Source organism: Lissotriton vulgaris, unplaced genomic scaffold (assembly GCF_964263255.1).
Source record: "Lissotriton vulgaris unplaced genomic scaffold, aLisVul1.2 SCAFFOLD_313, whole genome shotgun sequence".
NCBI lineage: Eukaryota > Metazoa > Chordata > Amphibia > Caudata > Salamandridae > Lissotriton > Lissotriton vulgaris.
The window spans coordinates 702386-846564 of NW_028242526.1; the positions used below are offsets into that span (position 1 = coordinate 702386).

General features: G+C 48.5%; 1 long non-coding RNA gene across 1 annotated transcript; it reads right to left on the minus strand.

Moving 5' to 3' along the window:
* Positions 1–36031: 36031 nt before the first annotated feature.
* Positions 36032–98258, minus strand: LOC147668930 (uncharacterized). Its single transcript, XR_015303776.1, has 3 exons — positions 97602–98258; positions 74643–74687; positions 36032–36862 (listed from the first exon to the last, which is right to left on the minus strand). It is a non-coding gene; the product is annotated as an uncharacterized LOC147668930 (long non-coding RNA).
* Between the last annotated feature and the right edge of the window lie 45921 nt (positions 98259–144179).

A 144179-nucleotide genomic window follows, 5' to 3' on the forward strand; every position in this document is an offset into this window, starting at 1 on the left:
ATAGCCAAACGATCTTTGATATCAAAGCTTTTGTCTTTAACCACTGAAGTCTGACTATCAAGATCTTGGATCATCATTCTAGTCCCAAACAATAGTTCGTACGGACTGAATCCCCTCAGAGAATCTCTTGGCAGGTTATTTAGACTACGTTGGACACTTATTAGATGTTTGACCCACCCAGCTCCTGAACCTAATACCTTTGCTGTTATAGATTGCTTTATGTCACGGTTTTTTCTTTCTATGATTCTGTTTCCCTCAGGATGAAATGGACAAGAGTACCGCAATGCAATGCCCATGCTGGTCATGGCCTCCTTATAAGCCCGAGAGCTAAAAGCAGGACCCTGGTCAGAATGTAGCATACCAATTGCGTATGTGCCGATAAAGACTCGCAAATCTTTTATAACAGTTCTGGCGTCAGCCGGTCGCTGGGGCCACATCCATGTGAATCTTGTACATGAATCCACTGCGACCAAGATATATTTATAGTTACCATCCCTTTGTAAGGGACCACAGTGGTCCAGATAAACACAGGCTAATGGTTTGTCTGAGATTAGAAGGGGCGTCTGCGCTGGTCGTCTCACTGTTGATACCTTCATTCTTTGACATATTTCACATTCTAGAACATAGTTCCTTGTCTGTCTTCTCATTTGAGGCCACCAGTATCTCTGCTTTAATAATGATACTGTGGCTGAAACGCCAGCATGTACAGAAGCAAGCCTTTCGTGTGCCGCTATGATGAGTCCTAACCTATGTTCCATGTTTGGAATTGCCCTATCCCCCCCCTCCAGGGATTCGAGCAAACGGAACATTATTTGCATCAGTTATGTATGAGTACTTTACTGGAAAGCCTTTCGGGAGTGTTTCTATCGCTTTTTTTACTGTTGCGCTGACAGCCTGTAATATTTCGCTGTCTATTTTTGTTTTTGACCGGGTGATGGCAGCTACGGAAGCCGTTTGTACAGCTGCCTTCGCGGCCTCATCAGCCAATTAATTCCCTGCAACGTGAACGCCATCACGTTGATGACTCAGTGTATGGATCACGTGAGTCTTTTGTAGTTCTTTTTGCAAAAGAGCTACTTGTTCCCAAAGAATTTTATGCTTGATTGTGCCTCCTTTTGCATCTTTAAAGCCGTTTTGAGCCCAGATCTGCAAGTATTCATTATAAGACTGGACGCAGTAATACGAATCACACACTATGAGTGTGGGGAATTCTCGATCGGTATTTTCAAGCGCCATTTTGAATGCTCGTAGTTCTGCTCTTTGAGCTGTGCAATCTCCTAGAGATTGCGTTTTAGTGACCAGTGGTTTAAATTTTCCTTCGTGCCAGCGACCTTTATTGATCGCGCACGCAGCACTGTAAGCTTGTTTACCCCCTACTGCGGGTTGTGCTGATCCGTCTGTAAATATTATACAGCCGTAATGTTCTAGAGGTAAAATTTCGGTTGGCAGAGGACATTCGAATTCATATTGGAGAAATTCTTGTGTTTTCAGGTTGGGATCAAATTCGTATACCACGTCTGTTGCTGCAAGAGAATTAGCCCATTGTATCCATCTTGGATGGAGTGCTTTAGCATTCGGAATGCTAGCCTTCGTTACCGCCTCCAGGGCTGGTATCGGTGTTACGATGATTATTCATTTACCTTGTGCTAAGGCTCTTTCTTTTGCTTCAGCAGTCTGTACCGCGGTTAGAATTTTTTCCGTTGGGCTGAATTTCATTTCAGCTTTTGTGTACAAGTGTGATTTGTATGCAATTGGTACCTTTTCTCCCTCATTAGAGGTCAGGTATGTGAATCCGCATCTTCCTGGGATGACTCGAATCACAAGGTTGCGTGTGTTGTCACGTGTTTGTAATTTTGTTTTAATTAACATGTCTGTTTGTAAAGATCTCAAAATTTCTGTGTGTTTTTGAGTCCAATTGTTTCTTTTAAAATCTGGTTTTATTAGATCATAAAGGGGTTTGACCCTTTCTGCGTAATTTATAATGTAAGTTCTTCCGAAATTCAGGAAGCCTAGAATTGATTGTAGGTTTTTTAGTGTTCTAGGCGCTTGGATTACAGCACATTTCTCTAGGAAATTGTCAGCCAGGCTTTTGCCTTCACTTGATAGTTCATATCCTAAAAACAGGACTGTTAGATGGGCAATTCTTGACTTTTTAAAGTTGAATTTGTAACCCTCTGCTGCGAACCCAAGTTTATGGTGTTCACTCTCTTCAAGTGAGTATCCAAGTCGTCATCTGTTAGATAGATGTCGTCGACATAAGATAATGCCTCATCATCATAGGTTTGTAGTAACTCTGTTACTCTCGCTGAGAATAATCCTGGGCTGTTCTTGAACCCCTGGGGCAAACGACAGAATTTTTTTTGCGCGCCATTTATTGACAACGCGGTCAAATATCTGCTCTCTGGTGCTATATTCTGACAAAAGAATCCATTAGAGATGTCTAACGTTGTTTTGTACTTTTTGCGCACTATGTTATTCATTAGTGCAGCACTATGCAAGTTTTGTACTGCAAATGTTTTGCAACATGAGTTAAGGTGTCTGTAGTACAAAACTAGACAATATGAATTGTCCGGTTTGGAGACAGGAAACAAAGGGTTGTTCATTTGTGAGGTGCAAGTTTCAATCACCCCCTGGTATTCAATTTGATCTAGGATCTCTTTTACCTGTTTTTTAGCTTCGTGCTTAATTGGGTACTGCCTCTGTGCAGTAGGTTGTGATTTTAACTGGATTTTGTGAGGAGGAGAGTCCTCATCCCATCCCGCATGATTTTTATATAAAGCAGGAGCTTGAGCTACTGCCCACTTTCTTGCAAGTGTATATTTTTTATGTATTGGAATATGATTTGAGAAGGCAGGCATAATTATTCCTTCGCCATGAGGGCACTCGCTGACAAACTCTGGTGGCCAGTCTTTTTCAGCTAGAAGGATGTCATAGCCCTTGGAGAGATTATCCCAAAATAGACCCCTTATTTTCCTAGTCTTATCCCCCTCTATACGTAATGTTATTTCATATATTTTATGGGGTTTGCTAACTCTGGTATCTGCAGTTTCCACTTGAATGTATTCATTCGTGTCCACTGTCTCCAGATGATTCATAAGGACTTTGCGAGCTATGCTCACTTCTGCTGTGCTGTCTAGCATTGTCTGAGCCCATTCTCCGTTTTTCAGCTGTGTCCTCAGTATTCTCGGCATTGTTGATTACTTTAATACTGGCTACCTTCTTTTTTGGAAATTGTAATTTTTTATTCAGATGAGCAGGCTCCTTGTCTTTGGACTTGACGTGCTCTTCCCTGTGTTCTGATCGTCCTCTTCTTTCCGATTTCTGAGAGGAAGTCTGAAAAGATTGAGAGGGACGTGTATCAATTTCTTGATATCTATCAGGTTTTTTTATATTATCCCTATTTCTAAGGTTGTATTTTTTCCCAGAGGGCTCCCTCTTGGGAGACCTGCGTCCTTGGTTCGGAGATCTTTCTCTCCGCCGAGGAGACCTTCTCTGGATTGGAATCTTTTTTCTTTAGGATTGGATTGTTTATTTCCATCCCAGCTCTTTTTTTGAGTGTTTAAATTATTTTTAATAAATACCTTTTCAGGACTTTCAATTAGTTGCGGTTTTACCGGTATTCCACCCGAACTATCTCTTCCTAGTTCTTCATAGGATTTTTCTATGATTATGGCAATTTCAGGTGGTTGGTCTGCTATATCTGTTTCTTTTAACCTTTGGCGGATTGCCACATTTGCTGCTTCTCCCTTTATGTTGGCTAGTAATATTGCAGAGACCTGCTTGAAGTCTTTCAGTAATTTCATACCGAGAGTTAAAGCGGGTTCTGTACCGTATTCATCTTGAATTTGTTTTAGCACATCTGGTATTACTGACATGGATGGTACACCATGTGTTTTTGTGTAAATGGAAGCAAAGACTGTTCCCCAAGTGTCACAGTCCTCCACGTGTGGTGCGATTCCCATAGGAAGACAGATAGTCAGAATCCTGTGTTTTTCCACCGGGGTGGTGTCTGGAAACACGCCTCTATTTGAGTGATTTTTTGTGCTAGCCAGAAAGGTATTTGTTCCCGTTTTGCGGGTACTTTACCTAGACAGGACTGTATGTTCTGTGGTGTAATTTTATTTGTGTTCCCCTGATGAGGGGTCAGCTGTGGAATTTTAATTGCTGGTTGGACCGTTGAAGTCCGCATTACATATTGGACTAATTGTCTATGTATTTTTATTAATTGTTTTAGCTGTGCTAAAAGATCTGCTGCAGACATTCCTTCAATGTCTGGATGTGGTGTGTATCCAGCTGGGACCGGCCACGTCGCTCCTGGTCTACCTAGTGGACTGAGCCTGGTGATGTGATTATTATGTTTTAGGGCGCCATTAAACAAGAGCAGGTGCTCTTGGAATTTGAGTGGTATTTCCACCTCCTCAAAAGGAATGTACTCATCAGGAGGTTCCTCTGTTTTGTAATAGTGGAAGACCTTTGTTACAGCGTTTGCTGCTGGAAAGTTTATCCATGAATAGAATACCTCTGTCTGCCGATATTCGTGTGCCTCAATTACGAATCTGACTGTACCACCTCTTGGTGTCAGTCCATTTTCTATACGTTTTAAAGTTATAGATTTCCTTATGTTGACCGGGATGAGTATTATATCCGGGTCATTTTCCTGCAGAGTATTATCAGCTGCTAGGAGTTCAGCTGCTATTCTAGCTGTCTCCCTTTCTTCTTCACTGTCTGTCATTTTACCGACAGGAAGGTTATTCTGTTTTGTTTACAGATCAGGTTTCCATGGAAACAAAGATTAGATGCACAATATTTTGGAACAGTGTATCCTTCAACGTTGAATAAACCAAGAACCATACATAGGAGTCTCCTCCTGCGAGGTTTGGCGGATATAACCTTTCACCCACTCCAGACGTCTTTGGAGAATTATGGGAAAAAAGGGGGTCTGAGTGAAAAAGCACGACTGAGTTACTCTAATGTCTTGCGTTAGTTTTATCGCCTTTCCAAACGTTTGGGAGCCATGTAGTGTAGTTCCTATTATCCCAATAGGCTCTGCGCATTGGAATAATACCTTCAATAGTATAGACCTAGGGCAGAGGTTAACTAGGTCTTCTACTGACGATATTAGACTTAAAGTTTTGTGTTTGCCAGCTAGCTCAGAGTTCACTAGAAACTTTCTCGAATAGGCAAGGAGGGTTTTAACCTCCCTGGATAGACAAGAAGGGATTTAGTTTCTGACAACCATAGAACATGACAACTTTGCTCTCCCCTAATCAAGAGTGTATCTCTAGAGTCGTGTGAAAACAAAAGACAACTTATTTTACTCAGTCAGTACGTGCATTCTTAGTTTCACCAGATTGTAGAGAAAAGGAAGAGACGGGCGTGTTCAATAAAAGATGGTATTTATTGATCAGTCTCTTTTCTCGTACAAGAGAAATGGATCGCTACTATTGTAATACTTAGAGTTGAGTAAAGTGCATATAGTAAAAGCAGAATTATAAAGTAATACTGTAAAAGCATTGATATGGTTTCTAAGCCATATGATGTTTTAAAATGGATAAAATAGATACATACATATATACATTGGCTAATCGTACTCAACTGGTGCTTCTAACCACGCCTACCCCAGTGTAGCTGACCTAAGCCTAATACGTGGGCGGGAGTAGATAAGTAACAGTTTAAGTTTAGTTTGCTTTGCCAAGGGACTGACTCAAGAATTCTCTGTAAGGGGTTATTCAGTTCTGTACCTGAGTTCTAGAATGGTGGAGGGCTGGTATCTCGTATCCCAGGTCTCGATATTCCAGCTGCCTGAGAGGGCTGCTTGGAAACGCCGGAGCTGGATTTCTCGGCAGGAGAAAGGCAGCGTCTCTCTCTCAGCGCGTCAGGAAGGCGGGGCAGCGCCTGTGGGCTTCGCTCTCTGCTGGGCTCCTCGGCAAGTCTCGCTGCTCCAATCTCGCCCCCACCGCGTGTGTTTGCTTAAGGCAATGTCGGTAATATTTATACCTGAAAGGTGCCGAGATTGACGTAAGGATGGACATATATACGTCAATAAGGATGTCATACGAACGGGTTCGTTCGCACATTCTTTACTGAAGTTCTCGGTGAAATCAAAACAATGGCTACGGGAAAATCCCAGGTCGCGGTAGGTTTGATTTGTTTTGAGAACTCCGTATGCCTTATCAGGGGCTGGAGGAATAGTGCTTGCCTAATTAGATGGCATGCGTTATGACCTAATCAGATAACGCGCTTCTGTGCCGTGGTGTGGCTCAATCAGATAACGTTTTTTGCACCGTTGGATGGCTGCTAGTTAATTATTAACCAAACCAGGGTCAGGAGTAGGGGGATCGATACAGTACCTATAGAAATACATCACAAGATAGAGGGACGGAAGGGATAGGTGGGAAGGTAACACTCTGTTCCAGACCTGGTGGGAGGGAGGGATGGAAGGGAGGGACGAGGGAAGCGATTATTACAGCCCAGACGGCACAAAGTACTACTTTTTCTTTTAGATTAAGCGCATTATGACTCTCTCAAGTCTACGAGCACTTTCGGAGTTTATCCACGTACATAATCTTTTTTTTGCCACAACTTAACATTAATGCAGAGGCTTCTTCGTGCCTACCTGTTGCTTGCTCTGCACCTCTTTCCCCGGTTGATCAGCGGCTCGGCTCTCACCTGGTCTGGTCTTGGGCTGCGTCCTGGCTCACAGCTGATCACAGATGCTGCACAAGTTGGTGAGTTACAGATGGCTCCAAAAAACCCACCCAGATCGACCAGGACAAACAAAACTAACAATGAGGTGGTACCAACGAGTGAAGGAACAACTATATCACAAGTCCCCACATTCCATGGAAAATTGAGAGAGGGGGCTCTTCCTACAGGGATTACAGCCACTACTGATAAGGCAGGAGATAAGGCAGTAGAAACCGTGCTATCTCCAGGAGGGGGAGTTGGTGCTGCTATCCCCTCTTCAGCTTCCATAGTACACGGTAAGAAAGTTCTGCGACCTCCGATCCCTCTTGTACCTCTGCCCTTACCCTTATCAGCTCCTGCAAAAGACAGTAGCATTAAAATTGGCACAAATGACACAAATAAAGTTACTAATGCTACCAATGACATTAACGCTAAACCACTGAAAGGGGGAAAGAGCGTAGTGGAGCTTGAGGGAAACTTAATCAATATGGTTGTCTATACTGAAGCTACAGAGGGGTCTCTGGAGGGGGGTTCTACAGAAGAAATAGAAGGAGAAACAGTTGCTACTACTGTGATGTATTCCTATAGGTTCTGAATCGATCCCCCTATTCCTGACCCTATTCTGGTTAAACTAACCAACAAGTTAACTAGCAGTCAGCCCATGAGGCAGAAAACCCCCATGATGCAGATACCGTTATCTGACGCAGTCACACTACGGCACAGGAACGTGTTATCTGATTAGGTCATAACGCTTGCGATCTAATTAGACAAGCGATATTCCTCCAGCCCCTGATAAGGCATACGGAGTTCTCATAACAAATCAAACCTATGACAACCTGGAAAAACTGTGCGGCCATTGTTTTGATTTCACAGAGAACTTCAGCAAAAGAATGTGCTAACGAGCAAGTCGTATGACATCCTTATTGACGTATCTATGTCCATCCTTACGTCAATCTCGGCACCTTAAAGGTATAAATATTACCGATCTTGCCCTATGCAAACACACGCGTGGTGACGAGACGGAGCAGCCATACTTGCCGAAGCCCAGAGCAGAGCAGACCCCGCTGGCAGCAGCCCCGCCTTCCTGACCCGCTGAGAACGAGAAGCTGCTTTCTCCAGCTGAGAAACCCAGCACCGGCGCTTCCGGGTAGCCCTCGCAGGCAGCCTGGAATATCGAGACCAGAGAAAGAGATACCATTCCTCATTCATCCTAACTTCCAGGTACAGAACTGAATAACCCCTCACAGAGAATTCTTTAGTTATTCACTTGGCAAAAACAAACTTAACTTAAACTGTAACTTTCTATTCCCGCCCACGCATTAGACTTAGGTCAGGTACACGGGGTAGGCGTATTTAGAAACACCAGTTGAGTATGTTTAGTCAAATGTATATGTGTATGTAATATATTTTATTCATTTTAAACATCTTATGGCTCAGAAACCATATCAATGTTTTTACAGTATTATTTTATACTTCTGCTTTTAATGTATGCACTCTACTTAACTATAAGTATTGTAATAATATCGATCCATTTCTCATGTATGAGAAAAGAGACTGATCAATAAATAACACCTTTTTATTGAACACGCCCGTCTCTTCCTTTTCTCTACAATCTGATGAGACTAAGAATGCACGTACTGACTGAGTAAAATAAATTGCCTTTTGTTCACACGACTCTCGAGATTTACTCTTGATTAGGGGAGAGCAAAGTTGTCATGTTCTATGGTTGCCAGAAACTAAATCCCTTCTTGTCTAATCAGGGAAGTTAAGTCCTTCCTGAACATTCGAGAAAGTTTCTAGTGAACTCTGAGCTAGCTGGCAAACCCAAAACTTTAAGTCTAATATCGACAGTAGTAGACCTAGTTAACGTCTGGTCTAGGCCTTTACTATTGAAGGCATTATTCCAATGCGCAGAGCCTATTGGGATAATAGGAACTACACTACACTACGGGAGCCCACTCAGTTGACTTTTCCATGGAAGATCTCCCCTTAGAGAGGGGGTCCGGCGTTGATTCACTAGCCGCTAGCGCGGAGGCAAATAACTCTCTGAATGGGGAACTATGCACAATGGAGGAGTTGGCAGCTTTAGAGGGTATTGCGGAGGGTACAGTAGAAGGTGAAATATCTAATGATGAATTAGAGGACTTAACAATGACCGGCTCTCCCTCAGACACAGCGAAATACCTTTCGAACAGGAGGGACAAGGCTAAGTCTAAGTCTAAAATAAGGGGCAAGAAGGCGAAAACCATGGGCTTGGTAGTAAGTTTAAACCCACTCACAAGGAAAAACCTCCTGGCTGAGGAAAGCCCTCTTAGGAAATGGATTCAAGCTAAGGGGCTGGTGAAAAATATGATACTCACGCTCTCTGGTACAAGCCCTTCCGATCCTGATGGTACTGACCTTCTTGCATTATCTCCGGAGGATTTAGTTAATACAGCAAGTATTTCTAGACTGCTCTCAGTTGGAGAAACTGGATTAACGAGCGTAACTGACCTGACTGGGCCCATGACCCGGTCCCCGGAGAGAAAGACCTCACACTGGCTTCTACAACGATTGAGACCTTGCCTAATAGCACCTCTATGGCTAATATGACTACTGCATATAGCTCTCCTGTCTGGATAAAATCACCTACGATTCTGCCGACAACTATCTCCACAATCCCTCAGTGCATAACCACTCTTAATGAATTCTCAGAGTCAGAGATAGAATCACACGACTCCCCACTGGACATCATCTTACAGACTTTGACTGGACACAGGAAAGAAGCGCAAGAACATTTCTTACAGCTGCAAGATGATAACATCAAACTCCAGAGTGCTATGCTCGAGATTACATCTAAGATGGGGGGGATAGTCCAGGAAATAGAGGGTTTGCAACAGCGAGTGGTTCAGGTGGAAGAGGGCTCAGCTAGAATTGATGCTAAGGTTAGCGAACATGAATCCCAGCTTTTGGCCCTTCAATTGAAAGTTGAGGACTTGGAGAATCGCCAACGGCGATCTAATCTAAGGCTCTTCGGTATCCCAGAGGGGGTTGAAGGGGAGGATCCGAGGGCATTCATGGTGGACTTACTCCAGAAAGCCTTCACGGATCTCGTTAATTGGGATTGGGACTCCCAACTTCAGAGAGTCCACCGGCTACCATTGGTTCAGAGGAACAAGGATAACCAATTTCCTCGCCCTTTCCTTATCCACTTTGGTAACTATCTGTTAAGGCAGGCAGTATCATTCAAAGCTAGACCGAATCTACCAGTCTCAGTAGGGAATTTATCTTTTTTAGTCAAATTGGACCTTAGCAAGGCTACCATGGACAGGAGATGGCAATTACGTAAACTTATAGATCCGTTTCAGTCACATGGCGGACAAGCTTTCCTACAGGAGCCCGCCCGCCTCAAGATAATCAAAAATGGCCATACTCACTTCTTTACAGATGTAAAGGAAGCAGAGAGCTTCCTCGCGTCACTTTCCTAAACTTAGAGAACTATAAGTGATCTCGTAATATAATATTCTAGACTCAAGTATCCATTTATGAATAGTTTTTTTTTTCTCTATCATTGAATCACGCACTAGTTTTCTTTTTTTTTTAGACACATGTAGAGTCTTTTTGTTCGGGTGGGGCTAGGGGAGGAACCACTGGCTGCTCCTCAGGTTGGCTGCCATTCTAGCGGCAGCTAGTGTTTGGGGGGGGGGCTCCTTCCCGTGAGGGGGGAGGGGTTGGGGATTTGGGGGGGTTGGGAGGGGTTGGTGGGGGGGAGCAGTATACTATGGGAAAAGCAACTCAGATAGCGAAATTATGGTTTCACTTCAAAAACATTTTATTATACACTTCAGCCTTGCGGAATGACAAGATTTATTTGATCTCTTTTTTTAAAATGGCGCGCATAAAATGTCTTGCATGGAATGTTGCAGGTTTAAACAGCAGAAATAAGAGAAGACTTGTCCGAGAAGAATTAGCCCTCCATGACCCGAATTTTGTTTTTTTGTCTGAGACACACATAGCCTACAAAGACAGGAAGTTACTTGGCCAATTGGGCTATGATTGTGGAAAATTAGTACGGTTTGGTGAACATTATCTGCGCCATCTTGCCTCTTCCCCTGATGCCACACTTTTGTCATGCGCACCCGCCATTTTAAGATGCCCTGAGCCGAACAAACCCTTTTGCATGCCGCTGGCCCCTGACATAGCCCTTCGCCCTCACCAAGCCTGCATGCTGATCAACCCCCCTGCTTGCACCTGTCTTGAATCATAAACCCCTCTTCAGCGCTGCTCTGCCTCAGGCCCTCATCCTGTTCCCAGCGCAACACCTCCCTTCTTCCCTTTTATGATCCCCGGCCCTTTGATGCAAACCCCTTTTTCCCCGTGTGCCCGTTTGTCTTCCTCGTTCCCAGGCCGACACCCAGCTCTGCCGATACTATTCCTTGCCCCTCCCCGTACAATAGAAAGCTTCCCCCATCAAAGGATCCCCGGGTTGATCAAAGCCCCCACCCCATGAGATCCGATCGAACCCCGCATTCCATGAATTGACGGAATATCCAGCTGCGCGATACTCATCACCTGTTGTGACCAGGGTGGGGACCTCTACTGTAAATGTGTGTGGGAACGGGCCCGGAGGGGGGGGGGTTCCGGGAATGTCTTTCCGTACATCAAAGCTTTGTCATGAGTATGTAAACTGTAATAAAAACCGCAAACCCTGTATATAAGGGGCCAGGCCTCAAACATAAGTTAGAGCACCTCAGAACGATACCTGCTGTCTGTTTTGCTGTGTTCTCCTCCGGAGAGAATAAAACCTTGTTTCCTGCTTTCCAGTCTCCAGCGCCTGCCTCTTCATTTACTAAATAATTCGAGGGTCACAGAGGCAATACCGCCGGGCAAATATCGATTGTCCCCGACCCGACTCAGGTTTTACATGATGTGATTATTTGTTCCACTTTTAATGCTTCAATAAGAGGGGTCACTTTCCTAAAAGACAAACGCTTTAAGATTGAGATATGTAGAACTGCTTGTGATAAGAATGGCAGATGGGCTTTAGCGCAAATATTAGTCGGAAAATGCAAACTGGTTCTCTGTGTGATTTATGGTTCAAACTCTGAGTCATTTATTTTCGATCAATTAAATATGGAATTACTACAGTGGAAAGGGGAATTAGTTATCATGGGTGATTTTAACTGTATAATGAACTATCAGATTGACACTATTAAGCATAACTCATTCCAACGAATGCGGAGAACCCGCGCCGCCATATTAGATCTTGGCCGTATTCATAATATCAAGGATGCTTGGCGCAGTGCATGCCCCAATGTGCTCGGTTACACATATTATTACGCTCCCCATAGGCTCTGTTGTGAGAAGTTGGCCTGATATATAATGTTCACTATTCTAGTGAGCACTTTGTATCAGTCCAAACAACCCTTATTGATGATTGGTTGTAAGTCAACCTTATAGACCAGCTATCCTAGTAGCATGGACAAGAGCAGTCTAAGGCTAAACTCTAGAGGGCGTGTTAAGCCAGCTGTTTTACCATCACATATACCCCTTGAACACCAAGTGAAAGGACACAAGCTGTTATGAAAATAAAAGGATATTTATTTAGAACACAACAACCCTGGACTCTTTATGAGTCAGGGTGCTAAGTACAATACAAAGCTCCTAAAGAAATACTGAAAGTCGCACAATTTACACAAATGCCCGAGGGGCACGGAAAACCATATACTACATAAGTGGAATGCGAAATTACTAGCAGGTAAGTACTACTCTCAGAGGCTTTAGAACTGCTGGGCCTACACTGCTGAACCCTTAGATTAGAAGCAGGGGCCCTGGGGACGTCGTGTGCAGAGTGGGAACTCTCACGCGTAATGCGGGACAAAGTCTATGGATGCTAGTAAATGCAAAGTTAGTGTTCTCGGGCGAACCCGACTAGGTAGGTCAAAAACGAAAGTGGATCTAGACACTTAGAGAGTGGATCTACGCTGGAGCACCGTGGTACTCGGTTTACCTAGCCCAGGGGCTGCGGCTGCATAGGGTTCAAGTGTCGTCGGGAATCCTCGTTGACGGACCAGGAGCCTGAAGTGGAAGTTGCTGGCAGGCGACCAGTGAAGATGTTCCGGGCTGATCCAAGGACTGGATCAGTGAAGAAGGATACCTGTAAGCAGAGGGGACCAAGTTCTGAATCACTAGCCAGTGCTTAGGTGGGCACCAGGTTGGCACCGGACGAGGTCACTCAGCCAGGTGAAGAGGTGACACTGGATTCTGCTGCTGCACGGACCAGGGCGAGGATGTCGACCAGGCTGGAGGTCTGTGAGCTGTCCCACGTCGGATGTCTGCTGCTGGCGATGCTGGACCCGGTGAGGGAGGCAACAAGCCTTGGCTAAGGCAAGCCCACGTGGTGACACAAAATGGCATCTGGATTGGACCAGGAGGGTCCGAGGAAGTTCCCCTTCAAGAGGAGACCAGGGCCAGTCTAGAGGAGCTAGACCAGCGGTGAAATCAACGTAGGACGTCGTCTGGAGGGTCACTAGCCAACGGGCAAGTGACCGGACAACGTGGCAAGCAGCGCAGAAGCAAAAGGGCCCCACACAGATCTGGAGGATGCTGGGGGGCTGAACTTCGGTGCTCGTGCTGCTTGGGATTGGGGCTTCTCTTACCCCAGTGCACCCACTCGAGGGTCCCTCGGCGGTCGTGCTGGGTCAGTGTCGTGCTGGTTCTGATGGTCGCCGGGTCCTCTGGTCTCGTCGCACCCACGGTTCTCAGCTGTGCTGTAGAGGTAGGTAGAGGTCAGAGAGGGCAGGGAGTCTGGGTCTCGTCGTGCTGGTCGGTCTGATTCCGGAGGAAGGACGTGCAGCAAACCGCAAGGTACTTAGTTGGTGCCTGCTGATGCAGGGTGACTACTCCTTAGTCACAAGGGAGAAATCTTGAGAAGAAGTCGAGAGTTCCTTTCGTGGAAAGTAGTTTCAGGATTCAAAGATGATCTAATCTGGAAGGGTCCCCGCTCCCACCTTTATTCTAAAGAAAGGGGCTGGTACGCGACTAGGTCCTGCCCATGGGTGGGACCAGGAGGGGGGTGGTTACACCCCTCTCCTTTGTCCGGTCTCTCCCCAGCTCAGGGGCTGGTGTGCCCCCAGAACTGGTTTGAGCCGGCCTATGCACAGTGAGCACCGGGGTGCCACTTGCAGTCACCTTCCTCTAAAGCCATGCCTACCTGGGATACACAAAACCCTGTCTGGGATGGTGCTAGCACCGCCCCTGACAGTAAACCCTCTGTCCAAGCTCTCCTCGCTGGAAGGACTCCCAGCAGCAGGAGGGCAGACTTGTGTCTCGGTGGCAGCATCCATTTTGTGGAGCTGAGGCTATGTTCAACTTTAACCGGGGTTCAGTTACATACATGTCGTGCCGCTCTAGAAGGGTGGAATGCTAACCCCGTCGCCAGAATTGGCGAGGGGTTAGTATTCCAATTCGTATGACACCTTACTCGACATGTTTTGATAATGCTATACCAAAGTTAGCATATGACCGCGAGGTACATAATGCACTTAAGAGTATATGGTATAGCGTTATCATGGAACAGCTATTAGGACTTGGTTCCGCAAGCTGCAAACGGGCTCAGCTCATGCCAGAGCACCATTTCACATTATTCCAAGCACTCTGCCTTCAGGATTGATAAGGCCTGCCATAGGAGTGACTGATAGGAATATATGTGTCCTTTTTAGGGTTAGATATAGGAATACTATATCTACAGCAAAGGGTGTGTACACCACCTTGCCCCAGCTGTCAAGCAGCCAGTTGTGTCAGATTTGGATGGCCTGCCAGGGGTGGCATAATACATGCTTCAGCCCCTGGTAGGCCCTGGGTACACCTATGCCCTGGATACCTAAGGTATACTGTACAGGGACTGATAAGGTGACTCAGTATCCAATTAGATATGTACCTAAGGTACATGGAATCCATTTTACAGAGAGAGCAGTGGGCCTGGGGTCCTGAATAGCAGGGCCCCAGGTCAACTAAGTCAGAAAACCAGCAAAACACCAGGCAAAAAGTTGGGGGCAACCATAGTCAGGGACCTACCTTCCTACACTGTACACGGATTGATATGGTTTGGACAACAGATAACCTGCTGAAAGACAGTACTATAGAACTTTTTCCACGAATAAACTCTGACCACAACCCTATTTTATTCTCTTGCGATACTAAAGAGAACCGCGCAGCGCCCCAAGCATTTTCCTTCCCCAGGCATTTGTGCTCAAATACTCTATTTATCTCCCAACTTAAACTGCACATTCTAGACTTTATTGAGCTTAATATTAATTCTACCACTTGCCTCATTGTATGGGATGCCTGTAAGGGAGTATTCGCGGGTTCACGCAGCAGTTTCTATATCAACAAAACACTGAGCGTCGAAGGAGAGACAAAATAATGGCTAACGATATTATGAATGTAGAACTTCAACTAGCTGATGCTATCCGCTCGTGTCCCGAAAATGTGACTACATTAGGGCTACAATTAGGGTGTTTGAAGGCAAGACTTAAAACGATTTTCTGGGAAAAGAGCTGTTTAAAACTACATAAAACACGTTTCTCGCAGTATGGAAGCGGAGACAAGGTAGGGAAGCTGTTGGCCTATAAAATAGCAGATGAAAAGGCTAGTACTCGGATAAAATACATTAGCGGCCCTAATAATTTAATATGTGACCAACCATCTCAAATCCTAGAGCAATTCTCGCTGTTTTATGAAAAGCTGTATACACCAGAAGTATGCCCCACCTCGGCAGCTATTCAAAAATATCTGGATTATTATGTAGGAACATTTGAACCCCTTGATTTGGAACACCTGTCTAATAATATTAGCCAACAGGAGATCAGACAAGCGATATCCTCTTTACCATCCGGAAAAGCCTCTGGTGAAGACAATACCAATTGAGATTTATAAATTATGCTCTGACGAATTGATTCCCTACTCCAACAAGTTAGTAATTACATTGGGGACCACAGGAAGGCACCCTGCTCCTGGAATAGGGTTAATCTTGTGGTCTTTTTGAAAAATGGGAAACCACCTGATAATTGCGGCTCTTACCGCCCTATTTCATTAGTTAATGCTGATGCTAAAATATTTGCTAAGGTACTGGCCACTCGGCTGGCCCCGTATATACCAAAAATTATCAGCCCGCATCAGCACGGTTTTGTAATGGGCAGAGATACTACGGCACACATTAACATGGCAATAACTGCCTTTGATATTGCAGACAAGGAATCCACCCCACTCGGCATGATTTTGCTGGACGCAGAAAAAGCTTTTGACCGAGTGGGGTGGGGATATCTTTGGCAGGTAATGTCTAATTTGGGTTTTAATGGCAAATTTATGAAATGGACTCAATCTTTATATGATAATCCTACAGCTAAAATTAGCTATGCCAGTATTACATCAACTCCATTTTCAATAGCTAGGGGCACCCGACAAGGATGCCCCCTCTCACCATTATTATTTGCCTTGTCAATGGAACCATTTCTATTTGCTTTAAAATCTCAACCCCATATCCCTCCTTTCGAGGGACCTAGCCCTAGGACACCCCCGCGCCGCACGGCCACCAGCTGCTGTGTGCGTGTTCCCTGACTGCTGCCTCGCTAGCAGAGCTCCGGACGCGTGACCACGCCCCCTGCCTCTAGCGGCGCGGTCCGCGACCTGCCCCCGTCGTCATTGCTGCTGTTTAGTGTTTTTTGCCTGCCCCCGTCGTCATTGCTGCTGTTTAGTGTTTTTTGTAGCCTGTCCCCCTTTAACCTGCTTTTTTGCCTTCTGTTTGTGCTTGTGCCTTAGCCCCTTCGTCCCCGCTCCCCGGTTCCCGCCAACGCCGATAACCCCGCCCACTTTGCCTTCTGTACCCTCCCCGCTCCCGCCTCCCAGCTGCTCCGCCCACCCGCGCACTTGGCCATATATGGCGACCGTGCGGCGCAGGTGAGTGTGACCTAGCCCTAGGACACCCCCGCGCCGCACGGCCACCAGCTGCTGTGTGCGTGTTCCCTGACTGCTGCCTGCTGCCTCGCTAGCCGAGCTCCGGACACGTGACCACGCCCCCTGCCTCTAGCGGCGCGGTCCGCGACCTGCCCCCGTCGTCATTGCTGCTGTTTAGTGTTTTTTGCCTGCCCCCGTCGTCATTGCTGCTGTTTAGTGTTTTTTGTAGCCTGTCCCCCTTTAACCTGCTTTTTTGCCTTCTGTTTGTGCTTGTGCCTTAGCCCCTTCGTCCCCCCTCCCCGCTCCCCGGTTCCCGCCAACGCCGATAACCCCGCCCACTTTGCCTTCTGTACCCTCCCCGCTCCCGCCTCCCAGCTGCTCCGCCCACCCGCGCACTTCGCCATATATGGCGACCGTGCGAACGCGCAGCGTTGACGCGCAGCGGGCGCGCCGATTGTGCGCCGAAGGCGCGCCAAAGGTAAGCCCGTCTGCGCCCGTCCGCACCTGGACCGCGCCCAGCGCCAGGACCCCTGGCCCCCACCGACGGAAGCCGACCCGACGAACCTACAACGCCGCCGAACTCCTCGCATTCAACACCAGCGGCATCCCGGGATGTCACCGAGCCGCCCCGAAGCACACCCACGGACCCTTCAGCTGCCATGCCTGCAAGTTCACCTGCATCCGGACCTGCACTACACCAGCACCGACCAAGCCGAACACCAGCAGCAACCACCTCAAGTGCATCCTGCTCAACACCCGCTCCGTCCACAGACACGCCATCGAACTCTGGAACCTCCTCGACACCACAGCCCCCGACGTCGCCTTCCTCACAGAGACCTGGATGAACGCCTCCTCAGCGCCCGACATCGCCATCCCAGAGGGCTACAAGATCACCCGAAGGGACCGCACCGCCAACCAGATGGGAGGAGGCATCGCCATCATCCACAGAGACACCATCCGCATCACGACCAACACCGACGACACCCTAACCACCGCCGAACACCTGCACTTCCAGATCCACACCGACCCGAAGACCACCCTCAGAGGCACCCTGATCTACCGACCCCCGGGACCACGCACACGATTCAGCGAGGACATCGCCGACTTCATCAGCCCGCATGCCCTCCCCTCCGCCGACTACATCCTCCTGGGGGACCTCAACTTCCACCTGGAGAACAACAGCGACCGCAACACCATCACCCTGCTCGACAACCTCGCCAACCTCGGATTCAAACAGCTGGTGCCCACCCCCACCCACCTCGCCGGACACACACTCGACGCCGTCTTCTCATCCAGCAAAGACATCGCCTTCAGCCACGCAACAGGACTCCACTGGACGGACCACAGCTGCGTCCACTTCACCTTCAAAAGAACGACGATCCACCACCACCAGCAACAGGTTGCCCGAAGAAGCTGGAGCAAGATCACAGCCGATCAGCTCACCGCCTCCCTGAGCCAGCACCCCTCTGCCGGCTCAGCGAACCCCAGCCAGGCCGCCGACAACCTCACGAAGTGGATCAGCAACTGCGCGGACATACTCGCCCCTCTGAGGACCCCGCCCAACAGACCCAGCAGCAGAAAAACCCCATGGTTCACCGACGAACTCAAGAGCTCCAAGAAGAACTGCCGAGCCCTCGAGAAAGTATGGAGAAGGGAACCAACAATGGACAACATGAACACCCTCAAGCTTGCCACCCGGAAACACCACCAACTGATCCGCGCCACAAAGAAAAATACATACAAGGACCGGCTGGACAACAACGCACACAACTGCAAGGAACTCTTCAACATCGTGAAAGAGCTCTCCAACCCCAACGCCGGAAACAACGACATCACCCCGTCGCAAGACCTCTGCAACTCCCTCGCCTCCTACTTCCACAACAAGATCGCGGACATACACAACAGCTTCAGCATCCAACCAACGCACGCCACAACCGCAGCAACGCCACCCACCACCACCCTCCGCGCCTGGAACCCGATCAGCACCGAAGACATCATCCGCACAATGAACTCCGTCCACTCCGGATCTCCGACCGACCCCTGCCCTCACCACGTCTTCAACAAGGCCGACGCTGTCATCGCACTCTACCTGCGGGACATTATCAACACCTCCTTCGACACCGCCACCTTCCCGGAGAGCTGGAAGCACGCAGAACTCAGCGCTCTACTCAAGAAACCTACAGCGGACCCCACCGAACTCAAGAATTACCGCCCCATCTCGCTCCTCCCGTTCCCGGCCAAAGTCATCGAAAAGACCGTCAACAAACAGCTGGCCGCCTTCCTCGAGACAAATGGATCCCTCGACCCCTCACAGTCTGGCTTCCGAGCCAACCACAGCACCGAGACCGCCCTCATCGCTGCCACCGATGACATCCGAACCATGATGGACAACGGAGAAACAGCGGCCCTCATCCTCCTGGACCTCTCCGCGGCATTCGACACTGTCTGCCACCGCACCCTAGTGCAGCGCCTCGGCAACGTCGGAATCCAGGAGAAGGCACTGGAATGGATCACCTCCTTCCTCGTCGGAAGAACACAGAGAGTCCGCCTACCACCGTACAAGTCAGAGGCCACCGAAGTCATCTGCGGCGTCCCTCAAGGATCCTCGTTGAGTCCCACCCTCTTCAACGTCTACATGAGCCCCCTCGCGGCCATCGCACGCCAACACAACCTCAACATAATCTCCTACGCCGACGACACCCAGCTGATCCTCTCCCTGACCAACGACCCCGCCGCCGCCAGAGCCAACCTGCACGAAGGGATGAGAGATGTAGCCGAGTGGATGACGACCAGCCGCCTGAAACTGAACTCGGACAAGACGGAGGTCCTCATCCTGGGCAGCTCGCCCTCCGCCTGGGACGACTCCTGGTGGCCCCCCGCCCTGGGCAACGCACCCAAACCGACGGACCACGCACGCAACCTGGGCTTCATCCTGGACTCCTTCCTCTCCATGACCAGACAAGTCAACGCCGTCTCCTCGTCATGCTTCAACATCCTACGCATGCTACGGAAGATCTTCTGGTGGATCCCCACCGAGACCAGGAAGACTGTCACCCAGGCCCTCGTCACCAGCCGACTGGACTACGGCAACGCCCTCTACGCCGGAACCACCGCCAAGCTCCAGAAGAGACTCCAGCGGATCCAGAACGCCTCAGCCAGACTCATCCTCGACATCCCACGAAACAGCCACATCTCCGGACATCTGAAAGACCTGCACTGGCTCCCCGTCAACAAAAGAAGCACCTTCCGTCTCCTCACCCACGCACACAAAGCCCTACACGATCAAGGCCCGAGCTACCTCAACAACCGAATCAACTTCTACGCTCCCAAGCGCCACCTCAGATCAACCAGCCACGCCCTCGCCGCCGTCCCCCGCATCCGAAGAGCGACAACAGGAGGAAGGTCCTTCTCCTACCTGGCCGCCAAGACCTGGAACTCCCTCCCTCCCGACCTGCGCCTGACCCAAGACCACCCTTCCTTCAGGAAGAAGCTCAAGACCTGGCTGTTCGAGCAGTAGCGGCACCCCCCCCCCCCCTAGCGCCTTGAGACCCTACGGGTGAGTAGTGCGCTCTATAAATATCTTGATTGATTGATTGATTCGAGTTTGGCCCTCACACATTAAAAATTATGGCCTATGCCGACGATATTGCTATTTATTCCACTGATATTACAGAAGCAATGAAGGGTATCATAGAGGAGGCCAATCGATTCGGAGAGATCTCCGGGTATAAATTGAATTTAAATAAAACTCAAATTGTATCGAACTATAAACCAGTGGTGCCAACTGTAGGTCTATGCCAGACTGCAACTTATCTAGGGGTTCAAATTTCTAATATAAAGAGTATAATCAAAATAAATTATGAAGCCCTACTCAAAACTAAGGGTATACTACTAAAAAAATGGCACAAGATCCCTCTAAACATGATAGGCAGAATCAATCTGATACGAATGGTCATACTGCCAAAATTCTTATATTTATTTTGTTCTATCCCTTTAGCTCTCAATAATTGTTTTTTCAAAAAATTGGACGGCTTATTTAGCAGCTTTATATGGAGCTATCCTAAAGATAGGCGTTCAATGGCTCTGTTAAAAGGGTCTTTGGATGTAGGGGGATTAAACTTTCCGGACTTTAAGCTATATTTTTGGTCAACATTCATTGAACGTCTTCAATGTCTAATTAACCTGATAGATGAAGACAATCAATTTTATTTTTATACTTTTATGTTAGACATGGACTCAAATATGTTTCTCTGGAGGGTGAATGATCCCAATTACTTCAAAAGGGTCAGGTTTAAGACCGCTAGGGATTTAGTTAAAATATGGCGGAACATCTTGGACTTTTGTCATACTTCTTTTTTCCATCCTAAATTATCACTGTGGGGCAATCCGGGACTTCCGGAAATCTTTAGTACTGGTGCAATAAACACCTGGTCATCAATTGGCATAAGGACCTTAGGAGACTTATATGGAGCACAGGGATTCCCGAGCTTTGATACATTAAAACTTCTTTATAAAGCCATCGACTGCATGAGATATAAATACATACAGATACATGACTTCCTTATACGAAAGATGAAACTTTTTAATAGCTCGGATACGGATTTTTGGGACTGTATTTATTTATATAAAAAAGGGGTTAATTAGCGCTGGCTATAAATGCCTTAATACCTATAAAAATACTGAATGCAATAAAATTGCAGAAAAATGGAGCAAGATTCTGGATAGTAACATCACAACGGCGATAATTAACAACTCATTGTGCAATATTAACAATGCCGTTTCTTCATCTAGTTTAAGACTGCAAAAATTTAGAACAACTTGCATGCTCTATCACACTCCAGAAAGAATCTCTAAATGGGCTGGAAACCCATCAAATAAAAATGAACGAACTAAATGCCGTAAGTGCGCTCTGGCAGCAGCGGACTTGGTACACATGTTGTACTTATATCCAATGCTATTGGAGTTCTGGAGTATTCTGGGTAAGGTAATTAATTAAAAAATGAATTGCCTCTTATCACTTACAGCTTCCTCAGTCCTATTGGATATTAATATAATTAACTCTCCACATTAGGATATTATCACTATCTTGCTGTCCTGCGCCAAACTTACAATCGCACGTGATTGGATTTCCCCTAACCCTCCGTTAATTGCTGAGTGGTGGGCTTTGTTAAATGAAATATTTAGTATGGAATCTTCCCTAGCTAGACTAAGGGGTCCGAAGTCAACATTGAGGCTGGAAAGGATCTGGGGACCTCTCGGTCTCTGATGGCCATTTTCCTGATGAAACCTGTTCCCTCGCCCTAAATGTCTTTTCTTTCTTCTTATTCTTACTCCTCTATTTATCTTCAACTAGAATTATCCTTTTATTACCTGCAATACTTCAGGATATATAAACCTCTCATGTATTCTGTTTTGCATTATAATGATTGTTTTCTTTTTTTTCATGCAATGATAAATCCTGTATCGCTGACTGATTCATGTGTATGCTATTGCATTGCTGAAAATATTTTTTTTTTCTGAGTTGCAATAATAAAAAAAAAAAAGAAATTCAGTTCTATTGAAAAAATTCTAATAGCAGTTCAAACTGCTGTAGCAAAAAGTAAGAGCCCAAGCACAAGGCCGAAGATTAACTGTTTTAACATCAGAATCAGCCCTTGAGGCTTCAATAAGTCCATGCAATTTGACTGCTGTGGCATTAGATCCGAAATGGATACAATGGGAAAATTCTCTTGCTGAGGAAGACGTGAAATACTATTTAGACCCGAAAATGAAAAATCTAGAATATGAAGAATATCCTCTGCCAATCGAAATTCTGCCTCTCGAACAGTACACATGTGTAATCTACATGGACAGATTTGCACAACACTACGATGTAGAGAAAAAATCCTACAACGCAGCGTGCGCGATTGTTAAGGGTCGCTGGCGCTTTGGTAAATTCAGACCAATAGTCATCAAAACTGAATCACTCAGAAACTGCTTAACTCAGCGAGCTGAAATTAGATCTTTAAAGATGGCACTTGAAAATGCCGATCGCGAATTCCCCACACTAATAGTGTGCGATTCGCATTTCTGCGTCAGGTCTTACAATAATGACTTGCAGAACTGGGTCAAAACGATTACAAAGATGACACAGGTGCCACAATAAAGCATAAGAAGCTTTGGGAACAAGTAGTTCTTTTGCAGAAAGAACTACAAAAGACTCACGTGATACATACACTGAGTCATCAACGTGATGGCGTTCACGTTGCAGAGAATTCATTGGCCCTCAGAGCCACGGCAGAAGCGGTGCAACCGGCTTCCGTAGCCACAAAAAAGCATTCAGAAAAATACATAGACGGGGAAACGATGCTGGCGGTAAAAGCGTCTTTGAAAGGCGACTATGCAGCATTACCTGTGAACTATCCACTCAATAATACATACATCATAGATGCAAACTCCGTTCCTTTTGCTCAAATCCCTGGAGTGGGGGATAGAGTAATTCCAAACACGAACAGGAGAGTCTTCTTGATTGAAGCAGCACACAGGGATTGGCTCTAAGGCACCAAGAGATCAAGGAATCTCTAAAAGAATTACAATCAGAATACTGGTGGCTGGGGATGAGCCTGCAACATTACAGATTTGCAATGAGCTGTCCAAACTGCAACAGAGATCGCAGTTGTGAACCGACCGGAGTATTGCCAGGACCCTTTTATTAGAAAGCATCAGGCTATCGATACGCAAAAATCCAGCAGGAGAAATGCGTCCCCATAATATTTAAGACTAGATTCACTTAAAATGTAGACACCAGCGCTCGGCTGACGCCAGAACTGTTATAAAAGATTTGCGAGTCTTTATTGGCACATACGCAATTGGCATGCTACATCCTGACCAGGGTCCTGCGTATAACTCTAGGGCTTACAAGGAGGTCATGGCCAGCATGGGCATTGCATTGAGGTACTCTTGTCCATTCCATCCTGAGGGAAATGCGGTTGTGGAAAGAACAAAACGGGACATAAAGCAATCTATAACGGCGAGGGTATTCGGTTCGGGTGATGGGTGGGTCCAACATTTAACAAGTATCCAACGTAGTCTTAATAATCTGCCAAGAAATTCTCTGAAAGGTCTCAGTCCATACGAACTATTGTTCGGTACTAGAATGCACATTCAGGATCTTGATAGTCACACTTCAGTGGTAGAAGAAAAATGCTTTGATATCAAAGACTGTTTGGCTGTTTTACAGGACTTAAATGAAACAAGACGAAACCTGAGCAACATAAAGTTAAAGCAACAGCCAACAGCCACTGAAGAAAAACCACCTGTCCCAGCAAGACCGGTCTGGATTCCAAAGATTGGGGATCTGGTCAGAGAGAAGATTGCGGTGAAGAAGGAATATGGGCCTTCTTACAGAAAAGCAGTATACCTGTCTTAGCTGTCATCGGAACGAGATCAGTTGTACTACCGCCCCTTGCTGGTAAAAAGGAGAACCGAGTTGTAGCCATCGACCTGGTAAAACCACAATCATGTAGCCAATAATAAGTAGTAGGCCCAGTGGACTCCCAAGAAATAGAGTACCACAATTTGCTAATCCAAGAGGTTCAAACTGAGAGACTAATCACATTTGATAAACCTGCAGTGAATAAATAAAGGACTATGCAATAAAGCCATGGAACTTGTGCCTCTTAAATCCCAAATTGCAACAGTTTGTCAAGAAACACCAGTCTACAACGATGTAGCCTCGAACTATGCTAATGAAACAAAGAAAAATCCAAAAGCAAATGAATATTCGGAAGCAATTCCAACAATTGACAGAACTGCATCTGGCTACTTCATCAATTTCGATGACTTTTCTGAAGATCCAAGAGAGCCTGAAGAAACGCAAGCAACAAAAAATTTCAAAGACAAAGTAACTGAACTCTTTCATCAACTAAAATAAACCTATCTGATTTCACCACGGATTGAATTTTGGATTGTGTTAGGTGTACTTTTCCTCCTGCTTTGGCTCATCATGGTTCTATGTTTGGGAAAATTCATTGAAGGAAAATACAGTACAATGGACACAGCAAGTCAGAACATCAACTTGGTCCTAAAGTCTCAAGTCATCTCACATCGAGAAAAGAGAACTGTCATCAGTGAACATAACAGCCAATCAAATACCCGGTGGGGTAGCATGGGACAAAACAGATTACGAAATGTATGGCCCGATTGAGCTCTTGAAATATCCACACCAATTCAATGTTTCATTAAGTGACTTTGTAAAACCAAGTACTTTCTCTGATGATTGGGACTTTGAAAACATTAATATGATGTCAGATTTAGTAATGTCAGCAAAATTTACAGAACATGATTATTTACAGGGTTCATCAAATTATGAAGAAATGTATTGCTATAATCCTTTTGGTCATCACTATATGCATAAAACTGCTCAACCTAGAAATGTTTTTAATTATAACCAATGGGAACATTGTGCAACACCGCCTAAAAGCAGCTCAAAAACATTTTATGAGAAATTCCCATACTTCTCAGGGTTTAACACAAGTGATGCAGAAACGTTTTATTTTAAAATGTTAAATAAGACAGGAATGAAAATAATGTTGACAAATACTAAATTGATTTATTCTGAAACATTTTATGAAAAAATGACTACATTTGGTTCTGAATTCTGGAAAAACAACATTGAAACAAAAACCATCTGGGGTACAAAAGAATGGCAGGTCCAAGGTTTAGAAGCATTATTTAGAGCCTGCATGATCCCAGAACAACTGATATTCTTGAATGACACCATTCAATAGACTACTTGTCTTGGCCTAGCTAAGATAAAAGACTTAAACAAACCGTCTATTCCGAAGCCCACACCTGACCGTATTAGCACTACAGATGTGAAGATAGACGTATCCCATATTTTATACCAAAACAGAACACATCCTGATTGGAAAAAATGGTTGTTCTGGCCCACAGACATAAATAACTGTCAAGATAGATTCCTGAAAAAAACACAGGGGTTCAAAATGACCAGGCCAGACCCTAGATACTCCCAGAGACAACATCCAGGGATAGTTACAACATACAGTATAGGGAAACTATGCCTCGAATGGCTACAAAAATCCACACTGGCAGAAATTAAGCAACATTTGACTTTACTTAAAGACGGTGCTGACTTGCGTGATTTCATACTGGGACCACGCAAACAGCGTCAAAAACGTTTCATAGTGGCTTGGAAAGTAACGCAAATTGAAACAGAAGAGAAAATACGAGAAATTGATGGTATTAATTTGGAAAAATCACTTTCTGTTGTGGACAATGGGTTAAAGACTGTCCTCCAGAATATATTCACTGGACAGTATTGTATCATCTGCTATTGATATAATAGAGCAGGACTTGCTAATGTTACAACATGGTCAGTCCCAATTACGTTCTATTGTACAGCTTGGCTGGACGTTGCAAAATCTGCGTTCAGGCTACGTGCCATGGCATTTAATCAACACAATGTCATTATTCTCTATCTTTAACCTTGCTGATAAACAAATCAGTTTGGCACAAAAAGGAGCAGACTATACGATTCTGAGCATTGAAAAACTTGGGAGATTACCATTGACAATGTCAGAAAGACCGGTCATTGAATGGATAATACACGGAATAATTACAATTCCGATAACAACTTTCCAGTTTAAATATTGCCAAGAGTATATACCAGCGGGCCAGTATGAAAGGTTGGGTAAAGGGTACATCAAGTCAACATGGAAATTACCTTATACACACAAATGTTATAGTAAAAAGAAAAAGGAGGTATTTCTTAGTGGTAACAATTGTAAAAAATCATTAAGCGGTACACTTCTGTGTCAAGGTATTAACTTGCATGGGGCCTGCGAAGGGTCTTCGAATAACCTTTCATGTCACCTGCACGGCACTCCAACGGCAGCTATGTTCTAATAAATGACCACAGCTGTTGTGGCATGGTGCCAGGAAAAGCCTACCTCGTGAGCGTTAGTTCCATGGTCACTTGCTGTTTGCAAGTATTGTATCCAAACAGCACTCCAGACATGGAGGCAGCAATATGGCCTTATTTGAATATCTCTTCTATTCGAATTGATACTTTAAGCAGAATGAAGTCTATTCTTTTACAGACAACTGTGCCTTCGACCTCGTCCAAAGAAACGTATGATCTGCAAGCTGCAAGGACAACGGCAGAGATACATTCCCTATTAACAAATTGCCCTGTGCCTTTCATAGAAATGTTAAGCCAAATCTTAAACATGTCAGATACCAGTGGCATCACACACATATTTAAGACAATTTTTTCGGGACTGTTAACACCCTTTGAAACAGTTCTGGGCATCTTTTCTAAATTTGTCCATTCTGTCTTTGGCGGCCTACCTCTACTTTTGGGACTCGTAGCAGGAATTTTATTTTTGATCCTTCTGCTTCGATATGGCAAGCCAAGCCGCAGACAAGACTCCAGCAACGATCCTAGCTATACGCTATCGGGACCGCATCACTAAAGTCCTTGGATTAGCCCGGCTAAGCGATCTGAATATGACCTGTTTTTTTTCATTCAGACCAATCTGACAAAATTGCATCTTACCTGTGCTTCGATGTATGCTATGCGGAGAAGAATGCGTGTTGGACGTCTGTCTTACACTACCATCAACGGTACCAATGGATACAGATACCTTGCTAGGTCCTGTAACGGCTCATGCATCGTGTTGTCCCCAGCGGCTACCCATTCTGATGACGGCATTCGTTGAGAGTTCACCACTACGAGTATGTGGCAGTGGAGTACGAGATGAGAGCAGCATCACACAGGTACAACCTTCTGTGAGCATTGCTGATCCTGACATCGATGATAGCAATCATTCTCACACATGCACTGTTTCGGCATTTTCAAACTCGGTCGAACTTTCACCTAATGTTGTAGACCAATTTTTTGCGAGTCTGTCTGATATGATGTTCTCCCCTGAACAACGAGAATAACTTTTAAAGCAACGAGCACACAGCGTTCCCTGAACTCTGAATTCGGCCTTCAGTTTTTGATAAACACAGCTACTGAAAACAATTGGAACTATTTTTCCCCCGAAAGCAAAATTATTATTTTTTTCACTTCCAAAATATTTACCTTTTTCTGGCACATATACTCTGCTTAAAGTAGAACAATTCTTAGAGAACAGAGCTTCTATTTTAGGAACTCTAGAGACAAAATTTTACCTCAGCCTCTAGTATATGTACAGAATCTGTATAAATATGTGATGGAATTGTCTCGACCTTCTTTTCTTTATTCAGAGCCATATCATGTGTAAATTTCGCAATTCATTCAGCTGATATATGAATTTTTAACTGAATGATACCACTGCTTGCAAAGCGTACAGTACCAACACTCATTTTCGTGTATTTATCATATACCATTTCAAATGCGATTTATGTATTTTGGGGTGGGTTGGAAAACACACATGCATCGTTATATGTTTACTATTGCTTAGTTTTAGTAATGATTGACATTAGATCGTGGAGTGGGTGTTGTATTTCTATCTAGGACCCTATTTCGATATTCCCAATGTATGCCCTTGTATGGCTATAATAAATAATACCACAACATACTAGTAGAGAGAGGGTCTGAGTGTATTTAAAGACCTGGCCTAGGTTTACACCCCCTAATCAATATGTAAAAACACCGAAAACCAAGGGGTCTAGATGAGGCACTATCTCAGTCTGTCATAGTGGTCCAAACTTTAACTGAATTGACCGAATATGACACCATGCCGAGGAGGGTAACGCTAGGGCACATCTTGAAATACCCGTTTGGAATAAGTGACTTTGAGCATGCCTTTTACTTTCTATACAAGCGCGGTTGACTATTCTGCGCATGCGCATAGCTAAAGAACTACACGAGTCAATCGAATGACATCACTTTGGAGTCCTGCGGGACTACGCGGCTTACCCGACCTTCCGTCTCAGCACTAACAGACTCTTTTTGGAACAGGGTGAGTTTTTGCAAAACGTGCCATTTTTCCCTGCTACAATTACTACATCTTGCTAAATTAAGGTCGAGACAATAATGAGAACGTTCTAATATTAAGAGGAGGTGAAGCGTTCTGGTTTTTTCTCGGTTGTCAGTAGCGCGATGCTCATTGGCCATGGCACTACGTGTGCACTCTATTTGATATCACGTACCTGTCTGGTTCGTTGCCTCCCCCTGGACTCGGGTCCTGCCAGAGGCAACGATGGACAGGTAAGTTTTAGTGCTACCCTGACGATTTTGTAGTTGTTGAACAGCCTTGGGAGGCACTTAATCGAGTGGTTTGTCTTGGTGGACACTTCACTTTCATATACAACAGGTTGTGTAGTTTACACATTTTTGTGGATTGCAAGGCTTGTATAGTCATGAAGTGTAAATGGGAGACCACTAGAGGTTTGAGCCCTTAGATGCTGAGATTTATTGATTTGATATTTTTTGAACATTAACTTGAGGATAATGCTAGGAATGCTCATACTGATGCAGATTAGAGTGTAACTAAGTCATTTTACCTACCTGCACTACGCACCCGTATCCTAACTTTCTAGAGCGTGGTCTCATCATCCCTGAGTATGTGTCCAGGTGAGGTGAGGCTAAATCGCCGGTCATGCTGGGTGAGTGTTATATTCAATTTTCATTTTTTCTCACTTGAGTTGTAAAAGTGGTACATTGCAAATATTTTGTTTGTTTTGTGTTTTGGGATTATAGATGCATTAAATCATCCACAGACACGGAGGACATGCTACTGATTTAGAGTATCCTTTTGATTTTTCACTTTATTATTCCTTTGGTCAACTGAGATCTCTCCTTTGACATTTTTACTTTGCAGTACCAACGTTGTGAACAGAAGCCCTGAAGAAAGCCTTGGGTCTTCCCCATTGAGACGGAAACATGTTGGATTTAATGCAGTTATTTGTTTAACACTGCTATCTTGCACTGTTCTTGTTTTTAATCAGAAAGATGGCAGATTCTCATTAAAGTTTTCTCTCCTGTCTATCCTGTTTTATCATTGACCACCTTTAATTTTTTGCACTGCACTATAACCCATCATTTTGATACTATTTAGCTAAAAAAGTGTTTATGGGAAGTACCCAGCCATGGTACTAGGTAAGAAGATGGTCTCAATGATCAAGAGACCTCTTTGCCTATGAAGGATGACCAAATGATAATATTGATCATTGCAATTTGTTGATCGGAATACTCTGAATACCTTTTGGGTTCTTCTCATTAATCACTACAGACACTTTATTTGCTTTTTTGTCCCACTTTCTTTAATTAATTTGTAGTCATTCAGGTAAAGTTTTGACCACTATGACAGACTGAGATAGTGCCTCATCTAGAGCCCTAGGATTTCGGTGTTCTTATATAATAAATAATATCCTTATAAAGGCATAAGAATCATATCCATATTTAGTCAGCCCATGCAGTCCAAATTAAGCAAGGCTACTTCCCCAGACTCCTAGAGAGTACAACGCGTTCTTTAAACAAAGCAAACCTCCAGCAACCTGGGAAATCCCTAAGCTTCTGTTTTAATTTGTCCTAGAACTCCTGTGAGCACTGAAAGAACGGCCAGTTCTTAGTGACGTCTTATGTCCAACCTTACGTCAAACCCGGCACCTTTCAGGTATAAATATTCTAACGTTGCCTTAAGCAAACACACAGTGGTTTGGAGCAGAGCGGCTTTCTACTTGCCCGAGAGCCCAGCTGATGCAAGAGCCCACGGACGACGCCCCTCCCTTTTGACGCACTGAGAGAGACGCTGACTTTTTCTCCAGCCGAGAAAATCCAGCTCCGGTGTTTTCAGCCGCCCTTGCGGGTTACTGGGCTGTTGAGTCCTGAGAGAGAGATACCAGACCTCCTGCTTTCTATTACCCAGGTACGGAGCTGACTAAACCCTTAAAGAGAATTCTTGATTCAGAACTCTTGGCAAAAACCAACTTAACTTAAACTGCAACTTATATATTCCTTCCCATGTATTAGGCTTATGTCAGGTACACCGGGGTAGGTGTATTTAGAAGCACCAGTTGAGTACGTTAGTCAATGTTTTTATGTATGTATATATTTTATCTATTTTAAAGTATCATATGGCTAAGAAACCATATCAATGCTTTTACAGTATTATTCCATAATACTACTTTTACTGTACGCACTTTACTATAAGTATTGCAATTGTGGCAATTCATTTCTCTTGCATGAGAAAGAAGACTGCTCAATAAATAACACCTTTTATTGAAAACGCCCGTCTCTATTCTCTGCACTCTGGTGAAACTAAGTATGCACAATTGACTGAGTGAAATAGCTGTCTATTGTTTTCACACGACTCTAGATACACTCTTATTCTGAGGGAGCAAAGTTGTCATGTTTTATGGTTGTCAGAAGCTAATCCCTTCTTGTCTATCCAGGGAGGTTAAACTCCTTGTTTATTCGAGAAAGTTTCTAGTGACCTCTGAGCTAGCTGGCAAAACAAATTAAGTCTAATATAGTCAGTAGAGACCTAGTCGACCTCAGTCCTACGTCTACACTGCTGTTTATATTATTCCAATGCGCAGAGCCTATTGGGAATATAGGAACTACACGGCAAAGTGAGAAGGGAGCGTGAATCTTGTGAGGGACTCCTGGGTGCGGGAAGATGAGTTGCAGTGTTTTGATTGCGATTAAGCTTGAATTAGCTCCCTTTCCCACATGTGCATTAATTGACAGCTTGGCGTCCATGGTAATTCCAAGGATTCGGACCTCCTAAATATTGTTTTTACAGTGACCCTAGGTCCTCAGGCCAGGTTTTGAGAGAGTCAGAGGTTTCCAGTCACCACAAGAGTATTTTTCTTTTGATCAATTTGAGGCAGCTCCATGGCATTCATTGGTCAACAGATGGGAGGCGACTGTAGAGTTTGATGATCAAGTGTCACATTCCTGCCTAGTAGGGCCCAGTGTAGTATATCCCAGATATGACCAGTGGGACACCATCCCATATGATAAGATTCAGCACACTTATCACACAAGGTTGCCAGTAAGACATAGTATGACCAGTTGGACACCATGTTGTATAAAATTATACATCGTTCGCTTATCACATGTCCGTTCACATATACACGGAGATAGACATTTTGAAAAAAGCCTGGGCTTTGCTTGGCCTTCTATCCTGCTGATGTCCCAAAAGCATACAATCACCCCCAAGCAAGTCTTCCAAGGTAGAGTCTTTTCACCAACTATGCGAGACATTTACCAGGAAGTGGACACTGCTGCTGCCGGCACTCCTTCAAGCCTTTCTCTCCTGCCCTCTCCCTCATACTCTTGCCTTTTCCATCTATACCCTGCCCTATCTTCCTCTGTGGGTGATGAATTCACAAAGGTAAACTTACATTTTTCTATAATTTTACTACTTTAGGTTATCACAAAGGGAAATTTTGACACAGAGTCTAACTTTACTAGTAGAAACTTACCTTTGTGAATACCGAAAAGTAGTAAAGTTAGACTTTTGGTCTAAGCTTACCTTTGTGAATATCGAAAAAAAGTAAACTTACACAAAAATATAGGTGTACCTTTGTGAAACTGGCCCTCTATCTTTCTGGACCAGAGCAAAGAACTCAAGACTGGTGCTAAGAACTAGTGAAGCCATGTTTTGGGAACTTCCTTGGAAGGAAAGGAGTGTTTACTGGCCAGTGTCAGAAGAGGAGCAGACATCTGACCAGTAGGATAGAGAGCAAGGTCCAGCTGCCTGAGGCCAGCTTCAGGGAGCTAGTAACCCAGAAGTCCTAAAGACCCCGCAGCCACAACGAGGCCAAGAAGATTTGAGTGGATAGACGATTGAGGGCCTGCTAAGAGGTATTCCATGCCTGCATGTCTGGTGTGCCTGCATGTCTGGTGTAACTGCATCATCCCAACCCTCTCAGTCGTGGACTGTCTGGCCAGCCGGGCAATCCCCCGGAGGCTGGAGCCCCAGGAGGCTGGTTTTTACACTTCGAGGCCGGTTTTTACACTTCGAGGCCGGTTTCGGCCTCCAGGAGTGATGGTGATTGTAACGAGATCCCGGCAGCAGCTTGAAAGAGTTAATCTGGTTCTAGCGCACATTAGCACGTCTGCACATGGGAGGTGAATTTATCAGTTTTGCCAGGGCTGTTTTAGGTTCTGTCTGGCCCTGATCTCGGTACTTTCCAGGACTATAGGAGTTTGTTTCTGCCCTCCCTGCTCTAGGGTCCGCAGAGGTTCCCCTCTCAACTTTGGGCCATACAGCAGTTTCCTGTATGAAGGCGGTCACTGTAGTCCTAGATCTTGAGATTTTCCATCTAAAGTTTCTGCTTTCCGAGTTACTACCTATGAAGGTGAAGTGTGCTCCCTAAATCCCAGCTCCAACTGGTTTTCCTGTGTCCAGTGAAGTCGCTGCTCCCGGACTAGTGGATGCGCCCACCAAGTAAAAGGCTTGACCGTTATGGAGGGGTTTTGGGATACGCGTCCATGAGGTTTGGTGCTCTCATGGACATACCTTGATTGTTTACCCCATTACACCATCCGTAGCAGCCCCAGATTGCGGGGAGACCAAGTCCCACGTCTGAGCTCAGTCACGTGCCCCAGGCACAGATGTCCTAGTTCACAGTAGCCCCTTTCACCCATCAAGGGTTTGAGCTAATGGACATTCAACACATGAAATCTGCGCCTCTGCTTGGGTGGCACCCTTGTTCGTTTTGGGTGGTACGTTTTACATTGTGACTGTTTTGCTGGATTCACAACTTCCTATCAAATTCACTGAGTTGTCCAGCCTTGAACCCAGGGCTGCTGAGAAACCATGTCAGTTTATGTTGGGTGGTTGGCCCAACTAACCGTGCACTGTTCACTCGGTGCTATGCACCTAAACTCATTTCATTTTTTCAACAAATAATAAACCTTATGTAGTCCCTCTTTTTTCTTTTTATTTACACCTTTTTATGTATCTTTGTCATGTGTATCAATAACCACATAATTTTTGTTTCTGCAGTTATTCACATTCACACGCTACTTATGAGCATAATTCTAAGAATCTCACAACGGGCAGTACAACTAGATACTTAGCTACAAAGACCAAAACAAATATATTACAGTGAGATCAATAATTCACCAAAAAGACACATCCACACGGAGAAGATATAACCATCTAGTCCCAATAGGTACTACTGCACATTGATATGATTAAATAGTAAAGACAAGTTAGCAGCTGCTTGAGTAATTAGTAGAGACAAGTTAGCAGCTTCTTGAGTAAACAGCAATACAATTCACACATCAAGAACATTGGATATAAGAGCGAAGTTAACAACAAATTATAGGGTGAGTCATAGTATAAAAAATGGTTCTCTATCAGCAGTGCAATATTGTGATTATTTAGCAATCATCAACTGAGAAAATAGATATGATGTTGAATTACATTTAAAATAATGTTCAGATCAGGCTGTAATAAGGTTTTGTGACAAATCGAAACAATCTATTTTTTGCTATCTACGATATGTTTGAACATCACACAATAACGGGGCATTCACTTATTGTTCTTACATCACACTAAACATCGAAGAACAGCGCCGAACACGCGTTTAGTGTTTGTTTTTACTGATGTGGATGGAGATTGAGAAGGCGGATACCGTTCCCAGATGGTGCTTGTAAAATTGCGGTACAGGGTAGAGCAGTCCGTCTTCAGTGGTAGTGATCTCTAGCTGAAACGCGGGAGCATTGTTTGTTATAGGGGCATCGGCGGTAATGGTTGCAACCTTAACGGGAGTACATGCAGGCTGCAATACGGAGAGGAAGAGTAGCAATCTAGGTAAGCTTGGATTCCAGCATCATAGAGTACAACATATCTTTGTGAGGACAGGTGGCAGTTACGTGAGATACTGAAGGTGTCTTTGTTTTTGTGAACTTTGCAGAGAGAGTAGCGCGACAGTTGGAGTAAACAGGTATGCGGGAACGCATTACTAAAGATGGCAAGTCTTGTTCTGCAGTTCATAAGGTCAGAGTGTTTAATATTGGATTTGCGGTTTGTTTATTTTACAGAAAGAAATAGTGCTGGATAATCAGGTATGCATATTTCTTAAAAGCGGTTGTAATGCTAGCAACTAAAGGAGTAAAAGTAAGCAGGACATTCACTACGTTTCTCGTTTATCACTTAGGGAGTTTTGTTTGAAGCCACAATATCAGCGGTAAGCCGATTGATTATACTCTTATTGGATGAGTTTTTTTGATAGTAGGTACCAATAGTTGGCAACAAGTATGATAGGGAGTGCTTAATATATATATCACATTTTGTTTATACAGGTTAGAGCATTGAGCACAACGCATCAAGGTATGAGAATAATCATAGTACACACTTCTACATATACATGGGCACCCAACAATCGCAATTACATGGTTATTTTGTTTATTTTTTACAGGTTCGCCCCTGATGAAGGCACATTGGTAGTGCCGAAATGCATTGGGCCTTTTTTTACAAATTGTACATCTAATGGCACTGTAAATTATTACATGAATATCAATGTTAATGTTATTTTGACTGTCATTTTGAAAATATATGAAATGTGAATAACTGCAGAAACAAAAATTATGTGGTTATTGATACACATGACAAAGATGCATAAAAAGGTGTAAATAAAAAGAAAAAAGAGAGACTACATAAGGTTTATTATTTGTTGAAAAAATGAAATAAGTTTAGGTGGATAGCACCGAGTGAACAGTGCACGGTTAGTTGGGCCAACCACCCAACATAAACAGGCTATATTCACAAGGGACTGACAAACCCAGTAACCGCAGCACCATTGTGTACAACAGAGGAAAAACAGGAAAACGGAGTGCTCCGTAACCCAACGAAAATCAGAGAAACCATGTCAGACATCCGAATAAAAGTGACATATTATGCTGTCGCCAGGCAACAGTTGCCCCACACTTCTGTTTTTGTGAGTCCCAAATGTAACCTCCCTATTTTGTTACTTGTAAATAAAATACCTATTGTGTTTTCACAGGTCCAGCTGTGAGTACTGCCTTGTGTCGTGGGTACCTCCTACTGGAGTAAGTCTGCGCTGCTCAACCACGTTACTCTTATGTAGTCAGGAGCCCAAGGGCAGCACCTAGCCATCCAACCGGAGCGTCTTGGTACCCGAGATTGATCCAGCGCGGCTCTCTAACAAACTTTACTACTCATTTCACCTAACTCGGATATAACCACTATTCACTCATCGGTGGGGCCCATAGCACCGTGAGTCACTCACACATACACATTACATCTGAATCAGTGACAAAGAAGTGGAGCTGCTGGTTAGCGGGGTACCTAGGTTTATACTTTATACATTATATACCTTTATAGACTCTTTTAAACATGTGCTAACCTATTACCTGGAAAACTCTACACCAAGGCACTTCAAAATCTGGTCAATAGATCATCTTGTAGAAGTTAGTTGGAGACTAAGACCAGCTTAATCATAGTAATCCACATAAAAAGTTAACTTTATTCTGTCATGACATTTAATTTAAATAAAATCACAACTCAAGTTTTACATTTTAAAATCAGCTTGATCTATTCATTTAGGAAAAGGGAATTAGTTTATTCAGACAAGAAATAATTTAGCCATTTATTTAGTACATGTTAAAAAGAAATGGAATGGAAATGATATGACCTAACTCTGCCATAAAGAAATAACAGTTGCACGAGTCTCAAACTGCCTCTATTCTCCTTCAAGCTTCAAAATAAAATCTGCATTCAGTCATCTCCATTGCTCCAAAGTTAAAGTCCAACAATATTTCAAAGTCTCTAGCACCATAAAATAGTTCAGACCGACAGCATGTTGTGGTGCAAAGTAAAATTCAGGAGCAAGCTTTTATACCCTTTTGGAACAAGCTCTTTTATACCCTTTTTCTCTAGCTATATAACTAAAGTTTAAACTTTTAGGGTCCACAACTTATTCTGATTGGTCCATCAATGGGGTGACAAAGATCCCCTCATCCATCCTTGGTAGAACCAGTTTTTCAAAATATGCGCAGTCATTTTGTCCGTTCCCATGTATGTCATCTCCGTTTCTTTTTTACACTTTGTCCTTCAGTTCATTCCTTACATCGCTTTTCCGTTCCCAGGTTCTCAGATGCAAAACAACTCTTGGCATCCTCTTGCACTCCTGGGTCAAGCTGACCGTGACATCACCCGCTGGACGTACCAGGCTCCCCGATGACTTAGCCATTCACTATTGCGCAGGCGTAAAGACTCTCAGTCAGCAGCCATTTATTACCGCTAGGCCACACAATCCTCAATGAGAACTAGTGCGAAAACAAACACAGAGTGTTAAAATATAGAAATACAGTTTTTTCTTTTAACCACCCACCAATCTAAACTCACCCATTAGTAAGTTACCCAGCAGAAGCAGGCATGGAGCTTTATATACTTACCTAATGTACTTATTTTCTTTTTGCCACGATAAGACTCGCTTATAAAGCAAAACAAACATGCGGTTTTCATACTTTAGCTCTATATTAATAGGACTCGTTCACAATTATTAACTAATTAATTTTCGCAAATAGCAGTTCGTACCCACATGTAATTTTATGTCTAAGTGTAACTTTGGTGGTTAGTTATTCAAGCTTCACAAGATTAAAATGGTTATGGTTATAAGAGTATGACTTCACAAGGGGTACACAACATCAATTTATCTGCCTCTGCTCCATCATGACCACATGACACCAGAGTTGAATGACATCATCCCCCATACAATACTGCCGCCCAGCCATTGGTTACCTCAAGCCTCAGGGGAAAGGCCTCACCTGAGGGTCCAGATTAACCCTTGCTCTTCCAGTGCAGCCGGGACAGTCACTCCTGCACTTCACTGACTGATGTTAGTTCCACAAAATGCTTTGGTTTCTAGGGAGCTGTTCCATGTCCCCTGGCTGCGAGCAGAGGACAGGATGTACTCTGGCTGTGCAAGGCCCATTGCTTAATTTGTAAACCAGTAAGTGCCTGGGCCCTCGTCAGGAGGACACTGCAGCTTGCACCACACATTGCCCCTGCCTGCACCGCCGATGACAGCACCAACACAACTACTGACATCGCACTTCTACTAGTGTGACAATTCAGACTGTTGAAGACACACAAAGGTATAATAAGGGCGTGTGCGACAGCTATTAGTCGTTTTTAATCTATATTGAATTAACAAACAAATGCTGGTATGCTCATCTCTAAATTAGACAAACAGCGCCACCCAGTGGCAGTCTGACATAAGTTCTGGTGTTGACAATTCAGTGCAGAGCACCGGAAACCACTGCCTCAAATTAAGCACTGGCCGACCACTTTACCACTTTTCTTTTTAGCATTTTGGGGTGTAGCGCCTTCGGGACTCAGATGTCCAGTCCCTGAGCAGAGCCCACCAATCTACCCTGATAAGCTTCTGTTTGGGGTGAGGGCTGCATACAAACTCCAGCCGCTGTGCACTGCCCTCTTCGTTGCTGGGAGCTCCGGTCACCTCCATGCACTGCAGTCTCACAAGGAGCAGTGGAAGGGTCTCCTGTTACCATCAATCCTTCTGAACATCCTTACTATGTGTAAATCTTACTATAGGTACATCTCTGCACATACCACATGGGGTACAGAAGCAGGATATAGCCAGGGCCACTGGGATTATGCAGCAGGGGAGGGCCAAAGTAAGCAGTAGCATTGAGTAAATTAAGCGGCAACAAATGGCAAATTATGCAGCACTTTGTGACAGTATTACTTCATTATTTTGTCATTTTTACACTGTCTGGGCGTTGGTTGCACCTCATGAGCACCAGTGTAACACTTAAATATAGCAGTAAGCAACTAAAAAGGTGACCAGACAACCTATGCAAATGGCCTTCCACTGCGCAGTAACAAGTGTTGCTGTGTTTTAGTAACATTTGAACTATTTGAGTTAGAAACTTTGTTAAATCTGCAGATTATGCAGCAAATGATAGATTATGTGGAAAATGAGACAAATCTATAAGGATGCGCAAAAAGGCAGCGACCACACAATCGAATAATGCCAGTGACCCTGGGTATAGCACGGGGGCAGGATATTGATTTTTAGAGTATGTGCCCATTCATAGGCCCCGCCCACTGCTTGCTGGCACTGAGGCCACACCCCCTGAGGCCTAGACCGCACCCCTCCCACCCCCTTCTCAGAGTCTGGCCCGGGTCAGGGAAGCCTGTGGTACAGCCTTTAGACGGCTGTTTACTGAGGCCCTTCCTTCCCAGCTGAACCCAGCACAATGGGGCCCCTTCCAGCCTCATCCCCAGGCGGGCCGGCTAACAATGCGGGGCCCCGAGGAAGGAGATCAAAACATGAAGGAGGCGCCAGAAAAGGCACCGAGTGCGAAGAGAACAAAGGGATGGACACAAGAAAGTCCGCATGAACAATTAAAACTAAGCTAAACAACCACCCAAAGGAACAGCTCTCCCGTCAGCCTTGAAGGGCCCAATCTCCATTTACCATCATTTTTAAAGGGCAGCCTGTTTCTTGGCGCGCACGCTCCGCCAGTCCGACATTTCGAGAGAACTGTGAGAGGCGCCTCGAAGTCCGAGCTGGCTCCTTGGTGAGCGCTTTGGGCCGACACCCCTGTGGCAGGCAGGTTGCAGACAGGCACATGGGGAGGCAGTGAGCAAGGCTGCCGACACCGAGCACGACTATCGAAAACGTGCCCATAAGGAGCGCATGCAGCCTGCTCAAACAAATAACACTTAAACATTGGCAAAGCCAATAGCGCCACCTTTTTAAAAGTGCTAGCTGACTTTCTGGCGTTGCCAGTGTATGCTGTTGATGGAGCAGTTTAATGAACAATATTTTGTTCAGGCTTGTGAAGCCAGACTTCCATAATGTTTAATAAAACTAATATGTTTGCTGCATGTTATTAAATCAACCTAGAATAAACTGTGCAACATGAACACTTGGGATTCACATTATGCTTATTTGTGCAAAATGCAAAAGAAATACAATAATTATTGTCTATTGTCTTTGTCATACACTAACTGCTGCTCTCAAAAATAATAGCATGTGTTTTTAAATGTGCTTTTGTTTTCCCTTTTCTGTGACAAATGTATATGCTGCTTAAATGTGCTTTTGCTAGGTAACACAATTAATGGGTTAACATTTAGCAAAGGGGGTGGGTAACAGAACAAATGTCAATTCCTTAATTTATGTTTTATGTTTGATTAAATAATAGTTTTCCAAATGAAGCTTGGAGTTGGCTGCAAAAAAATAATGCATTTAAAAAGTGACGCAAGAAGAAGTGGCGCAGAAAATTGACGCTTTCTGAAAAAGGGACCGGCTGAACTAAAGTCACAAGAGAAAACTTATTTTGAAAAGATGAGAAGCATATAAACTTTTATTGTGAAAAGGTTTGCAAAGAACTGCCAAAGGCGACTGTGGAGAGGTTTGCTATTGTGCCGCGGGAAGTTCGGAACGGACAGGCTCAAGGTTGGGAGGAAGAGCCGTGACATTTTTGTATTAAATGAACATCTTGGCTACAAAATGTAGCAGCCTAAGGAAGTGTCGCCAGGACTCCGTGCATTAACAATGGGTTAGTGAAAAGGCCCGGACATGAGCTAGGAGATGTCACAATTTAATGTGGCATTAGGTGGTTCAGCCAATGGAGAGCCAGAATTCAGCTGTTGGAATGTGAAAATAGTTAGTTTAGCTTTAGTTTTAGGGTATAAGAATTAGCTCAAAGAACAGACTTTGGTCCTACGCTTTTGATTCCAGAGGGACGTGTTCTGCTGATGGACGAACACACGTAAGGAAAGGAGATTTTTACAAAACTTTATTTTCAGGCAATGAGGGTAGAGACAGGGAAATAGTTAGGGTTTGGAAATGCTTATTTTCACTTATTTCTGCTAATGAATAATATTTCTTGAATTTAGCTCTTTATAAATGCTGAATAAACTTTTCTTTATGACATTTTTTATGCTTGTTTAATAAAGTTCCAAAACCTAAGTTTTCATAAATATGTTTAAATAAACTTACTAAATGACAAGCTGGTCTTGTTTATTGTGGATAGTTTAAAACAACATATATAGATCTAATTGCCTCATGATTCAGTCGCTCTGTTGTTGATATGGGCCTAGTACTATATATGGTAAGTTTAGTGGTAGTAAATAGAGTCATTTATGCAAAATTTTGGTAAGGGCGCTGGATCACTGTAGATGCTGACAAGCTATTAAACAATGCAATTCAAAAGGTCTTAAATTTGCAAGAGTTTGATCTACTGGCATTGTAAATGACACTGCCTTTTATTTGTGTTTTGAAATCCTGCATGTGGTGCGTAAACACGCACTCTGTACTTATGGCAGTTGCTTACGAGAAGCAAGGCTGGCAGTAACTGCACCTCTTGCTGCCAGCCTTGCTTCTCGTAAGCAAGGACTATAAGTACAAAGTGTGTGCTTATGCACCGCATGCAGGTTTTCAAAACACATAAATAAAAGGCTTTATTAGTTACAATGTAAATAGCTCAAACTCTTGCAAATGTGAGACCTATTGCATTGCAAATGCTTGTTTTGCTTTGATGTGACGTTGACCTATTTTTGGGTAAGCTGTTTGATGTGTAATATGAAGGTTCATCTTCTCGATTAATGTTCTTGCGTTTTCTACCTTTTGCTGCGCAAACTGTTTCTAAGTGAAAATGGTGGGTTTCTCGGTTGAAGAAATCAAACTGCTCCCTGACATCACAACTAAACGCTCAGCAATACAAGCCAACTGTTATCGCTGTGATCAGATTTGAGTATTTCTCAATATGCAAACATTAAACCCCTGATAAGAGTACACTTTGATTTTTTTCCAGACCGCATGTGTAACAGACAGACCTGCTTTCTTGAAATATAGTTTTGTTTGTACCCAAGTCCTTTTTACTAATGAATGTTCTGTAAACAAAGAAATAAATGTAAAAAAAACTATCTGGCTGATGTACTTGCATGACATTGGTGTGAGCTCTTGGACTTGACTTGTTGGCTGTGCAATACTGGAAAATGGAGCTGTGCACAGAAGATTAGAAATGATGGGTTAAGGGAGAGTTCAGTCCATTCAAGGTCAGTGGTGAGGGGGACATGGTATTTCTTGTAATTCCCATCTAAGATTTGTGGTTGATCATGGGGTAGTCAGGGAAAGACCAGCCTGGTCTGAATGAATGCACTGATCATATTTAAAGCGTGGGGTGGAAGGGGAGCTTTCGAGGAACAAGCCTGCAAGCAGGTTTTATTAAAATGGGTGATCGGTTTCAAGACGTGTGGGGGGGGGCAAGATTTGGTGCAGTGTTATAATAAATGGCCCAAGTTGAAAGCTAAGACGACATAATTGTGCCAGCATGTGAGTCTCGCACAGAGGTTTACCATTTTGGGGATCTTTATTGAAATGAATGAACAAAAGTTTGTTTATTGGATGTGGTCGTAGTTCTCACCTACATTGCATCAGCTGTTAACAGTGACTGGTTAGCTGTAAACAGTGGTGACCAGCCAGCCATCTAGGAGTGCGTAAATTGGATACCATCAGTTACCAGAAATTAACTAAATGACAGGACATTCACAGGCCGAGCTGTGGGCTGAATGACAGCGGAGTGATAACCGGCGTCTTCATTAGGCATGAGTCCAGACAGATGGGGAGGCGCGGCTGCTGCGGTCCCTCTCTCGCGTCTTCATTAGGCATGAGTCCAGAGAGATGGGGAGGCGCGGCTGCTGCGGTCCCTCTCTGGCGTCTTCATTAGGCATGAGTCCAGAGAGATGGGAAGGCGCGGCTGCTGCGGTCACTCTCTGGCGTCTTCATTAGGCATGAGTCCAGAGAGATGGGGAGGCGCGGCTGCTGCGGTCACTCTCTGGCGTCTTCATTAGGCATGAGTCCAGAGACAGATGGGGAGGCGCGGCTGCTGCGGTCACTCTCTGGCGTCTTCATTAGGCATGAGTCCAGAGACAGATGGGGAGGCACGGCTGCTGCCGTCACTCTCTGGCGTCTTCATTAGGCATGAGTCCAGACAGATGGGGAGGCACGGCTGCTGCCGTCACTCTCTGGCGTCTTCATTAGGCATGAGTCCAGAGAGATGGGGAGGCGCGGCTGCTGCCGTCACTCTCTGGCGTCTTCATTAGGCATGAGTCCAGAGAGATGGGAAGGCGCGGCAGCTGCGGTCACTCTCTGGCGTCTTCATTAGGCATGAGTCCAGAGAGATGGGGAGACGCGGCTGCTGCGGTCACTCTCTGGCGTCTTCATTAGGCATGAGTCCAGAGAGATGGGGAGGAGCAGCTGCTGCCGTCCCTCTCTGGCGTCTTCATTAGGCATGAGTCCAGAGAGATGGGGAGGCGCGGCTGCTGCGGTCACTCTCTGGCGTCTTCATTAGGCATGAGTCCAGACAGATGGGGAGGCGTGGCTGCGGTTACTCTCTGGCGTCTTCATTAGGCATGAGTCCAGAGAGATGGGGAGGCGCGGCTGCTGCGGTCACTCTCTGGCGTCTTCATTAGGCATGAGTCCAAAGACAGATGGGGAGGCACGGCGGTGCCGTCACTCTCTGGCGTCTTCATTAGGCATGAGTCCAGAGACAGATGGGGAGGCGCGGCTGCTGCGGTCACTCTCTGGCGTCTTCATTAGGCATGAGTCCAGAGAGATGGGGAGGCGCGGCTGCTGCGGTCACTCTCTGGCGTCTTCATTAGGCATGAGTCCAAAGACAGATGGGGAGGCGCGGCTGCTGCCGTCCCTCTCTGGCATCTTCATTAGGCATGAGTCCAGAGAGATGGGGAGGCGCGGCTGCTGCGGTCCCTCTCTGGCGTCTTCATTAGGCATGAGTCCAGAGAGATGGGGAGGCGCGGCTGCTGCAGTCACTCTCTGGCGTCTTCATTAGGCATGAGTCCAGAGAGATGGGGAGGCGCGGCTGCTGCCGTCACTCTCTGGCGTCTTCATTAGGCATGAGTCCAGAGAGATGGGGAGGCGCGGCTGCTGCGGTCCCTCTCTGGCGTCTTCATTAGGCATGAGACCAGAGACAGATGGGGGAGGCGCGGCTGCTGCCGTCACTCTCTGGCGTCTTCATTAGGCATGAGTCCAGAGAGATGGGGAGGCGTGGCTGCTGCGGTCACTCTCTGGCGTCTTCATTAGGCATGAGTCCAAAGAGATGGGGAGGCGCGGCTGCTGCGGTCACTCTCTGGCGTCTTCATTAGGCATGAGTCCAGAGAGATGGGGAGGCGCGGCTGCGGTCACTCTCTGGCATCTTCATTAGGCATGAGTCCAGACAGATGGGGAGGCGCGGCTGCTGCCGTCACTCTCTGGCGTCTTCATTAGGCATGAGTCCAGAGAGATGGGGAGGCGCGGCTGCGGTCACTCTCTGGCGTCTTCATTAGGCATGAGTCCAGAGAGATGGGGAGGCGCGGCTGCTGCCGTCACTCTCTGGCGTCTTCATTAGGCATGAGTCCAGAGACAGATGGCGAGGCGCGGCTGCTGCGGTCCCTCTCTGGCGTCCTCATTAGGCATGAGTCCAGAGACAGATGGGGAGGCGCGGCTGCTGCGGTCACTCTCTGGCGTCTTCATTAGGCATGAGTCCAGAGAGATGGGGAGGCGCAGCTGCTGCGGTCACTCTCTGGCGTCTTCATTAGGCATGAGTCCAGAGACAGATGGGGAGGCGCGGCTGCTGCCGTCCCTCTCTGGCGTCTTCATTAGGCATGAGTCCAGAGAGATGGGGAGGCGCGGCTGCTGCGGTCACTCTCTGGCGTCTTCATTAGGCATGAGTCCAGAGACAGATGGGGAGGCGCGGCTGCTGCGGTCCCTCTCTGGCGTCATTAGGCATGAGTCCAGAGACAGATGGGGAGGCGCGGCTGCTGCCGTCCCTCTCTGGCATCTTCATTAGGCATGAGTCCAGAGAGATGGGGAGGCGCGGCGGCTGCGGTCACTCTCTGGCGTCATTAGGCATGAGTCCAGAGACAGATGGGGAGGCGCGGCTGCTGCCGTCCCTCTCTGGCATCTTCATTAGGCATGAGTCCAGAGAGATGGGGAGGCGCGGCTGCTGCGGTCACTCTCTGGCGTCTTCATTAGGCATGAGTCCAGACAGATGGGGAGGCGCGGCGGCTGCGGTCACTCTCTCGCGGTTTATTAAAGAGCCACGCGTGATGACCCAGCTGCGGGCCCTTCTCAAGCTCAGCGACAGAGTTTGAAGGCAGCAGCTGCAAATTAGAAACTTCTATTTTTTATTTACATGTGTCTGGGGATGCATGTAAATTATTTTCCTGCGAGTTGAGCCGAGCTGGGGCTCACGGACAGCTGAGTGAAAACAGGCACCTTGATTAGGCATGTTGCAGGGTAGCTCTATCTTGTGGTTGTTTAAAGAGAGCCACACCCGACGAATCGACTGGGGCTGTTAAACCACAGACCACGAAGTGCACCAGAGCCCGGCAGGAGGAGGTATTGGAGTGTGACCAAGCAACTTCCTGATCAGCAGAGTGAAACCATGACAGAAAAACTAACATTTGGAAGACTAGACATCAACAAGCCCAATCCCCTTTAGAAGAAATCCAAAAACAAAACTAATATCCTACCAAAAAGAAGCCCAACTGACGGTGGACATGAAAAGTGCAAAAAGGCCAAACAAATACAATCTACGGAGCGGGAGGTACTGAGGGATGCAGCACTAACAACTGCGGCATTAAGAGAAGGTGGGAGGAATGCTATATTTACATGTAAGCAGCTATGCCTCTGAAGCTGAAAACAGGCAAACAGTAACAGACCAGGAAAACCAAGAAAAAAATACACAAAACACCATAGCAGAATGAGACAGTACTTAGTTCCTGCTGCGTGGGAGGAACAGAAAGGAAAAAAGAGGGACAACGAGGCAAAGGGTGATCACTAGGAAGCAAGGATTTTTAATGGACACAAACAAATCAAAAGAAGGGGATGGCTTTAGGCCCACAAGAGAAATTACAACAGGTTCCGAAATGGGTCAAAGCCTCTTCCACCCTCTGGACAGAAACAGCATCTACAAATCCCTTCCGTGTACCATGCAGTGTACAAGGTTGAATGCTGTGCTGTGTGGGTGCAGAGCTGGCAGTGTACAAGGATGAATGCTGTGCTGTGTGGGTGCAGAGCTGGCAGTGCACAAGGATGAATGCTGTGCAGTGTGGATGCAGAGCTGGCAGTGTACAAGGTTGAATGCTGTGCTGTGTGGGTGCAGAACTGGCAGTGTACAAGGTTGAATGCTGTGCTGTGAGGGTGCAGAGCTGGCAGTGTACAAGGATGAATGCTGTGCTGTGTGGGTGCAGAGCTGGCAGTGCACAAGGATGAATTTTGTGCTGTGGGTGCAGAGCTGGCAGTGCACGAGGCTGAATGCTGTGCCAGAGCTTGCAGTGTACAAGGTTGAATGCTGTGCTGTGTGGGTGCAGAGCTGGCAGTGCACAAGGATGAATGCTGTGCAGTGTGGGTGCAGAACTGGCAGTGTACAAGGTTGAATGCTGTGCTGTGTGGGTGCAGAACTGGCAGCGTACAAGGTTGAATGCTATGCTGTGTGGGTGCAGAGCTGACAGTGCACAAGGTTGAATGCTGTGCTGTGTGGGTGCAGAACTGGAAGTGTACAAGGTTGAATGCTGTGCTGTAAGGGTGCAGAACTGGCAGTGTACAAGGTTGAATGCTGTGCTGTGTGGGTGCAGAACTGGCAGTGCACAAGGTTGAATGCTGTGCTGTGTGGGTGCAGAGCTGGCAGTGCACAAGGTTGGATGCTGTGCTGTGTGGGTGCAGAACTGGCAGTGTACAAGGTTGAATGCTGTGCTGTGTGGGTGCAGAGCTGGCAGTGCACAAGGATGAATGCTGTGATGTGTGGGTACAGAACTGGCAGTGTACAAGGTTGAATGCTGTGCTATGTGGGTGCAGAGCTGACAGTGCACAAGGTTGAATGCTGTGTGGTGTGGGTGCAGAGCTGGCAGTGTACAAGGATGAATGCTGTGCTGTGTGGGTGCAGAACTGGCAGTGTACAAGGTTGAATGCTGTGCTGTGTGGGTGCAGAGCTGGCAGTGCACAAGGATGAATGCTGTGCTGTGTGGGTGCAGACCTGGCAGTGCACAAGGTTGAATGCTGTGCTGTGTGGGTGCAGAGCTGGCAGTGCACAAGGTTGAATGCTGTGCTGTTTGGGTGCAGAGCTGGCAGTGTACAAGGATGAATGCTGTGCTGGGAGCATGCAGAGCTGGCAGTGTACAAGGTTGAATGCTGTGCTGTGTGGGTGCAGAGCTGGCAGTGTACAAGGATGAATGCTGTGCTGTGTGGGTGCAGAGCTGACAGTGCACAAGGTTGAATGCTGTGCTGTGTGGGTGCAGAACTGGCAGTGTACAAGGTTTAATGCTGTGCTGTGTGGGTGCAGAGCTGACAGTGCACAAGGTTGAATGCTGTGCTGTGTGGGTGCAGAGCTGACAGTGCACAAGGTTGAATGCTGTGCTGTGTGGGTGCAGAGCTGGCAGTGCACAAGGTTGAATGCTGTGCTGTGTGGGTGCAGAGCTGGCAGTGTACAAGGATGAATGCTGTGCTGGGTGCATGTAGAGCTGGCAGTGTGCAAGGTTGAATGCTGTGCTGTGTGGGTGCAGAGCTGGCAGTGTACATGGATGAATGCTGTGCTGTGTGGGTGCAGAGCTGACAGTGCACAAGGTTGAATGCTGTGCTGTGTGGGTGCAGAACTGGCAGTGTACAAGGTTGAATGCTGTGCTGTGTGCATACAGAGCTGGCAGTGTACAAGGATGAATGCTGTGCTGTGTGGGTGCAGAACTGGCAGTGTACAAGGTTGAATGCTGTGCTGTGTGGGTGCAGAGCTCACAGTGCACAAGGTTGAATGCTGTGTGAGTGCAGAACTGGCAGTGTACAAGGTTGAATGCTATGCTGTGTGGGTGCAGAGCTGACAGTGCACAAGGTTGAATGCTGTGCTGTCTGGGTGCAGAACTGGCAGTGCACAAGGATGAATGCTGTGCTGTGTGGGTGCAGACCTGGCAGTGCACAAGGATGAGTGCTGTGTGGGTGCAGAGTTGGCAGTGCACAAGGATGAATTGTGTGCTGTGGGTGCAGAGCTGGCAGTGCACAAGGATGAATGCTGTGCTGTGTGGGTGCAGAGCTGACAGTGCACACGGTTGAATGATGTGCTGTGTGGGTGCAGAGCTGACAGTGCACAAGGTTGAATGCTGTGCTGTGTGGGTGCAGAACTGGCAGTGCACAAGGTTGAATGCTGTGCTGTGTGGGTGCAGAACTGGCAGGGTACAAGGTTGAATGCTGTGCTGTGAGGGTGCAGAGCTGGCAGTGTACAAGGATGAATGCTGTGCTGTGTGGGTGCAGAACTGGCAGTGCACAAGGATGAATGCTGTGCTGTGTGGGTGCAGAGCTGGCAGTGCACAAGGATGAATTTTGTGCTGTGGGTGCAGAGCTGGCAGTGCACGAGGCTGAATGCTGTGCCAGAGCTTGCAGTGTACAAGGTTGAATGCTGTGCTGTGTGCATACAGAGCTGGCAGTGTACAAGGATGAATGCTGTGCTGTGTGGGTGCAGAACTGGCAGGGTACAAGGTTGAATGCTGTGCTGTGTGCATGCAGATCTTGCAGTGTACAAGGTTGAATGCTGTGCTGTGTGGGTGCAGAGCGGACAGTGCACAAGGATGAATGCTGTGCTGTGTGGGTGCAGAGCTGACGGTGCACAAGGATGAATGCTGTGCTGTGTGGGTGCAGAGCTGACGGTGCACAAGGATGAATGCTGTGATGTTTCTATGGAGATCTGCGAAATGCTGCAGGCGACCAGAATAAAAGTGTCTGGGTGGATCGAGGAACTGAAGAACCTGAAAGCAGAGGGGACAGTCTGGGTCACTAGCCAGTGACCAGGAAGGAACCAGGAAGGAACCAGGCAATGTAGAGGAGATTTCAGGTGAAGAGGTGAAGCTTGTCTCTGCAGCCACGAGGACCAGGAGGCATCGACGACAACCACGAGCTGGATTCAAGCTGTCCCACGAAGGATCTAGTGGACTGCGGTGTCGGTATCCGATTGGACCCAACAAGCCATGGCAAACACAATCCACGCAGGAAGTGGAGATTGGCTTTGAGTCAGACTAGCAAGGTCTTGGGAGCTTCTCCTTTGCATGGAAGCTGGAGCAAGCCTGGAGCAACCAGGCCAGTCATGTAAATTCAAAAAGAAGTCTTCAGAGGGCTAACTAGCCAGCAAGCTAGCAACCAGGAAGATGCATCGAGCTGAAATGCAGAAGCAGGCTCCACGCAGCACTCGTGGAGTGTGGAGGGCTGAGCTTCGGTGCAAATGGAGCTCGGGCTTGGAGCTTCTCATACCCCAATGCACAACTGTGAGGGTACCTCGGGAGTGGAGCAGTTAGCAAAATGCAGGTAGTCCGGGGTGTCCAGTCCCACGTCTCGTGTCCGCCACGGGTCTCAGCTTTGCTGTGGGTCGGATTCAGAGAAGTCTGGAAGTCCAGTTCCTCATTCGCAGAGTCTTCGGATTCCGGCAGGAGCATCGACAAAGCAAACCGGCAAGTTATTGGTGGTGCCTGTTTGCACAGGGTGGTCACTCCTTGACCAGAAGGGAGTTGTCTTCAGTCTTTTAGTCAGTGTAGAACGTCGAAGGTCCAAGAGTTTCGTATCAGAGTTTCATTCTAGGATAATCTAAAGTCTGTAGAGACAGCTCCTATATTTATACTGATTTTAGTGACTGGATTACCTGCTAGGTCCCTCCTATGGGTGGACCTGGGAAGGGGGTGGTTACACCCCTTTCCCTTTGTCCAGTTTCACGCCAGAGCGGGCTGGGGTGCCCCAGCAACTGGTTTGAACCGGGCTATGCATGGAGCACCTTGTGAGCCCCAGGCAGGGTCTGGAAAAGCATCTTTCCATTCAGCCCACCCTGCCCCAATACTCTACAGGCTGTTTGGGGAGGTTCTGGCACCTCCCTAGACAAGAAACCTATTGTCCAGGCCTCCCTTGCTGGAGTTTCCCCCAGCAGGTCACTTGTGTGTGGCAGCAGCATCCATTTCGTGATGCTGGGGCTCTGTTTAACTTTAACCGGGTAAAACAGTAACTACATGTCTTCCTCTAGAAGGGTGGAATGCTACCCCCGCCGCCAGGACTGGCGGGGGTAGTATTCCAAAGTGTTTGACACCTTACACAACATGTTTTGATAAAGCCAAACCAAAGTTAGCATTAACCGTGAGGATTATAATGCACTTAAGAGTATATGGTATGGCTATATCATAGAACAGCTATATGGAGATGGTTCCGAAAGCTACAGAGGAGCTCAGCTCATGCTAGGGCACCCTCTCACATAAAACCAAGCACTCTGCCTCCAGGATTGTCAAGGCCTGCCATAGGAGTGACTTATAGGTTACAATGTGTCTATATATAAGGTATATATAGATATACTATATCTAAGTAAGGGGTGATTACACAGCCTTACATAAGCTGAGTGACCAGCCTGTGGTGTCAGTTTAGATGGCCAGCCAGGGGTGGCATAATTTACTTATTTATTTTATTTTGAGAGTTTTATATAGCGCGAACAAGATCTTTGCAGATAACAGAGCGCTTTACAAAGGCAGGTGGAGGGTAGGGGAACAAGGGGGCATAGTAGGGAGGTAGATCAACAAGATCATGTACATAGCACCAATATAGTATATAACATAGTACCCATATAACGTATAGTACAGGTATGAGGTAGCAGGCATAATTGGAGCGTAGGCCATCCACATGCTGCAGCCCCTGGTAGGCCTTGGATGCACCTATGCCCTGGGTACCTATGGTACACTATACAGGGGCTCACAAAGGTGACCCAATACCCAATCTGGTATGTACCTAAAATACATGGTATCAATTTAGAGAGAGAACAGCTGGGCTGTGGGTCTGATTAGCAGGCCCGCAGCCACACTAAAGTCGAAAAACCAGAAAATCACAGCAAGTGGGGTGACCATAGGAAGCAAACCCTACTCCCCTACACAGCCATTCATGCATTCATCCTTCCAAGAACCATCCTGGCTCTTTCCACCCACCCATGTATCCTTTCTCTTCCATCCATACTTCTTTAACCCCTACCGCGCTACCGCGTTTTCCCACTGTGCGCTGAAAAAAATAAAATGGCTTGTTTATGACACAGCCAGCTCGTCATCCGCGTAGCGCAGGTAACGCCCATGATGAGCTGGCTTTGTCATCAGCGCCGAAGGGGTTAAAGCCTTTCATGCATTCATCCTTTCAGTGCTTAACAGTCCAGCCTTCCATCGCTGCACCTTTACATCCATCCAACATTGCAGCCTTTTCTTCCCTGCTCCTTAACCCTTTCTTTTCACCTTTCCTTCCATCCATACTTCTGGCCTTCCTTTCGCTGTTTCCACCTGCCTCTGGTGCTTTCCAACTCTCTCCTCCTCTTCACATCCCGCCTCCCAAAGAGGATTCTTTTTCCAAACGATGCATCATTTCTTCCATCCTGCCCCCCGTCCGTGCATGATCCTCACTTCTTGATCCCCCCTTGACTGTACCAGGAGCACAGACAGCTCAGACTCTCTGATGCCAGGGGGGGGTGCGGGGGGAGTAGTGAAGGCTCAGGGACCCTGCCCACTGACCCAGCTCTTCAGTCTCCTCCATGCTGACTGAGCTTGTGATCCCCGGCCTCCTTCCTGCAGACCCTGCTTGTGATCCAGACCCCTCGTCATGCTGTCTCTGGACCCCTCGATGCCGGCCCACCCCCTGGGGGCCAGAGTTTACATCCGTAACCTCCTGGAGAAGGCCTGCGGGCGGGCGCTCCACCGCCTGTGGGAGGACCAACTGCCTAGTGAGAAGGAGGCGGCAGAATGGAAGGCCCTGCGGCACTGCGCCGCCAAGCTCCTGGAGGGCATCTGCGGCCCCCCACCCCGGTATTGTCCGCAAACAATCTTGGGAAAGGTAGACCACATATTTTGGGTGCACCATGATTGCTCTGCACAAGACAGTCTACTGCTCCATTTATACAGATACTGAACAGAGTGGGAGCCAGCACACAGCCCTGTGTGACGCCACGCTTTATAGGGCTCTGGATCGTATGGTCCTCCCCCTGGATCCTCCTCGCCTTAGCATATGAGTCAGTGTAAACAAGTCTCAGCATCAGAACCCTATCCTCCCTCGTGAATGCATTGCTTAATATGTATGGCATCTAGACCTCAGGACGCGATAGATACGTATCCCCGGGAATGCCATCTAATCCAGGAGACACTTCTTTTTTCAATTGCTTCAGTGCCTGTGATGTTTCCTCAGTGCTGAATGTTAGGTGCTCTCTTCTCAGTTCACCCAGTATCTCAACCTCAGATGGAGGAGCACTGAGCAGCTCTTTGCAAGTTGAGTGTTAGGAGCCCGTTGACGATTGTTATTGTCTGGTGTTGGGGCAGACTAACTCCCACCATTTGTGCACCCAAGTGCCACCAGCATGATGGCCACCCGTGCCTGGAGGCGCTTAAAAAAGACTGGGGTATCCTGCAGCGCGGGAGTGCCCGGGACATGGGTGGGCCCGTCTGCGCCCATCAGAGCCCGGAGGAGGCAGGGCTGGGCTGCCTCTCTTAGCTTTTCTGGCTTGTTGTTACTACAGCTGGGGACTGAGTCTAGGACGCATTCAGGATTCTGGATTTGAATTGGAACCAGGACTAGGATCATCAGAATCAAGGCACAAAGGTAAACTCGGTGGGGGCGGGGGGGCGTGTGCCTGCCGAGGAGCATGTGCAGCCAATGAAGGGGGCCCGTGTTGACTTTCTATGGAAAACAAAGAAGTTACAAATATACAGTTTAAGGACACTTCCGGATGGACTTGGATGAAACCCTTTTAAACTAGGACACTTCTAGAGTCAAGACCCACGGGAGCACCGGAGTACACATGTTACCTCACCCAGGGAAGCCGGGTGCATAGGTGTCTTTTCGTGTCAGGTTTTGTCATCATTTTCAATGGAGACCTGTGAAGAAGTGCTGCAGGCGACCAGAGTAAAAGTGTCCGGGTAGATCCAAGAGTGGATCAAAGATCTGAAGAACCTGAAAGGTGAGGGGACAGTCTGGGTCACTAGCCAGTGACCAGGAAGAAATCAGGTGATGTTGGATGCTTTCGAAGTGAATGTGAGCTTGTTTCTTCAGCCACGTGGTCCAGGAGTCATCGACGAGGACCAGGCGCTGGATTCGAGCTGTCATACAAAGGATCTAGTTGACTGCCCTGTCGGTATCTGGATTGGACCCAACAAGCCTTGGTAACCGCAACCCACGCAGGAAGTCGAAATGAGCTCTGTTGCAGACCAGCAAGGTCTGGGGCGCTTCTTTGTAGGGATGCTGGAGCAAGCCTGGAGCAACCAGGCCAGAAAGTTAAAAGAAAGTCTTTCAGGGGGTCACTAGCCAACGGGCAAGGAACCGGGAAGACGCATCGAGCAGAAATGCACCAGCAGGCTCCACGGTACCCTCGTGGAGTGTGCAGGCCTGTGCTTTGGTACAGATAGTGCTCGGGACTGGGGCTTAAAGTACACATCTCTCATGTCTGCCACGGGTCTCAGCTTTGCGGTGGATGTGGGTCGTGGTCAGAGATGTCTGTAAGTCCAAGTTCTGTGTCACAGCCTCTTCGGGATCCGGCGGGAGCCTCGACATTGCAGACCGGCAAGTTGCTTGGTGATGCCTGTTTGAACAGGGTGGTCAGTCGTTGACCACAAGGGAGATGTCCTTAGTCTTCGAGTCAAAATGGAATGTCGAAGTTCCGGGATTTCAGCTTCAAGATGTCGTCCAGGTGAATCTAAAGTCCTAGGGGCACAGCTCCTATACTTATACTAAGTTTGGGTGCTGGAGGGGGCGCGGAGCTTGCCACAGCCGATGGCGGACGTGTGATCTAGATGCTCCGCGCCATCGCCACAATAACTCACCAACTATCCTGCCAGCACAGGACCTGAAGGGGCACAGAGGTGGGCAAACACGCCCGGAGATCTCCGCTGCCGGGTACGAGAGAAATGGGGGCACTCCGAGCCACAGCGACTCGGGCGGCAGATGATTGAGCGCCGGAGATCTAGGCCGCTCATCCCCAACATGGATTATCCACGCTGGCCGCAGTACGCGCGGCAGACCAGAGCGACGTCAGCCCGGTGGATCGAGGGCCCATACTTAGCGCTGCGCTTCAGAACCCGGAGAGCCTGGTTCTTGGAGCCCCTGCGCATACCCCCTGCACAACGAGAACACGTGGTGCCCCAACTGCGCCACTGGCACTGGAGCGCATACATTTTTTGATACCCTCCTAGCCCGGCAGACTGCGACTCAAGGCCCATAGAGCCGGTATTTGGGACCCTCGGGAGCATATGTGTCGGCGGTGACTTGGGGAGCTCTCAGTTAGGATGCTGCAGCAGCACGGAGATGTGGACGAACAGCGGCACTTGATAACAGGCGGTGAGTGTGGCCTGCCTCGGTGGGTTCTCTGTGGCGGGCTCTGGTGCCGGCCTTGTGGCGCAGCGGTAAGGGAGACCCACCGTGCTGCATCGGCAGCGGGAACAGCCCTAGAAGGATTGCTAGACTGAGTCCATTGGGCCTGAGCCGACCCTGGTAACCTGGTCAAGATAACAACGGCCAAGTGATTGGAGGGCGGATGTACTGAACTCTCGGTGATATATCGCCGAGACACAGCGGGAGTACGCGACAGCAGTTGCCCGGAGACCTGGGTGCAGAATGGGCAAGGGTGACAAAAACCAAACCAAGTTACCCTTCGAGCAGCGCCGCACTAGGGCCCCGGAGGCACAGGTAATGGAGTCTATCCCGCAGGCGAGAGGGGCCGAGGACACGTTTTACGCAGACATTAAAACACTGCTGGTAACGATGGAAAAGGGCCTCCAAGACAGCATAGCATCGCTGGGCTCCAAAATAGATGCCCTCTCCTATCGAATGGAGTGTATGTCGGAAAGAGTTGAAAAACATGCTGAGCGACTAGACATGGCGGAGAGGCGCATAACGGAAGTGGAAGAGGCGCAAACGGAACAAGACAAAGTCCAAAAGCAGCAAGACCGGATACTACAGGTCCTACAAGACAAATCGGAGGACTTGGAGGCCCGCTCTCGCAGATCGAACATACGAATCACGGGAGTGTCGGAGACCACACAAACGGGTAAAATGGAGCTAGTCGTTGAGAAACTGCTGCTAATGCTGCTGGGAGCGGAAGCGTTCTTGCCGATGTTTATAGTCGAGAGGGCACATCGCACGCTGGGCCCGCGCCCGAAGCCGGGAGCACCCCAAGGCCAATCATCGCCAAGCTCCTAAATTACAGAGACACAGCCTTGCGGATAGCCCGAGAGAAAAAGACACTGCAATTCGAGGGATCTGACATCTCACTGTATCCGGACTTCACTGCAAAGGTACAAGAAGAACACAAACACTTTGCTCTGTACAAGAGACAACTCCGTGACCTCGGGCTGGACTACGCCATGCTATACCCAGCAAAATTGAGAATCAATCGGCAAAGTCATTCACATCTTCACGGATCCTAAAGACCTACACAAGGCGTTGAAAGTTTGGACAAAGGAAAGCAGGGGTAGCCCTAGGAGTCAGAATGGCGAGGAGGACTCCGGCAGCCAACTGGACAAACAGGACTAGTAAAACTGTATGGACTCGCTGATTTGCTGAATGTGGGTCCCTTGACTGTTCGCAGCATCCCTTGATGCAGACTTGGGACTTGGCGCTGCTACATGGAGCACTACATCCGAGCGCCCACTGCTTATGCCTCTGAGAGAGGGGGCCATGGGAATCCCGAGGACTCGACATATTGGTGAGACTGTTTTGATTTGTCTGTTGTCGCTGCGCTTATAGTACGCACACCGGCTCAGCCGCCATATGAGAGTTGCAGGCTGACGCGGCTCATGTATCAGCAACAGCTTGGGACGCTTTGGTCGTGGGGTGTGCCGGTTTGTAAATATGTTATAGTGGCCTATCTGTGCCCTGACTGCACACGCCGGCATAACCTCCTCTAGCGTTGGTGGGTGGGGCGGGGCCTACGCAGCTGCTGCCTGAAGTTACGGCTGTTCCACCTGGCAACCTCGGCCCTCGCGCTGTGTGCACTGTTGGTCCCCTTTGGGGATTTTTTGAGCATTTTTGGGGAGAATTGGGAGGGGGACGTTACCATGCCGGGCCGAGTTGGGGTTGGTCTGCTGTGGGAGGGGGATGGAGGAGTTCTGAGGAGTTCACAAACAGTATTATCATGTTTGACGGAAGTTTGTTCAGTTACTTTGGGGAAATTGCTTAATCTGACTTTGCACTCTATGACCATTGATTACACAGACAGAAATATGCCTTCTTCCTATCCAATACCAAGACGTAATGGCTGACACCACCACAGACGGGGGAACAACACACACCTAGACTGACCGCTATAAGTTGGAATGTTCGCAGTCTGAACGACCACCGTAAGGTCAGGAAGGTCGTCGGCTACCTGCAGCGCCAGCACATAAGACATAGCCCTACTTCAGGTGACGCACCTTCCTGCACACAACCACATGCTTCGAAGCAGAGGGTTGGAGGGTAACATCTCTGCTGCGGGGTTCACTACTAGCGCCAGAGGGGTTTTGACATGGGTTAACCCGAAATCCAAACTGCAGATCCAAACGCTGGAAACGGACCCTGATGGGGGATTTGTTATATCTAGATGTTATGGCCCTGCCGCAGACCCTACAGTTGTCAACACAAATGGCCCCAATTTTGACTCGCCAGAATTCTACAAGACCCTTGCTGCCAAGATCAAACGACTTAGCCAAAGGAGTTCGCTATTGTGGGGGGTGGGGGGACTTCAATCTCACTATGAACCCTACTTTGGACAGATCAACTGGCCCTCCCCGCAGACTTGCAGCTGCTGCTTTGGAGCTGCAGAGCGCAATCACCTGCCTGGACTTGGGGGATGTATGGCGGTCCAGGAATCTGCGACAAGGGGGGGTACACGCACTACTCTGCATATCATAACATCTACACTAGGATAGACTACCTGCTTGCTTCCTCCTCCCTCTTGGACCGGGTGAGGGACTGCAGGGTTTTGCCCAGAACCCCGTCTGATCACTCACCTGTACTTATGGAAATTCACATCCCAGGCAAAATCATACCGCCATTTACATGGAGATTCCCGCCTAACTCTCTACTAGACCCAGTGTTTAGGGGAGAGCTGGCTGAGGCCATAGACACGTTTTTTTAACAGAATATAGGCTCGGTTGAGAGCTTCCAAGTAGTTTGGAAGGCCTTCAAGGCCTATATTAGAGGAGTCGCGATGTCAAAGCACTCGGGCATACTTAAAGCGATCAGGAAGAGATTGGCGGACCTTGAGAAAAAACGAGGGGAATTGGAGCGCAGAGTTGTTTCGCAGATGACGCTGTGAGCGCAGAAATTAGGACCCTACTGGCGGAGTATCATGAGGAAGCGGACAGGGAGATCAAACACATGAGCAAATACTCCACGGCTCGGGTATATGGAGAGGGGGAGCAGCCGAGCGCAGTGCTGGCCAACCTTATGAAGGGAGCATGGCGGCGCCATCACATCCCTATGGTGAACACTGCTAAGGGAGTGCCAACCACATATGATAGAGAAATAGCTGAGACTTTTAAAAAATTACTACTCGGATCTGTATTCCTATAAGGACGGCGATATGAAAGAGGAAATTATTGACTATTTAAGTCATATAGACATCCCCACACTGGCCAACTCCGATAGGGAATTTCTCATGCAACCAACAGAAAGGGACGAGATTCTGGACGCGCTTGCCAGTATGAAATCGGGCAGCGCACCAGGGGCGGACGGCCTAACGGCAGGCTTCTACAAAGCGCTTTTGCTGCCGAAGCGCTGTTGCTGGCGCTACACCCGGATTCCTTGTTGCCTGCTGGACCTGTGGCAACTACTCGCCGCACCCGCTCCGCGGGTGCCGCTTCGCCCTGTTGGCTGGGGGCTGCTTTGGAGACCCTCGTGACAGCTTGAGGCTGGTTGTGGGAGCGAGGCGTAGCGGGGCTGCGAGCGTGTGCAGGGACTCCATTGTCCAGGAGTCCCTGCGTGACCTGCAAGACCTTCCGGTCCGCTCTCCCCGTGGCCCGCCCACCGCCCACAGGAGGGTACTTTACCTCCTCTTCCTGCTCTGCTCCTTGGGACGCTTTTGCTGCCGAAGCGCTGTTGCTGGCGCTACACCCGGATTCCTTGTTGCCTGCTGGACCTGTGGCAACTACTCGCCGCACCCGCTCCGCGGGTGCCGCTTCGCCCTGTTGGCTTGGGGCTGCTTTGGAGACCTTCGTGACAGCTTGAGGCTGGTTGTGGGAGCGAGGCGTAGCGGGGCTGCGAGCGTGTGCAGGGACTCCATTGTCCAGGAGTCCCTGCGTGACCTGCAAGACCTTCCGGTCCGCTCTCCCCGTGGCCCGCCCACCGCCCACAGGAGGGTACTTTACCTCCTCTTCCTGCTCTGCTCCTTGGGACGCTTTTGCTGCCGAAGCGCTGTTGCTGGCGCTACACCCGGATTCCTTGTTGCCTGCTGGACCTGTGGCAACTACTCGCCGCACCCGCTCCGCGGGTGCCGCTTTGCCCTGTTGGCTGGGGGCTGCTTTGGAGACCTTCGTGACAGCTTGAGGCTGGTTGTGGGAGCGAGGCGTAGCGGGGCTGCGAGCGTGTGCAGGGACTCCATTGTCCAGGAGTCCCTGCGTGACCTGCAAGACCTTCCGGTCCGCTCTCCCCGTGGCCCGCCCACCGCCCACAGGAGGGTACTTTACCTCCTCTTCCTGCTCTGCTCCTTGGGACGCTTTTGCTGCCGAAGCGCTGTTGCTGGCGCTACACCCGGATTCCTTGTTGCCTGCTGGACCTGTGGCAACTACTCGCCGCACCCGCTCCGCGGGTGCCGCTTCGCCCTGTTGGCTGGGGGCTGCTTTGGAGACCCTCGTGACAGCTTGAGGCTGGTTGTGGGAGCGAGGCGTAGCGGGGCTGCGAGCGTGTGCAGGGACTCCATTGTCCAGGAGTCCCTGCGTGACCTGCAAGACCTTCCGGTCCGCTCTCCCCGTGGCCCGCCCACCGCCCACAGGAGGGTACTTTACCTCCTCTTCCTGCTCTGCTCCTTGGGACGCTTTTGCTGCCGAAGCGCTGTTGCTGGCGCTACACCCGGATTCCTTGTTGCCTGCTGGACCTGTGGCAACTACTCGCCGCACCCGCTCCGCGGGTGCCGCTTCGCCCTGTTGGCTGGGGGCTGCTTTGGAGACCTTCGTGACAGCTTGAGGCTGGTTGTGGGAGCGAGGCGTAGCGGGGCTGCGAGCGTGTGTGCAGGGACTCCATTGTCCAGGAGTCCCTGCGTGACCTGCAAGACCTTCCGGTCCGCTCTCCCCGTGGCCCGCCCACCGCTTACATACGGCCTATATATCCTACTCTGAGGCTTCCGCGACGCGGGACGCGCGCGGGTCCAAGCGCGGGGCGAAGACCGGGCAAAGAGCGGGCCGTTTGAGGCCGTTCGAGGTCTGAGCGGTCTGGTCTGGGCCCCCTATCTTGCACTTTCGACTCGCACTTTGTGTTTGCCCATTATCCTGCCCGGGCTGTTAGATCCAGTTAGTCCATATTAGTCCATATGTGTACCCGCGTCACACGCAATAGGGCGGCCAAGGGGGGGCTGGCACCTAACGGGCCCATGGACGATTTTATCACGCGGACAACCAAGGCTATAGACCATGAAATTGACAAACTGCAAACCAGAGTGTCCCTTGACCTGGAAGCGGCCAGGAAGTTGTCACTCGATTTTGTTTCACGTAAGAAATCCTCTCTTGGTCATATAGCTACGGCTATTTCCCCTAATCACATCGGTAAGCGGGAGGGTGTTATAGCGGTGGTTGATGTCCACAATATGCCTGCTCTGCCCACTGCCTCCCTCCCACTTCCATCTGTAGGTCTACCTGTTTTGCCCGACGGCCCGCTTACTGTTGAGGACAGCCCTCTTGCTTCCCTTACTTCTTCCCAACAATCACTTGACATATCCCTGGCCTCTACCTCATATGGCGGTCTCGATAACATCCCGGGGAATCCCAATAAGAGAAAACGTTCCCCCAGCCCAACTTCCCCTCGGAAGAAATTGCCAATGCAGGGTGCTAATTTGCCCAACAGTGAAAATATAATAGCCGCTACCAGTCCGGCCATGCCTCTCCTCTCCCCACTGGCTCCGGGGGGTGAAAACATTGTGGGGCAAGGCACTTTAGATTTTGGAGGCACCTCACAACCTGAAAGATCAGATACGGGCTGGACAAATCAGGACGGGAGGGAGCGGGAATTTATAGGAGTGGTCTGGGAGTCCCTAAAAAATCTTTTATCTCCCCTGGACTTAAGGCTTTCCCGCATAGAGAACAATCTCCTCGAAATGGAGAAAAGTATCATCGCCTTGGCCACTCTTGGCCTAAGAGGCCTTGAACGCCAGGGGGTGATTGATAGTAACCCGCGCACAGAGGCTCCTACCCCACCCGATATAGCTATCCCTGGTTTGCCCCCTAATCCCACTTTGCCCTGTCCCACCCACCCTATTCCCAAACCCCGCACTAGGAATCTCATTACTGCTAACCCGCCCCCTCAGGCCAGGGCTAATACCTCAAATGCTCCAGCTACACAAACTCACACTGGCTCTATATCAGCTGCATCGAGAGCCTGGAACCCAATTAGCTCTAGCACCGGCCCTGCCCAGGCACCTCGTACCAATACTACAACAGCGACACCGAGAGCCCAGAATCCAGCCAATAATAGCTCACGTCCCGCCAAGGCCCCCCGGAATAAACCCCCAACTCATTCTGCTAGGGGCCCCCACACCAGGAGCAACTTTCGAGGAGGTTATATTGACCTTCCTCCCGAAGCAAATGATTATATGGTGGTTTTGACGGGTGTCCCGGAATTGGTGAATGGCCAATATGAAGACCAGCACTCGCTACGTAATAAAGTCATGCACTGGCTCAACACTTATAGGCCTATTCCCAATGGAAGGAGGAGTAGAGTCTTAACGACTCGAAGAGTTCCCTGGGTGGGTACCACGAGGAAATCGACCCCCGGTGACTGTATAGTCGTAACATTTGACGACGTGTATACAGCCAGGCACATCTGGTCTCCTGGGAACCAAGATTGGGGCTCCTCTATTGCCCCGAAGCCTTTATCATTCTTTTATCCTCCCCGTGCTGTATGTCCGCAGGGGGGCTTATGGCCCACAGTTCCCCAACAGCCTAGTTGGGGTTTCTTTCCCACTGCGCTTAACCCAAACAGTTGTTGGCCTGGAAACGTAACTGTTGATGGGTTTGGCAGCCTGGAGGATGTCGATTGACTCCTAACGCCCCCAACTAGAGTATTACCTAGTAATCACAATGGTTCCACATTGGGGAAGGGGAGACTATCCTTGACGGCTAGTGTGGGTGTGACTAGTATTTTCTCCCCTACCCAGTTCCCAACACAGGCCCCCCTCACACTGGATCTGGCGCACCCTTCCTCTGTTGTTTGTCCTCCCATTACACACGTTGCAGTAAATTTGATTGTCCCCGAAATCCCACCACCTGCAGCTTCTTTCCATTCTGCCAGGGTCACTGACATCCATGCCATCTCCCCAGTCCCTGAGCCACAGCCTGGCAAGACTTTGACAGGTGTTCCCCAGCTTAAAATATTAAGCTGGAATGTGGCAGGGCTTGCCCGGAACTTTAATAAACCTGATTGGATCTCCTTTATGGAGCCCTTCGGGATCTGCCTTTTACAGGAAACTTGGTGCTTGGAGCCCGTGCACAGGGTCGGCTTCACCACCTACTCTGTGCCGGCCTCCAGGTCTAAAGGCAGTAAAGGCCGTCCTTCTGGTGGCCTTATCATCTGGGTAAGTGTAGCACTGGGACTAGTAGTAAAACATATAAACTCACCATCCCCAGATCTCTTGAGGCTTACTATGCAGTGCCCGGGGGGTAATACTCTAGAGCTCTTCAACATGTACCTAAGGGGGGCCAGGGCAGGGAACTTGAGCCCTCTGTCCCTAACTGGAGTCGAAGAGGAGCTAACTGGCTGCAACATTGACTCCCTTACCATTTTGGGCGGGGATTTCAATTGTTGCTTTGAGCCTTTGGCCTGCGAGGACATCTTGGATACATGGGAGGACGATGCCAAGAGAGGCATTCCCTTGCTTGCTCTCAATCCCATCAGGAAATGGACCCAGAATGCCATTGATATCAACGCACTTTGCCTGGAACACTCTCTCAGAGCCACTAATGGTCGTTGCAAGTCAGACGCTGGAGGTGCACACACATACAACAGGATTGGACACACCTCCAGAATCGATTACGTGCTGTTAAACTTTAACCTGTGGGAATACGCCCTTGATATGGTTGTTCAAAAATCCACGGATAGTGACCACAACCCGTTGATCCTTTCGCTTGCTCTCCCGTGGGACCAAGGGACCTCAGCAGCATCACCTCGGCCAACTTGGAAATCATCCCACGAAGTTGTTCCATCAAACTGCGGGAGGCGACTAAAGTGGGCTAAGGTTGCTTCGGATGTTACAAGAATGGCCCAAGTTCAATCCATAATGATGGAAGCCAAGTGTACAGCAAGCACGTTGGATCGTGACTCTCCTATCCTTGTGCCATTTGTGGAGACAATTGTATCACTTAGCAATCTTTTTCTGGCTCCTGAGGGGAGGGGGGGGTCCAAGCGGAGAAATGAGACTAAGGGCAGAGATCAATGGTATTCTCACGCTTGCCGCCAAGCAAAAAGTGAACTAATTATGGCGGTCAGCGCTAAAGACCAGGCTCTGATTTCCCAAGCTAGGAAAAATTACAAGAAGACTCAAGTTGCAGCAAAGATCACTCACGAAACCAACTTCTGGAGTGATTTAATGGAGGCTGGTTCCAGAAAGGACTCAAGGGCTTTCTGGGCTTTGATTAGAGGTAGGGACAGGCCTGTTGACTCCATGATTACATGTAATATTTCAGGGGAGATTTGGTGGGCCCACTTTGCCAAATTATATTCCAACTCCCCGGGGGTACTGGGTCCTAATTGGAGTCCTAGTGACTTAGTACTAGCTAATAGTTCTCACCTTGGCCCCACTTTTTCACCTAGGGAGGTGGAGATAGCAATCAGGTGCATCGTTCCCAACAAGGCGGCAGGCCCAGATGGAGTTCCCGGAGACTTGCTTCGTAGCAATGTCGAGGTTTGGAGCCTATACATTGCTAAACTCCTGAATGAGGCAATGGTGGGTGGTGGTTTCCCGGATTCGTGGAGGGGTGCGGAAGTTGTCCCCATTTTTAAAAAGGGCTGCAGGGACGATCCGGCCAACTACCGACCCATAAGTCTGCTTGATTCCACCCAGAAGGCAGCAGGGAAGGTAGTTTTGGGTAGGATCCTGCAGTGGGCCGAGGAAATGAAGGTTCTGTCTGACTTTCAGGCCGGCTTCAGATCTGGAACCGGCACGATTGAGCAGACATTCCGATTCCTAATGCTTTTTTGGAAAGTGGTCAAACTGGGCAAGGGCAGTCTGTATCTCGCTTTCATCGACTTACGGACTGCCTTTGACCTTGTTCCACGTAACCAACTGTGGGCCACACTTGAGGGCATGGGCATGCCCGCGTACTTGTTAGCCTTAACCATCAAATTCCACGAAAGCAATTTTGCCCAAATCAGATGGGGTCAGCAAGGCCAAAAAACATCTCGGATTCCTGTTGACAGGGGCGTCCGCCAGGGGTGTGTGCTAGCTCCCACTCTGTTTTCCCTATATCTAAACGGAGTGGTAGAGCACCTTCTCCAACAATCAGCAGATGCTCCTTCTCTGGCGGGCAGAAAGATACCAACGCTCCTGTTCGCAGACGATACCCTGCTGATTTCGAAATCCCCAAAGGGCCTCCAAACCCTGCTAACGAGGTTTCAGGGCTTCTGCGACACAAGGGGCTTGGCTATTAACATCAAAAAAACCAAGTTCCTTGTGTTGAACCCCCCCAGGAAGACAGTTTACCCGCCATCAATTGACGCAATACCTTTAGAAAGGGTCAGGGAATTTGATTACCTGGGAATCAGACTTTGTGACACCATGTCTTGGAAGGCGCACCACCAAAAATCCACCTTGACATACAGGAGGGTCACGGGTGCCCTCTTAAAAGAGCATCGCGCCTCACCCCTCAAACCCATCGGGGTGATACTCGACATATACAAGGCAAAGGCTGTGAGTGCGGCTCTTTACGGGGCCGAATTGTGGGGTACCCAGAAACTTGATTCTCTATCCCATCTGGAGAATAAGTTTCACAAAGATCTAATGCGGCTCCCTCACAGCTCTCCCACCCTACCCCTGCTACTCGACACAGGTACACGATCCATAGCTGACCAGGCCAAGCTACGTCCCCTCCTCCTGTGGGCCCGCATTTGGAATGTCCCTGAGCTCTCAAGCTATGCCGATGCACTAAGTGAGCTTCTTTCAACCCCGGGCTGGCACAAGATCGGTTGGCTCCTTGGTGTAAAGCGCCTCCTTTGCGACCTAGGCCTCGGTGAGGCTTGGGCTAGCAGATCCTCGCCACCCAAACAGCTGCTTAAGAAAATATTCTGGCTGTGGGTGGATAATGAGAGAGTCTCCCAACCGAATATGTGTAGATCAGCTAAGGAGTTCTTGGTTATCAAATCCCGTCCCTCTAGAGAACCCTACCTCGATGTGATCTTGAATCCAACAGATAGGGCGTTGTATTTTAAATTTAGGGCCGGGGTTTTGCCCTTAGGCTCAAGGACAGCTAAGTGGAACCCACCATGGCAAACTGTGGAAACTTGCCCATTCTGTACAACCAGGGTAGAATCCATTCCTCACTTGTTATTTGAATGCCCAGCCTACGCTGCTCCCCGTCGCAGATGGTTGAAACCGCTCTGCACAAGGCTGGGCACTCGGTCACATTTGGAGGCCTTACAGCTGTTAAAATCCGACCCTCAGCCACTCTTTGCTTGTGGTCTGGCAAAATTTCTGGGGTGGGCTTGGAGGATAAGAACCGCGAGGAGGAAGCTCCTCCAGTAAGGATGCCAACTTATATTATAGTGCCCCGGTTACTGCCTGTATGCGCCCCTTTGTTTATGCAGAAATGAATAATTGTATATTTGCACAAATGTCTTCAGAAATGATGCTTTTTACTAGGTTGTATATTTTTAAAATTCTTGTTGAAATTTTTCCATGTATAACTGTGTTTTACCCTTATAAAGATTTTACTGTAATGCTTTTATGAAATGAAATATTTCGAAATAAAGCTATATACAACAACAAAGCCTTCAAGGACCAACTGCTACCACATCTGTCGACCCTCTTTGACGACATGTGTAGAGGGCAGCATGCCACAATCTGTGGTAAATATTTTAGTAATTTACCTTGAACGGAGTTTCTATAAACAATAAATTCAAGTATGAAGAGCAGAGTCCGTGGTGGTTCGAATTCAGGGTCTTTATTCAGTAACTCGAGTTAAGGGAGAGCTCCGTCACCTAGGGAGGATCGGAAGAATCTCTAACTTTACATTCTGAACACACAGTATTTATAACAAGAAAAGAGGAAGGAACTTCCCTTCAATGCATGCCCGGATCATATGTTGCAATAAAACAGAAGTCATGTAGGCCCGGATCATATGTGGCAATGAAACAGAAGTCATGATCATAAAAGGAGATAACGTCGTGAAAAAGGGGCACGTGGTAGAAGAAATAAGGCTGAGTCATGTTTCAGAATAAGGAAGCACAAGAGAGTCAAAGGTGTGAAGAAATAACGCTAGGCTGGTTCCTTAGATAAGAGAAAGAGAGTCGTGACAGGATGTCTGTTTGTCGTGTTTCAGCATTCAGGGGGCTCTTCTTCTCGGAATTGGTTGTCGTGGTTCAACAGAGCGGGGGTTACTTCTCGGAATCGGTCTGATCTTAGGGAAATGGTTACAGATGGGGGGGTCTTGTTCTCGGCATTGGCTTGACCACAGAAATGCACGGTTTAAGTGAGGAAACTGGTTCGCGGAATCGCCCTGAGCATGAAGATGTAATGTTGCCTTTAGGGGAGGGCGAGTGCGTGTGCAACTTCGTGAGGTGCATGATCAGCGCGTGATTAGTTCGTGTTCGTGTGCTCGTGTTCTCGTGCGTTCATGTTTTAGCACGATGGGCTCGGGGACGTGACTGAAGAGGGTGTATGATGGGACATAACTTATGATAAAAAGAGTCTTTTTCCACAAATCTATGAGAGAGGCTATCTTGGTTACTATATTGAAGCCGGGAAAGCCACACGATGAGTACAGCTCATACAGGCCCCTGTCGTTGCTGAACGTCGATACCAAACTATTTGCCAAGGTCCTGGCCACTCGATTGGCCCTGCTTGTTAACGGACTGGTAGCCCCGGACCAGGCGGGGTTTGTCCCTGGCAGAAACCTAGTTTATAAGTGATCCAACATGTTCGACCAAATAGAAAGGCACTGGCAGTCTCTCGATATGGAGAAAGCCTTTGATTCTGTAGTGGCCCTTCATGCGTGTAGTGCTGCAGCGTATGGGCCTGGGACAACCATTTCTCCAAAGGTTGGGAGCGTTGTACCACGAACCGAGTGCGAGGCTCCGTATGGGAGACCTGGTCATGGACCCCTTCCCTATTAGCAGAGGGACTAGGCAGGGATGCCCCCTCTCGCCCCTCCTATATGCCCTGGTGGCTGTACCGCTAGCTTGCGCTCTGCGGGAATACCACGGGAACGAAGGCATAGGCTTCCCATGCTACAGGATTATAGTTTCGATGTACGCAGATGACACCCTGCTGTACGTCCGCGACCCGGATAACAACTTATCATCAGTACTTAGGGAGGTGGTACGCTTTGGGGCACTCTCTGGTCTAAAGGTCAACTGGACCAAGTCGCTCGCCTTTCCACTTACACCGCTCACGCAGGAAGCACAAATGGAATACCCTCTCCAGTGGACCACGGATTCGGTCTGCTATTTGGGGATACATCTGCACATAGATTAGGAAATCCTCTTTATAGCCAACTATGGCACTGCGATTAGTAAGCTAGAAGACTACGTGCTTCATTGGAGCAAGCTTCCCCTGTCCCTAAAGGGGCGCATATCTATCATGAAAATGGTTTTGCTCCCTAGGTTTTTGTTCTTGTTTCTTACCTTACCAATTGTCCTCCCCAAATCATTTTTTACACGACTGCAACAACTGATGACAAAGCTAGCCTGGGCGGGCGGTCAGCCTCGCCTCCGGTGGACACTTACTATGCCTTACACAATGGGCGGGCTTGGAGGCATACTACAGAGCGGCACGGGCGTCACATTTACACACTTGGCTACACGGAGACAGAAACATACCTCATGTTCGCATGGAGACCATCTTTGCACAACCAGACACACTCCAGCACACTATTTTCCAGTCAATGGATCGTACAACAGGCATACTGGACTCTATAACAGCCACCAATCATGCATGGCACAGCCTCTTACAGATGCAGGGTGGGGCATTGCTGTACTCACCTGTGATGCCAGTTGACTGGGCCATATGGATACCGCCACTCACGGAAAAGGGAGTGATTGAAGCTTTGCATAAACTGAACGTAAACACAGCTGGAGACTTGTTCGCTGACGGAGTGGTTAAGACGTGGGAGCAGGTGCTGGGCACCAGCGAGGAGCCTCCGCTACAGACGCGATTTCAGTTCCATAGGGTGCGCAGCGCTTTGGGTGACTTGCTGGGTGGGGACATAACGGAACCCCCTGAGGTCCCTGAGCTTACACATGTAATCAAAACCGCATCACCTAGGGGGCTGCTGTCCAGTCTGTACGAGCTCACACAGACAATTACACGGTACCCACACTCTAAGGCACGGCTGGCGTGGCAGACCGACTTAGGCATGGTATTAGATGAGGACACATGGCGCTACTGCTGCACTGTCACTAAGAAGGTTTCACTCAATGGCAGACAGACTAGTCCACTTCAAGTTCTTAAACCGAGTGCCCCAGCCGTTAGGCCAACTCCTCTCCCCTTAAAGATCTTGCCCACTTCAATCAATCAATCAATCAATCACAGCATTTATATAGCGCACTACTCACCCAAAGGGTCTCAAGGCGCTAGGGAGGGGGGGGTCCACTACTGCTCGAACAGCCAGGTCTTGAGTTGCTTCCTGAAGGCGAGGTGGTCCTGGGTCAGGCGGAGGTGGGTCGGGAGGGAGTTCCATGTCTTGGCGGCGAGGTAGGAGAAGGACCGACCTCCTGTGGTGGCTCTTCGGATGCGGGGGACGGCGGCGAGGGCGTGGCCGGTCGATCGAAGCTGGCGTTTGGGAGCGTAGAAGTTGAGGCGGCTGTTGTGGTATCCCGGGCCTTGGTTGTGTAGGGCTTTGTGTGCGTGGGTGAGGAGTCGGAAGGTGATTCTCTTGTTGACCGGGAGCCAGTGCAGGTCTCTCAGGTGTCCGGAGATGTGGGTGCGACGGGGGATGTCCAGGATGAGGCGTTCTGGATCCGCTGAAGTCTCTTCTGGAGCTTGGCGGTGGTTCCGGCGTAGAGGGAGTTGCCGTAGTCCAGACGGCTGGTGACGAGGGCCTGGGTGACCGTCTTCCTGGTCTCGGTGGGGATCCACCGGAAGATCTTACGTAGCATGCGCAGGATGTTGAAGCACGACGAGGAGACGGCGTTGACTTGTCTGGTCATGGAGAGGGAGGAGTCCAGGATGAAGCCCAGGTTACGTGCGTGGTCTGTTGGTTTGGGTGCGCTGCCCAGGGCGGGGGGCCACCAGGAATCGTCCCAGGCGGAGGGTAAGGATCCCAGGATGAGGACTTCCGTCTTGTCCGAGTTCAGTTTCAGGCGGCTGTTCTTCATCCATTCGGCTACCTCTTTCATCACTTCTGCCATAAGGTTCATTTTTACTTGGGAAAATAAAGAGTGCTTAGTTTGTAAACGAACAAGTGCTGGCATCAAACGTTTTTCTTTGAAGCTTGTGGCCCGTGATTAATACCAGGGCTTGATAGTATGGTTTCTACATATGCATCTTTAATCCACCATCAGTCACGCCTTTACTCGTTATCTCAGTCCTGGTACTGTGTGCGGCAGTGGAGGGTCTCTGTGCTCTGCAACCATTGCTATGTGCGCCAGTAACCAAACCGCGCGTGTCTGCGGCGCCAAATGGCACTCAAAACGTTTTCTTTAAAAAGTGAAAAGATGGTGCATTTTCACACATACAACGCCACAATAAGGGTCTTAAGGGCAGTTTGCAAATTTATTGTATTGCCTGTATTTTCATTGTTGTGTCTGACTGCTGTTGTCCGTCTTCCCCGCTGCCTGTACGTGGTCCATGCCATTTTTTCTTCCCTCTGTTCCCCTCGCTGTACCCTTGCTCTCTGCCCGGTCTTTCCTTCTGTACCCCCCGCTGCCCGTGTCTCTGCCCGTTCTGCCTTCTGTTCTTAGCTGCCCCTATATTTCTGTATTCCGGATTTTGCCTCTGTGCCATTAGTTTTTTGTGCCCGTCTGCCCTCTGTGCTACTCGTTTTTGTGCCCCTTTTGCCTTCTGTTCCACTCGTTTTTCCCTAATTTTTTGTGCCCTTCTGCCCTCTGTTCCACTCGTTTTTTTCCTTGGTTTTGTGCCCTTTTTGCCTTCTGTTCCACTCGTTTCCCCAGCCGCTGTGACCCTGCGGCCCCGCCCCCCTGACTGCCCACTGTGACCTTTTGTTTAAGTATTGCTGTTAATCAGAGCCCCTTCACGGGCTCTGATTAACAATACTTAAACAAAAGGTCACAGTCTGCCCCGCGCTCCCACAGCCACGAGCCCCACAATCCCCAGCAGCCCCTCCTCCTTACCTGCACTCCTCACAACCGCTCCGCCACCACCCCATGGAAAAGTGCCTCATGTTCGCGCCGCTTGCTTCTTTAAAGCGGCCGGCGGCGCGACTCACGTGACGTCCGGTGCGCGCGCTCCACGAGAGGTGGTGCACGCTGACGTCAGGGGAGGTTCCCGCGCCCTGGAGGCAACGGTGGTGGCTAGACAGTTCTTAGCTGGCATCAGGTGGTTTTCTGATGTTTGCCCCCTCCAAACCCTATAGCCTCATGGGTAGAAAGTTCCCCCTCCAACTCCATGATTCTTCTACTGTAACTCCCCAACAGTGGCAGTGACGTTACTATTTCAGCTCTTCTTGCACCTCCATATCATCAGAGGGCCCAAAGTTAAAAATTTATTCTGATTGTACAATTGCTTAAAAGCACGAAAGTATAACAGAACTGCACCATACAAGTATAAAAAAACACACTAAAAGGTTTTTTCTGGACAGATAAACATTGCTTAATGATTAAAAGAACTAGTTCTTTCTCTCTCTATTCTTCTCACTTACTCTATCTGTCTGCCTCTCTATCAGTGTCCCCGTCATTCTCCTGTGCTTCACCTTCCTTTGACACGCTCCTCTTATTTTCTTTCTAATGTTCCCTCTTTTCTTTTCACTACCTTTGTGCCCTCTTTCTGAGTCTCTCGCTCTCTCCCTCCCTCTCTTATATACTGTCTCTCTGCATGAACTCTCTCTTCCCCGGATTTTATCTCTACCATGTCTCATTCTCTCTCCTGCTCTCTCGACCCCCATCCCTTTCTATTGTATGTGTGAATTTTGTCGTTTCTCTCCAGTATCAGGGAAGGCTTCTGTTTCATATGCAATCGTATTTATGGCCCGCTTTGAGATATTTTAACAGAGTAAGCCATGCATAGTTGGGAGTAAAATTAACCCGCAAAATAAAGGTAATTTCCCGTTCCGGAGTCACTGCACATTGGCTCCTTCCAACTTGTTATACTGGTTGTAAACGTTAATCACGGTTCATACTTTGAAGCGCTTAGATTATCACAATATAATGCGAAGCGCTCCCATAGGAAAACTCAATAAAGAAATGCGTTCCTGTTAAATACCGTACTGCAGGCTGGGTTCCCTGTTAAATTACTGTACAAAACCACACGCCGACCAGATAGCAGGGTCAGTCGCGTACTTGCTGCACAGATCTACTGACTGCACCCCGTGTCACGTCTGAGCCGGTCACCATTCCAGTATTTGATACAACTTACAACATTCAGTTGAGCATTAACAACGCGTCCTAGTGAAGCACACACAGGCAATTGTGCATGTAGTGTCACTACATAAAATATCCCCATTATTATTATTACACCCACCAGACTTGTGTTACTTTGGGGGTAGACTTGCGCGTTCGGAATGAGCGACAAATGTCTGACCTGACCGACGTCTGGAGCTAAGGGGTTGAATCCCAGATTGATAGGCAGGGGTGTTGGAGAAAGCCAACCGCCCCCAGATCTGTGGGCTGCCCTATCACCCCACCCCAATGTCCTTTAGGTTCCTCTGATGGGCAGCTGTGCTTGTGTTCAGACTAAGGTGCCCCGACAGAACTGCACTGAACGCGGTTCAGTTGCCCCGGATACACCCTCAGGGCCAGAGAGGGGGGGCAGGAAGTGGGTTAGTAGTTGAGGGGCTCAGCTGGAAATCTGTTTGCAGCCTGGGTTGGGAGGGTGGCGAGTGTTGTTGCATTGCCTAATAACATCCGCACACTTGGTTGTGAAACGGCTCACAACAGTATATGGTTACGGCTCAGACACACACGCAATGGCGGGGCTAGGGTGGGGACGTCCTGGTGGCAGGACCCTCTATCTGCCCCCAGTTCTTGTGTTTTTGTGTTCTGCTGCTTGCATGGGTGCTATGGTGCTTTAAACCATACTGCACCCACCATACTGCACTCTGCGCATAGTGTGATGTGCATTTATCAGCAGTAGAGACTTAAAAACAAGCCGTATCAGTCAGGGTAAACGCTCGCCAGGCAGCCGGCACCCGATTTTCACTTTTAACATTAAAATTAAAGCGCGGATGCCGCAATTATACTAAAAGTAAAGAAATAGATGTTTTTTCTGTTTCTTTACTTTTGGTATAATCGTGGCACCAGCGCTCTACTTTTAATGTTAAAAGTAAAGCATGCGTGCCAGGATTATACCCAAAGTGCGCTCATCACAATGCCGAGTTTTCTCTTTTAGAACCGTTCCACTTGGACGGCTGCCATAAAAGGTTTATCTTCTTTATGGGGCCATCTGTTTGGACCCATAAAGATGATAACACACATAAGTCAAGGAAGCCAGTCCAAGTGGGGCGGCTTCAAAAGAGAAAAGAGTATATCACTAATACCTCTTTTCCAATGGCTGGCCACCGTTTAGCATGAATAGTGACGCCAGCCCATGGAAAAGAGGGGCGGGGCTTAACCTCGCTAGTGAAAGTTATTATTATTATTATTATTAACCGGGTTTTGTAGAGCGCAAACAACCCGAAGGCCTCGTAGCGCTAAGTACCGTCATACTAAAAGAAAAGAAAGGATCAGATGAACAGGTGGGTTTTTAAATCCTTCCGGAATTTTAGGAGGCTAGGTTCACTGCGAAGGGAGGTGGGCAGAGAATTCCATTCTTTTGCAGCGTTCCAAGAGAAGGAGCGCCCGCCCCATCTGGTCCGTCTGATTTTATTGACAGTAGCCAGGAAGGCAGTGCTAGATCTTAAGGACCTGTGAGGAAGGTAGGGTTTTGCCAGGGAACAGATCATAGTAGGGGCATTTTTCCACATAGCTTTGTGCATAAAGCAGAGAGACTTAAACAGCACTCTGGCCCTGACCGGAAGCCAATGCAGTTTCCTAAGGGCCATGCTAGCTGAGTCTCGTTTATTCAGGTCTAACAGAAGACGGGCTGCAGCGTTTTGGGTTACCTGTAGCTTTTTGATTGTAAAAGCAGGAGCACCTAAGTATAGGGAATTCCCGTAGTCTAGGCGGGACAGAATGATGGCTTGAACCATTATTCTGCGGGCTTCAAAAGGGAGAAGGGGCAGCACCTTTCTCAGCATACGCATTAGCCCAAAGCATGTAGCAGAGAGAGTAGTAGCTTGCTGCATGAAGCTGAGGTTGGAATCGAGCCAAATGCCTAAGCTCTTTATATGGCATTTTGATTGAGGCATAGGGCCCATACATGGTGGCCAATCTAGCAAAGGTATGGGAATGGTTGTGTTGCCCAACACCATAAGCTCAGTTTTCTCGCCATTTAATTTTAAATGCGAGGTTGCCATCCACTGAGCCACTGCTACCAGGCAGTTACTTAGATTGGATGAGGACGAGACTGCCTGAGTCATAGACACGACTAATTGCATGTCATCGGCGTAGGTTATTATCCAGACCGAAAGAATGGACTATATCAGCCAACGGCTGCATATAAATATTAAAAAGAGTAGGGCTCAACGAAGAGCCCTGAGGTACACCCCGATCCAAGGGCCAGACTTTGGAGTAGGTAGTACCCTCAACTACCCTAAAAGAACGGTTCTCCAGAAATGACTGGAGCCAAAGCATGGCCTTCCCCGAGATTCCCATCTGGTTGAGGCGATGAAGAAGAATGCTGGTGTTAACGGTATCAAAGGCGGCACTGAGGTCAAGCAACATGATTGCTGTAGTACTCTGTAAACATAAAATCTCGCGAGCTTGACTGCGCATGTGCGCAGTTCACCACGAGACCTAAAAAATCAAGTCGAAGAGTGCATTTTGAAACACAACTTTAATGTAAATTTGTGAAAAAGTCATAGGCTCTATGTAGTATCCTGCATATTATACTGTAAGGTGCTTTACCAGCCCTGCTCTGCCAGTGCCGGAGCTCTGACTCATTGGCATGTTGGAGTCTGATGATGCCTCGGGATATTGGGACTGAGGGAGCAGAGCGACAGATGGTCATGGGCTGAGCAGCTGACAGGCAGCTCCTGGTGGGGCTCTGATCTACCACAAATCTTCATGATGTCCTGTACCTCACAACCTGTTATCTTTATGAATAAAGCATCCTGGAATACAACCTTCCTGAGTGGACCTTCATCACTACACTCTAGAGCAACATTCCTCAAACATTCAAGTCCTCTTTTGGTGAGCATAGCAAATGAAACCTGTCACTGCAGAGGAACTGCACCGTGCCTTCTACACCGTCAGCCCTGTGCACTTCCAGCTCTATGCGTTTCCAACAATGTACTATGCCAACGCTGGACACAGCCAGAGCCCCCCTGATACAGCCAGAGGCCCCCCCTGATACAGCCAGAGGCCCCCCCCAGACACAGCCAGAGGCCCCCCAGACACAGCCAGAGGCCCCCCCCCGACACAGCCAGAGGCCCCCCCCCGACACAGCCAGAGGCCCCCCCCCCGACACAGCCAGAGGCCCCCCCCCCGACACAGCCAGAGGCCCCCCCCGACACAGCCAGAGGCCCCCCCCGACACAGCCAGAGGCCCCCCGACACAGCCAGAGGCCCCCCCGACACAGCCAGAGCTGCCCCCGACACAGCCAGAGCCGCCCCCGACACAGCCAGAGCCGCCCCCGACACAGCCAGAGCCCCCTCCGACACAGCCAGAGCCCCCCCCGACACAGCCAGAGCCCCCCCCGACACAGCCAGAGCCCCCCCGACACAGCCAGAGCCCCCCGACACAGCCAGAGCCCCCCCGACACAGCCAGAGCCCCCTCCGACACAGCCAGAGCCCCCCCGACACAGCCAGAGCCCCCCCGACACAGCCACAGCCCCCCCGACACAGCCACAGCCCCCCCGACACAGCCAGACCCCCCCCGACACAGCCAGAGCCCCCCCCCCCCGACACAGCCAGAGCCCCCCCCCCGACACAGCCAGAGCCCCCCCCCCGACACAGCCAGAGCCCCCCCGACACAGCCAGAGCCCCCCCACAGCCCCCCCGACACAGCCAGAGCCCCCGACACAGCCAGACCATTACTGTTGCAGCAGTGCTTGGTGCTCAGTCCGCGTTTCCTCCAGAGAAACTGTAGTTTAGTGAATTTGTTTTGTTAAACCGTTGGTAGTCCTCTCAGCTGCTTTCAAAGGAGTTCTGAGCTAGAAGATTCACGAGCTGTCCTTGCACCAGCAGCTTCTTTGCAGAGTTGAAAGATTAGTCAAGACAGTTCCAGTGACGCAAGTACAGCTCTGGGAGCAAACTTCAAAATATATAAAGACACTACTCAGTTTTTCGAAACTTTGTTTCCGTTGCTCAGACCCCAAATAGCACTCATGGTTCGTATTCAGAGGGTTCTTTTAGAAGAGTCTTAGGTTTAAATAATTAGAACAATAAGCGAAAACTTCCACAATAAGCGAAAACTTACACAATAAGCGAAAACTTGCCTGTGTTGTTGCTCCAGTTGAGAGTAAAGGCGTTGTTGATTCCACCTGCATTAAAAAGAAGAGAAACGTTAATAGTTCTACCAGCAGTAGCAGATATTGATTAGTTAATAGACTGCAAATTAGTTACTTTGAATTGTAATTGCATTCCTACAGGATAGTCACACATTTTGCCCTGTTGTGAAATCACTAGGAGTGAAGGAGGCGGTTCCTATATCTCAACCCCTCTTTTTGTAAATCTTTGGGTATCTTGTGTAGTCTACTTGAAGATTTCACATAGGTTCAATCTCTACATATATTCACACGGGGGACCCTTTTAAGCAGACCCTGGTGGGCTCCCTTATGGAAACTGAGCACATAATGCCTCTTCTCTGGAAGACTGGCCTTTACCCCCGGTGAACACTGCAACGCACTTTCACTCCATATTTCAATCTATGAAATAGTTTCTACATGATCGCAGCTATGGTCGAAACGCTGATCTTGGAAGGGGTAAAGTTCCATCTGCTTCATTTCAACTGTTCGCAAACTCGGGTATGTCCCTACCCCTCTCTTTGAAAGCAGACAGGAAGTAACTCACACACATCTTACCTTAGACAGGGCTACATCTCTCATCCTGTACTCAGTTTTCATTCAGCACCAAACTCACATCAATCCCCATGCAATGAAGCACTTTCACCCTGCACTCAGGCACTTATCAACCTTTATTCTTGCACAGAAAGTACTCACACCATTCTCTCTGCCTCAGACACTTATCAACCTTCATTCTTGGACAGAAAGTACTCACACCATTCTCTCTGCCTCAGACACTTATCAACCTTCATTCTTGGACAGAGTACTCACAGCATTCTCTCTGCCTCAGACACTTATCAACCTTCATTCTTGGACAGAGTACTCACAGCATTCTCTCTGCACTCGACCCTTATCAACCTTCATTCTTGCGCAGAGAGGACTCACACCATTCTCTGCACTCGACACTTATCAACCTTCATTCTTGCACAGAGAGGACTCACACCATTCTCTCTGCGCTCAACCTTCATTCTTGTACAGAGCGGACTCACACCATTCTCTCTGCACTCAACCTTCATTCTTGCACAGAGAGGACTCACACCATGCTCTCTGCAGTCAACTTTCATTCTTGAACAGAGAGGACTCACACCATTCTCTCTGCACTCAACCTTCATTCTTGCACAGAGAGGACTCACACCATGCTCTCTGCACTCAACCTTCATTCTTGCACAGAGAGGACTCACACCATGCTCTCTGCACTCAACCTTCATTCTTGCACAGAGAGGACTCACACCATGCTCTCTGCAGTCAACCTTCATTCTTGCACAGAGAGGACTCACACCATTCTCTCTGCACCTCTCAACCTTCATTCTTGCACAGAGTACTCACACCATTCTCTGCGCTCGACACTTAACCTTCATTCTTGCACAGAGAGGACTCACACCATTCTCTGCACTCGACACTTATCAACCTTCATTCTTGCACAGAGAGGACTCACACCATTCTCTCTGCGCTCAACCTTCATTCTTGTACAGAGCGGACTCACACCATTCTCTCTGCACTCAACCTTCATTCTTGCACAGAGAGGACTCACACCATGCTCTCTGCAGTCAACCTTCATTCTTGCACAGAGAGGACTCACACCATGCTCTCTGCACTCAACCTTCATTCTTGCACAGAGAGGACTCACACCATTCTCTCTGCACTCAACCTTCATTCTTGCACAGAGAGGACTCGCACCATGCTCTCTGCAGTCAACCTTCATTCTTGCACAGAGAGGACTCACACCATGCTCTCTGCAGTCAACCTTCATTCTTGAACAGAGGACTCACACCATTCTCTCTGCACTCAACCTTCATTCTTGCACAGAGAGGACTCACACCATGCTCTCTGCACTCAACCTTCATTCTTGCACAGAGAGGACTCACACCATGCTCTCTGCAGTCAACCTTCATTCTTGCACAGAGAGGACTCACACCATTCTCTCTGCACCTCTCAACCTTCATTCTTGCACAGAGTACTCACACCATTCTCTGCGCTCGACACTTAACCTTCATTCTTGCACAGAGAGGACTCAGACCATTCTCTCTGCACTCATTACTCTGCTCCACCACCTCTGAACGTATTATTTCCCCCCCCAGGCGAAACCTAATGCATTTACCATTGCTTGTTTTTTCAGTGTTGTTGCCCCTTGATATATTCAATGTGTTTGGTGGTGGAACCCAGTTAGAGTCTTGACAGAGCTGGGCATGGGTCTCAACTGCCTCCTTTAGCATCGCCACTGATCAAATGATTTATCGGCCATTTTTCATCCTGCAAACTCTGCCGAAATCCACTTGGGACACATGCAGGAGTGCATGGTTCATTGCACAAATGAGTTGCCATCAATATTTTGGTATCACAGATAGTGCAACTATCAAGGGTTTGAGTGTAATCAGGGCCATAGAAAGCTCCCCTCTCAGACCCACAGGTTTATGGGAGATCTCTAGACAGGAGTGCACTGTTCCAGCTGGTTCCAGGTTCCTTCTCTGGAAATCAATAAAGTTAGGCAAAGTTTGGGATTGCTTACGGGGCTCTGCTGCCGTCTCGCTCTTTTTACAAAGGTTAGAAGCTTTGATGGCAAACGACCATTAAAGAAAGCACCTGGTTTGTTTCTCATGTGTCTGTGTCGGACTGGCCCACAGGGCGACCAGGCAGTGCCGGAGGGCTGGGGACAGGTCACTGCGACCAGGCAGTGCAAAAGGGATGGGGACAGGTCAGTGTGGGGGCAGTGTCTGAGGGCTGGGGACAGGTCATTGCGATGTTACCTGCAGCAAGCTCAAAGCCAAGCTGTCTTCCATCCCTGCCAGAGCACTTCTACAGCTGTCCTTACCAAGTCAGAACTGCCCACTTTGCTAACGTGGGCCACATTTTCAGCCAATTCTCTAATGTGGCCACGCTGAGTGTTGTGCCCGGGACTCCTTTCTGTTCCGGTTCGAGACGCTCTCTGGCTCAGTTTGACCGCATTCGTGGTCTATTCAAGCACAAGAATGGAGATTCTCTTTAAGAACAGCTGAAAGCATGTCAAAGCCACAGGCCTGCGTTCCCTGCATGCACAGGCCACATCAGGACTTGGCACACGAGGCCCAGACACAGAGGAAGGAGTCAGAAAGGGCAGTTCAATGCTAGCACTCGGGGGGGGGGGCTGTGCAAGGATACTTCATGTCAGAACACTAGTGGGGGCCCAAGGACACATCAGCTCATAGCACTCTGAGGGGTGCAAGGACACATCAGCTCATTGCACTCTGAGGAGTGCAAGGACACATCAGCTCATCGCTCTCTAGGGGGGTGGGGTGCAAGGATACATCAGCTCATCGCTCTCTAGGGGGGTGGGGGTGCAAGGATTCATTAGCTCAATAGATGCAGCTGGGAGAGACCACGAAGTGGCCTCTTTAAAGAAGGGGACAACATGAGACACAGCAAGGCTATAGAAAGACTTCTGGGCGCTGTGTCTCTGGGGCATGAACATGACACTCGGAGGCGCTACTGACAGACTTCTGGGCGCTGTGTCCCTGAGGCATCAACATGACACCCTAAGAGGCGCTACTCACGGACTTCTGGGTGCTGTGTCCCTGAGGCATGAACACTGACCCTCAGAGGCGCTACTGATGGACTTCTGGGCGCTGTGTCCCTGAGGCGTAAACATGACCCCCTCAGAGGCACTACTGACTGACTTCTGGGCGCTGTGTCCTTGAGGCATGAACATTGTAGGAGTAGGGTCTGCTTCCTATGGTCACCCCCACTTTTGCTGTGATTTTCTGGTTTTTCGACTTTAGTGTGGCTGTGGGCCTGCTAATCAGACCCACAGCCCAGCTGTTCTCTCTCTAAATTGATACCATGTATTTTAGGTACATACCAGATTGGGTATTGGGTCACATTTGTGAGCCCCTGTATAGTGTACCATAGGTACCCAGGGCATAGGTGTATCCAAGGCCTACCAGGGGCTGCAGCATGTATTATGCCAGCCCTGGCTGGCCCTCCAAACTGACACCACAGGCTGATCACTCAGCTTGGGTAAGGTGGTGTAATCACCCCTTACTTAGATATAGTAAATCTATATCTACCTTATATATAGACACATAGTAACCTATAAGTCACTCCTATGGCAGGCCTTAACAATCCTGGAGGCAGAGTGTTGGTTTTGTGTGAGGGTGCCATAGCAAGAGCTGAGCCCCTCTGCAGCTTTCGGAACCATCTCCTTAGATCTGTTCTATTATATAGCCATACCATATGCTCTTAAGTGCATTATAATCCTCGCGGTTAATGCTAACTTTAGTTTGGCTTTATCAAAACATGTGTAAGGTGACAAACACTTTGGAATACTACCCCCCCCCCCGCCAGTCCTGGCGGCGGGGGTAGCATTCCACCCTTCTAGAGGGAGAAGACGTGTAGTTACTGCTTTACCCGATTAAAGTTAAACAGAGCTTCAGCATCACAAATTGGATGCTGCTTCCATAGACACGAGTAACCTCCTGCTGCTGGGGGAAACTCCAGCAAAGAGCCTGGACAATAGGTTTCCTGTCGAGGGAGGTGCTAGCACCTCCCGAGACAGCCTGTAGTGTATTGGGGCAGGGTGGGTTGAATGGAAAGATGCTTTTCCAGACATTGCCGGGGGCACACAAGGTGCTCCATGCATAGCCCGGTTCAAACCAGTTGCTGGGGCACTCCAGCACTGCTCTGACGCAAAACTGGACAAAGGGAAAGGGGTGTAACCACCCCCTTCCCAGGTCCACCCATAGGAGGGACCTAGCAGGTAATCCAGCCCTTTAGTTTAGTATAAAGATAGGAGCTGTGTCCCCAGGACTTTAGATTATCCTGGAATGAAACTGATACAGAACTCTTGGACCTTCGACGTTCTATTTCGACGAGAAGACTGAAGACATCTCCCTTGTGGTCAAAGAGTGACCACCCTGTGCAAACAGGCACCACCAGGAACTTGCCGGTCTGCTTTGTCGACGCTCCTGCCAGAATCCGAAGACTCAGCGACACAGGAACTGGACTTCCAGACTTCCCTGACTCAGATCCACATCCACAGTAAAGCTGAGACCAGTGGTTGACACGAGAGATGTGGGACCGGACACCCTGGACATCCTGCATTTTGCTAACTGCATTGACTCCTGAGGTAACTTGAAGTTGTGCATTGGGGTACGAGAAGCCCCAGACCAGATCACAGTTTGCTCCAAACTCACCCCTTTACGAGTGTCACGTGGGGCTGCTCCTGCATTTCAGCTTGACACGTCTTTCCAGTTGCTAGCCCGCTGGCTAGTTTGCCCTCTGAAGACTTTCTATTGAATTTACAACACTGGCATGGTTGCTGCAGGCTTGCTCCAGCTTTCCTCCAAAGGAGAAGCGCCCAAGACCGTGCTGGTCTGACTCGAAGCCAATATTCACTTCCTGCATGGGTTGCGTTTGCCAAAGCTTGTTGTGTCCAATCTGGATACCGATGCCGCAGTCAACTAGACTTTTTGTGGGACAGTTCGAATCCAGCTCCTGGTCATCGTCAACACCTCCTGGTCCTCGTGGCTGCAGAGACAAGCTTTACCTCTTCACCTGAAATCTCCTCTACAATGCCTGGTTCCTTTCTGGTTCCTTCCGGGTCACTGGCTAGTGACCCAGACTCTGCCCTCTCTGCTTTCAGGTTCTTCAGTTTCTCGATCCACCTGGACACTTTTCCTCTGGTAGCCTGCAGCACTTCTTTGCAGATTTCCATATAAAACATTGACAAAACTAGACATCAAAAAGCACCTATGCACCCGGCTTCCCTGGGTGAGGTAACACGAGTACTCCGGTGCTCCCGTGGGTCTTGACTCTTGAAGTGTCCTAGTCTAAAGGGGTTTTGTCGTAGTCCATCCGGAAGTGCCCTAAAACTGTAACTTTGTAACTTTTACGTTCCCATTTGTCAATGGCAACTCGCGATTGTTTAGACACTGGATGTGTCTCCCGTTGGTCTCCTACCTCCTATCCTTTGGTTGTCTAGTGTAGCCCCAGCGATTCTCTAGGCCCTAGGCCTGCTCACTATTTATCGTGGTTCTTATACCCCTATTTTAGTATATGGTTTGTGAGGCCTCTAGGGCATTACTGTAAATTGTGCAACTTATCCTATGCTAATTAAGTAACTTGTGATGTACTTTTACCTCTAACCTCAAAGAGTGCAGAGGGGTTGTGTTAGAAATAAATACATATATATTTGATATATACCTCGTGTGGTGTCCTTTCATTTGTTATTCAAGGGATTATAATTGGTAAAAAACAGCTTCACATGCTATTTGGAGTTTAGCCAAGACTGCATGCGAGCTCTGCCATATTTATAAATAATGTTGCCATAACTGAAATGCTGCAAGCTCCCAAGAAGGCCGGTGGGGTCTATCGAATCTGGATCACACAATTCGCGGCAGTCTATTTTGCGAGCGCCAGCTGTCATATGCCCATTGCACAAGTTCATTCATGCCCCCTCTTGTGGCCCGGCCATGGCATGAGAGAGACTCAAGTCTCGCCTGTACTCTCTCAGATGCCCCCGCCGCTTCTGCCTAGTTCCTCCTGACGTCACATGACTGCACTCTACGCCGGCACATCCGGACTATTGAACCCGGCCTCCATGGTGCCACACCGGTGATTGACAGCTGCAGTATCGACTGCTTAGAGGGCAGCCCCCCCCTGTGTGTGCGTTAGACCTGGCACCTTGGCGTGAGTCTCCCTTCCACTTTTTGCTGATGTGCCTCAGATGTTTTGCTGGTGTTAGCTGCTCAGGGCACTGCGCCACAGCCAATCCGTGCAGCAGTGCAAGTGCTCCCAATATAAAGTGTACCTGTAATTGATCTCCATGATTGGCTCATTGGATTTACTGTCAGTCCCCAGTAAAGTGCACCAGGAGTGCCAGGGCTTGTAAATACCAATACTGCTAGTGGGCCTGCAGCGCTGGTTGCGCCACCCACAGAAGCAGCCTTTTTAAAATGTGTGCAGTCTGGTACGGTCATGCACACACTTGCCAGCCCCTAAACCTTCCCTTTACTTCATATTAGTCACCACTATGGTAGGCCCAAGGGCAGGGTGCACTGTAAGTGTAAGGTAGGACAAGCCCTGATGTGTATGGCATGTCCTTATAGTGAATTACTGCCAAATTCGTATTTCACTATTGTAAGGCTACCTGTTCTCTTAGGCCGAGATGGGCTGCTGGAATTATTACACTCTATAATCCCAGCAGGCCCAGGGAACATGGTAGAAAGTCAAGTTTAATATGCCTGAACTCAGAATAATATACTTCTTTTAGTAAAGTTTATTTTAATATCCTGTGTTTGCAAATGCTACTTTTAGAAAGTTCGTGTTAGCATTTGCTTGCCTAACCATTTCAGCCTGCCTCTGCTTGGATGTGTATCTGACTGTCTGGGATATGTGAGTGACAGGGCTGGGGGATGACAGGTGGTGAATGCCAGGATTACACCTTAGTGGGAGGTGGGAGTGCCCGTGGACTCTGAATAGGGCTGTGCTCTGCCATCACAATGCTGGCTCCGCCCCTGGGGAGTGACTGATGACTCAGCCGACACCTGGCCCAGGGAGGGAGAAGCACTGTCAACAAGGTACTCCTGGCTGCCCCTGTCCTTACAATGCTGGCTCGACCTCCTGTGGAGCGTCTGATGTGCCTGCCCCTCGCACTGAAAGAAGACACCAGAGTACACCCAACAAAGTGCTCAGAGACTGAAAGAAGTTATGCAGAGGCCCCCCTGGCCTGTAAGAACAAAGAAAATGCTGTATAAAAGTAGGAGCCCTGCTCCTTGTAAATCCGATCCTGTTGACGCCAAGAAGAAACTCTGCCTGAAGAGAAGGGCCTGGAAAAAGCTGCATGGAGAAGTATTGTCTCTAATCCTGAGAGACTGGCCTGTGGTGGGTGCCTTGCTGCAGAAGGAGAGAGGAAGGAAAAGACTAAGACTTTTTGAACTACTTGTGCATTAGACAATCTCCAAGGGCTTGCTGTGGAACTTGCCCCCTGAACTGTGCCCCAGGAACAGTGGGCGCTACTCCTCCTGGAAAGAGAAGCTGCCGGGCGGGCCCCAGCTGACATCGCAAAGACCAGCCTCGCTGGCCCAAGCAACGTACCTGTCGCCTGCCTAACTGCAGAACTCCACAGAAGAAGAAGTTGCCCTGAAGCCCCAGCGCAACCGTTCGTAAACTGCAGCGGCACGGGGAGAGAAGGAATACACGCTGAGCGTAGAGAGGCTTTGTTCGCGTCTCACACTGCTGCCCGGGGCCCTGCCCCCTCTTGCCAGACCAGGAGCCCTTCGCCGAAAGACCTGACCCTCAATGCAACGCTGCCCTCCTGAGCCGAGCCGTAGCTCGAATCTACAGAGGAAGACACCGCGACGTGGGACCTGGAATCGACCCCGGCATTGTCCGCCCCGGAACCCCCCTCTCAAGTACTCTAGGGTACTGTTTTGCTATTGAGGTCCGCCGCCCTCTGGACACGGAGTCCGCGAGGCGCGCACCCCTCGTCCCCTGTTGGCCCCCCGCTTTGTGCGCTCTGACCTGTGAGACTCCGTGAAGCCATCCCGCAGCTCAGTTCGAGTCGTACAGCCACCCGAACGCCTCGTACTCTCACCGCGCGTTACGCGTGACACACGACACACGCGAGAGTTCGCAAGGCCCTTTTGCCGGTGGTATTACGGGACACCTCTCAGCCCTACGAGGTGCACTAACTCTCCCAAAGGGAGTCGGTACGCTGCAAACCATGCCCAAGTCCTTGAGCGGCCACTTCTAAAAGATTGCCACACTTGACTGTCCGCTTTTTGAAGTTTCCAGACTCTGTGCTCATCATCCTAGTTAAGTTGATCAAGCCTGGAGTGTGCACTGAGAATTGTGCGCTTGTGGCTGGGAGGCCGGTACTTCTCATTCCGGCCATTGTAGTGTACGCCGCGCACACCTGCTCACGTGAAAGGCGCGAGGGTTGATTGGGCCTTGAATTAGGAACCGAAAGAAGCGCACAGAAGCGCTAGGGAGCAATGTACTCTCCTGGAACTGGGTAGAAGGACCCAAAGATTGCCTTCAAGAACTGTGGCACCCCTTTTGAAGTGTAAGAACTATTTTTTTTTTTTCAAAACCAATTTTATTGAGCAGAAGATTATCAAGAATGTGGTATCTTCACATACCAAGATCCCCACAACAGCATCAATGCAACAGTGATATACTCGTCAATCCATGAATTAAATGATGAAGCTCAGCTTTAAAGACGTCCTAACTGCCCACCCCAACCCCAACTACTCCCCCACCCCTACCCAACACCCCCCCCCCACCACACATGTACAGAGGCAACATAGAGACGGTATACATAGAAGGATCAGGTATGTTGCAACCAGGGCTTTGCCATTCGGGCCAGAAATGTCACTGCGATCAAATGTCCTCCTCCTGTTCCGCCGGGGGTTCCAAGGACAGGCCGCGGTAGTCGGCCCACCGCTTCCAGATTTTGAAATGTTTGCGCGGGCAACCCCGCGCCTCAAAGACTGGTTTCTCAAGGCCCATGAAGTAGTCCAGCCCAGCCTTCCATGCAGACAGGGGGGGAGCCCTTACAGATTTCCAAGCACGAGCCAGGTCACGCTTGGCCACAACCAGGCCCAGGAGCAACAGGTGGCGCTTATAAACATTACCCCCAACCCCTTCCATAACGTGCAGCAGGCCTAATCGGTGGGTACGAGGAAGATCCCATCCCAGGACCTCAGCCAGGCAACTCCATACTCCCCTCCAGAATCCAGCCAGGCGACCACACGACCACACTGTATGCAGCAGGGAGCCAGGCACCTCCCCACAACGCAGGCACTCCGAGGACGCAATCAAACCAGCCTTCCACAGGCGTTCACGCGTGTAATAGGCACGATGCAGGTATTTGAATTGTATCAGGCGGAGCCGAACCGCAACAGCGGTGCCACGTGGGGACTCCAGTGCCTCCCTCCAATCATCCTCGTCCAGGGCGCCCACATCCACCTCCCACGCCTCCCGAAGGGAGCTGAGAGTGGAGGAGCAGTGCGTAACAAGGGACTGATAGATCTTAGAAACCTTCTTGTCTCCCAAGTCACCCATAAATACTTTCGCCTCAATGGGGCTGAACTCGGGCAGGGAGTCGAGGCCGGCGATACTCGGGGCTAGGGCATGCCTCAGCTGGAGGTAGCGGAAGAACTGGGAATGAGCCATCTGGAACTCCACACGGAGGTCCTCAAAGGACTTGAGGGTGGTGCCCGATACGACCTGGCCCAGTTGTGTAATTCCAATAGCCTCCCAGCCCTCAAACCCGGCCAAAGCCGCCAATTCCGGGAGCATGCCATTGTGCCAATACGGCGTTTCGGCTGTCAGTTTGCCCCACCAACCCATACGGCGCAGAGACTGCCGCCACACGGAAAAGACCACTTTAGTTACCGATGGCAACCCACGGCGTATACGAGCTGAATAAAGAATGGTGTGAAGCGTACGATCTCCCATAAGGTGTCTCTCTAGGGCATAGGCCGGATCGCTCCTATCTCCATACCACCAGTCATTGAGGACAAGGAGGTGCGACGCCTGATAGTAGGAGAGGAGGTCGGACGTGGCCAAGCCCCCACAGTATGTGGACAGGAAGCACGTTCTCAGGGCCACCCTGGCCGCTGTAAGAACTATTTTTAAAGCTGAACAAGAACTGTGGCAACCTGAACAAGCAACTGGAACCATTTTGAACTGTACAAAGACTGTATTTACAAGCCTGCTTTAAATCTATGTAAAGGAGATATATTTTTACAAGAATACAGTCTGGTGTCATTGTGTGGTGGGTTGGTGGTTAGTGTGTGTGATACTGCAAATGTTTAACCCTATGTGCTCTAAAGATTAGCCTTGACTGCTTGTGCCACACTACCTAGAGGGTAAGCAAGGGTTATTTTTAGAGGGTAATCCTTCGCCCTGACTTAGAGAAGAGGGTCCCTGCTTGTCGCAAGTACATACCTGTGCCAACCAGAGAGCCCCAATTCTAACATTGGACGCAGCGGTAAGGATCACGAATTTACATTTGCAGTGTCCATGCAGTGATTATTGACCATTGCATAGTGATACAATCCAGTAACTTAGCCACAGACTTTTTAATTTTTTTCTTTGCTGGAAGAAGATCCCTTTTGTTTGAAGCCATGCCTGGCACAAACAGCGTGGAGAGGGCAATATCTGTAGCCTCTGAGGTGTTGGAGATAGAATGGGATGCGTCAAAGTTGGATGACTATACAAAAAAAGAACTGACGTTCTTTTGCAAAAAATTCAAGGTTCCACGTACAGGGTGCAAGAACAAGGAGGATTACTACAAGGCCCTGAAAGCCTGGATCAGGCCCGGACTGGGAACTCAAAGCAGCCCTGGCAAATTGTCAGACCAGCCCCTGTCCGGCGCGTTGCGTGCGAGCGAGCTTGATTACTACTAGGGAATTTGGGGGGGAAATTTTGGGAAAAAACCCACCAAAATGGTGCATTTTACAGCACATTTTTAATTACATATTTAATTGTATCAACTTTTAAAGCACAGTAAATAGTAGGTGATGACCTTAAAGAGCACCAGGTTACCCACCCAGTCATACGTACCCAGAGACATTCTTACAGAGAACACCAAAAATAGACACAAGGAGTGAATCAGAGAGAACAAAGTAAAAGTGAGACCAGCCCCCATATGGTGTGTAGCGAGCAAGCGCAGTGAGCAACCACTACTAGGGGGAGTCTGGGGGGTTTTCGCCCCCAAGAAAATGTTGGGGACAGAAAGGCCAAAACAATGCATTTTCACCCATTTTTCATTACATATTAGATTGTATTAACTTTTAAAGCATACTAAATGATCACCTTATGGAGCACCAGGATACCCAGTCATAAATCACAGACATTCCTACAGAGAACGCTAAAAAATGAAATGTCGAGCACAAAATGTATTATTAATATAAAATAGTATAAAGACATTTAAAAAAACACTTAACTTCAAACAACTGTGCAAAGGTTCAGAGGATAAAATGTTCAAGACAATGTGCAAACATTACATGATTTTTATATCCTGAGGGCAGAAACTGTGGCAATGTCACACAAGAGCATCTTATAACTAGCACCTAGGGCACAGAGGCCAGAAGTACTGGAAACATCACACCCAGGCCTGGTCACACCGGGCCAGAAAACATGGAAACGTTACACATATGCACCCAGACCAGTAAGCATGGAAATATCAAACATAGGCACCCCGGCCAGAAAGCATGGAAACGTCACACATAAGTTACCAGAAAGCATGGAAATGTCTAACACGGCCCCTGGCCAGAAAGAATGAAAAATTCACACAAAGGCACCCAGACAAGTGGCACTGGGACACTTTTCAGAGTGTGGGTGCTGCCTGCAATGTTGCCTGTACATCACTAAAGTCATGGGATTGTGAAACATTCTAGAATCACACACAGAACAAGGGTAGCAATTGAATCTCACCTATTCTGGGGCATATAAAACTTAAAAGTATATGCCAAACCGTTTAAATACACTGTACCCTGCTTTATGGACAGGGCTTGCACTAGTCGTGACATGTAAATAAGCACCTGCGTGGGTCAAGGGTTTAAAGTGCAGGGGCCCAGTCTTTAACCCCTTTGAAAAGGAGTACAAATAGTAAACTCTGACATGAAGAAGGCAGAGCCGGCTTTAGCGCTGGTGGCGCCAGGGGCAACAGTCTTTTTTGGCACTCCCCATCATCTCCTTCTCCGAGGAATCCCTTGCCAACACCCTCCAACAGTGCCCTTCTTCTCTGCATAGCCATTTCATTTGTTTTTCATAGCGCGTAGAAATAGGTGTAGAAATCACTTATCACCCACACTGGTAGGCAGTACATTTTAAGAATGAATTCTGGAGAAGCACAAACTCAGGATTAAAAAGGTACCTCAGTGGTTGGGGTTGGCTTTAATATTAAGAATATATTTCTACCCAAACAAACATTTTTTAGCAGCATTTGGATAATGAGAAACTGGGGAAAAAATAATGTTCTAACCTATAGCATGCAGTTTGCCTGCAGCTCTTTGATGACAGTTTATTGGTCATTGCGTTATATTAGGAACTGCTGGTTACAAAAACATGTCTGTGGCAAAAGCAGTAACCCACTGAGCTACGCACATAAAATACAGTTATGTGATTTGCATGGTACATGTTCTTTGCAGCAGACTTATTAACCCTTTGTGCTACTTTATGTTGAGTCAAAACTGTCACTAGCCACTAGCCCAAACTCTGATCTCTCTAGCAGGAACATTAACCACCAGAGTTAACTTGCCATTTTTATTGTTGCCTGAAAACTGCTGGACACACTACCCACAAGGTACTTTGCAGCAGGTGCTATTAAACCCAGAAGTTATTTCTCCACACAACGCCCCCCAGGTCAGCACCAGGTGCGGCTGCACCAGTCAGTCCTCCCTAAAGAGGTTGGTACCTGCCTGATTGTCTGGTAATTGAACTTTTATTATTTATTTATTTCTCTTTGAGGTTTTATATAGTGCTGGCTGGACCAGAAGTATCAGAGCGCTTTACATGAGTATAAAATAATTGCAGTCACAGGAACCAAAAATCAGCAAACAATCAACAGCATTGAAATATAGCAGATTACAACATTTTTAACGATTTGTAACTATACAAAAACAGGTAAGAGATGAGGAGCAATTTACAATACTAAGAGGAATGATAGGACGAGGAGTTAGGGTTTTGAAGGAGGTGCACTTACCTGCAGAAAGGGAAAGCAAATGAATCCCCAGATGATGAGTATAGCCGGTCGCACTCGTATATTTAATGCGGCATAACTATGCAATTGATGTGAACCACGGGTTCCTACGGTGCACGTGCACATCAATTGCATCATTATGCGAGTGCGAGGACAACAATCTGGTGCCTGGTGTGTGAGGGATGATTTGACATCTTTAACACTTCGGATCAGAATATCGGATTCGGTCAGTTATATATGTACGGGTAAATACGGTGAGCACTGGAAAGATGTCAGAGTCTCCGAGGAGAGACACGTAGTATTGCTGCTAACAGTTACCTCGATCATGAAAGTTACATTTAGTTATTTATAAAGTTTTATATAGCGTGAACTTGAACCCGAAGGATATCAGAGCGCTTTACAATTTGAGGCAAAGGTAACAAATCAGAACATTAGTCTAACATGGGGGAATCTAATGGGCATTGAGATGTTTACTCTTCTCAAAATCGGAATGGTTGTTTGTTGGAAATGGGGGTCTCTAGTTGGCAGTGGCTGGCCATTGTCCAAGTGGGGACCATTCTTCCTAAGTCAGAGTAAGGGGGCTACAGCCTTTGATAACACCTGCTCAACCCTGTGGTAACGTAGCACGAGCAGCTAAGCTTATCTCAGAGGCAGCGTGTGAAGCATTTATGATCATACACAGTGAAGGACACTACAAAGGACACCACACAAGTAGTTATAAAAGATGCGTATCTTTATGCATAGACTTAACACAAGAGACACTCTAAAAGGACTAAAACTGGTGCAAATGTCTGTGGCGGCGGACTCATGATTACAATAAAATTATGAAAACATTACACCTAGCAATCAGAACCAACCCAGCACACAAAGCCTGTACTATTAGTAATACTTAGAGCTCCCTTTGCCAAGGATTAACTCCAGCTAAAGTATTTCAAAATTACAATGCACAGAACTCCATCACTCTAAGCCCTTCTCTACCTGGTATTTTCTTGCTGGAGCTTCAATTGAAATAACTAAGTGAGGTAACAAGAAAAATCCGCAGTATAAAATGGACTGGCAAATAAAATTAGTCAAATAAAAGGTTGATCCATGATGGTGGTTCACGTTAACTAAAACAAGCAATAGAAATAATAATGTTAAAAAAGAGCCACGTATCTACATGTACAGTAAACAACTGAGGACCACCAAAAGAAACCCCTTTGTATGTTCCTGTGTGAGACACTGCCATTCATATTGTTACTCCCTGGTGTTGGATCTGGTTTTGCATGATGGTTTCATATGCTAATACAGATTGAGCCAACCATAAGACCTCATACTAATGGCCCAATACGATCAGTGTTATTTCCACACCCTGCATTCACCAATGCAGCTGGGCGCATATTTACCGGAATTAGTATTAATAGAATTAGGAACAGCAAAAATAAAGTAGGAACCTAAAAAAGACAGGAATATAACTGCACCAAAAGAAGGTCACAAAATAAGGAACTTTCAAATTCAGAAACACACAGCTCAGAGCCCAGTCGGTCCTATAGCAGAGTAAATGCGCCCAAGGCCTTCACAAGTCGGAACTATATTGGGGGCAGACATCCAAGCCTTAAACAACGCACATGGTGCCCCTAACTTGGACACAAGCACATGTATAGCACAAGCGGAAGGGCATAAAGCCAACACATCATCAAGTTATGTTCAGCTTTGAACCTCTTTATCCTTAGTCATTGGTATTTTTTTAGCTCAAGATCCGACCCAACTAACAGCAAAGGTCAGCTTAAGTGTCTTGTAATGCAGGATCATACAGTGATGGAGTTCCTGGAAACAAAAGCAAACATGTCAAGCGCAGAAGCAAATGAACCAACAGATTGACAGAACCGAGATCAGTTCGAGCTCTTTCTAGTTCACCAGTGAAGGACAAGTTCCTCTTTGAGACTAAACCTTCCCTAAACCCAATGAAACTGCCCGTGCCTGAGGTGGTCCCAAGAAGCCCCCTCGAAGGATAAAGGAGATGAGGCGAGGATGGATCCATGGCCTGGAAATAGTAGCTGAAGCCGAGTACCGGCAGCACACGGGGCCGCTTCTAGCCACCATGGAGGCAATGTCTGGAGATCAGATGTCCATGATGGGACAGGCAGGAAGTACAGGCTGGCCGCGTCTCTGGCGATCAGATGTCCATGATGGGACAGGCAGGAAGTACACGCTGACCGCTCGTGGCCTCCTTAATATCCTGGCAGAGGAGTACCCATAGATGGCACAGACCAAAAACTACAAGCAGCCAATGAGCTGAGCCAGAGAGCCCAAAAGCAGCCAATGAGCTGAGCCAGAGAGCCCAAAAGCAGCCAATGAGCTGAGCCAGAGAGCCCAAAAGCAGCCAATGAGCTGAGCCAGAGAGCCCAAAAGCAGCCAATGAGCTGAGCCAGAGAGCCCAAAAGCAGTCAATGAGCTGAGCCAGAGAGCCCAAAAGCAGCCAATGAGCTGAGCCAGAGAGCCCAAAAGCAGCCAATGAGCTGAGCCAGAGAGCCCAAAAGCAGCCAATGGGCTGAGCCAGAGAGCCCAAAAGCAGCCAATGAGCTGAGCCAGAGAGCCCAAAAGCAGCCAATGAGCTGAGCCAGAGAGCCCAAAACCCAACTCCATCCAACAAGCTCCCGCCGACAAGGTCTGTGTCAATGTGTAAGGTCTCCATCCTGACAATATCCTGCAGGAAGTAATACCACGATCCATCAGACCCCAGGAGGGTCCTGACTCTAGGCCGGGTCTTTATTCTTTCCTCACCTGAATTCATCTCTTTTCCAGTTGTTCCCGCTGCCCCTGGCCGTGACGCACGACGACGAGGGGCGCGCGTAGGGGGCGCGGGGCGGGCGGCGAGCGCGTAACGCGTCACTACTACGGCGAGGGCTTGCCAAATGTCCTCCCAGGGCCGCCATTGGTTGCGGCCGCGCTACCACTGGATTGACGGCACTAGAGGACCACTAGTGTGGGCGAGGCTAGCAGGAGGGGGCGGCCCAACAACGGTCATGTTCTAGTCAGTATTTAACTTCGAACCCGACCGAGTCCGACAGCAATTGCGCAGCAAGTGTGTGTTTTTACAGACAGTAGTATTTATTTATAATGCCCAGATAATGACTCTGTGTATGCAGTGCTTAGTGTTAACTTTAGTGGTATTGCCGAATTGGTCCAGTCCTGACAGTCAGTGCCCCCCCTCCCCCCTAGCTAAAGACATACAAGTGTTATGGCAGTGGTTTGCCTGTATAATTGTGCCCCCTTGATCATCACAGGGCCTCTCTGGTGACGTCACTCATCCATCGGGTCTGGTGGGGTCAGTGGGTCACGACTTGTTGTTGTGGCCAGGTGGAACTCCAGGGAGGGGATGATGTGGGGGGGGGTGCAGTGGCCAGGACAGTGGAACAAAACTTCAATCGCCCCCCTGCAAAGCGCTCCTCAGGCTCTCACACTCAGAAACTGGCCTGGACTGGCCATACCATAACATAACATGGGACCCAGCCCGTTTCATAACGAAGGAACTCATATCCCTTCCTTATGTTTAGAGAGATAACTCTAATCACTAGTGTATGCGTAGACCTTTGTACTCTCTACCATTCCTATGTGACTCTTAGCGTATATCCATTCATATCCCTTCCATATGTATATAGAGATAACTCTAATCACTAGTATATGCGTAGACCTTTGTACTCTCTACCATTCCTATGTGAATCTTAGAGTATATCCATTTGTATCCCTCCCCTATGTTTATAGAGATAACTCTAATCACTAGTATATGCGTAGACCTTTGTACTCTCTACCATTCCTATGTGACTCTTACAGTATATCCATTCGTATCCCTTCCCTATGTATATAGAGATAACTCTAATCACTAGTATATGCGTAGACCTTTGTACTCTACCATTCCTGTGTGACTCTTACAGTATATACATTCGTATCCCTTCCCTATGTATATAGAGATAACTCTAATCACTAGTATATGCGTAGACCTTTGTACTCTACCATTCCTGTGTGACTCTTACAGTATATCCATTCGTATCCCTTTCCCTATGTATATAGAGATAACTCTAATCACTAGTATATGCGTAGACCTTTGTACTCTACCATTCCTGTGTGACTCTTACAGTATATCCATTCGTATCCCTTCCCTATGTATATAGAGATAACTCTAATCACTAGTGTATGCGTAGACCTTTGTACTCTCTTCCATTCCTATGTGACTCTTACAGTATATCCATTCGTATCCCTTCCCTATGTATATAGAGATAACTCTAATCACTAGTATATGCGTAGACCTTTGTACTCTACCATTCCTGTGTGACGTTTACAGTATATCCATTCGTATCCCTTCCCTATGTATATAGAGATAACTCTTATCACTTGTATATGCGTAGACCTTTGTACTCTCTACCATTCCTGTGTGACTCTTACAGTATATCCATTCGTATCCCTTCCCTATGTATATAGAGATAACTCTAATCACTAGTATATGCGTAGACCTTTGTACTCTACCATTCCTGTGTGACTCTTAGAGTATATCCATTCGTATCCCTTCCCTATGTATATAGAGATAACTCTAATCACTAGTGTATGCGTAGACCTTTGTACTCTCTACCATTCCTATGTGACTCTTACAGTATATCCATTCGTATCCCTTCCCTATGTATATAGAGATAACTCTAATCACTAGTATATGCGTAGACCTTTGTACTCTACCATTCCTGTGTGACGCTTACAGTATATCCATTCGTATCCCTTCCCTATGTATATAGAGATAACTCTAATCACTAGTATATGCGTAGACCTTTGTACTCTCTACCATTCCTGTGTGACTCTTACAGTATATCCATTCGTATCCCTTCCCTATGTATATAGAGATAACTCTAATCACTAGTATATGCGTAGACCTTTGTACTCTCTACCATTCCCATGACTCTTAGAGTATATCCATTCATATCCCTTCCATATGTATATAGAGATAACTCTAATCACTAGTGTATGCGTAGACCTTTGTACTCTCTACCATTCCTATGTGACGCTTACAGTATATCCATTCGTATCCCTTCCCTATGTATATAAAGATAACTCTAATCACTAGTATATGCGTAGACCTTTGTACTCTCTACCATTCCTATGTGACTCTTAGAGTATATCCATTCGTATCCCTTCCCTATGTATATAGAGATAACTCTAATCACTAGTATATGCGTAGACCTTTGTACTCTACAATTCCTGTGTGACGCTTACAGTATATCCATTCGTATCCCTTCCCTATGTATATAGAGATAACTCTAATCACTAGTATATGCGTAGACCTTTGTACTCTACCATTCCTGTGTGACTCTTACAGTATATCCATTCGTATCCCTTCCCTATGTATATAGAGATAACTCTAATCACTAGTGTATGCGTAGACCTTTGTACTCTCTACCATTCCTATGTGACTCTTACAGTATATCCATTCGTATCCCTTCCCTATGTATATAGAGATAACTCTAATCACTAGTATATGCGTAGACCTTTGTACTCTACCATTCCTGTGTGACTCTTACAGTATATCCATTCGTATCCCTTCCCTATGTATATAGAGAACTCTAATCACTAGTATATGCGTAGACCTTTGTACTCTCTACCATTCCTGTGTGACTCTTACAGTATATCCATTCGTATCCCTTCCCTATGTATATAGAGATAACTCTAATCACTAGTGTATGCGTAGACCTTTGTACTCTCTACCATTCCTATGACTCTTAGAGTATATCCATTCATATCCCTTCCCTATGTATATAGAGATAACTCTAATCACTAGTATATGCGTAGACCTTTGTACTCTCTACCATTCCTATGACTCTTAGAGTATATCCATTCATATCCCTTCCATATGTATATAGAGATAACTCTAATCACTAGTATATGCAGTAGACCTTTGTACTCTCTACCATTCCTATGTGACTCTTAGAGTATATCCATTGGTATCCCTTCCCTATGTATATAGAGATAACACTAATCACTAGTATATGCGTAGACCTTTGTACTCTCTACCATTCCTATGTGACTCTTAGAGTATATCCATTCGTATCCCTTCCTTATGTATATAGAGATAACACTAATCACTAGTATATGCGTAGACCTTTGTACTCTCTACCATTCCTATGTGACTCAGAGTATATCCGTGTCTATCCCTTCCCTATGTATATAGAGATAACGAATCACTAGTATATGCTGTAGACCTTTGTACACTCTACCATTCCTGTGTGACGTTTACAGTATATCCATTCGTCTCCCTTCCCTATGTATATAGAGATAACTCTAATCACTAGTATATGCGTAGACCTTTGTACTCTCTACCATTCCTATGTGACTCTTAGAGTATATCCACTCGTATCCCTTCCCTATGTATATAGAGATAACTCTAATCACTAGTATATGCGTAGACCTTTGTACTCTCTACCATTCCTATGTGACTCTTAGAGTATATCCACTCGTATCCCTTCCCTATGTATATAGAGATAACTCTAATCACTAGTATATGCAGTAGAGGGGGGCAGGGGGGGAGGGGGGCTGAGAGGTCTGCAGCAGGCGCCTGCACACCCTGAGCTCTCTCAAAGACAGTATCTTGTCACAATGCAGCCTCCACCCCCCCTCCCGGGCATTTACTGCATTTGAAATGCAAGTTGCTTTTTCATTCATTATTGTGCAATTAAATCCTTTTTCTGTGGACTTCCTTTCTAGGTCTAATGTTCAATTCGTGGTGCTAGTTTGCGTGTGATCTTCCTCCGTGCGTGCACCCCCGCCCCCAGGCATTAAGACATCCTCGCCCCCCCCCCCCCCCCCCCCGAGGCATGGAGACATCTCCCCCCGGCCCCCCAGGTATGGGACCCCCAGGCAGGGTCAGTCTTGTGAGTGTGACCCTCCAGGAATAGACTCCCCGGACCCCCAGGCATGGAGCCCCCACCCCAAGCATGCAGCGCCCCCGCCCCCCCCCGCCCCCCAGGCAGGGTCAGTCTTGTAAGTGTGGCCCCCCCAGCCCCCGCTGCGGACCAGGCCCGGTTCTAGGAGTTTTGGTCTGGATGGGCCAAGGGTTTGTTTGGGCCACTGTGGGTCCAATATTTGTCACATCTGTAATCCCAAGATGTGCATCATCTCTGCTTCAAACAGGCGCACAGCATCTGGAGAGTTACTTTAGAGCGGCAGCTGAGGCCCATACTCCACAGCACAGCTCATCACTTCCAGCAGGCTCGGCTCCAGCAGCAGCAGCACTCCGAGCCGACTGCAAGAGCAGCTTAAGGTGAAGGAGGTCCCGGTACCACACCGAAGCCTGGACATCTGGCACTAGGAAGACGGGCGCTGAAAGCTTCGCCAAGGCTGGAGCCTGCTCTGGCTCGAGCCTGAAGCCTGGCCCTGGCCCGGCCCTGGCCCGAGTCTGAAGCCTGGCCCTGACCCTGGTTCTGGCTCGAGTATGAAGCCTGGCTCTGGCTCGAGCCTGGTCTGAAGCCTGGCCCTGGCTCGAGCCTGGCCCTGGCTCTGGCTCGAGCCTGAAGCCTGGCCCGAGTCTGAAGCCTGGCCCTGACCCTGGTTCTGGCTCGAGCCTGGCTCTGGCCCGAGCCTGGCTCTGGCCCTGGCTCGAGCCTGGCCTGAAGCCTGGCCCTGGCTCGAGCCTGGCCCTGGCCCTGACCCTGGTTCTGGCTCGAGCATGAAGCCTGGCTCTGGCTCGAGCCTGGCCCTGACCCTGGTTCTGGCTCGAGCCTGAAGCCTGGCCCTGGCTCGAGCCTGGCTCTGGCCCCGCTTGAGGTCCTGCTGGAGTGTCGGGCTCAGTGGGCCGAGCTATTATGTGCGTTCTGCCCGCCACCCTCCATCTACCCAGGATGTGGCATACCAGCCAGAGCTTGCAACTTTGGAACTGGTCGAGCTCGGTTCGAGTCATTGATTGGCTCAGCATCCTGTCACTCTGGCAAATCTCAAGTGCCTCAAAGACATGAATGTGACCTTGTACAATGTGACTGCTGTTCATGTGAAGCGCTTCGATAGCTCAGCTAGAGGTCACACTATAGAAACCTTAGGAGGTAAAAACAAAGCATCGACATAGGAGACAAACAGCCATTCAGCGATGATTTGTCCAAAATGACCACAAAACCTGGATCCATCGCAGCTTCTCCACTGAAGCTGCGGGAGCTTCGGGCAAATATTGTATTTCACCGAAACTCGATTTCCTTCATATATGCGCATGAAAGCACTTTTCAAATCCATAAATCAGAAAACCACCTATACAAAAGCTATTGTGTGAATTAAAAATACGAATGTTGCGCTATAATAATCTGGGCACATACAGGGTCCACTTGGCACCTGTCTCGCCTGTTGGTTCACTGATAGCGCCGCCCCCAGTGTGAGGCAGCGAGGAACGACTGACTAAAAGCTCATGCTAGGGGCAGATTTATGAAGGCCTTGCGCCGCCGGGGCGTCACTTTTAACATGGTAATAAGTGACGCCCCGGCGGCGCAAGGCCTTCATAAATCTGCCCCTAAGGGCCTTATTTATGAAGGCCTTGCGCCGCCGGGGCGTCACTTTTAACATGGTAATAAGTGACGCACCGGCGGCGCAAGGCCTTCATAAATCTGCCCCTAAGGGCCTTATTTATGAAGGCCTTGCGCCGCCGGGGCGTCTCTTTTTACCATGTTAAAAGTGGCGCCCCGGCGGCGCAAGGCCTTCATAAATAAGGCCCTAACACTTTTAACAAGTGCTTCTTAGTGCAGCGCTAGATTGTGGCATAATTAGATCAAAGCTTTCCCGTGTTAAAGAAACAGTCTCATCAACATTTTAAAAAGTGTATCATATGTTACGTGATGTTTCAGGGCTCGGACCGTCCATGGGTTCTTCGAGCCGAGCCAGAGCCCGGGCTCGGCTCGCTCTCCCTGTTCACGTGTTTGCTGCCCACCTCCAGCCCCAAAACTCAATTAAACTTCTAAAGACCCTGAAAACGACATTTCGACTCCTGACATTGAGACTGATGAAGCGCAGGCAGGGTCAGTCTTGTAAGTGTGGCCCCCCAGGCATGGAGCCCCCCCCCCCCCGCTCTGCACCAGACTGACGCCGGCCCTGGGGGGAGATGGACGGGAGGATTATAGAAAGTTCAGGGGCCGCGACGGACCCCCCAGGTCAGGGGGGGGGGCGCATCTACCGGCCACTCCGGCCCTGATGACCCCCTCGGAGGCGCTACTCACCATGAAAGAACTCCGTGCAGGGCTTCAGGACGCCGTGGGGCTCCGTGCTGGGCTTCTGGGCGCTGTGGGGCTCCGTGCTGGGCTTCAGGAGGGCTCCGTGCTGGGCTTCTGGGCGCTGTGGGGCTCCGTGCTGGGCTTCAGGAGGGCTCCGTGCAGGGCTTCAGGACGCCGTGGGGCTCCGTGCTGGGCTTCGGGAGGGCTCCGTGCTGGGCTTCTGGGCGCTGTGGGGCTCCGTGCTGGGCTTCTGGGCGCTGTGGGGCTCCGTGCAGGGCTTCTGGACGCCGTGGGGCTCCGTGCTGGGCTTCAGGAGGGCTCCGTGCTGGGCTTCTGGGCGCTGTGGGGCTCCGTGCTGGGCTTCTGGGCGCTGTGGGGCTCCGTGCTGGGCTTCTGGGCGCTGTGGGGCTCCGTGCTGGGCTTCTGAGCGCCGTGGGGCTCCGTGCTGGGCTTCGGGAGGGCTCCGTGCTGGGCTTCTGGAGGGCTCCGTGCTGGGCTTCTGGAGGGCTCCGTGCTGGGCTTCTGGGCGCTGTGGGGCTCCGTGCTGGGCTTCTGGGCGCTGTGGGGCTCCGTGCTGGGCTTCTGGGCGCCGTGGGGCTCCGTGCGCTGTGTCCCTGACACGGACACACTCGAGGCGCTACTGAGGGATCAAACCAGAGCGCTTCGGAGCCGCCGCCTATGTACCTGCCTCATTTGCATAATTAATGCCAGGTGAGTTTGGCGCCAGTTTGAACTCTTTCTCGTGCTTCCATTGGCTGGGCCTTCAGTGACATCACTTCCTGCACTGAGGGAATGTGTTTTTTTTTTTTTGTGCCTTTAAAAGCAGCAGCTTCAGCCTTCGCGGGTTAGTTGCTTGAAATGTTGGAGGCGGGTGGGTGGATAATGTGATGGGAATTATTTATATGTTCAGACGCTTTTTGGCGCGTGGACGTTGTCCTTCTTTTGATATGAGAATAATTAAACAACATTAGTTTCTTTAGCTCTTTTGAAGAGTTTGACACACTTTTTTTTATTAGAAATGAAACGTGTTAGGTCAGAGGTTTTTAGTTTTTTCCTCGCAAAAAACAAAGTGTTAAGTGTGTTTGTTTCAAGGTTCAATGTGTTAATACAATCACGTCATCTGTTCGATTCTTTTTTACACGTTGTTGAGCGGGTGGTTACACTGCAGGGGGGGGGGAGTGACGTTTACAGAACTACTAATGGGTGTAAAACCAACAAAGGCTGCGATGGCCGAGCTGTCAACTTGTAAAGTGTATTCTTGGGTTCTAAAAAAATGTTTTTAAACTTCAAGGAGAGGTTTATTTAGAAATATTAATATGGTTCTAAACAATACTTCATATAGCAATTATTTGTTAATGCACACATGCAAGAAAGTTCAATAAAAAGTATTAATGATCAACTACACATGAAAATAATACCCGGAATTATAGAAGAGGACGCGTGTAGTCGCAGGATCACATGACGTGTAGATAACAACACTTGTGAATGAAACAATCTTAAGACATTATAGGAAATGATGAATGAAGCCTCACTGTACACCGAGCAGTGGGAGGTCCGGGGGCTTCTTGTTGTGAGAGATCGGGGAAAGAAGTTCTCTCCCAGTATCGTCTGGATATTGTGTGAAAGGCCCCAGAGGTGGAGTCTTTTTGTAGCAAGAGAGATGGGGTGGACAAATGCTGCCTCAAGGCGCTGGTTGTGACACCGCCACCACCACGCAAAATAAGACCATTGGAGGAATGTTTCCAGCTCTTTGATATCTGATGAAAAGCTTCGGCTTTTAATAAATCAATAAGTAATACTTGGGATCGGCCCCCCCTCTGTCCGGTGTTAGACTGCCTGGGAAAACATTTGTGAAGTAGAGGGGGATTGAGGGGTGAAAAATAGTGTTCATTTGATGCCCCCAAAATATAAAAAGATGTGGACAGGTGAATAACATATGAAGATCAGCGTTAACCTGGGAGCATGTCCAGCAAGTATTACCATGTCTGTTGTGAATTTTATTAGATATACAAGTGTAAAAAATAATCTGTTATAAAGAAAGAAAAGTGTTTGCGTTGCGCGGGCGGCTCCAGATGATTTCCTGATTTTCGTCCACATTCTGTTCCAAAAAGAAATAAAGCCATTCACTCCCAAATCAGATTCCCACAACAGTTCTACTTTAGTTTTATCTCGGAGCTCAGGGGGAACCAATAAATGGGAATAAATGGTGGACGCTTTGGGGGTTATGCGGAGAAGATTATGCCAAGGGTTGGAGAAGAGGAAGATTTGAGTTTAGCGTAAGTATCAAGTATTACATTCCGCAAGATCAAAAATGTAGGTTTAAAAGAAGAAGGTAGATGATATAGGGAGTGTAATTGCATACATTGAAAAGGGGAGCCCTGATCAAAAAGTTGGTGACCCCAGAGCAGACCCTTGTGTCTCCAGCTCTCCCAGTATATAGGTTTCCTGTTAGGAAGGATTTGTTTGTTGTGCCAGATGGTAGAATTGAGAAAAGTATCTAAATTATGCACAACTAAATGAGGTGCAATAGATAGTAATTTACAGGGTTGCTTAATCATGGGAGCAGAGAGCGTTTGCGGGTGAAGGAGCGATATTCCTGAAGTGAGAAGGGAACAAAAAATGAGGTCTCCAGATCGACCAAGAGAGGTTTATCCTCGGTCTGATTGGTAATCCAATTTGTTAGTTGGCGTAACTGAAAGGCCTCGTGATAATTGGAGAAATGGGGGAAATTGACACCGCCCTCAGATTTTGGATTTACTAATTTCTGTAACGCCATTCTTGATTTTTTTATTATTCCATAAAAAGGAGATCAGAATAGAATTGAACTCTGAAAGAATTTAGATGGAATAGGTAGTGGATGTTGGAGAGGATACACAAAACTATTGGAGGTAGCATCATTTTGATTGTGTCAAGACGGCCCCACCAAGAGAGATGAAGGGGATGCCAGCCTGCGCTCAATGTTTAAAGTCCAGCAGACGCATTCTTGGGTTCTAATCGATGCTCCTGCTTTTGAGTTTATATCGTACGATTCAATGCAAAAAAAAATCTGGGCCCAAAGTTTTGGTTCCTAAGAGCGCAGCTGGTTTTAAGAAAGCTTGGGGTGCCCGATACCAAGGCTGTATAGTGTTTATTGTAGGTTATTAGACCTCGTTAATTCACTTCCAGACACTTCCTGACTTTGTTACTCTAGTGCAGTGGTCTTCAAACTGTGGGGCGCGCCCCCCTGGAGGGCGGGGGGGGGCGTTGAGACATCTCAAGGGGGCGCCAGTCGACCATTTGCAACCATCAGTGCTGCATGGTCCTTCACAGACGGCTTCCACTAGCTGAATCTGGTTAAAGTAATATCCATTGTAGGATAACTGGCCGTGATTTACAGATGGGGTCGTGTAAAATGGGCAGGTTCTACTCGGATGGGGTAAATCTGCCTTCAGTGGGACTTTTGCTGGCTGAATTACCGACAGCAGACCCGTACTACGGTCATTTAAGTTACTGAAACATAAACAAATAGTTGCTGATATAAACTACGTGCATTTGTCAAACACTGTTAAAACGTGAGAAACACTGCCCCGTTTACTGTACAAGGACTTTCATCGACATTAGGACTCCTGCATCACCCCATGGAAGCAGAGGAGAAACGGTGTGCTTGTAGCAAGTGTAAGGCCACTCTCTCTTTAGTGCAGATCTTCTTTCTACGCAATGTTTGAACACAATTGTATTTTGTATTTTTGTGGCCGTTTTCTATTGGGTTAATGGAGGGGCTCTGGGAGGGATAGAGGTGGGCAGACCAACCAATTAACAAGGAAGTCTGTCTTGGCCTTAAAATCCTGTACATAATTAAGTCAAGCCTTGAAAACATTATCATTGACATAAATAAAATAATTTAATCTGGAATCATTTCACCTTGGTGCACACGTTTATATCACCGCCTTGAGAGGCGTTTGTGCTCCCACCGTGACGACAATGCCACTAGTTATCTAGGAAGCAAGCCACTTTTCATGTATATATCGTATACGGCCTATTTTCTTTTCATGAATGAAGCAACATTATAGTGTATTGAATCTAACACAAGATGTGATTGCACGGCACACATCCTGAATTCATGCATTTGTGTATACTATCTGTGAGAAGTTGGCCTGATATATGATGTTTCCAATTCTGCAATACCTTATGCTGTCTGGTTGTAAGTCAACCTTATTAGACATGCTATCCTAGTGGTAGCATAGACTAAGCAGCCTTTTATATTATAAAAATATATGTGTTTATTTCTAAATTAATCCCCAGTACTCTTTATGAGCAAAGGGGCACAAGCGTTAAATCAAAAGCACAGTATAACATATGAAAGTTGCACAATTATGGATGAGGGCGGGTGGCCACTCAAACCATATATTAAGAAAGTGGTATAAGAGATACCAATCGAACAGTGGTTAGGCCTAGGGCCTAGGGAATCGCTGGGAGCAGTCGGGACAAGCAATGCTGAAGTCGGGAAAAGCCTGCGGGATTCGGGTGTAGCGCTTAAAGCACACGCATGCACCAATGCAAAGTCAATGGTGCGTAAAAGTTACACAAAGAGAGTTTAAGGATACTTCCGCTGAACCTAGAAGGACAAAACTTTAGACACAGACCCTAGAGGTGTGTACCAGTGTGGGAACACCGGCGTTGCTGAGTTACCTCACCCACAGGAAGCGGGTGCATAGGGTCGAAGTGGCGTCGGGTTTCGTCACGCAGGTTGATGGTGCTTGAAGCTGAAGATGCTGCAGACGATGTGAAGGAGAAGTGTCCGGTGTGATCCAAGGGTGGATCAGAGTCGTAAAGTGCCTGAAAGCAGAGGGGACAGAGACTGGGTCACTCAGCAGTGACCAGGGTGGAACCAGGACGGAACCAGGCAATGTCGGGCGCAATCAGGTGGTTGTTGAGGAGCTTCTCTCCGCTGCCACGTGGGCTCTGGGGCATCTGTGACATCTAGGAGCGGGTCCCGAGCTGTCTCATGGAGGCTCTCACCATCGGCGCTGTCGGCTTCAAGATCGGAGCAAACAACACTTGGCAAGAGCAATCCACGCGGGATTGGACGATTGCTTCTCACTCGGACCAGGAGGGTCAGAGTGGGTGCTCCTTTTCAGAGGAGCGGGTGCAAGTCTGGAGCAACCAGAATCACAAGTCAAATTTAGGTTTTTGTCGGCACTAGGGCCACAAGCCAGCTGGCAAGTGACCTGGCCAACGCGTCGAGCCAAAGAAAGCAGAAGGGCCCCGCACAGCACTCGTCGAGTGTGAAGGGGTGAGCTTCGGTGCAAAAGTGGCTCAGGGTTGGGGCTTTTTAAACCCCGGTGTACAGCTTCGAGGGTCACTCGTGCGCTGCACAGTCAGCATCTCGTGGTCTTTTCAAGATGGTGTGCCCCACGCTTCCGGTCACCTCCACAGGTCTCAGCTCGGCAGGGACTGTGGATCGGGCTGTAAGAAGGCAGGCAAGCTTGATCTCGTTGATCTCTGTTACTCGAGTTCCAGCAGGAACTGCAACAAAGCAGACGTCGAGGTGCTGGATGGTGACTGTTGGCACAGGGTGGTCACTCCTTGACCACAAGGGAGATTCTTCAGTCTTCTACGTTGAGTAGGAAGTCGAAGGGTCCAGAGTTTCATTTCAAATGTTTCACCAGGATAATCTGAGTGCGTTGGCACTGCTCCCATTCTTATACCAATCTAGGGGGCTGGATTACCTGCTAGGTCCCCTCCTATGGGTGGGACCCAGGAAGGGGGTGGATACACCCCTTTCCCTTTGATCCAGGCCGCACTGGGACAGGGGCTGGTGTGCCCCAGAACCGGTTTGGCCGGATTATGCAAGGGGCAGCCTTGTGCGCCCCAGGCAGTGTCTGGTTTCTTTCAAACCTCCCTGCTACAATCCACTATCTCCTGTCTGGGGTGGTGTAACACCTCCCTGCGACAGGAAAGCCTTTGTGCAGGCCTCCTCTGCTGAGTTTCGGTCAGCAGCAGGAGGTCAGACTCGTGTCTGTGGCAGAAGCATCCATTTTGTGGATCTGAGGCTCTTTTAAAAATCAACCGCGTTTCAGTAAAGTAACATGTCTTCTCCCTCTAGAGGGGTGGAATGCTATCCCAGTCGGCAGGACTGTTGAGGGGATAGTATTCCAAATCGTATGACACCTTACACGACATGTTTTGATAAAGCCAAACCAAAGTTGCTATATAACCGCGAGGATTATAATGCACTTAATAGTATATGGTATGGCATTATCCGGGAACAGCTTAGGGAGTTGTTCCCGAAAGCTGCAGACAGGCTCAGCTCATGCTAGAGCTCCATCTCACATTAAACCACGCACTCTGCCTTCAGGATTGATAAGGCCTTCCATAGGAGTGGCTCACAGGTTTATATGTGTCCAGATATAGGTTTAGTTATAGGTATCTGTGATGGTTTTACCACTTTAACCCAAGTAAGATCGATAAAGAATGAGTTTATGGCCTTGCATTGAGACACGGTTCTCTATCAATTAGTTAGTATTGGCTATTTATTTCAGAACAGACAGTTGGAGTGCAACAAGGTTCGCCACGAAGAATAAACCACTTAATCCAGTAGTTTCCTTTCTAAGTTACAGTCTTTCAGGATGAGCAAAGTTGGTCGTCCACGCTGTTTCCGCTCTGCTACTCAGGCCGGTACTTCCCCAAGAGGCAAGGCAAACCGAGAAAAGAAAGGACACTACGGTCACTTATCTGCTATACTTATTTATATTTTCTACGGTGCTCCCCTTCGCCAGCTTTCTAGGATCGCCACAAGTGAGGTAAGGAAGGCAGTGGGTTGAATGAATGGAGGTAACAAGGAGGGTGAGAATCATTCCATGCACTTATTTGCACCAAAACCCCCACCACCCCTTTGGCTCCAACCTCTGTTTCCACCCTTTTTTTCCCGTTACTCGCCTGGGGCTACAGTCCCTGGTGACCGTAGCAGTCGGTATCTCGGCGTCCTGTGCCTTCAGGGAACTGCCGGATACTATCGCGGTGTACTTTGGGGTTCTGGTCGTCTCCTCTCACCTCTGGGGACCCTCCGACGTCTCCTCCCTCGTTATCCTCTCTTCGGCTCTTTCTCCCGCTGCTTCCCGCGCTTCTCCTGATGATCTTTCACTCCTCCACCTGAGATAACCGTCGTTCTCTCTCCCGTCTTCCTGAAACGCTAGACCGCTGAGTGTTGCATTGTCGGATGCCCAGCTGGGCGCCATCTTGGGGTTCTCGGCGCAGTCTATATTACATTGCCTCTCTTCTTGGGATGGACGGTCGGGCCATTCTGATACAGGGAACCTGGATAGGTAGTCCACATTTCCTTGTAATTTTCCAGACATGTGCAAAGTCTGAAATGAAAAAGGTTTTAAGGCCAGGAACCAGCGTAAAACCTTAGCATTGGTGTCCTTGTTAGTGGCTAACCATGTCAATGGGGCATGATCTGTTACCAAGAAGAAAGTGCGTCCTAACAAATAGTACTGCAATGATTCCATGGCCCACTTAATGGCAAGACATTCCTTCTCCATTGTGGCATATCGGGTTTCTCTTGGAAATAGTTTTCGACTTAAGAATAGCACTGGTTTAAGCAGACCTTGGGAATCCGGTTGTGATAAGACTGCTCCTAACCCTCTGTCTGAGGCATCAGTTTGGAGAACAAACAATTTCCTATAATCAGGACAGGTTAATATTGCAGCTTGACATAATAAGGCTTTTAAAGTCTCAATACTCTTTTCTTGTGCTTGACCCCATTGAATCTTGGCCCTGGAGGGTTTGTTTCTTAACAGATCCGTAAGGGGGCTTGCTACCTCTGACAATTGGGGAATAAATCTCCTGTAATACCCCACTAATCCCAGAAAAGCCCTCACTTCTCTTCGAGTGGTAGGTGTAGGAATCTTTTGAATGGCTTCTAACTTGATTATTTGGGGTTTCAGGGTGCCCTCACTGATAGTGTATCCCAAATAATCAATTTGCTGTGTCCCCAGTGTGGTTTTATTTGGATTCATAGTGAGTCCTAGTGTCAAATAAGTTCCTAAGGTGTTCCAAATGAGTTTCCCAGTCTGGGCTGTTGTGAGAAGCTGGCCTGATATATGATGTTTCCAATTCTGGAACCACCTTGTATCAGTCCAAACAATCCCTTATGGTGTCTGGTTGTAAGTCAACCTTGTTAGACAAGCTATCCTAGGGGAATCATGGACTAAGCAGCCTAAAGGCTTAACTTAAGAGGTCGTGTTAAGCGAGCTGTTTTACCACATACAATCCTGTAATATCAAATGAAAGGACACCACACACAAGTATATATTATAAAAATATATGTGTTTATTTCTAAAATAATCCCCAGTACTCTTTATGAGCAAAGGGGCACAAGCGTTAAATCAAAAGCACAGTATAACATGAAAGTTGCACAATTATGGATGAGGGCGGGTGGCCACTCGAAACATATATTAAGAAAGTGGTATAAGAGATACCAATCGAACAGTGGTTAAGCCTAGGGCCTAGGGAATCGCTGGGAGCAGTCGGGACTAGCAATGCTGAAGTCGGGAAAAGCCCGCGGGATTCGGGTGCAGCACGTAAAGTGCGGCTTGCACCAATGCAATGTCAATAGTGCGTAAAAGTTACACAAGTAAAGTTTAAGGACACTTCCGCTGAACCTAGAAGGACAAAACTTTAGACACAGACCCTAGAGGTGGGTACCAGTGTGGGAACACCGGCGTTGCAATGTTACCTCACCCACAGGAAGAGGGTGCATAGGGTCGAAGTGGCGTCGGGTTTCGTCACGCAGGTTCTTGGTGCTTGGAGCTGAAGATGCTGCAGGCGATGGGAAGGAGAAGTGTCCGGTGGGATCCAAGGGTGGATCAGAGTCGTAAAGTACCTGAAAGCAGAGGGGACAGAGTCTGGGTCACTCAGCAGTGACCAGGACGAAACCAGGCAATGTCAGGTGCAATCAGGTGGTTGTCGAGCTTCTCTCTGCTGTCACGTGGGCTCTGGGGCATCTGTGACGTCCAGGACTGGGTCACAATCTGTCCCATGTAGGCTCTTGCCGTCAGCGCAGTCGGCATCAAGATTGGAGCAAACAACACTTGGCAAGAGCAATCCACGCAGGATCGGATGATTGCTTCTCACTCGGACCAGGAGGGTCAGAGTGGGGGCTCCTTTTCACAGAATCTGGTGCTAGTCTGGAGAAATCAGAATCGCAAGTCGGTTTTAGGTTTTCGTCGGCACAGGGGCCACAAGCCAGCTGGCAAGTGACCAGGCCAACGCGTCGAGCCAACACAAGCAGAAGGGCCCCACGCAGCACTCGTCGATTGTGGAGGGGTGAGCTTCGGTGCAAGAGTAGCTCAGGGTTGGGGCTTCTCAGACCCCGGTGTACAGCTTCGAGGGTCACTCGTGGGCTGCACAGTCAGCGTCTTGTGGTCTTTTCAAGATGGCGTGCCCCACGCTTCCGGTCGCCGCCATGGGTCCCAGCTCTGCAGGGACTGTGGATCGAGCTGTAGGAAGGCAGGCAAGCTTGATCTCGTCAATCTCTGTCGCTCGAGTTCCAGAGGAAATTGCAACAAAGCAGGCGTTGAGGTGCTGGATGGTACCTGTTTGTACAGGGTGGTCACTCCTTGACCACAAGGGAGATTCTTCAGTCTTCTACGTTGAGTAGGATGTCGAAGGGTCCAGAGTTTCGTTTCTTATGTTTCGTCAGGATAATATGAGTTGCATTGGCACTGCTCCCACTCTTATTCGAATCTGGTGAGCTGGATTGCCTGCTAGGTCCCCTCCTATGGGTGGGACCCAGGAAGGGGGTGGATACACCCCTTTCCTTTGATCCTGGCCACGCTGGGACTGGGGCTTGTGTGCCCCAGAACCGGTTTAGCCGGATTATGCAAGGGGCAGCCTTGTGCTCCCCAGGCAGTGTCTGGTTTCTTTCAAACCTCCCTGCTGCAATCCACTATCTCCTGTCTGGGGTGGTGTAACACCGCCCTGCGACAGGAAACCCTTTGTCCAGGCCTCCTCTGCTGAGTTTCGGTCAGCATCAGGAAGTCAGACCCGTGTCTGTGGCAGAGGCATCCATTTTGTTGATCTAAGGCTCTTTTAAAAATCAACCGTGTTTTAGCAAAGTAACTTGTCGTCTCCCTCTAGAGGGGTGGAATGCTACCCCCGTCGCCAGGACTGGCGAGGGGGTAGTATTCCAAATCATATGACACCTTACACAACATGTTTTGATAAAGCCAAACCAAAGTTAACATATAACCGCGAGGATTATAATGCACTTAAGAGTATATGGTTTGGCATTATCCCGGAACAGCTAAGGAATTGGTCCCGACAGCTGCCGACAGGCTCCGCTCATGCTAGAGCACCATCTCACATAAAACCAAGCACTCTGCCTCCAGGATTGTTAAGGCCTGCCATAGGAGTGACTGATAGGTATATATGTGTCCAGTTAGGTTTAGATATAGGCATACTATATCTAAGCAAGGAGTGATTACACCACCTTGCCCCAGCTGAGTGATCAGCCAGTTGTGTCAATTTTAGATAGCCAGCCAGGGGTGGCAAAAGATATGCTGCAGCCCCTGATAGGCCTTGGATACACCTATGCCCTGGGCACCTATAGTGCTCTGTACAGGAGCGGATAAGGTGACCCAAGCCAATCTAGTTATGCACCTAGGGTACATGGAATCCATTTTACAGAGAGAGCAGATAGCCTGGGCCCTGATTAGCAGGGAACCAGGCCAACTAAGTCGAAAATCAGCTAAACACAAGGCAAAAAATCTGGGGTAACCATAGTCAGGTAGCCACCTTCCTACCCCCACCCCCAAACGAAAGGAGATAAGGCTATCCTTGGCCAGGTAAGCCTATATTGCCTGAGTGGCCATATAAGGAAGTACCTGCACTAGCATGGGTACCCCCTGTCTCTTGTTCCACTAAGCAGTCCCTCACCCTTGGGGTATTAGAGGGTCTCCACCATAGGGAATCACTACCTTGGGTGTGTTTATGCAAAGTTAAAGGCTGGTTTGGATATGGAGTATTGAAGTGAGGCTCCACTAATTTAGGGCTCAGCTTCCTCCAATTATCTTCCACCATGTGTGCCCTTCTCTCTTCAACTGAGTTTAACTGTGCTCTCAGGGTCAACCTCTGGCTACCTAAAGCTGGAGGCTGGGTCCCTCTGTTTGGCTTGCTGGAGGGACAGTTCAGGTTGGGGCCCTTTGGGTCCCAGGTTTGGCTGTGCCCAACAGAATCCATCTGTGGGAGGTCCCTAACTACTTTTAAGGGGGTTCCCTCAGGAGTTTTTAAAGTTTTCTCCTCACTAGGGCTACTAGTTTTGGTGCCCCTAATCTATTGATGGGGGTGCTTTATTTGACAGGGGGCCCTCTGGGTCTCACTGTCCTTCTTGTCCCCTGCAGCCCTGGGCTGACTAAGGCAAGGTAGAGAGGGGCAGGTTACCTGCTCCATACTGGGTCCCACCTGGGAAGGGTCCACTGCCATCAGGGGCTCTGTCAGGCCAGGCCTAACAACCTCTGGGGCAGTCCCTTCATCAGGGGTAAGATCAGTTCCCTGAGGAGGCTGATCCTGTCCATATGTCTGGTGAGGGGGAGATTTCTCTTCCTCCTCTATGCTCTCAGTTTGGGTGGAGGGATCCATCATATCAGGCTTCACAACACACATATCTGTTTGAGTTTGGGCTGTGGCCATCACAGCCCCACCAACCTTTTCAGGAGGAGACTCAGTTTGGGTTTCTGCTGTTATCATAACAGCTTTGCTATTCTGTTTTGGAAGAGCTTCTGTTAAAGATGGGGCTGAGTCTTGCACAGCCCTACCAACCTTTTCAGGAAGGACATCATGGATTGGGGCTATAGCCAGTACATCCCCACTAACCTTTCCATTGGAGTTTACCATTCTAGAATGGATTTCCTGTTCAACCTCAGCCCAGACTGAGATTTCTAAATCATTACCCAGTAGGCAGTCTCCAGGCAAGTTTGATGACACTGCCACTCTCTTTGGGCCAGTGACACCTCCCCAGCTGAGACTTACTACTGCCATGGGATGATTTGTTTGGATTCCATCAATGTTTGTTACCTGGTATGTGGCACCAGGTAAAAGTTGCTTAGAGGGAACTATACAGTCAGCCACCATGGTGATGCTAGCCCCTGTGTCTCTAAAGGCTTCAACTTTCAAACCATTGATGATGGGTTCTTGTCTATATTTGCTCAAGGTATTTGGGCAATCAGAGAAGTTGGCAAACCCCATGCCAGTCTCGTAAACAAGATTATTTATTGATGGGGACCTGGATAGGCCAGGGTCCACCTGGGCTCCAAAAGTAAACCCACCCAGATTCCTGGGTGTGCTCCCACTTCCTGGGGAATTACTGCTGACAGTAACAGGAGGTGTTGGAGCTGGCTTTGGAGGTATATTCTCTTTATTGCCATTCTTGGGACAACAGCTGTCTGTTTTGTAATGCCCAACCTGTTTACAGGCATGACAATAAGGCTTTTTCTCAGTTGATGAAGTGTCTTGGGACCCACCCCCCTTCTTGGAGTTTTGGGGCCCTGGGGAAGTCTTTTCTTTACTTTTATCCCCACCCTTATCTTGAGGCTTGGTAGACTCCTTCTGGTTACTGTCCTGATTATTAGGCCTAATCCTGGTTCTGACCCATTTATCTGCCCTCTTTCCCAATTCTTGGGGAGAGGTCAAATCAGAGTCCACCAGGTGCTGGTGTAAGAGCTGGTTCTGACAATTACTTAGGATCTGCTCCCTCATAATCAAATTATACAATCCCGTGTACTTTGCTGCCATGTAGCCAACCCTCCAGAGCCTTAGTTGCACAATCTACAAAATCAGTCCAGTCCTGAATCTGTGTCTTCTGGGTGTCTCTGAACAACAACCTGTACTGTTCAGTGGTTAAGCCAAACCCATCTATTAGAGCACTCTTCAGGACTTTGTAGTTTTTAGCATCCTCATGTCTGACAGTGAGGAGCTTATCTCCCCCTTTCTCTGAAAAGGAGTACCATAAGATTGCTGCCCATTGTTCCGCAGGAACCTGCTGTACCATGCAGGCTCTCTCAAGAGCAGTTATCCACTTGTGGATGTCATCCCCTTCTGTGTAGGGGGGCACAATCTTTGTCAGGTTTCTAGTATTATATGGCCTGTCTTTCTCTCTAGGAATATTATTGCTGCCACCAGTGGCATCTAAGCCACACAACTTTTGTTCTCTTGTTAAAGCAAGTTTAGCTTGGGCCAGGGATAACTCTTCCCTCTCTATCTGGAGTTCTACAGCTCTCATCCTGGCCTTATGCTCTCTTCTCTGGTGGGTAGTCATTCCCCTTTGAGAGGTTCTTGAGACACCAGAAATGTGAGAATCCACTGAGGGAGATCTCACCCTTCTATTGCCTGGAACAGTTCTGCTTTGTACTCTGGGGGGATGCTGCCCCCTCCATTTCCAAGTAGGTCCAAGTTGGTTTGGCTAAGCCTCCCCACATGTACCTGGTTATCCCCTTGATCCTGATCCTCAGGCTCATCTACCTATGAACCCTCTTCCTCCTCTTCTGGAGTGATCTCATTCTCAGGGGTGTTCACTCCATCTCCTAAAGCTAAGGAAGCTGCCTTGGCTGTTTCTAAGTCATCCTGTTCCAGGATGGCTATCAGGGAAGGAATGGTAGGGGCTCTGCCCCTTTTTAGCCCCCTTGCAGTGCACAAGGCACCCAAGTCTTTGTGGCTAAGTTTGTCATAGCTGTAAGTTGCCTTGGTAAGGTCAACTGTCACAGGGGCAGAGCCTGAAGCTCTTCCTGTGTCGGACATGACTGCTAGTGAGGTGCAAGTGATGTGTTTACCTACTGTACCTTGCTAGTGAGTTGTAGTCAGGGTGTGCTATTCCCTTTAATCTACAACTACTAAGTTCAGTAGAACTTAATATGCTAAGCTTTTGATTTATATGTACCTAAGGTACTTGATGTGATCTTTCAATTTGATAAAAAGACTGCAATGGTAAAACAACAGCAAGCTCAAATCCGCACCGCTGCGCACCAATGTGAGAAGTTAGCCTGATATATGATGTTTCCAATTCTGGAACCACCTTGTATCAGTCCAAACAATCCCTTATGGTGTCTGGTTGTAAGTCAACCTTGTTAGACAAGCTATCCTAGGGGTAGCATGGACTAAGCAGCCTAAAGGCTTAACTTAAGAGGTTGTGTTAAGCAACCTGTTTTACCACATACAATCCTGTAATATCAATGAAAGGACACCACACAAGAATATATTATAAAAATATATGTGTTTATTTCTAAAATAATCCCCAGTACTCTTTATGAGCAAAGGGGCACAAGCGTTAAATCAAAAGCACAGTATAACATATGAAAGTTGCACAATTATGGATGAGGGCGGGTGGCCACTCAAACCATATATTAAGAAAGTGGTATAAGAGATACCAATCGAACAGTGGTTAGGCCTAGGGCCTAGGGAATCGCTGGGAGCAGTCGGGACAAGCAATGCTGAAGTCGGGAAAAGCCCGCGGGATTCGGGTTTAGCGCTTAAAGCACACGCATGCACCAATGCAAAGTCAATGGTGCGTAAAAGTTACACAAATAGAGTTTAAGGATACTTCCGCTGAACCTAGAAGGACAAAACTTTAGACACAGGCCTTAGAGGTGTGTACCAGTGTGGGAACACCGGCGTTGCTGAGTTACCTCACCCACAGGAAGCGGGTGCATAGGGTCGAAGTGGCGTCGGGTTTCGTCACGCAGGTTGATGGTGCTTGAAGCTGAAGATGCTGCAGGCGATGTGAAGGAGAAGTGTCCGGTGTGATCCAAGGGTGGATCAGAGTCGTAAAGTACCTGAAAGCAGAGGGGACAGAGTCTGGGTCACTCAGCAGTGACCAGGGTGGAACCAGGACGGAACCAGGCAATGTCGGGCGCAATCAGGTGGTTGTTGAGGAGCTTCTCTCCGCTGCCACGTGAGCTCTGGGACATCTGCGATGACCAGGTGCGGGTCACAAGCTGTCCCATGCAGGTTCTCACCGTCGGCGTTGTCGTCTTCAAGATCAGAGCAAACAACACTTGGCAAGAGCAATCCATGCAGGATTGGAAGATTGCTTCTCACTCGGACCAGGAGGGTCAGAGTGGGTGCTCCTTTTCAGAGGAGCAGGTGCAAGTCTGAAGCAACCAGAATCACAAGTCGAATTTAGGTTTTCGTTGGCACAGGGGCCACAAGCCAGCTGGGAAGTGACCGGGCCAATGCATTGAGCAAAAGAAAGCAGAAGGACCCCACGCAGCACTCGTCGAGTGTAGAGGGGTGCGCTTTGGTGCAAAAATGGCTCAGGGTTGGGGCTTCTCAAATCCCGGTGTACAGCTTCGAGGGTCACTCGTGGGTTGCACAGTCAGCGTCTCAAGGTCTTTTCAAGATGGCGTGCCCCACGCTTCCAGTCGCCTCCACGGGTCTCAGCTCTGCAGGGACTGTGGATTGGGCTATAAGAAGGCAGGCAAGCTTAATCTCGTTGATCTCTGTCGCTCGAGTTCCGGCGGGAACTGCAACAAAGCAGACGTCGAGGTGCTGGATGGTGCCTGTTTGCACAGGGTGGTCACTCCTTGACCACAAGGGAGATTCTTCAGTCTTCTACGTTGAGTAGGATGTCGAAGGGTCCAGAGTTTCATTTCAAATGTTTCATCAGGATAATCTGAGTGCGTTGGCACTGCTCCCATTCTTATACGAATCTGGTGGGCTGGGTTACCTGCTAGGTCCCCTCCTATGGGTGGGACCCAGGAAGGGGGTGGATACACCCTTTTCCTTTGATCCAGGCCGCGCTGGGACTGGGGCTGGTGTGCCCCAGCACCGGTTTGGCCGGATTATGCAAGGGGCAGCCTTGTGCTCCCCCGGCAGTGTCTGGTTTCTTTCAAACCTCCCTGCTATAATCCACAATCTCCTGTCTGGGGTGGTGTAACACCGCCCTGCGACAGGAAACCCTTTGTCCAGGCCTCCTCTGCTGAGTTTCGGTCAGCAGCAGGAGGTCAGACCCGTGTCTGTGGCAGAGGCATCCATTTTGTGGATCTAAGGCTCTTTTAAAAATCAACCGCGTTTTAGCAAAGTAACATGTCGTCTCCCTCTAGAGGGGTGGAATGCTACCCCCGTCGCCAGGACTGGCGAGGGGGTAGTATTCCAAATCGTATGACACCTTACACGTGTTTTGATAAAGCCAAACCAAAGTTAATATATAACGCGTGGATTATAATGCACTTAAGAGTATATGGTTTGGCATTATCCCGGAACAGCTAAGGGAATTGGTCCCGACAGCTGCAGACAGGCTCAGCTCATGCTAGAGCACCATCTCACATAAAACCAAGCACTCTGCCTCCAGGATTGTTAAGGCCTGCCATAGGAGTGACTAATAGGTTTATATGTGTCCAGTTAGGTTTAGATATAGGCATACTATATCTAAGCAAGGGGTGATTACACCACCTTGCCCCAGCTGAGTGATCAGCCAGTTGTGTCAATTTTAGATAGCCAGCCAGGGGTGGCAAAAGATATGCTGCAGCCCCTGATAGGCCTTGGATGCACCTATGCCCTGGGCACCTATAGTGCTCTGTACAGGGGCTGATAAGGTGACCCAAGCCAATCTAGTTATGCACCTAGGGTACATGGAATCCATTTTACAGAGAGAGCAGATAGCCTGGGGCCCTGATTAGCAGGGAACCAGGCCAACTAGGTCGAAAACCTGCTAAACACAAGGCAAAAAATCTGGGGTAACCATAGTCTGGTAGCCACCTTCCTACAGCGCCGTACTGTGCGCTGAGGACCTGTGCGCGCCGTACTGCAGGCTTCCCCGAGGCTGGTACGCCTTGCTGTGCGCTGAGGACCTGTGCGCGCCATACTGCAGGCTTCCCCGAGGCTGGTACGCCTCGCTGTGCGCCTGGAACTTGTGTGCTTGTTCCGCCGATCATCAGAGGCTGGTATGCCTCGTACTCCTGGGCCCCCATTGACTGCTCCATACGCGAGGTTTAGTGGGGCACTTCCGTACAAGCCGAACGAGGCATAGAAGAGCGCTACGAAGCGCACAGAGGCGCTTGGGAGCGCCGTACCTTCAAGGAACGGGGCAGAAGGCCTCAAATATTGTATAGCAAAGACTGTGGCACCATCCTTTAGTTAAAAGAGTAACTGAACTGCCACAATAAGACTATTGTAAGTAAACAAGATTAGAAGGAAGCAGCTTACAATCAAGAAGAAACATTTGAATTGCAACAAAGAGAACACTTGCCTATTTGCAACCTTGTGGCTTAGCAAAACGTTATCAATGGTCTTGTGATAAATACTTGCATGCATAGATATATTTTTACATAAAGAAGATGTATATTTACAGCCTGTTGTCCATTTGTGGGGGGATTGGTAAATTTACTGTGTGTGTGATTACAAATGCTTAACTCAGCAACGCCTGGAGAATAGCCTTGGCTGCTCACGCCACGCACCTAGAGGGTGAGCAAGGGTAATTCTAAGGGGTCATCCTTCGCCCTGACTTAGAGGAGAGGGTCCCTGCTTGTCACAAGTGCATACTTGCGCCAACCAGAGACCCCCAATTCTAACATTGGACGCAGCAGTGAGGATTTGCGAATTTGCATTTGTAGTTTACATACAATGAATTGCTGATCACCACATAGTGAGAGCAGACCTATAACGCAGCCACAGATTTCCATTTTTATAATTTTGCTGGGAGATCTCCATGTGTTTTTGAAGACGTCATGCCTGGTTCAGTGATGATGGAAAAGGCAGCAACCAGATGTCTGTCGCCAGAGGAGATGGCAGACAGGGCAGCAACCAGGGCACATGAAATGGAGATGGCAAAGTTAGCTGGACAAATGGAAATGGAAAAGCAAAAGCAGAGGTTAGCCATGGAGGCGCAAAAACGCCAAAGAGATCACTACTTGAGGATGAGAGAACTTGATTTGGAGCTTGAAGCCAGGAGGGCTTCAGCCCAACATCCAGAGATGTGTGTAGCTCACAGATTGAGCTTTGCTGAGTTGGAGGTGGAGTCCAGCTCAGCTGGTGGCAGCAACATTCAGGTATCTAGTGCTGACAGCATAGTGCGCGCACCTAGAGATATGGCACCTGACACCAGGAGGTTCAAGGGCATTAGGTAGCTCCAGTAGTGCGCAGCGTCCCTGAAGGGAATAGGGCAGCTGGCTTAGGAGTTCATGGTCCTAGTGGTGGGAGGGATTCCCCCATGGTTGAGGTCCTGGTGGGTGAGTGTAAAGACCACCCAGAAGAGTGTGGGTTGTGTGACAGAGACAGTCCGCTACTGTCTGGCCAGTCTCAGAAGAATGGTGTGGAGTATGTGTGTGAGGCACTGGATGGAGAGGTGAAGGATAGTTTGGTTAACCCTGCTAGGGGGCTGTGTAATCCAATTGTGGGAGAGCATACTTTAAGTCCCAGTTTTCCAGAGCTATGCCAACACCTGTTTGAGAGTGAGTTCTCTGACCCCAGGGAGCTCACATTGGAGGCAGACCTTGTGGTGGATTCCAGAGGGTCTGGAGAGGCATTGGGGTGTGATCCTGTGGGGAGTGGCTCAGGTATCTTCCAGCCCAGAGTGGTGGGAGTGGTGCAGAGTAGTCCAGCTAGGTCCTGTAGTAGTGAGAGGGGTTTAGGGTCTCACGTCCTGTCTTTAAGGGGAAGGAATGAGAATGGGTTTCGTCCCGGTAGTGCCCAACCTCAGTCTCAGAGCCTGGATGGTTCTTTAAGGGAACACCAGGTGGGGAGCCTAGGCTGTCCGGATGAGTGACCCTCTGAGGGGGATCCCCCAGTGGCTAGAGAATGTGGAGGCTCTGTAAACAGAGCTCCAGTAGTTCTGGTGTCTGGCAGTCCCCCTCCAGTTGGGAGGGTGCAGAAGTCCAGAAGGAGGGGCGAGAGGGGGAAAGAACCAGTGGGTCAGGGGTGGACAAATGCTGCATCAAGGCGATGGTTGTGACATACGGCACACCACCACACAAAATAAGATCATTTAGAGGAATGTTTCCAGTTCTTTGATGTCTGCTGAAAAACTACGGCTATTAATAAGTCAATAGGTAGCAATTGGGATCGGCCTCCCTCCCAGTCCAGTGTTAGACTGCCTGGGAAAACATTTGTGAAGTAGAGGGGGATTGTGGTGTGAAAAATAGTGTTAATTTGATGCCTACAAAATATAAAAACATGTGGACAGATGATGAAGATCAGCGTTAACCTGGGAGCATGTCCAGAATGTATTAAGATTTGTGTTGTGAATTTTATTTAGGTATGCAGGTGTCAAAAATAATCGATTATAAAGAAAAAAAAGTGTTTGTGTTGTGCGGGCTGCTCTAGATGATTTCCTGATTTTCGTCCAAATTCTGTTCCAAAAGGAAATAGGTCAATTCACTCCCAAATCAGATTCCCACAACAGTTCTACTTTAGTTTTATCTGGAGCTCAGGGGAACCATTAAATGGGAATAAATGGTGGACGCTTTGGGGGTTATGCAGAGAAGATTATGCCAAGGGAAGGGGGGGTTGGTGAAGAGGAAGATTTGAGTTTAGCATAAGTATAAAGAATTACATTCTGCAAGATCAAAAATGTAGGATTAAAGGAAGAAGGTAGATGATATAGGGACTGTAATTGCGTACATTGAAAAGGGGAGCCCTGATCAAAAAGTTGATGAACCCAGAGCAGACCCCTGTGTCTCCAGCTCTTCCAGTATATAGATGTTTTGTTAAGAAGGATTTGTTTGTTGTGCCAGATTGTAGAATTGAGAAAAGTATGTAAATTATGTGCAATAGATAGTAATTTACAGTGTTGCTTAATCATGGGAGTAGAGAGCATTTGCGGGTGAAGGAGCGATATTCCTGAAATGAGAAGGGAACTAAAAATGAGGTCTCCAGATCGACCCAGGGAGGTTTATCCTCAGTCTGATTGGTAATCCAATTTGTTAGTTGGCGTAACTTGTGATAATTGGCGCAATGGGGGAAATTGACACCACCCTCAGATTTTGGTTTTACTAATTTCTGTAACGCCATTCTTGATTTTTTATTATTTCATAGGAAGGAGATCAGAATTCAATTGACCTCTGAAAGAATTTAGATGGAATAGGTAGTGGATGTTGGAGAGGATATACAAAGCTATTGGAGGTAGCATCATTTTGATTGTGTCAAGACGGCCCCACCAAGAGAGATGAAGGGGATGCCAGCCTGCGCTCAAACTTTTAAGTTCAGCAGACGCATTCTTGGGTTCTAATCGATGCTCCTGCTTTTGAGTTTATATCGTACGATTCAATGCAAAAAAAATCTGGGCCCAAAGTTTTGGTTCCTAAGAGCGCAGCTGGTTTTAAGGAAGCTTGGGGTGCCCGATACCAAGGCTGTATAGTGTTTATTGTAGGTTATTAGACCTCGTTAATTCACTCCCAGACACTTCCTGACTTTGTTACTCTAGTGCAGTGGTCTTCAAACTGTGGGGCGCGCCCCCCTGGAGGGGGGGGGGGCGTTGAGACATCTCAAGGGGGGCGCCAGTCGACCATTTGCAACCATCAGTGCTGCATGGTCCTTCACAGACGGCTTCCACTAGCTGAATCTGGTTAAAGTAATATCCATTGTAGGATAACTGGGCGTGATTTACAGATGGGGTCGTGTAAAATGGGCAGGTTCTACTCGGATGGGGTAAATCTGCCTTCAGTGGGACTTTTGCTGGCTGAATTACCGACAGCAGACCCGTACTACGGTCATTTAAGTTACTGAAACATAAACAAATAGTTGCTGATATAAACTACGTGCATTTGTCAAACACTGTTAAAACGTGAGAAACACTGCCCCGTTTACTGTACAAGGACTTTCATCGACATTAGGACTCCTGCATCACCCCATTGAAGCAGAGGAGAAACGGTGTGCTTGTAGCAAGTGTAAGGCCACTCTCTCTTTAGTGCGGATCTTCTTTCTACGCAATGTTTGAACACAATTGTATTTTGTATTTTTGTGGCCGTTTTCTATTGGGTTATTGGAGGGGCTCTGGGAGGGATAGGGGTGGGCAGACCAACCAATTAACAAGGAAGTCTGTCTTGGCCTTAAAATCCTGTACATAATTAAGTCAAGCCTTGAAAACATTATCATTGACATAAATAAAATAATTTAATCTGGAATCATTTCACCTTGGTGCACACGTTTATATCACCGCCTTGAGAGGCGTTTGTGCTCCCACCGTGACGACAATGCCACTAGTTATCTAGGAAGCAAGCCACTTTTCATGTATATATCGTATATGGCCTATTTTCTTTTCATGAATGAAGCAACATTATAGTGTATTGAATCTAACACAAGATGTGATTGCACGGCACACATCCTGAATTCATGCATTTGTGTATACTATCTGTGAGAAGTTGGCCTGATATATGATGTTTCCAATTCTGCAATACCTTATGCTGTCTGGTTGTAAGTCAACCTTATTAGACATGCTATCCTAGTGGTAGCATAGACTAAGCAGCCTTTTATATTATAAAAATATATGTGTTTATTTCTAAATTAATCCCCAGTACTCTTTATGAGCAAAGGGGCACAAGCGTTAAATCAAAAGCACAGTATAACATATGAAAGTTGCACAATTATGGATGAGGGCGGGTGGCCACTCAAACCATATATTAAGAAAGTGGTATAAGAGATACCAATCGAACAGTGGTTAGGCCTAGGGCCTAGGTAATCGCTGGGAGCAGTCGGGAAAAGCAATGCTGAAGTCGGGAAAAGCCTGCGGGATTCGGGGTTAGCGCTTAAAGCACATGCATGCACCAATGCAAAGTCAATGGTGCGTAAAAGTTACACAAATAGAGTTTAAGGATACTTCCGCTGAACCTAGAAGGACAAAACTTTAGACACAGGCCCTAGAGGTGTGTATCAGTGTGGGAACACCGGCGTTGCTGAGTTACCTCACCCACAGGAAGGGGGTGCATAGGGTCGAAGTGGCGTCGGGTTTCGTCACGCAGGTTGATGGTGCTTGAAGCTGAAGATGCTGCAGGCGATGTGAAGGAGAAGTGTCCGGTGTGATCCAAGGGTGGATCAGAGTCGTAAAGTACCTGAAAGCAGAGGGGACAGAGTCTGGGTCACTCAGCAGTGACCAGGGTGGAACCAGGACAGAACCAGGCAATGTCGGGCGCAATCAGGTGGTTGTTGAGGAGCTTCTCTCCGCTGCCACGTGAGCTCTGGGACATCTGCGATGACCAGGTGCGGGTCACAAGCTGTCCCATGCAGGTTCTCACCGTCGGCGCTGTCGGCTTCAAGATCAGAGCAAACAACACTTGGCAAGAGCAATCCATGCAGGATTGGAAGATTGCTTCTCACTCGGACCAGGAGGGTCAGAGTGGGTGCTCCTTTTCAGAGGAGCAGGTGCAAGTCTGAAGCAACCAGAATCACAAGTCGAATTTAGGTTTTCGTTTGCACAGGGGCCACAAGCCAGCTGGGAAGTGACCGGGCCAATGCATTGAGCAAAAGAAAGCAGAAGGACCCCACGCAGCACTCGTCGAGTGTAGAGGGGTGCGCTTTGATGCAAAAATGGCTCAGCGTTGGGGCTTCTCAAATCCCGGTGTACAGCTTCGAGGGTCACTCCTGGGCTGCACAGTCAGCGTCTCAAGGTCTTTTCAAGATGGCGTGCCCCACGCTTCCGGTCGCCTCCACGGGTCTCAGCTCTGCAGGGACTGTGGATTGGGCTATAAGAAGTCAGGCAAGCTTAATCTTGTTGATCTCTGTCGCTCGAGTTCCGGCGGGAACTGCAACAAAGCAGACGTCTAGGTGCTGGATGGTGCCTGTTTGCACAGGGTGGTCACTCCTTGACCACAAGGGAGATTCTTCAGTCTTCTACGTTGAGTAGGATGTCGAAGGGTCCAGAGTTTCATTTCAAATGTTTCATCAGGATAATCTGAGTGCGTTGGCACTGCTCCCATTCTTATACCAATCTAGGGGGCTGGATTACCTGCTAGGTGCCCTCCTATGGGTGGGACCCAGGAAGGGGGTGGATACACCCCTTTCCTTTGATCCAGGCTGCGCTGGGACAGGGGCTGGTGTGCCCCAGAACCAGTTTGGCCGGATTATGCAAGTGGCAGCCTTGTGCTCCGCAGGCAGTGTCTGGTTTCTTCAAAACCTCCCTGCTACAATTCACTATCTCCTGTCTGGGGTGGTGTAACACCTCCCTGCGACAGGAAAGCCTTTGTCCAGGCCTCCTCTGCTGAGTTTCGGTCAGCAGCAGGAGGTCAGACTCGTGTCTGTGGCAGAAGCATCCATTTTGTGGATCTGGGGCTCTTTTAAAAATCAACCGCGTTTCAGTAAAGTAACATGTCTTCTCCCTCTAGAGGGGTGGAATGCTACCCCCGTCGCTAGGACTGTCGAGGGGATAGTATTCAAAATCGTGTGACACCTTACACGACTTGTTTTGATAAAGCCAAACCAAAGTTGCTATATAAGCGCGAAGATTATAATGCACTTAATAGTATATGGTATGGCATTATCCCGGAACAGCTTAGGGAGTTGTTCCCGACGGCTGCAGAAAGGCTCAGCTCATGCTAGAGCTCCATCTCACATTAAACCACGCACTCTGCCTCCAGGATTGATAAGGCCTTCCATAGGAGTGGCTCACAGGTTTATATGTGTCCAGATATAGGTTTAGATATAGGTATACTATATCTAAGCAAGGGGTGACTACACCCACTTGCCCCAGCTGAGTGATCAGCCAGTTGTGTCAATTTAAGAACCAGCCAGGGGTGGCAAAAGCTATGCTTCAGCCCCTGGAAGGCCTTGGTGGCATCTATGCCCTGAGCACCTATAGTGCATGGTACAGGGGCTGACAAGCAGTCCATTTTCCAATTGTGGTATGTACCTATAGTACATGTATGTGAATTTAGAGAGAGAACAGCAGGCTGGGGGTCTGATTAGCAGGCCCACAGCCTCAGTAAGTCGAAAACCAGTGAAGCTAAAAGCAAAACTTGGGGTGACCATAGGATAGCAGACCCTACTCTCCTACACTATCATATATGCAAAGGAAGAAAAAGGAGGCTTGGTGAGATGAAATATTTGTCTATGATCACACAATTTGGTCATGTGCGGAAGCCAGAATTAATCCCAGCATTTCTCCTTTCACATTGTGCAATGCAGCCTCCAGAAGGCTATTTTTTGCTTTCTCTCCTGTATTACAACAAAGTCCAGTATTTTGTCTTTATTCTTTGCACATGAAATTAGAGTTTGGTTGGCAGGCAGATGCACCATCAAAGTTCAGTTCATTTTTGGCTTGAGGATGCATGAGGACTGGGATTGAATCAGAGCCAGGCATCCTGGCTCAAGCTTTCAGCAGCTGCTCGACTCCAGAAAGAAGGAATCAGACTTTACAACACGTAAGGAGCATTGAGGCAAGGCTGTGTCATCTAGGAGGGGCTGGTGATGTCTGCTAGGTGGAAATGAGACTAGAGGGTTACCCATAGTTAAACCTTTCCAAAAATGTTAAGGAAAATATCTTGTGCGAGTCATATGTGATCAAGGTGTTGCACCATGAAAAGCCCACTTTAATAATAAATGTACCCTTTTGTATGTATAAGGGAAATGGAATAATCAAAATAAAGAAGAACATATTTTGTACCCATATGCACATCTGCACACTAATTAAATCTCAATCACATTAAATGTGTGCCCCTGGCCGGATCCCTTTGGACTGCCAATCGCCACACCGCTAACCCCGCCCCAAGCCCCGTCTCCTAACTAACATCTCAATTTGTTGAGTACCTGTACTTATTTTTTCCATTTAAAGCACTGTCTATATGAAGTGCTGGTTTTTAGGACCGTGTGCTGCGGGTTGGAGGCAGATGGACCATGGTCGGAGGGGGGCCTGTCACTGTGAGAATTGCTGGTCTGTTGTGTGTGAGGCAGCTTTGCTCCAGGCCCTCCATGTCCCGGGGTTTCTACAGGGTATACATCAGACAGAGCAGGAAGTGCTTTACTATATGAAGTGCTGGTTTTTAGGATCGTGCGCTGCAGATTGCTTGTTTCCTGCGGTCCAATGATTCCTTCACGGAATGCTATAATAACCAGCGGTGACATCCGTGCAAGGCCCCATCCCCCTGGGTGCATTGAAAGCGCCTGACTCTTTGTTTTGTGCCTCAGGACCCTCAATCTAGCAAAAGAAATGAAAGGTGACTCCCATCATGTGTAGGGCCCGCGAGATGATGGCATCAAGCTCTCCATTCATATTCAGTATGGGATGCTGGATGGGTGAATACGTCACTTACGCAGAAGTCATGTCCCGATATGCTCTGCTGCTTCCAAAAGACCCACTCGTCTCTGTCTTGCCTCACTGAGAGCTGCGTGCAGGAGTCCTGGTTTGGAAATCTTCTCATTTTATGTGGCAGCAGTTTGAGTGAATGGCTGATCGATTCTTATGAATTCAGGCAGCAAGCTCTCTTAGAGGTCCCAAACTTCAACTCTCAAATCAAGAGGCAGGGACGAGTGAGCGGTGACAGAACTGGGCATGTGCTAATTCCATTACTGATGTGGGAGCAAGGCAGTAACTCCAGCATATGTCTCCTTGCTTGTCAACAAAGGTTCATAAGAAAATCCAGGCGTTCTTTGAAAGTTTTAACGTGCTAAGTTTTATTTCATTTTTCACAGTTTAGAAGGACAGCCGACACGTGTTTCGCCCAAGTGGCCTTAATAGGCTGTGGGATATTGGTTATGTTTCACTCTCCCTTATAGGTGAGAGGAATAGATTGAGTTTGCGAGCCCGACAGTAGGAACTGTGGAATTGACAGCGAGGTGTAGGGACATCAAATGTTTTCATCGTTTGACGGATCAATAAAGGTGGCTTTATCTAAAGAGACTGCCGATGCGACTCGAGGTGCAGTGAAGACACATTTATTTATGTACACGAGCATGGATCAATGAAGCCTGCCTCCTCATCCTTATTGACTTAGCAGCAGCATTTGACACAATCAGCCACCGAGCTTTAATTGAGAGTCTAAAGAGGCACGCTGCCATTAATGGTTCACTTCCTTCTTGCAGCACCGTTCGCAAACTGATTAAAATCAACTCCTGCCTCTCTGTACGAACAGGAGTCAAACTTCAAAATCTTCATGGAACCTCTCGCAATTATTTTGAAACAAGCAGGGGTTCAATACCACCTATATGCAGATGACACAAATCTACTACAAAATCAAATCACCCAGTGACGTCCAACACCTCAATGTCACGCTAACCAAGATGCAAACCTGGTTTAACACAAACCACTTAAAACTGAACCCAGACAAAACAGAATTAATACTGGTCTCTCCGAAAAGTAACCACGACCAAATTCAAGACTGGCTCAAGGAGATTGATGCTCTAAACTGCTCCCTCGTCCTATCCGACTCGGTAAAGTCACGTGGCATTACCCTGGATAAGAACTTGTCAATGAAGGACCAAAACGTGCGCTTTACTCTCTAAAACGCCTCAAGACAATCGTACAATCCTTAGTCCTTTCTAAACAGACTATGGAAATGATATCCTAACAGGGTCTCCTAGCCTCACTAAGGTCAGTCCTTAACATGGCAGCTCGACTCAGAACAGGTGTAAAAAGATTTGAACATATCTCCCCTGGCTTCCCATAGAGGGTAGATGTATTTACAAACAGGCCTGCATCACTCACAAGGCCCTTCACGCCCAATCCCCCAACTACCTAAACAGCAAAGTAGTAAAAGTGTTGTAAACGTATCGAAGACTCTAGTGTAATTTTCCCGATTCATGCCCTTATATAGGTATAACTTATCATATCCTTATATAGGCATTAGAATCATAACCATATTTAGACACAGCCAATGCAGTCCAAATACGGCATGGCTACTTCCACTAAGCTCCTATAGTACAACGAGTTCTTGAAGACAACCAGCCTTCAGCAGTACGGGACTTCCCCCTGCTTCAGTATTGATTTGTTCCAGAACTCCTGAAGCATGTAAAGAACTTCGAGTTCCTAGTGACGTTATTATGTCCACGTGTTGGACCCGGCCTCCTGGCGTGGTCCTACCCCTCCCCGCATGGCGGGCCCAGGACGACATCTGCCCTCCACCCAGCCTCGGGCAGCCCTTTTGCCCGACACTGCACGCCCCAACATTGCTGGTCCGGTCACCATCCCGGACCCCCACCACCGGCCTGACCCCTTCGTAGGCCCATCACGACCTAAGCACGAGGCCGTGCCCGACTCCATCTTGGGCCCACCACGTCACAACCCCGCGGTCCCGGCCCAGGCCCCAGTGAAGCCCCGACATCGAGGCATCAAGATCCACCCAGGTGGTCGAGTGGCCACTCGACAGATCCCGGAGGAAGAGGAGTTTCGATGGGCCTCCAGCCGTCCCCGGATGCCTGGTATCGATCGCCCTCCGGCCTCCCTGGGCGCTGGCTCCGCCCCCCTGCTGGGCACCATCAACCCGGCCCCTCTGGCCCCCAGGCGCGAGGGTCCGGACATCAAAGGACCCCCGTCCTATATCTGGGCCAGCCCCGGAGTGGGACGCCAGTTGTATCCTGGACTGGAAGCCCTGCTGACGCCGTCACGGCCGACACCAGACAAACTCATCCTCCCCGTAAACCGACAACCTTCTGAGAGCCTGCTGGCGCTGCCGCGGCCTACCTTGCTGAACCATCTGAGAGCCTGCTGGCGCTGCCGCGGCCTACCTTGCTTAACCATCTGAGAGCCTGCTGGCGCTGCCGCGGCCTACCTTGTTGCACCATCTGAGAGCCTGCTGGCGCTGCCGCGGCCTACCTTGTTGAACCATCTGAGAGCCTGCTGGCGCTGCCGCGGCTCGACCTCTCGGAACCCCCCGGCTCGAGGATTGAGAGCTGTGCGTAGGGTATCCCTTCCTCCGCCCCGAGTAAGACTGTCCCGCTAACTTTCTCCCCTTTACGAGACTTTACGGTTCCCTCGATCTGCCTGTAAATACTACCAAGAACCAGCAACCTTTATTACCTATAAAAGCTTAAGAACTTGACCTCTTGTGTGGTGTCCGTCTGTAGTGTTGTGATTACTCTGCTGTACGATCCTAGGAGAGGATCCTCATTCAGGAGGCCTCTCGGTAACGCTCGGCTACTTCTCGACGGAGAGGTGGGCCTGGGGGTGGTCAGTCAGACATCTTCTGCCTCCCCCGGGGTCGCCTTTCCAACATTGGTGGCAGCGGTGGGATCCGAGCCCACGCAGATCATACAGAGAGTAATTCACTCACTACCAAGAAAAACCCACTACGACCATGAGCACAGAATTCCAGAAAGAGAAAATGGAAGACTACAGTCACAAGGAGCTAAAGCAATTCTGCAAAGACCTAGGCATCGCTACCACTGGCCTAAGCACCAAAGAGGACTTCAAATCGGCCCTGCAGGCCTGGGTGGACGCCGGCGAGGTGCCACATCCGAATGAAGATAACCCGGGCCCAAACGGACGCCCGGAGGCCGAGACGAACCCAGCGGGAGGGAGACCCACGAACCCAGACACGGGCCTCTCCCACGAAGACGCCCGAGAACGAGAGAGGAACCGGCTCCACGAGTTGGAGCTCGCTCGACTCCGACAAGAAGGAGAGATCCAACTGGCAGAAAGGAAGTTAGCCCTCGAGCAGCTACGGTTAGAAGGAGACCAGTTAGTGATTCAGATCTCTCACTCCTTGTTAACAACGTGAAAACTGGCTCCCCCAACGATTTCCTCCCTGCAAAAATGGTGGCCCCTTTGACCTCCATTCTGGCCCCATCCATCCAGTCAGTAATGAATCTCTCACTGGCCAAAGGGCAAGTCCCTAAGGAATGGAAGATTGCAGTGGTAAACCCGATTAGGAAAAAAGCGGCCTCCCCCTGGACAGATCTTTCTAACCTCCGGCCCATCTCCCTCCTCCCCTACATCGGTAAGCTGACGGAGAAGCACGTGAACACCCATCTATCCAACTTTATCGAGGCAGCGGAAGGCCTGGACCCTTCTCAATCAGGGTTCAGGCCAAATCACAGCACCGAATCGGCCCTTCTGGCAGTGACCAACAACATCAGGATGACACTAGATGAAGGGGGGTCTATGATTCTGGTGCTGTTAGATTTATCCGCCGCCTTCGATACGGTGTCTCACAAAGTGCTTCTCCGTCGTCTGAGGGATGTAGGGCTGGGAGGTGCAGCTCTGTCCTGGATGGAAAGCTTCCTTTCCTGCCGCTCTCAAGAAGTCAGGCTGGGCTCCCATAAATCCATCTCCAGGGAGCTCACCAGGGGGGTGCCACAGGGCTCATGCCTAAGCCCCACATTATTTAATGTGTATGTGGCCCCCTTGGCCGACTTAGTGAGGTCCTATGGGTTTACCCCGGTGTCCTACGCCGATGACACCCAACTTCTGTTCCCTTTTAAAACCTTCACACCTGATCTGCTAAAATCCTTTGCAGAAGGCATGAGGGTAGTCTCAAGATGGATGGCTGAGAACTGGCTACAATGCAATGTGGGGAAAACAGAGGTCTTGCTGTTTGGAGAGGCGGTGACTCTGTGGTCCGATGAATGGTGGCCGGTAGAACTGGGCCCAGTTCCAATTCCAAAGCAGACTGTGAAAAACTTGGGAGTACTATTTGACCAGGCACTGACATTTAAACATCACGTCAACCAAGTGGCCGGCACATGTTTCAGGGCTATTGGTCTGCTGAAAAGGGTATTCCCCTATCTACCCGATAACCATAGGAAGACACTAGTCCAGGCACTAGTGATCAGTAGATTGGACTACTGCAATGGCCTTCTTTTGTCAACTAATGAAGGCCAAATGAACAAACTGCAAGTAGTCCAAAATACTGCAGCGAGGCTAGTCCTTAATGCTCCATCTAGGACTCCCTCCCGACCCTTACTGGTGCAACTCCACTGGCTGCCAGTGCGGCAACGCACTAAGTTTAAAATTCTGTGCACCATTCATAAATGCCTGATAGGTAAGGGCCCCAAATATCTTACAACTGCCTTTCTACCCTATGTTCCAGCCCGCTCTCTACAGTCCAGTAATCTTCACCTATTACAGGTCCCTAAAATAAAAAGGTCCCGTCAGGGAGGGCGTGCTCTGGCATACACTGGACCCGCCCTCTGGAATTCTCTTCCCCCTACATTAAAAAGTATTACAAACCATTTAGCTTTCCGCAAAACTCTTAAAACGTACCTCTTCACCAGTTGCTAATCTTCCCCCGGCCTTGGTTACTACTGGAAAGACCTGGCACACCTGTATTTCTCCTTCAAATAGCAAAAGCGCGGAGATACCCCTTCGGGAGTCTATTCAGGCGCTATAGAAGCACATAAAATAAAATAAATAAATAAAAACGAAGACAGAGAGACCTCGAGGAGAAAAAACTCATGCTCGAGCACGAGCGTGTCCTCAAAGAAATGGAATTTAAAGCCAAGGCAAACGAGACTGGCCTCTCCGGGGGGAAGACCTCACCTCCCCCGGTGGACACAAAGGTGCACCTACCCAAGGATGTCGTCAAAGAGTACTATAAGAACGACAACATCCAACAGTGGTTCAAAGCCTACGAGGTCGCCATGACCGCCCATCGAGTACCCCTCAAGGACTGGGGCGCCGGCCTATGGGGGAAGTTCATTAACGAGGGGCGGGACGCCCTGCTGGAGCTCCCGGATACCGAGATGACCTCGTACGAACACATGAAGACCGCCCTCCTCACTCGCTACGGACTCACCCCCGAGATGTACCGGCAGCGATTCCGAGACTGCAAAAAAATTCCCGGTACCACGTGGGTGGAGTACGTGAACTATTACAGCAGAGCCTTCGAGGGGTGGACTCGGGGTTGTCAGGTCACCACCTTCCAGCAGTTGGTCGACCTCATTCTGTGGGAACATCTGTCCAATAACTGCTTCATCGAACTCCGGCAACACCTCCTCGACAGCAAATTGACTGAGCCACGAAAACTCGCTGTCGAGGCGGATAGATGGGCGAGCACCCGAGTTCCCCGGAGTCCGATAGGAGACTACGGCCGGGGATCCCCGGGGAACCACCGACCCCGAGGCGGTGGAATAGGCCAGAGCCGGGGACGGGACGCCCCCCAGGGGTCCTCCCCTGCCTCCACGTCGCCGCCCTTGGGCCAGAGAGGGGGCCCCCCAGCCAGACCAGGGCCCCGCCCGAATGTTACGTGCCACAGATGCCAGCGACAGGGTCATTACGCGAATGACCCCTCTGCCCGATGAACCAGCGACCCGGCACCACCGGTCCCCCAGCCCGCCAGATAATGGCCGCTGCCCTGGGTGAAGAAGGAAGTGAGGAGGAGGACAACGGCCCGAGCCGGCCGAGTGGGAGCCCGCCGCCATGACCTTAGCCTGCCTGGGGACTCATGACCTGATCCCCGAGGCCCGATCCCTGGCAACACCCAGAAATACCGCCAGTGGGTCACCATCAATGGTCGCCGAACCGAAGCCCTCCGTGACACTGGAGCCAGCGTGACAGCCGTCCGCTGCCACTTGGTGACCCCCGAACAGATCCTTCCTAACGTCCTGTGCCCAGTCCGGTCCGCTGATAACTCAGAGACTTTGTGCCAGATGGCCCGCATCCCCTTCGAGTGGGGGGGAGTGTCGGGCGTGCTAAAAGTGACTGTCCGCGACGATGCCCCCGTGGACTGCCTCCTTGGGAACGACCTGGAAAGTTCCCCATGGGCGGGCGTCGAAAGGAGAGAGCACCTGGGGATGCTAGGCCTTCCCGAGTGGGTCTGTGCGACCACCCGTTCCATGTCCGCCCGAGCCTCCACCCCAGCGTGGGAAGCTCCGACCGAAGAGCCGGAGTGGCCCGCACCGCCACCACCCGTCGTCCCCGAGGACGCTGGCCTCAAACACGGCTCCCAAGGGCCCGACCAAGAAGATCTCCCCGAGCTCCAACACCTCCCCGAACTCGCTCAATGGCGCCAAGAAGGGGGTCCCACTCGCGAACAGTTCCGGCAGGAACAGAAAACCTGCCCCTCCCTTGAGGGGATTCGACAGCAAGCTGCTACTCAGGCCGCTGGAGACCCCGCGGGGTCCCACTGGATCTATTGGGACCACGACCTTCTCTACAGTGAGCAGAAGATTGCCGAACTAGGGGCCAGCCGGGTGCTGGTCGTGCCCCTCCGATTCAGAGACTTCCTCCTAAACTTAGCACATGATGTGCCCCTCGCCGGGCACCTGGGGCAGGACAAAACTTACAGCCGCCTGGTGACCCATTTCTACTGGCCGAAAATCCGCAACGATGTGCATAACCACTGCAGGACCTGCCCGACCTGTCAAGCCAGCGGGAAGAGCGGGGGGAAAGTCAAAGCCCCGCTCCAGCCAATTCCCGTGGTGACCACCCCCTTCAAGCGAGTAGGAATAGACATTGTGGGGCCCCTGGGACCCTCGCACCTCGCAGGGGCACCGCTTCATCCTCGTCCTGGTGGATCATGCCACCCGCTATCCTGAAGCCATCCCCCTCCGAACCGTCACAGCCCCCGTGGTGGGCCGAGCCCTCATGAGCATCTTCTCCCGAGTCGGCTTCCCCCGAGAAGTCGTGAGTGATCGGGGCTCCAACTTTATCTCGAAGCATATGAAGTCCCTATGGCAACAGTGTGGGGTTGCCTACAAGTTCACCACCCCATATCATCCCCAAGGGAATGGACTAGTGGAACGATTTAACAGAACACTGAAGGGGATGATCAAGGGCCTAGAAGAGCCACTCCGGCGCAAATGGGATGTCCTGCTGCCTTGCCTCCTGTTCGCCTACCGAGAGGTACCCCAGAAGTCCTTGGGGTTCAGTCCTTTTGAACTCTTGTACGGACACCCGGTCCGAGGCCCCCTCAGCCTGGTCAAAGAAGGCTGGGAGACAGCAGTTCGAGATGCCCCACCGGATGTCTACCGGTACCTCCTGACACTCCGCAATCAGACTCGGAAGTTCCGGGAACTTGCCGAGGCCAACCTGGAGGCTAGTCAGGAGGAGATGAAACGCTGGTATGACCAGAACGCCTCGTCCATCGAATTCGAGCCGGGCCAGCAGGTCTGGGTCATGTCCCCGGTCGAACCTTGTGCCCTCCAGGACAAATGGACGAGGCCCTTCAAAGTGGTGGAGCGCAAGAGCCCCGTCACCTACTTAGTGGACATGGAGCCCCCCAGGAACCCCCTCCGGGTTCTACACGCTAACCGGCTCAAACCGCACTTTGCCCGCACTGAACTGAGCCTGCTGCTAGCGACCGATGACGGAGCTGAAGACGACTCCGAACCCCTACCAGATCTCCTCAGCACCTCCAAGAAAGACGGCTCCTTCGAAGGGGTCCGGCTTTCCTCTACCCTGACCCCAGAGCAGCAACAAGACTGCCGGAAGCTGCTGGGGCAGTTTGCGGATCTGTTTTCCCTCACTCCGGGGGTCACCCGGTGGTGTGTCCACGATGTGGACACCGGAGACAGCCCGCCTGTAAAACACCAAGCTTTTCGAGTCCCCGACCGGGTTCGGGCCTGCATCCAAGCAGAAGTGGCCAAGATGTTAGCTCTGGGGGTAGTCGAACCCTCCAACAGCCCCTGGGCCAGTCCCGTTGTCCTGGTCCCTAAAGCGGCCGCCCCCGGAACCGCTCCGGGGCTCCGGTTTTGTGTTGACTACAGGGGACTGAATGCAGTCACCAGGACAGACGCCCATCCTATCCCCAGGGCAGATGAACTGATCGATCGCTTGGGGGCCGCCAAATTCCTCAGCACCTTCGATCTCACGGCGGGGTATTGGCAGATCGGCCTTACCCCTGGTGCACAAGAGCGATCGGCCTTCTCGACCCCAGATGGCCACTATCACTTCAAAGTGATGCCCTTCGGCATGAAGAACGCCCCAGCAACCTTCCAGAGGCTAGTGAACCAGGTGCTGGCCGGACTAGAGGAGTACAGCGCCGCCTATCTCGATGACATTGCTGTATACAGCCTCCACTGGGGTGAGCACCTGACCCACCTCTGGACGGTCCTGACGGCCCTTCGGCAGGCCGGACTCACCATCAAAGCCAGTAAGTGCCAGATAGGCCAAGGGTCCGTGACCTATCTGGGACACCAAGTGGGGAGCGGCCAAGTGGCTCCCCTCCAACCAAAGATAGACGCTATCCGGGCCTGGGAGCCCCCGGTCACCCAGACCGCCGTCCGAGCCTTCCTGGGGCTCACTGGATATTATAGGCGTTTTATAAAGGGCTATGGGACCATTGTGAGGCCCCTCACGGAACTCACCTCCAAGAAACTACCACAGAAGGTGCACTGGACCCCTGCGTGCCAAACAGCCTTTGAGACTCTAAAGACGGCCATGTGCACCGCCCCTGTGCTCCAGGCCCCCGACTACAGCCGAGAGTTTGTGGTCCAAACCGACGCCTCGGAGCACGGCATCGGGGCGGTCCTGTCCCAAGTTAACCCCGAAGGAATCGACCGGCCTGTGGCCTTCATCAGCCGACGCCTACTGGCGAGAGAGCAACGCTGGAGCACCATCGAGAGGGAAGCCTTCGCCGTGGTGTGGGCCCTCAAGAAGCTCCGGCCCTACCTCTTCGGCACCCACTTCCGAGTCCAGACCGACCACCAGCCCCTGCGTTGGTTGATGCAGATGCGGGGAGAAAACCCGAAACTGCTGCGCTGGTCCATTTCCCTGCAGGGGATGGACTTCACTGTGGAGCATCGCCCCGGCAACGACCACGCCAATGCTGACGGCCTGTCCAGATTCTTCCGCCTCGGCGAGGAGAACCCCCAAGAGGATGGGTGACTCTCCCCTGCCTTCAGCTGGGGGGGACGCGTGTTGGACCCGGCCTCCTGGCGTGGTCCTACCCCTCCCCGCATGGCGGGCCCAGGACGACATCTGCCCTCCACCCAGCCTCGGGCAGCCCTTTTGCCCGACACTGCACGCCCCAACATTGCTGGTCCGGTCACCATACCGGACCCCCACCACCGGCCTGACCCCAGCGTAGGCCCATCACGACCTAAGCACGAGGCCGTGCCCGACTCCATCTTGGGCCCACCACGTCACAACCCCGCGGTCCCGGCCCAGGCCCCAGCGAAGCCCCGACATCGAGGCACCAAGATCCACCCAGGTGGTCGAGTGGCCACTCGACAGATCCCGGAGGAAGAGGAGTTTCGATGGGCCTCCAGACGTCCCCGGACGCCTGGTATCAATCGCCCTCCGGCCTCCCTGGGCGCTGGCTCCGCCCCCCTGCTGGGTGTCTGGACACCATCAACCCGGCCCCTCTGGCCCCCAGGCGCGAGGGTCCGGACATCAAAGTGTGGTAAATAAATAATTAAATACCTGTACTATTTTTCGGAATAATTAATTAACAGATAGCTCAATAAATAAGGGTCAAGATTCGAGGTAGCTGGAGTTTGCAGGTTTTAATACAGCATAAAGGACAGCAACAGGACAACCTGCACGGGAATAGGATGGCAGCTGCCGGGGGGCATGATCGGGACAAAAAGCATAACTTTTAATAACAGTGCTGGAGTTCTGGACTTTTTGGTTCTGTCCAGAGGTGTCAGGGATAACACCCGAAGACCCCGGAGTTCTACCTGTCTCGGTGCACAAACAAACAGAAACACGGGCTTCTCGATGGTGGCGTCAAAGACCAAAGGTTTATTACTGCAGGGACACAGAAGTCACAGAAACTGCACACGGGCAGTGTCTAGGAGCCTGTTCAATTTGTACAAAGAGGATTACTCCTTAAATACTAAATATTCTGCTCGGGGCAAATTCTTTACATGTTACCACAGTTCTAAACATTTGTGTCTTAAACAATAAATATTTGGCGTTGCACAGGAATCGTTAACAGTATCTGATGTCAAAACATTACGAATGAGGGGTTCCCACTATTCCATCATAATCCCATGTCAATTTCTCATTCAAGACCCGGACCGCCTCATCGTAAATTTCGTTACCTCCCCCTAATAAAGGCCCAGAAGGAAAGGAGCAGAGCCAGGTGCAGAAGATAGAACAGTAGGATAAGAGATGTTTGTAGGTTGTAAATGGGCAAGGCTACCAGCTCCGGCCGCCTAATCATGAACAGGCCAACGGACACAAGAACCAGTATAGCAGGACTGGCCTCAGGCTGGGGAGGCAGCTCTTGCCGAGTCATGCTGCCACAGCGTTGCTGGCCTAAGGTGCACGTGTCACTGGCAAGGTGAATCGCCGGTTAAAGCCTACGTGTCCTTAATTGAGAAGAGGTCATTGCGTGTCCATTGACTATGTGAGGGCAAGGAATACAAAATGGCTTCCGTGTTCTAAGAATGATGCCACGGGTAGATCAGAAATGTGTTCATAACAGGAGTGCTCTTGCTCGTAGTATAGCGAAAACACCAGGGTATACTAAATGGATCATTTGCGGTTCACTGATACCAAAATTATGTATTTGCGACAATGTTATAAACACGGGTTAAAACCGTCACGGAACCTCAGACCCTCCTTTTGCCCTTACATAGGCAATTACTCAGTCTATGTCAGAGTCTAATTCTATGCTCATTAGGTCAGTGACATGTTGTTGTACCATCATCCTGTCTCGTACCTTTTCTCCAAATGCAGGTGGTTTTCTGAAACAGGTAGCAGCACAGAGACTACACAAAGCGGGACCACATTGGATAATAAGGCAGCACGAGAACAGAAATACTAGGATGACGCCAATGACCATCAGGACCTTCCATCCCCACGCTGATACCACAGTCCAAAACCACTCCATGAAGGACCAGTTTCCCTTGTCTACGTGTATAGAGTCGGAAATCTTGTGTAGCTTAGAGATCGCTTCATAGACAGTTGGAGCATTATTTGGAATAAAAACACAGCAGCTCGATTGGATCATTCTGCATACCCCACCTCGATCTGCAAGTATCACGTCTAGAACCATTCGGTTCTGTAACGTCATGAGACGATCCGCCTGAAGCTCAGCTGTTAAGTTACTAAGGGCTCCTGTAGTTTCTGTAATAGTAGATTCAACTACCCGTGTTAGTTGACGTAGATTTCTACTATTGGCCATAGGCCCCCAAAACGGAAGGAAACCTTTGAAAAAGTCTCCAGCTTCCTGACCAGCGGTGTCTTCCTTGCTGAAAACACCTCTTGCTAATCTGGTCTTGTGATAGTCTGGAGAGGCAGTGTATGTCGGAGGCAACAATCGAGCAATATAACATGAACCTGAAAAGTCAGCAGGCAGCCATGTATATGCTCTGTCTTGACAGATGAAGTAGGTACCCCTAGCAGTCAGAAAGGCAGGGGAGGAGTTAGACGGAAATACGTAAGTCTCAACGCACTCACTCCTCCGTAGCTGAGCTCTCGGATTTCTCCCATTTCCTTGCAAACAGACTTGACCTCGGTGAGGCACGACCCAGACTGGGGTGGAGCTTTTACGTTTACTTTCTCCCAAACTAAGGCGATACTCTGTAGAATTCCAACTTAAATACACCTGTAATTCATCTCTAGGGTAAGATGGAGAATTATTGACGTCTTTAATCATGTCAATAATTCCCTGGACTAAAGCTTTGTTGGCTGAGTTGTATTTAGTGGACCGTGGTGGACGCGGAGGATAGGTCTCAAGGGCATATGAAAAAATGGTCTGAAAGGCCTGAAATGATCCATTATAGCTAAAAGGCAAGACCAGATAGGGGATGCCTTTATCCATAGTGTGGGGTATCAGGCCACACACCCAGCAGTCTGTTGTGTTAACTACCAGTTGGTGTTGATGCAAGAGCTGTACAAATGGATTGTTAATAAATTCTGAGCATCGAGCTTGTTCGTGTTCAGGGAATGAGTGAAAAGAATGCATAGAAGAAACCGTAGAAGTAGTAGGATCAAGGGGAGGTACTGTAGTTACCGGCATAAAAATCAAATGTACGCCAAAGATGATTCCACCCACCAACGTTATCAAAACAATTAAAAATGTAACTGCACATTGCATTAGAAAGCATTTGCTGTGAAGTATTCTGTACAGTCTATTTCTGCGAACATAAATTACATTTTCTCGTTGCAGCTCAGGAAGCTCCATCTTCTACGACCGTTCGCGACCACTGATGATGTGTACGTAGATGAAAATGCCTCTATCAGCCCTGGGAGTTCCCAGAACTAGCAGAAAGATCGACCTTGTGTCTGATCCCCGCAGATTCAACTAGGTACACAGCCACGACCCTACGGCTACCCAGACGGCAAGGCAATTTTAAAACAAAAAGAAACAATACAAAGTATTAGCAAACTTCCTGGCTGGAGGCAATGTATCAAAAATCAAACATGTAAAATGGGCAGTTTCCTGCTTTATTTGTCCATATTGCGAGAACGTAAGTTGTATCTCAGTTTTGCAGGAGCTGTCTGATCTGGAAACAGTGTATTTTCAGCCGACGTTGCAATGTTCACGTTTTCAGATGACAAATGTTCTTTTGGTGCAGGTGGCAAATGTTCGTTGGGTGCGGATGACAAATGTTCAGGGTTCAAAAGAGCAGTTTCAGGAGGAGAGTCAGAATTTGGTGAATCAGTGATCAGTTCTGCATCGCTGAAAGGTATGAACCTGGGGACTTGTTCCGTTTCAGAGGTACCGATTCCTTTCTTTACCCAGTTGTCGTAAGGAAGTGGCAGAGGCACACGTTTGACGTGTGTCGTATGGATCCAATTCTTCCTTCCGGCCACACGAATAGCAGTTCTCGTTGCTAGTAAGACTTGGAAAGGGCCAATGAATCTGGGCTGAAGATTTTTCGTTCTTGCAAAATTTCTAATGACCACCTGGTCACCCGGTTTCAGCTGATGGCCTGGACTCTCCGGTGGTTTTGGCAATGCATCGAAAACCTGTTGGTGAATAAGACTCAATTTAGCAGTCAAGTCGAAAAGGTAATCAATTAACATTGGGTATTCCAGCTGCTTGAATTCTTTTGGTCTAGGTACCCCCCAAACATTTGCAGGACGACCAAAAACTATTTCATATGGACTAAGCCCTACTCTAGAATGTACAGTTGCTCTTGTTGATAGCAAAGCCAAAGGCAATGCGTCTGGCCAGGACAAACCCGTGGACGCTTGTATCTTAGCAAGTTTCAGTTTAAGGGTGCCATTGTAACCCTCGACTAAACCCGCGGACTGGGGATGATTCGCACTGTGGAACTTCTGTTTTATTCCTAAACCGGCACACACACTCTGCATAACTTTCCCTACGAACACACTTCCGTTATCTGACCATACAATCCGTGGCATTCCGTATCTGGGGAAGTATTCTTTAAGAAGAATTTTGGCAGTGGATAAGGCAGTATTGTCCTTCAGTGGGTATGCTTCGATCCATCTGGAGAAAGCACAAACTACCACTAGGACGTATTTCAGATTATTGCAACGATCCATGTGAATGAAGTCTAACTGAATTACTTCAAAGGGGCAGGAAGGAGGAGCGAAGTGACCTGTAGGTGTGGGGATTCCCTTGCCAGGATTATGCATCAAGCATACCATACAATTTCTCACCATTCTCTCTGCACACTTACTAATCCCATCATTCTTCCAGACTGGAGCCAACATCTTACAAATCCCTTTAGAACTGATGTGCGCTGCTCCATGTGCCATCGTTACTACTGCAAGTACATACGCATCAGGCAACATCCAACGTTGTTGTTCCGACAAATCAATCCAACACCCACTCGAGTCCAATTTACCCGTGCTCTCTCTCCATGCAAGCTTTTCCACCTCAGTCGCCTCTTTCTGAATTTCTTTCACGCTTTCCACTGTGTCTTCACACATTCCAGACTCAGAAATCCATCTTGCAGACGTTGCAACATACATTCTACTCATCATATTCCTAGCTGTCTGTTTTGCAGTCTCATCAGCAAAAGCATTCCCACGACCAACATCATCCGTGATTGCTTTATGAGCACTACATTTCACAATCGCAACTTCAGTCGGCAAGGTTAGAGATTCCAATAAGTCATTAACTAGCTGACCATGTTGAATCTTAGTCCCATGAGACGTAATGAAACCTCTCTCTTTCCACAAGCGGCCAAAACTATGGGCCACACCGAACGCGTACTGACTATCTGTGAACACATTCACTCTCTTTCCCTTAGCTAAAACGCACGCTCTTGTTAGCGCGATCAATTCTGCAGCCTGGGCAGAATTCTGACTCACTCTTGCAGTCTCCACAATCGTACTCAAAGTCGTTACTGCATAAGCAGCAGTCACATCACCATTCTCCAATTTGAAGCAAGACCCATCAACATACAACGTGCCATCTGGATCTGATAACGGAGTGTCTTTTAGATCAATTCGTCCTTTTGTTTCTTCCTCAGTTTTGAAACAACAGTCGTGTGGTTCGGAATCACTCGACTCTTGGCTAGTCGGCAACAATGTTGCTGGATTCAATACATTGCATCTCTTGATCTGAATATGACTAGCTAACAGTGTCAGTTCATAACCTGATAATCTAGCACTGGTAAGGTGCTGCGTCTTGGTTCGGTTCATGAGTGTATCCACAGCATGAGGAACCATAACCACTAGCGTGTTGTTCATTACTAAACCAGCAGATTGTCGAATGGAAGCTGCAGCTGCGGCTGTAGCTCTCAAGCAACTAGGCAACGCTCTAGCTACCGGATCTAATGTTGATGAAAAATACGCACAAGGGCGTTGTTTATCACCAAATTTCTGCGTCAAAACACTCAATGCACAACCTTCTCTCTCGTGGACATAGAGCGTGAATGGCTTACTGTAGTCGGGTGTACCCAATACAGGTGCTGAACACAGTGCATTTCGCAATTCAGAAAAACTCTGCTGACATTCAGCAGACCATGGTACCGGACTCGGAACACCTTTCCCAGTCAAGGCTACCAATGGTTTTGCTAAAAGAGAAAAATTTGGGATCCATTGCCTACAATATGAGGTAATACCTAAAAAGGCACGTACTTCTCTCTGTGTGCTAGGAACATTCATCTGTGTAATTGCTTTTATTCTCTCTGGGGTCAACTTCCTTCCCTCCTTTGACAAGAGATGACCTAGGTAGGTCACTTCTTGGCAGCAGTATTGCATTTTTGAAGGTGACACCTTGTGATTCAAATCTGACAAGTGATGCAGTAAAGAAATCGTAGCTGTTTTGCAAGTTTCCTTGTCATTAGCAGCCACTAGAAGATCATCAGCATATTGTATTAAAGCAGAACCAGGAGGAAGTACGAAGGAATCTAACTGGCTTTTTAATGCTTGACTGTAAAAGGATGGGCTTTCACAATAACCTTGTGGAGCGCGTTTAAACCTGAAGCTTCGTCCTCCTAGAGAGAAACCGAAAATATCTCTGCTTTCCTCGGCTATCGGAATGCTGAAAAAGGCATTTTTCAAGTCGACAACCGAAAACCATGCTGCTGTAGCAGGAATCAACGTTAACAATGCAGTAATGTCTGGAACCACAGGAAACTGTGGAATCACAATTTTATTAACCTCTCTAAGATCAATTACAAACCTATATACTGGAGGTTTTGTTGGGTCAGTTCTTTTCAAAATAGGCAGTACAGGACTATTACAGACATTACCTCTAGTTTCTTCTATAACGTCTTTCTTGATCAGATCTTGTACTATCAGTAGGAGCGCACGCTCACCTTCACTAGAGATTCTGTATTGTGGAATTCGTGGAAGTTTGACACTTGCTTTCAAAGTTACTACATAGGGTGGAATTTCCAAGAGACCTACATCATTAGGACCAGTCGCCCAAAGAGTATCAGGGAGTGAACGCAGCTCTGGTGGGAGCGCATCCATCGACAAGTACATCGGGGAGATTATTCTTTTACCCAACGTAAGCTGTACTCCTGCTGGAGAACAGTACAATGTCGCGTACAGGCGTTTTAACAAGTCTAAACCAAGCAGATTTTCATTACAACCTGTCGTCAAAATCAAGGGTGCTTTCAATTGACGGGGTCCAACAGAAATAGACAAAGGACCAGAAACAGGGTTATGAACAGGGGCGCCCGAAAAACCTACTGAAACGTTTGTTAAGCCAGACAAAGGTGCGCCAGGGAGTTTCGCATGTATGATAGAACTTTTTGCTGCACCAGTATCCAACAGAAACGGTTCGACTATACCTGATGTTGCTACTGCGACATAAGGCCCACTCTGATCTACTGGAACTGATACTACTCCCTCTCTTTGTCCATGGCTGTCCTAGTACTCACTTTGCTGAACTTCCTCACTAGCTTCATAATAGTCTTCAACATGATACTGTGGAGACCTATTCTGTTGGACAGATTGTCCATTTCGCTGGTCGAAATATTTAGAAGGGCGATCACTCGTCTGCGGAGGCATAGCACCTCGTCCTCGACCTCTAGAGTTTTGTATAGAACTACCACGACCTCTCTGAGCTGCCGCAGTATTATTTTGCGCCCGAACTGGACATTCATTTTTGTAATGACCTTCCATTTTGCAATAAGCACATTGATTCCATTGGTATTGTGGCCTTTGAAAATTATAATCCGTTCTTTGATATGACCCTTGCTGTGTACTAGTCTGATTCGTGCGAGGCGGATAAGCTTGCTGTAAAAGTACTTTAGTTTTTAAATCTTTCGTCTTTTTATCTGTTTTTTCCTTCTCTTCTTTATCCCTATTTTCATAGTACTGAGCAGTCGCAAGTATTTGCGCAGTCGTAGAGACAGCCCACGCACTTTCAGAATTCTTTAATTTACCACTAAGTTCTGGCAACAGATTGTGCACAAATTTATCAACAAATAATCTCTGACCTCCTTCTGTGCTCATATCCTGACCACTATGATCCACGAAAGTCTCCTCGAATCTTGTGAAAAAGTCGGAGACGCTTTCGTCTTTCTTCTGTTTGCACGCGGACAATTTGTCCCAGTTAACGCGCAATGCTGGCATCAAGGTTTTCATTAAATCGATTATTCTACCAGGCAAATTAGCAATTAAGGGTTCAGGTTTTGAACCACCTATTTGTTGACCATCCGCTGCAATTATAGCTGCCCAATCACCACCTAGGGCAACTGGATGATTCTCTTTACGAATTTTAGCCCAAATTGGTTGTGGTACTACATTACCAAATAGTAGATCTATGTCAGCAAGATTTAATACACAAGCGTCAACTGTTTGAGCCAACTCTTTGTAGTACCCTGCAGGATTTTTACGCGGATCTGGCAAGGCCTGTTTTACTGCTAATACTTCTGCTCGCTTCCATGGAATATGTATCCATACTCTCTGAAATTGAGCCGGAGCGGCTGCAATACCTTGGTTTACATCAGCTTGCACAGCTTCACGCCAAATTGGCGGAACCTCTCTCATTGGGTATTGACGATTTTGTTTCGTACTACGTTTCCCTAACTCTCTTGGTGAACGAAGGGATGGGTTATTCCTATAACTTAAAATCAGTTCCATCGCTTCTTTTATATTTAGACCGACTATCATACCTGCAGCAAACTCTTTCTGAACATTAATTAATTCTTCTAGATTTGATTCAGGGTCATCCTCTTCCAATTCCTCACGTAGAAGGAAGCACATTTCATCGAACACATATCGTTGTGTTGGTTCATTCCATTGCATAAATGTATCTAATACATCTTGTACATTATATCTTCCAACTTTCGAAACCCATCTAAGAGCAGTGGAATCTAATATTCCTCTTTCTTCAGTACTGGGAAGCTGGCTACGTCTCTGCACAGAGTCAGAGGCAGGAGTCTTAATCAGAGTTTTATAGAAGGGAGATAGAATATTAGAGACAGAATCAGTGATTCTCCGACGAACAGAAAGTGGAGTCATAATATTAGCAGAAGCAGTAAATAGAGTAGCAGTTGGAACAGATAGATCAGGAACAGTAGTAGTAGCAGGCAAAATAGCTTGTGAACTAGCAGGTGTGAGCGACACAGGCATAGGTAAAGAAGCCGGCAACCCTGGAGGAGGGGCTGTCAAAGGAACATTAATATTGACCGCAGGATGTACAGGAACTTGATTCAGGAGAGCGGGAACAGGGACACCAGGTTGTCCAGCAACCGGTAATTGAACATTCGGTATAGGTGGAGCCGTAGCACCCTGTGCATACGGTGAGGGTGATCGTAACAAGTAAGACAACAGGGGATCCTTTTCAGGGTCCTCTACTATCTTAGCCGTACTCGATGGCAAAGCAGGATAGCACTTGTCTATCGCTAAATTACGCTCTCTATTGGCCACCTCCATCGCTTTCTCAGACTCGTTGAGTTGCAGCTGCTTAGCAGACTGTTCTAAAGTCAACTCTTGCTCTTTCTGTTCTTTCTTCAATTTTTTAATTTCTCTCTGTTTAGATACTTTTCGCCAATAACGGAAAGAATCAAACATTGCCGGCCGGGCTTTCTTCTTAAACAACCTTCTTTCTAGATTATCGAGAACTTCAGGTTCAAAACTACCATGTAGTGGCCAACTAAGGACACCATCTTTCTCTGTATAGTGGATCCATACCTCGTTATAAGAGATAGGGCCCACACCAAATTTGCAATATAGATCATAAAGGGGAGTTCCAATCGGAGGAACCAAACACGAGTCCTCCAACTGGGAATCACTGTTGCAACTAAAACAAGACAACATACAATTTTTCCGACTTACCATTTTATAATCCGGAACACAAAACAAACAAAACACAAACAGAAAAGATGCGCACTCGAACCAAGAACTTAGGCCTACCAGAACTGACAAATGTATCGATACCCGAACTGAACCGAATGATTATATAATCTTACTGAACTGAACCAAACCGAGAACTAAGAGAATTATCCAAACAGGAGTAATCCTTACAAAAATAACCAACTAGCAACCACTGAATACTTAACTGAGGCACTGAAGACGTCACCAAGGAGAAACCCGTCATGTCTCGCCGTACTGAGGACTGCACCTCGGGTCCAAGACAGGGCGACGGTCAAGGCAGCGGACCACTGTAGCCGTCTGAACGGGAACCCTCGTGGAAGAGAACGTCGGGCCACTTTTGCGATATGCCGGGATCGATGAAGTGGGGCGCCTCCCTCTGAAATCTTCACACGAAGCTCCTCGAACTCTTCAGGCTTTTGGACCGGTACCGAATGATGTCGCCCCACGTTGGGCGCCAATTGGAGTTCTGGACTTTTTGGTTCTGTCCAGAGGTGTCAGGGATAACACCCGAAGACCCCGGAGTTCTACCTGTCTCGGTGCACAAACAAACAGAAACACGGGCTTCTCGATGGTGGCGTCAAAGACCAAAGGTTTATTACTGCAGGGACACAGAAGTCACAGAAACTGCACACGGGCAGTGTCTAGGAGCCTGTTCAATTTGTACAAAGAGGATTACTCCTTAAATACTAAATATTCTGCTTGGGGCAAATTCTTTACATGTTACCACAGTTCTAAACATTCGTGTCTTAAACAATAAATATTTGGCGTTGCACAGGAATCGTTAACAGTATCTGATGTCAAAACATTACGAATGAGGGGTTCCCACTATTCCATCATAATCCCATGTCAATTTCTCATTCAAGACCCGGACCGCCTCATCGTAAATTTCGTTACCTCCCCCTAATAAAGGCCCAGAAGGAAAGGAGCAGAGCCAGGTGCAGAAGATAGAACAGTAGGATAAGAGATGTTTGTAGGTTGTAAATGGGCAAGGCTACCAGCTCCGGCCGCCTAATCATGATCAGGCCAACGGACACAAGAACCAGTATAGCAGGACTGGCCTCAGGCTCTTGCCGAGTCATGCTGCCACAGCGTTGCTGGCCTAAGGTGCACGTGTCACTGGCAAGGTGAATCGCCGGTTAAAGCCTACGTGTCCTTAATTGAGAAGAGGTCATTGCGTGTCCATTGACTATGTGAGGGCAAGGAATACAAAATGGCTTCCGTGTTCTAAGATGGATGCCACGGGTAGATCAGAAATGTGTTCATAACAGGAGTGCTCTTGCTCGTAGTATAGCGAAAACACCAGGGTATACTAAATGGATCATTTGCGGTTCACTGATACCAAAATTATGTATTTGCGACAATGTTATAAACACGGGTTAAAACCGTCACGGAACCTCAGTGCACAATATATATAGTTAAACAAAATACATAGCATTCAGTACAGTAGGCGTAGCAGTGGGCGGGGTTTGTAGCAGTCGCGAAAGATAAGGCAGAAAGTAGGTGTAACAAGGGGCGTGTACATAGACATGTGATGTAAACGTAACAGAATATGTCATAAATGGGGCGGAAACATGGAGGGGGCTACCTAAGGAGCCGGGACCTCTGACCTAGTGGTGCGCGCAAGCTGGCAATGACATGTTACTAGGAGGAACTGGGGGCTATGACTTCTGCGCTAGAAGAGGAGACGAAAGTCTGGAGTGTCAGAGCGACATGTACCTAAACACTATGTAGTATCTGATGTTTAGAGAACATGTTGATAGAATCCAAAAGTTATCAGGGCAAAGGCTAACAGACTCTAAGACAGGTGCATGCATTATTCTACATGTAGTGCGGGTGCCAGGAATATTAAATGACCATTAATACAGTATTTCTCTTACATGGAGACGTAAAGGCTAGACCATGACGGAAACTATTGATGCGATTCAGTAGCTTAGGAATGCAGAGAAGGAGAGCTGGACTGATAACTAGAATCATAACATACTCTTGGCAGACTGGCAGGCCGAGCCAGGCCGAGCCGGGCACTGTGAGGCAGGAAGTAAGTGAAGGGTCAGGATACAGGTGGGGGCTGCATCGCTCCTCGGAGAGGGTTCAGGAGACAGGTGCTGAAT